The sequence below is a fragment of the Melanerpes formicivorus genome, unplaced genomic scaffold (assembly GCF_026170545.1).
Source record: "Melanerpes formicivorus ecotype bairdi unplaced genomic scaffold, bMelFor1.0.p_v2 SCAF_7, whole genome shotgun sequence".
Classification (NCBI taxonomy): domain Eukaryota; kingdom Metazoa; phylum Chordata; class Aves; order Piciformes; family Picidae; genus Melanerpes; species Melanerpes formicivorus.
The window spans coordinates 5,888,393-6,026,925 of record NW_027142359.1 but is presented as its reverse complement, the minus strand read 5'-3'; the positions used below and the strand labels follow the sequence as shown (position 1 = coordinate 6,026,925).

Here is a 138,533-nt window from a genome sequence, read left to right as displayed (position 1 = left end):
CAGGACCTGCCCTTTCAGCAGCAGTGTGAGCTTAGGTCAGCTTAAACCAACCACAAAGCTAAGCCGCTCTATACCAGCCAGAGACAATTAAAACCAAGGTTAGGAATTACCTACACCATTTACTTCCCAGAAAGCTACCTGCTCTTTGCAGTCCTGCACATTGTGATACAAAGAACCAGGAGCTGAGACAGTTCAAGAGTTAAACTTATTACCTCTTCAAAGTGAAGATGTTTCTGAGAGTTTAGGTCCTTGAACCACCTTTATCTCAGGGCACAGCAAATGCTTTTTGGTCCTTAAGGGACAGAATTGAAGGGGTGTCACAGCCAGCAGAACAGAGGTCTCACCAGCCAGAATCTGTCCCACTACCCCTAAGCAAAGGCCAGGTCCAACACAGAGACTAGAACATCTCTGTGAGGTAGGTCTGAGACCAAGCTAAGAAATCAACCACAAGTCAGAATCAATTCCAGCAATGGTCACTGGGGCACAACCCAGTGATTCTCAGGAAGGTTGATAGTGATAGGACAGGTCTGAGGTCAAGCAGGAAGGTCAGTCTGCATGTCTGGTTCAGCCCAGGCCCAGAGATGTTGGAGTTACAGACTACTAGTCCTCCAGCATAGCTCAGGCAGGGGCTAAGGTATGGCCAGGGCTGAGTTTAAATAAAGCCCCTGGGCACGGGTAAGGTGGGCGTGAAGGCCCCAGATGAGGCTGGCTGGTCAGTCATTAAGAGCTATGAGTGCCCCCAGGGTCCTGACACTTATCATCTAGATACAGGAATACTTGAGCTAATGCCAGTGAGAAGGTCAGGCTGTACGGGTGGGATAGGATTTCTGCAGCACCAGCCCAGACTTGCCTGCCCTGACCCTCTGAGGTGACATTTCAAGTTACGTCTACACTGACCTACCAGCAAGCTGCCCACGGTACAAAAATCTCTTTTGTCTCCTGGTACGTTCACCCGGGCAATTCCAGTCAGCCAGCTGGGCCTGTGGAAAATGAACCCTCTGATGGGAGCAAAGAGCAGTGTTCCTCCAGATCAGTCTAGCTGGGTCACTCTGCACAGCAGCTGTGGTGTTGGATCCAGCAAAGGCAAGTGGGACCCTGGTTGAGGGGTGGGGTAGGAGCAGTTGAACCACTGCTTTTGGCAGCAACCTGGTGTTGGACTTTAGGTGTAAGACAAAAGTGTTTCCTGAATCTGTTTGTTGTGCAGTGAAGTAGGATATCCATGAGGTCCAGAAACCTCTCAGCTGGGCTCAGGGATAACCCACGGCAGGTGCTTAATGATGCAAAAGAATCCATGGCAGACAAGGAAAACTCAGTGCAGATTCACCAAGTCTTCAGTTGGCTTGGAAATGTTAGATATGTAGATTCATAGAATGGTTTGGGTTGGAAGGGACCTTAAGAATCATCTAATTCCACTCTCCCTAGTATTGGCAGGGATACCTTCCACTAGGCCAGGTTGCTCAAGGCCTCATCCAGCCTTGCCTTGAACATCTCCAGGGAGCGGGTATCTGCAGCTTCCTTGGGCAACCTGTTCCAGTGTCTCACCACCCTCACTGTAAAGGATTTCTTCCTAATATAGTATGAAAAGATAAATCATTTCTAATTAAAACCCAAACCACTTATTTTTAGCAGCAGCTCTACCAAAGTGCCTGCAATTAGCAAATATAAATCACTTCCTGGCTTGAGGACTCTTCAGCAGAGCACAGAAAGGAAAGTTAAAACAGACGTTTGGGGAGTCCACAGGGTACATCTGCTCTCAATCTGCAGTGTTTCAAAATCAATACAGATATTTTCCCTGCTTTTCCTGCAGGCTCCAGCCTCTCATAGCACAGTGGAAGAACTAAAATGGAAGGGGAGGAACAAAGGAACTGCAGTGGACACAGCCCTGAAAGCCCTAAAATGGGTTAGGGCTAGGGATTAGTGTTGGGAGTAGAATTAGGGGGTTAGGGGTTATGGTTAGAATTAGGGGATTAGGGTATGCATTTGGGTTAGAGATAGGTTAAGGATAGAGAGTAGGGTTAGGGGTAGGGTGAGGGTTAGAGTTAACATCACGGTGAGGATTAGGATTTGGGTAAGTGTAGGATTAGGGTTAGGGATAGTGTTAGGGTTAGGGTTAAGGCCGGGGTTTAGGATTAGGGAAAAATCCCTGCATTAGTCCCTTTTCAATTAAAGGCAAACTCACTCATGAGACTGTTTTTGCCCAAGATCCTGCATTTACCTGTTGGCTAATGAAGGACGGTGGAGAAGTTTGTTGTGTGCAGCAAGGTGATCTCACTTTGGATGAGAATAGACAGTAAATGATGTATGTTGTAGGCTGTTAATTGCTGGTCAGCATGATGTAGATGGTATAGAATAAAGGGTGGAGAATGTATTGGTTGAAGCTGACTGGCCCCTCTAGGAGGGATGATGGATGGGGGATTGGGGGAACAGGACTACCCCACCCCGCAGTGGCACAGAGCAACAGGGCAAGCTGTGTCTTATATTCTACACCATGCTCATGCCATGCTCACTGTATGACAGGAGAGGTGTTGGCCAGGGTTTATGCAACTTGCAATACATACTACAGTTTGTAAAGTTTCCTGTTCTGGGGTTTTCATGTTTCTTCCCCAGTTTCCAGGCTGGGGTTCATCACTTTTATTCTGGCTTCATTTTGTACACAGTGTTTCATCTTGGATGTACACCAGTACCTTTTTCTCCAGGTTTTTTGTCAGTTATCCCTTTGTGTAATCTGATATTCTGCAACAGAGTAGTAAATTGTCCTTATCTCAACTGATATTTCAGCTTTCCCGGCTCCTTTCCTCCTTGCCTACCCAGAGGGGAGGGGTGGGGGAAGGAGAAAACCCCTCTGTTGCAACTGGAGTGCTGGGACTCAGTTGCCTGCTGAGTTAAAACCGGGACACGCAGTAAGATCTTGTTCTGTCTTGGATCTGGGAGTACTTTGAAAACTGGCAGAACACTGTGGAAAAGATAAAAGGAGAAGCCTTGAAATAGACCACAATTCTTTCCCTTTCATATGTGCATTACACTGGAATTTTATATATATAGCAGAAGGACTCTGTTCTTTATATCCTGGAATTGCATACCTCTACAACATGTAATGTTACCCTGCTGGGAAAATGAGGGTGATAGCCTGGGACAGAGACACCAGCAAATGCTTCATAGCATATGCAAATATTGGCACGCTCATTATGCATCATTTGTGCTGTTGTTATTTCTTTCTCTATGGAACCGTGTGTTGGCACCGCAGCATTTCATTGCGTTTGATATTCATTGTGCTGGGCACTTCCAAAGCACTGATGTAACATGCAGGCATGGTGCGGAGCAGGAGAGTCGACAGGGAAAGTGTGTAGCAGCAATGCTTGCAAACAGCCAGGCAGGGTGAATATTTACACTACAGATGCTGAGCTTTCTAATTGTCCTTCAGGAGGAAAGAGTTGCAGTCTTTTAATCTGACTTTCTCATTAGCTGCAGAAGTGAGTCTTGAAAGGAAAGCAGTGGACTGACAGCTTAGTTCAGGCACGACCAGGTTGTCATTTTGCAAAGTACCTCAGGTAATTTAAGGTGAAACTCCTTGTTAACTTCAAAGGGGCCATGCATCCTCTTCCACAGTCTGTTTGCTTTTTCAAAAAGGAATCAGTTGAAACCCAGTTCTCAAAACAATCATAAACTTGTTTTGGTTAGAAAAGACCTTTATGATCCAACCATTACCTAACTCGAGCAAGTCTGGTGCTAAACCATGTCCCTCAGCACCACATCTGCATCTTTTAAACACCTCCAGGGATGTGGATTCAACCACCTCACTGGGGAGCCTGTTGCAGTGTTTGAGAGCCCTTTCAGTCAAAAAGTTTCTTCTGATGTCCAACCTCAACCTTCTCTGGGGCAGCTTGAGGCCATTTCCCGTTGTTCTATCACTTGTTACTAGGAAGAAGACAAATAACCCCTACCTGGTTCCAGCCTCCTTTCAGGGAGTTGTAGAGAGCCAGAAGGCCTCCCTTCAGCCTCCTTTTCTCTAGGCTGAATAACCACAGTTCCCTCAGCTCCTCACAAGACTTGTTCCCAAGACTCTACACCACCTTCATTACCCTTCTCTGGATCCACTCCAGCCTCTCATTATACTTCTTGTAGTGAAGACCCCAAAACTGAACCTAGTATTCAAGGTGTGGCCTAACCAGTGCTGAGTACAGCTCCTGCTGACCACGCTATTCCAGATCCAGGTCAGGATGGTGTTGGCCTTCTTGGCCACCTGGGCACAGACTGGCTCACATTCATCCAGATGTTGACCAAGACCCCCTAGCGGGCAGCTTTCCAGCCACTCTTCCCCAAGCCTGAAGCTTTAACAGGATTGTTGTGACCCAAGTGCAGGACCTAGCATTTGGCCTTGTTGAATCTCATCCCATTGGCCTTGGTCCATATAGCCAGCCTGGCCAGGTCTCTCTGTAGAGCCTCCCTACCCTCAAGCAGATCAACACTCCCTCGAATCTTAGTTAATCTTAGTTAATCTGATTCAGAGAGGAGGTTATTAAGGCAATAGTTTGGAAAACTCAACTGATATCACACTCAACTGCCTTAATCCATGACTTCACACCATTTGCAGGTACTCAGCCCAACTTGTCATAAGCAGTCCTGCTGGGAAGGGGTGTGGCAATCATCAGCACAAACAAGGGAGATTTCAGCACCTTCCTGAACAATATCATCTTTGTTGCCAGGCATGTAAAGCAGAAAAACACTTCAGTCCTTAGAGGAGGGAGAATGTCACCATTTCTGCAGGAGAGAAATGGATTCCAGAGTTCATGGTCTGACACGTTAATAAGAAGGGCTGGACTTTTGCCTTTACAATTTATTTACTCATAAGCCTACCCAGGGATTTTGTCAGGGATTTGGCATCTTAAACAGGTTTTTATTCCAACAACATTTCAGCTCACCTTTAAGACTTTCAATTAAGACAAACTGAGCTGGAGATCCATCAGTGGGATTTGCGTGGAAGTTGGCAGGGGGTTGGCAGAGCCATGACAGCAGGGTTTGAGGGATCAGGTTTACGGACTTGTACTACCTGACATCTCCTATTTTCTCCTCCCTGTGCATGTAAAACTTTTATTGATATCAGCGTGAGTTTAGCACACCACTAAAGTGGAGACTATGCCCCTAGGACACAAGATGATGTAAGGTACCCCGTTTAGTTACAACAGTTTGGCTGCACTAAATCTTGATGTTGAATGTTTGGTTTCGTTCTCCCCATAAACCTGGTCTGCAGGATTTATATATTTGGCTCCTCTTATTCTGACTCTGGTGGCTAAACTTGCACTGGGCTTTAAATGAATGCAATTCCACCCGCACCAGCAGCAAACCTGCAGCACAGTAGGTACTGCTGCTTGTACAAATACAGGGCCTCATCTGGCAAGATGCTGAGTGGACAAGCTTGGTTGGGTCTCTGTGAGATCCGAGAGTGCTCAGCACCTCCAGGGAGAAATTCCAGACCCTGCAGCAACTGAATCTCCACCCAGCATGTCTGCGGTCACTTTCTATAGCCCTTTGTCCCATCCAGAGCGCACAATGCCATTGCTTATCTTCTTTTTCATTACAGACACCAGAGCTAATTTTTTTTTTTCCCTGGCATTTATAAAAGCACACCTCTATCTGCAACAAAGAATTATGTAAATTATGAGGCTGATGGAGAGGGGTTTTTTACTTCTACATCTCTGTGAAATTTAGCTTTCAGTCACTTGGGTGTGGGGCTTTAAAATAAAGCAGTATTTCAATAATGGCTTCAGTGGGGTTTTTTAATTCCTTCACTCTATTTAGAAGTTGCTGTTTTGTTTTGTTTTTAATCTAGCTCAATTCCAGTGAAAATGCCTCTGATCTGATAAAGGAGATGAAGTCACTGCCTAGGCTTACAATTTTCTTTCCATAAGGTTTGGAAGTTTTGTTCCCTGCAGTGTTTTGGAGCCCAGGAGTATTTGTCTGTTTTGTAAAAGGAAAATTCTATGGAGCAACATTTGGTCACTGTTGTCTGAATTTCATTACTCCCTTCTCCAGACTAGCAGAGGGGAAAAGTGCAAGTTAGCTGGGTCACAGTCTGAAATGTGAGAGCAGTCAACTTTTTCTGAAGTTTATGGGAATGAAAGGAAATTTAATACTGCTCAAAAGAGAGATTTAAAGTTGCATCATGTGAAAACAATTGGAGAAGTTGAATCCTGAGGTCTTGGGTTATTTGGTACCTTGCATGACCATTTGTCAGTCTGCAAAAGATGAAGTTGGCTTTGCCCATGTTAACAGTCGGCCTCTGTTTTGGGGTGGTACTGCAATGCCAAAGGAACAAACACAAGTTATATTGCTTTTACAGACCACTACTAGTTCTATTCTTCTTTATCCTTTCAGCTCATGACTGGGCTGCCAGTGCAGATCGCCCACCGATCTCAGCAACACGTGCTGACAAGCCTTTCATGTCAAAGGGCCTGCAGAGTTTGACAGCTTCTTAGGCTTTTAAAATGCTGAATACATCTCCATAATTTAACCTTTACCTCTCAGGCTGCCTCAGGACTCGAGCATTTCATTGTGTGGGGAATGAAAGCCACGGGACCCTGGGATGTAACCAAATCCTTCATATTTTGTGATGATTCTCACGTATCCTTTACACTAAAGGATGTCGACTGAAACATTCTTTACATTTATATCAAGTAAGTGAAACTGAAAATCTACAGAGCTTTAAATGCTTAAAAATTAGAGATCTTTTCCAATGTTCATCACAAATTCTGTCAAATAACCCCTAATAAAATCTCTTACTAGTAACAAAATTATCTTAAAAGGTAGCCTACACCTGCCTGCATCACCCCCTTCTCCTGCCACTCCCTGGCTTTGGCACCTACATCAGCATCTTCCATGTATGGCCATCACTCAAGGTCTCTCTACAGAGATTTTAAGTATGGCTAATCATTAATGGGGAAAAAAAATGGGGTCAAAATAAAGACAACTTGGTTTTAAAGGGCATTTCATATGCTTTCAAGTGTTGTCCTGAGTGAGGCGAGTCCCTCAACAAGACTCACTTCTAAGATCTTTGAGGTTTGCCTTGGTACCAGGCTTCGCTGATCCATGCAGAAGTGCTGGAGCTCAGAGAATAAGACCATGTACACAGCACAAACATCCTTGCTTCTGCTTTTGGGTTGAATATTTCCATTTATCCAGTGATGCTGGAGTGGCCTCCATACTGGGGGCTTTGCCATGTTCTGGGCTGGAGCCCTGCATGCTCAGGTTTGTGCACAGGATCATGGCTGGGTAACTGGACAAGACCAGCTCAGGTGTGCTGTGACTGATGGGCCTCTTTCCCTTTGTTTCTCTGTGTGATTCGTTTCTAAGTTCCTCACACCTGCTCTGAAAATGGGACTCCTGTCCTTACTTTTCCAATCAGAGCCTCATGGCTTTAGCATTCCTCACAGCAGACAATCACTGCAGTTCTGTAAAGTGCAGCAGTGAGGCAGCCCCGGGTGTTCCTGCCACAAACACTGCACTTGCTGTGGAAGATCTTCTTTGCTTTAACATATCATAGGCTCACAAAATTACTTGGGTTGAAAGGGACCTTAAAGATCATCTACTTCCAACCCCTGTGGAAGGGGCTGCCATGGGCAGGGACGCCTACTAAAGCAGGTTGCTCAAGGCCCTGTCCAGCCTGGCTTAGAACACTTTGAGGGTTAGACTCCACAACTTCTCTGGGCAACCCATTCCAGTGCCATACTACAACATCTTGGAGTAGGAAAAACTTGCACAGCTCAGGCTATGTGGCCAAAAATCCTAGGTGCCCAGCTACCAGCCCAGGAGCCATCACAGCCAAGGTGAACCAGACCAGAATCACTGCCTTGCTTTTCTCCCATGGGGACGTTACCAAAATTGCCCTATCTGCCTTTTCTGCACACTCACCTGATCACACAGGAACTCCTCAGGCATCCACACAGGGAAGTTTAGCCAGTGATGAAAGGACAGAGCAGAGGACGGTTTGCAGATGTTGATGTTAAATGTTGGAGTCTTGTGTTCCCACACAGTACTACAGAGGAGAAAGAAAATCTAGAGGGGGGAAAAAATACTACATATGGAGAAGATGTCAGGTTGGAAAACTCTGAAGGAGATTGAAGAAGATCAAAATCTGGAAACCAAGGATTAAAAATACAAGAGACTCCTAAAGGTAAGATGAAAGAAAGATCTAGTGTGAAAGCACTGAGCTACAAATCCATTATCCATAGTTTTGGAGGAATTATTGCCTAGTGAGGACTCTGCAGCACTTCCCTGGATCTCAAACCCAATTTCTATCAACCTCCTAGCAGCTGTTTAGCACTGCCACACTTTGGTAATGGCAGAAAAATTCAGTAGTCTGTTGTTTGCATGTGAGCTGAAATGTATTCTGTACCTTCTTTCCAAAGCATAGCAAGCCTAACCCACATGCAGGGGGCACTCATCTGCTCAGTGGGCTTGCAAGGCCTCTGTCTAAACTTGAAAATTGCCTTCTGTAAGACAGAAGAACCAGTTCAAAGCAGAACACACAACAGCTACTTAAAAATTGACTTAGAGTCCCTCTATGATAGAGCTCACCAGTATACCCTGGGCATGGGAAACCACTAATGTCTGGTTTAGCTTTTGCTGCTGTTTAATTAGCATGGATCTGTTCCATGCATGAAGAGAAGCCTCCGGGGAGACCTTAAAGCAAGCCTTCCAGTATTTGAAGGGGGATACAGGAGAGCTTGAGAGGGACAAAGGAATAGAGTGACAGGATGAAGGATGAAGGATGAAGGATGAAGGCTTCAAACTGCAAGAAGATGGATTAGACATTAGGTGGAAGTTCTTCCCCATGAGGGCGATGAGGCACTGGAACAGGTTGCTGGGAGAAGCTGTGGAGGTTCCAAGCCAGGAAGTGTTCAAAGCCAGGTTGGCTGGGCAACCTGGTCTAGTAGGTGTCCCTGTAAATGGCAAGGGGGTGGATGATCTTTAAGATCCCTTCCAACCCAGCCCATTGTATGATTCTATGATTCCATCTCTTTTTGTGTGTGTGAAAGCAGAAAAATGTGTTACACTGCTGCTGCTGCCATAAATGTTATAGGGAGGAAATGTTTGAAATGTTGCCAGAAGCTCTGTTGTCCCACCTACTGCTGCCAGGGAGAGACTAATTAACAGCCCTCTACTTGTAGCACATCTTTGCTTGCAGTTTTGCTTTGCAATGAAGTGACATAGAAATGGCTTCAACTTACATTAAACATTTTGCTTAAGATAAAATGTACAAAAATGAGGGAGTTTGTCCTGCCAGTACAGAAGCAGAAAGATTAACTTCTTTAAAATGCCTCCCTGTTTTTTCCTAAATCAAAACAATGTGCTGAAGCAAACAGACATCTGCGGCATCACAAACCATGGTCTGTCTTCACCAGGATGCACTTATGGAAGAGAGCAGCCCCACCTCATAGGATTGTGAAATTATTTTAGTTGGAAGAAACCATTGAGATCATTGAGTCCAAACATTAACCCAGCACTGCCAGGGCACCACTAAACCATGTCCCTCAGCAACACATCTACACAGCTTTGAAATCCCTCTAGGGACGGGGACTCCACCACTGCCCTGGGCAGCTTGTTCTAGGCCTTGACAACCCTTTCCAGGAAGAAATTGTTCCTCATGCCTAACCTAAACCTCCTCTGGTCCAACTTAAGGTAATTTCCTTGTCCTTTAGCATGTTTTTTGCGAGTAGATATCAACCCTGGCCTGGCTACAACCTTCTTTCAAGGGAGTTGTACAGAGCCAGAAAGTCTCAGGCACCCACCAGCTCCTGGCCCTCCCTCAGTCCTGCACCTGACTACACAACACAGCCCAGCACCGTAGCTCTGCAGGGTCAACTGCCTGGCTTTGTAGGTTGGTGTCTTCATGCACTCACCACAGAGATTTTAGTAACACACAGACTCAGCCTGAAGAAGACCAAGAGGGGATTTTCTCTATGCTCAGCAAGAGCTAAAGGGTGGGGAGCAAGAGGATGGGACAGACTCTTCTCAATGGTGCCCACAAATAGGACAAGGGGCAGTGGGCACAAAGTGGAACCCAGAAGGTTCCACCTGAACAGGAGGAGAAAATTCTATGGTGTTAGGCTGCTGGAGCCCTGGAGCAGGCTGCCCAGAGAGGTTGTGGAGTCTCCTTCTCCGGAGAGATTCCACACCCATCTGACCATTGTGACCCTGGGCAAGCTGCTGTGGGTGCCCCTGCTTTAGCAGGGGGGTTGGACTGAATGATCTCCAGAGGTCCCTTCCAACCCACCACCATGCTGGGTTCTGTGAAACTCCAGTTTACCTGTCTAACACTTACTGCTTCACTTCTTCAGCCTAAGCTGCATAGAACTTAGGTGCTTTCATGTTGCTCTGTAAAAGGCTTCACTCTGAAAGATGTAGGCATCTGGAAGTAGACATATTTAAATATCTCTCTGTATTTTCTTTGTTATCCAAGGAGTCACACTCTTAAACAGTTTGGATTTCTTATGAAGGGAGAAACACCTCAGAACTGTTGCTGAGCCAAACAAAACCCCAGTATTGTTTAAAAATCACGTCCTTTCATTTTGTGCCATGGACTGCAAGAGCTGAGCATCTGATTTCTGCCCTCATAAAATTTCATCTTTGAGGCTGTCTATAATTACAGAGCATTTGAATGCTTTTTATCTTCGGGCTACCCTGGGACAGGATAGAGTCGCTGTCTCTATCTCCTGTTTCACACAGTTTTGCACAGTCAGAAGGAAGATATAAAAAAACCTTTCTCCTTCCCCTATCTCTGGATAAGTGTGTAGGGTTAGCAGAGCCAAACCCAGACTGCAGTGATACACTCAGTCCAGGGAGGGAGCAGGAAAATGCTTCTGGAATCATTTTGGTCCAACCATTAACCCAGCACTGCCAGGTCACCACTACATTATATCCCTCAGCAGCACATCTACAGAGCCTTTCAATCCCTCCAGGGCTGACTCCACCACTGCCATGGCAGCCTATTCCAGGGCTTGACAACCCTTCTGGGGAAGAAAGTTCCCCTAACAATCAACCTAACCTCACAGACATTGAAACAAGCCTTAAACTCAGGATAGTCTGTCTCCTGGTAAGGGCCCTTGTAGGGTGGGTGACCCCAAAGGAGACTGCAAAGCCCCACATGCTGCTCCACCTCATCAGTGCTTCCTCATGGGAGGGATCCTCTGGCCAGGGCAGGTTTTCACCTTCTGCTGCCTTGATGCCAAATGGCTGGATCAGGAACCCTCCTGCAAGTGAGTCCTCTCTGCACCGCTCAGAGGCTAGGGCTGCTACACATTTCCATAGCAGCTTTAACCTGTGTTCATCAGACTCATTCTGCAGCATGGGATCCTGCTCCGCCTTGGTCCTGGCTCCTACTGGCAGTCCAAGCCTAGCTCCTGCCAGGAACCACTGCCTAAGTCATCCCTCATGGAAGTGCTGGAGCTGATCATTTCTGAAGGTGTCCTGGCCTCCCCACAGGAAGCTAATGGCATTGTGAAGGGACACCCAGGGCTGGTAATTCTGTGCCAGAAACAACACAAGCACTCTGCTTGCCAACTTCCTAAACTCCTCCGCTTCCCTCTAACTCCCCCCCCATCCCAGGAGCACTGGATAAACACGGAGTCAAATGATTCAAAGCTCCACACACCCACCTCTGTCACACAGGGACTTTCTTTGCTCATTTATCCCCTCTACAACTTACCTTTTTATTTTCACCTCCCTTTCTGGGAGGGACACTCCTGAGGTCGAAATGATGGCAAATGAAATGTGCCATGGGCAGGTTTTCTTGGGCAGCCTTTGCCTCGCTGTAGGTTCACTGATGAGGTGCACAGCATTGTTGATTGCCCAGGAGCTGGTAGGATGCTGGAGGAAGCTACCAGTGCTGAGCCCTTGTGTGCAGAGGGCTGTTGTACTGGGTTTTGTTTACCCACATGATGCAAATCATAACCTGTGCCATCAGAAATGGGAGCAAAGATGTTTAGTAGTGACTTCAGATGCTCTAGGAGTCCATCCCAATGGCTGAAGCTTTGGATCCTCTCACACAAGCCTGCATGAATTTCAGATCAGGACTGTTGCTCCTCGCTAGGATTCCTCTTCCTAATTAAAACTTAATTTGCTCCCTGTAATCAATCTCTATGTGAGTGTATCTGAGCAGTCAGCCACAGAGGAAAACGTGAGCTTACAGAATTGAAGTGCAGGTGGCACGCTGTGAGCAGCAGGTCCTGGCACATAAAGCCATATCCCATAACAGGGAACTGGGCACTTACCTCTGTTAATTCTGGCTTGGAACCACAGCCTGTGAAAACAAAGGCAGTAAACTCAAACCCAGCACTGCTCTGAAGCTTTCATCCCTTCAGCCTCTGCACAGATCACCCCACTACTGCCCGTGCAACTCCAGGGCTGCTGCTGATCTGGTCTCGTTCTTGCCATGTTTCCCTGATGCTGCTCCTTCACCCACACTCCCTGGACCCAGCCTGGCCTACTCCTCACTGGACCCAGCTCATTGTTTCTGGGATCCAGAGGCAGGAGTGGAAGAAGGGATGAGAAACTCTTCTGATGGTAGAAGTGCACAAGAACACTGGGACATGCTGGTGGTCCCACATGCCTTGGCAGCACGTGAAAACACTAGGGAAAAAAATGAGAACTGGTTTATTTGATTTGCTAATTGGTTTATTTCATTTGCAGCCACTTCCCCTGCCTGAGCCTGGGCACAGCTGTCAGTGCTGAGGTGGAAACACTCTGAATGAACCGTGTTCTTCACACCAAACCTGAGGGAACAGATTTTCTTCAATGGCAACTTGCAATTTTGCCCCAAACTCTGCATGCTGAAGATGTGGGGATTAGACTTTGGATTTATCACATGGAAACACCCCACAAAGCCCAGCACTGAGTAGTATTTTCCTGAATTGTCTTAGCCAGTCCCAAAGCCAGCTTTGCTTTGCCAGGCTGGGTTTTAGCTTTGTGCCAAGACTCACACTCAGCAGACCACTTAGGGACCAGCTTTGGTGGTGTCTGTACTCACTAAGGACTTGAAAGACACAGCAGTTAGGAGCTGTGAGTGAATGCTCATATGATAGATCAAATCACACCACAGTGAGGTGTAGCAATGCCCTGGGCCCATCAGAAACTGCCCCGAGACTCTTTACCAGTGCTGCCATCTAGAGAGGAACAATCCATCCTCCATAGGTGGAAGAAGATCCCCGAGAAGGATTTAAGGATTTAAGCCGCTAGCACAAGGCCTTTGGTGAACACACTCACTGACACCAGCTTGTAAAACCATCACCCCACATGCTGGGAGTCACCCCAGCTGCTGCTGCTGACTAACGTGTCTTCTGGCAATGGCACCTCTGCCAGGCCCACCAGAGTGGGACCAGGAATCACCGAGGGGCAGCTGGGTGGCCTGGCTGATTTCCGCTGTGTGCACGGCCACGCTTGTTTTGTGGCTGAGCTCTTGTGATGTACTTTCATTTCAGCACGGGGGAAACTGCAAGGAGAAATCAGAGCCTGCATTACGTAAACTTGGGGTAAAGATTAAAACACGTTTGGCTGCTGAGACATCTGGATCTCATTGGTGTCCTCTGGGACAGCAGCCTATAGCTCCAGCCTGAGGAGAAGCGAGAAAGAGCAGGAGTCATTTTTCATGCAAATCTCCATCTGTGCAGAGGGGCTGAGTCTTGGTGAACCTCTGTGGCCACGGCTCTGGCAAAGGTGGCCTAAGAAGTGCTGCAGGGCTGAGTGTGTTCCCCTCTTGCTACACAGTTGCTGACTTGGAAGGGATTTGCTGTAATGCAGCTCAAGGGTAAAAGTGAATTTCCTGAGAAAATGATGACTAACTGACCCTGGACACGTAGAACGAAGCCTCCTGAAGGAGCTAGGATCATAGAATCACAGAACTGTTTCAGCTGGAAAAGACTTCTAAGATCAAGTCCAACCATCAACCCAACACCACCATGGCCATTAATCCATGTCCCACAGTGCTATGCCCACACATTTCTTGAACACCTCCAGGGATGGTGACCTCCCTGGGCAACCTGTTCCAATGCCTGACCACTCTTCCTGTGGTTATCCTCAGCCCCCAGCCACTTCTACTTCTCATACTGTATATCCAACTCAGAGACTTGCTGGCATGCAGGCAGCTGCCCAGAGCTACATCCTGCTCAGTGTCCTGGTGGGTGAATCCACCCAGGCTTCCCTAAGAGCTATCTTTTGCCTGTAGCCATCTCCTTCTCCATTGGAAGGCTCCAAATCCCTTGAGCTGAGTGAGCAAGGGCTGCACTGGCACAAATTATTTGTTGTGGGGGAACTGCTTAAGCTCTACTGTACCACACTTGGGAAAGAGTAGCTGGAGGAACTGTAGCTGAGATGAACCTGTGACATTGCAGGAATTATAGAATCACAGACTGTTCTGCATTGGAAGGGGCCTTAAAGATCGTCTACTTCCAACCCCCTGCCACATGCGGGACACCTTCCAATAGACCAGGTTGTTCAAAGGCCCCTTCCAACCTGGCCTTGAACACTTCCAGGCTTCTAGCCTCCACAACTTCTCTGGGCAACCTGTTCCAGTTCCTCACCACCTCAGGAAGCTGTGCATCTCCTTCTGTGGATGCTGAATTAAGGCAGGAGCCCCAGCAGAGGAGAGCTGCAAGCTGCTGTCAAGCTGTTAGCAGTGGGCATGAGAGCAGGTCTTGATACAGAGCCTGACTGGAAAATGCTCAGGCTTCCATTAGAAGAAATTCATTGCTGACCTGCTTTAAAAAGAGGCCAACCATAAACTGTGGGGTCACTTGTTCATGCAACGCTTCAAAGGCAAATTAGAGCAGCCAAATTGCTTTTCCCCCCACTAATCCCAGCCTTGTGGTTTAGTGCTTTGCAGCCAGTAGCAAGCAAAGCCCCTAAGCCCTGACCTTGTGGAGGAAGTGCCAAGCTCACCAGCATGGCACCAAACCTGTGGCTCTCCCAAGCTTGGCCACAGCCTTCCCCAGGGTCAGCTGCTGCCATGGCACTAGGTGATGGTGCTGCACAGCCCCCAGACTTGCAGAATGTAGCTCGTGGGTCCTGCTTCACACCTGCCTGTGGGCAGCAGTGGCTCCTACCATGGCTTTCAGCCTTCATTAATGTATTTTTCCTTCCCTTTACCCCAAGACTGAGCTAGATTCACAGATTCATAGAATGGTTTGGGTTCACTGGGATCATGTAGTTGCAACCTCCACATGATGGGCAGGGACACCTCTCACTAGCCCAGGCTGCTCAAGGCCTCATCCAGCCTGGCCTTGAACACCTCCAGGGAGGGGGCATGTACCTCCTCCCTGGACAACCTGTTCCGGTGTCTCACCACCCTCACTGTAAAGAATTTCTCCTAATTTCCAGTCTAAATCCCCCCTCTTTCAGCTTCAGTCTATTCCCCCTCATGCTCTCACTACAAGCCCTTGTAAAAAGCCATTCCCTACATTTCTTGTAGCATTCTTCAGGTACTGAAAGGCTGCTCTAAGGTCTCCCCAGAGCCTTCTCTAGTCCAGGCTGAACAACCCCAACTCTTGCAGCCTGTCCACATAGGGGAGGTGCTGCAGCCCTCTAGGTATCTTCATTTCATTAAGGAGCTCTTAGGATGCTAACCCAATCTACCAAATGTATGGCTTGTGACTCTTGGTTTTTATGACCAAATCAGCTGCAGCTCTGTGGCCAAGTGCAAATTCTTTTGTCTCTCAGTGTAGTTTATAATCACCACTTTACCTTGTTGTCAAGTTTGCTACTCGCTGACTGAGAGCTCAAATGTTTCCATGCCATGTGTGACCCTACAGAAGAAGTTGTCAAGTAGATTTAGGCTTGGTCTTTCAAGAGCTTAGAAGGAGATTCCTCAGATTAATTTGGAAGCTTCCTTGCTGACTGCATCTGCCCTTTTCCAGGCCATGTGGCTCACGCTTCCAGAAGTTGCAAGAGGCTTAGTGCTAATGCTGCCTGACACCAGTATGGGAGGCCCTCATGGCAGCCCCAGATGCTCCAGATGTGCCCCACTGGAACAGTTCCAAACCTCCTTTGTGCATCAGGGAAGGAAGAGTGAGCTGGTTGCATGCTGCAGAGCAGCAGCAAAGAGAGTGAATTTTATCTTCTCCATGAAAAGCAGGTCTGCAGAGAAGGACCTGGTGGGCAAAAAGTTTACCATAAACCACCAATGTGCATTTGTCACCAAGAAGGCGAGAGGTCTCCTGGGATGGATTAGGGAGAAGGTGCCCAGCAGGCTGAGAGAGGTCAAGTCAGAAGCAGGAACATGGCTCAGCTCCAAGGGTATAGTTTCCAGAAAAACAGACAGGAAGGTGCAGCTGTAGGCCTTACCATTGACCAGCTACAACCATGTCCCAAGTAACCCTCTTTTCTGTGCCCTTGGATATGACCATAGAATGACAAACTGGTTTGAGTTGGAATGGACATTTAAAGGTCATCCAGTCCAACCCCCCTGAAGTCAGCAGGGACATCTGCAACTAGAGCACGTTGCCCAGAACCCCAAACAACCTGACCTGGAATGGTTCCAGGGATGGGACATCTGCCACCTCTCTGGGCAACCTGGGCCAGGCTCTCACCACTTTCAGTGTAAAAACTTTCTTCCTTCTCTCCAGTCTGAATCTCCTAGTTCACCCCTTGTCCTGTCACAACAGGTTCTGCTCAAAAGTCTGTCCCCAGCTTTCTTACTGGCCCCTTTAAGCACTAAAATGCCACCAGAAGGTCTCCCTGGAGCCTTCTCCAGGCTGAAAATCTCCAACTCTCAACCTGGCCTCTCAGCAGAGGTCTTCCACCCCTTGGACCTCTTCTGTGTCCACTTCTGCACATTAACACCTGCACACCTAGGTGGATCTTACCATCCACACACAACCAATCAAGAGCTCCCAAAAAACATCTTTCCTTCTCCAGAAGGGAGCTTCATGTGATGTATGAAAATACACGAGCATGAACAGCAATTGTAGCCCAGATTACTTTAATGTCCTGCAATCTTGTTATTGCTCATCTCTGTGTGGAGGGTTTGTTGTGGGGTTTTTTTCTTATACAGAAGGCAGCTGGGGGTCAATTTACAACATTTAGTTTTGAAAGTGAAGTGACAAATCCTCAGCCCTGAGGCAGAGCCACTGTTCACTCAGACCTCACCTTTCAAGGGCTGTGTATTAACTATGATCAAGTATTTGTGCTTCTTTGCCAGGAAACTTTCCAAGTCAGAAAAACAGCCTCTGAATTACTGAAGAGTTGAGTCTCTTTTTTATTTCCAGAGCCTTTTGTTTAAGAAGAAAACCCAGCAGGTAGCTGAACCAAGAGGCTGTGCTAAGGAGCACTCTACAAGGCTCACCACCAGTGCTGGGTGACGCCGCCAAGCAGCACAGCCATGTGCATGCCGTGTTGAGAGAGGCTGGGTTTATTGCCTATCCTTAGAAGTTCAAGTGCTTTTAAATACAGAAATTAAATTACTATTATTCTTCCAGTGAGAGATGTGACAGGAACAGGGCAGGGAGACTGATTTCCTTCACTCAGGAGCACTCCAGCACCTGGCTGACCAAGCCTTTATGTTATGACGGTGGGACCGGTGCGGCCGGTTCTCTCATGGAGCTGGGAGAGTTTCAGTGCAATGGAAATGAGCGGTGCCAGCATGACCTGCAGAAAGGAAAGAGATGGCTCAGAGCTACCAGGCACGCACAGCCACGTCCACCCTTCCCTCACCAGAGTCTGCTGTCATTCCTGGGCACCCACAGCTCAGTGCTGCTGATGGAGGAACTGCTCCAGCAGGAGGTACAGTGAAGCAACGGATGCCATGTTACACCAGTAACACAGCTCCAATCCCAGCTGCACCATGGTCACAGGACACTGAAATCCCTGCTTTAGTTCATGAGATTTTTTTTCCCAGTCTCTTTGTCAATAGTGGCACAGGAAGTTAATCACAAAGAGTTCTGAGGTTGTTTGCTGGGGACTATAAAATGATTCTTTTCCTCCTGTGCCTACAAGAGAAGTCAACAGCATTTTTAACTGATGCTGTAAAAAATAGCTAGGATTAGTACAGGACAGGTCAGTGATACCTGATAGGCAGCCACATCCTTTTACTCTTTTTTTATTTTTGTAGAGTTGTTTCCCAACTGGGTGTAGGAGTGAGTTCATTTATCCTTAATGAGGCAACATTTCAACCTGAATCATAGAATGGCTTTGGTTGGAAAACACCTTTAAGATCGAGTCCAACCATTTCCTAACTCCACCAAGTCTGGTGCTAAGCCATGTCCCTCAGCACCGCATCTCTGCCTCTTTTAAACATCTCCAGGGATGGGGATTCAACCATCTCCCTGAAGAGCCTGTTCCAGTCTTTTAGAGCCCTTTCAGGGAAGAAGTTTCTTCTAATGCCCAACTTAAACTTCCCCTGGTGCAACTTGAGGCTATTTCCTCTTGTCCTATCACTTGTTACTAGGGAGAAGGTGAAGCCAGGACTGAATCCATGTCCTCTCCCACCTGAATCCAGCCATGGATGTCTCACAAGCAAACAGGAAAACTCATGTGCAAGTGCACTTGTTCCACACTGATAATTTCACTGATAATTTGATCTGTTCTTCACTGATAATTTGATCTGTTTATACTGGGATTAAAGACACCAAATCCCTTGCTCCCAGGGTCCCTGGAGCACCTCCACAAAGCTCTGAACGCAGCAGTGCTAAGCAAAGTTTTAAGTGTTTCAGGCAGGCTGGGAGGCAGTGGTGCCACAAAGGAGATGTGACACTTACCTGTGGGTCTTGATGTATCTTCTGAGCATCCTTCTCATAGCTGTCGATGTAGAGCCGCACGGTAGCCCCAGCACTGCCGGTACCGCTCAGTCTGAAGATGATGCGGGAGCCATCCGAGAAGATGAGCCGCAGGCCCTGGTAAGAGAGAAGGGATGAGAAGAGCCTCTCAGCTCTGTTCCTCTTGGGGTATTAAGGTACTCCCCACGAGATCCAGCATGACACAATCACCAAGCTCCAACTCTTCAGAGCTCAATATCTTCTCCCCTCATCCTGGAGGAGCTACCATCCCTCCTAAACCACCCTGGAGAACCTGCCAGAGCTCCTGGACAGGAAGCACATTGCTGCTGTAAGGTCCTTCACCCCAGTGCTTGCTTGGAAACAAGAGCTAGGGACTGACTCTGTCAGACACGGAATTACCAGCCCACTGATTTTCCACCCAAACAGGACATTAGGACACTGCTTGGCCACTCCACAGGCAAGCCAGTGATTCCTGCAGGACTTCTCCATTATTCTTTCACAATTCCTGGGCTTTCTCATCCTGCTGTCAAAGGCATCCATCCACAGGACATTTTTATTTCAGTAATCTCTGGTGACAGGTTGCTCATCTCGCATGGATTTAATACCCCCATGACTTCTGGAGCCTGGAACTCAGTCTCCTGGCACAGCCACTCTGCTCAGCTGTCTGCCCTCCTGGGGACATGCACATGAGTGCCATCACCTTAGAGCACCTAGGAAGGACTCACCTACAGCAGCCTGGGATCTGGTAATAGAGACAAGACACTACCTGAACGGGAGCCTCGTGCTCCACTTTTGACCCTTTCTTCAGCACAACCCACATCTTGGCTGCTGATTGCCCAAAGGATTCCCTTACCTCAACCCCATTTCTCCTTCCCCTTTAGGGTGGCTGTAGGGAAGCTCTGCTCCCCTCCAGCTCTCCAAGGCAGCAAGGCAGAAATTTCCCTTCATGAAGGGTAAGATCCCACCAACAAACATAGGGCAGAAATGTTTTTTCCAAGGGACAAACACAATGGTTGACTTTAAAGCAGGTGGAAATCCAATGGGCAAAGATTAAGCCCAAAATATAGAGCCCAACACTGCTCTGAGGTCATGTTTGGCCCAGGCAAGGCTCTGCCCACCTGGTTTCTGGAGACACTTCCATCCACGGGATCATTGTACTCAAAGTTATCAGCTTTCTCCACTGTGTAGACTTTGTCACCACTTGATAGCTGCTTCCCCACAAAGGAGCGGTCAAACATCAAGGTCTCCAGATCCTTCATCATTTTGTTCGCTGCATCTGCATCCACCTCTTCGTAGTCATACCTACAAGCAGTCACCACAAAACCCAGATTAGGAATGAGTAGCGATGTTTTGTGATTTCAACTCTATGGTCTGCTCCATAAATGTTCTTCATTCCCTTCCTGGAGGAGAGGACAGGAGAAGAAAGGAGATTTGTGAGCAGCAATGCAGCCAGAATCCAACACAAACCCATGGGATGTGCTGGGCCCTGGAGGGTGGAACACAGGGCAGAGGTAAGCATGAGGTGTCAGGAGCGCTTTCCCCACCTGGTGAAGAAGTTCCTGCCATATTTCTGCCAGTGATCCTTCATGATGTCCTCCACGCTTTGCTTGCGGGTGGCTAGGATGGACAGCCAAGCCAGGACAGCCCACAGCCCGTCCTTCTCACGGATGTGGTCGGAGCCTACAGGGAGCAGAAACACATTTCCCACCTCCTTTCACGCAAGAGTCTGTGCTAGGGCCCTACCTTGTCTTCTCCATCCAACTGGCAGCCATACAAACTCACAAATGGAAGGCATTTGGTGAGCTCCATCCCTGCTGTAAACTGTTCAAGATATCATCTGCTTTTAGCTGGAGCCCAAATAAAACATTCAGCCCCTTTTCACACACACATACACACAGAGACACACACACACACATTGTTCACAGATCCTTAACGCTGTTCCCAAGGAAGTCAAGGGGGAATGCACAGTAAAAAGGTCATCATCCAAAAAAGAATAAAGGCCAAAGCAACAGAACAGCTCAGGAAGGACTAACATCAACCTCTTCAAGCAGCTGTCACATACTGTCAGCCAAACCAGCCTGCTCTCATCAGCACAGATCCTGGCAGAGCACCAAGAAAAATGTCAGCTCTGGCTCTCAAACCAGACCCAACAGCCCTGAAATGATGCTGCAATAGAGAGAGGAGCAGCTTGGTGAACAGCAAACAGCTCAAGGAGGGACTTGTGTGTGCCTGCTCTCAGTGCTACACAGACTATGAAAGTGCCTGGTTTGGCTAGGAGATGTTCCCCCAAAGAAAGCACTGCATGGAGAGCAGGACACCCTGGCAGCCCAACCTTGTCCTAGAACACACTGGAGAGGGGCTGACAGTGACCAGGCACGGACTGCACAGGACCCAAGGCCCTCAGGAAACCTGAGAGGGTGCTGCAGCTTAGCCAGCACCCCCAACACCTAAATTAAACAAGGGATCAGGTGGCAGCCCAGAATACATCCAGCCCAGACTCCATGCTTTTGGCTTGTGAGTTCAGCACCATGCACCAATGCACAGCTCCTCAGTTTTATCTTCTGAGCTCTGGACAACCTCCAAATAGGTATTAATGAAATCCCAGGGAGCCAGGGAATGCCTGCTAATGGAGAGAGCACTCCAGAGCTGCCATTTTCCCCTCTCGAGAACTGCCAGAGTGGGCAATCACCTGGGGAAAAGGGCTGGGGGCTGGAGCAGGGGTTACCAGGCTCCTTGCACAAATCCCACCATTGTGGGCGCAGCGATAAATTCTCCTTGGGGTCCTTTATGGTGGGGAGAGCTGCAGGGAGGTGACGGAGAGGAATGCTAAATAAACACAAGTCCCCTGTGATGTATCAACTTATGGCTGGAATGAAACAGCCAAGAAAGCAAGCAGGAATTCTGTCATGTCGCATTACTCTAATTGCTCCTGGACTCCAGTCCCACCGGGTCACAGTTTGTTTCAATTTTTACTGGGGTCTATTTGGCTGCTCCTTCACCTCTCTCCCCGTCACCACTCACATTCTGTCCAGCTCCAAACAGCTCCTCATTAACTTGCTATCAACCAACCTCCCTCACCCCTTATTCATTCCTTGAAGTGCATTTACCAGAGGGACAAACCCCTTTTGCTGTACAGGGAGAGTCCAACATTCCTGGGCCCTTTCTTAATCTGTCCCCCTCCCCCCAAACTGCTTCAGTCCCAGGCCTCTCAGATGTGATGCTGCATGGCCAAACTCTCCAACCCCTCTCACAGCCCCTGCTGCAAACAGAATCAGTCACTTTTATTTGTAATGTAGTCACCTACTGGGGGATGGAAAGGAACTATGAGCTCATTGCTCATACAATAAAAGATGGAAACCATTTTAGAGCTGCTCATTAGAGTCCATCTTCCATCAGCAGCCCCATGAATCACTTGCTGTTTTCTGTTTGTATTTATTTCCTGAAATGCCCCCTCATTAGCCAAAGTCCACAACATCGACTTAATGCACGCTGAAATCACTTGGGGCAAAACTCCAACAGCTTTCTTCACTCACCATTTGCTTCAAGATTTCTTTACAGAGATGCCATGTTTGCCCTTTTCCTTCAAACCTGAGGCCAAATCCCATGTATCAGAGTAGCAGCTGACTGAGAAAATATTGACACTGAAGACTGCTTCCACCCCACAGCCCCTCTGCTGTCACCAGAGCGTGTCAATGTGACGGCATTTCATCGGAATTATCATAGAATTCCAGGTTGGAAGTGACCTCCAGGTTCATCTAGTCCAACCTTTATGTGCCTGCTCCTGCCAGTTGGCATTCTCTCAGCTACAGGAGATCTGGGATCATCCTTTCACACCACTGCACACCTCAGTGCCACAAAGCACTTAATTTTAGGTGCTTGGGGATTTAAGGCTGTCTGGGCTCTGCGAGGAACCCACACACAGGCTAAAATGTTCTTCTGAAATACGGGGTGGTGGAATGAAAGAATGCAAGGTCTGAGCCTGGAATCATCCAGCCTAAATTCCCTCAAGAGCCTGTGCCTTGTGTGTCCTTCCAGCAATCCCCAATCTCCAGAGATCAGGGAAAACAAGACCTCAGGAAGAATTCAGACCAGATAAAACTCATAGACTAATTGTGTATGAATTAGGTGCACGCAGAGAAGGTCCTGTCTCCACAGTCAGGACAATAAAACCATGGTGGTAGATGCCATGGAAGATGTCAGAAGCTGCTAAGGCCTCCTGGGAGCAGTGAATGTTTTGGGCACACCACTCTAATGTGGAGCAAACTCTGCTCATTTCAACTTCCCTGCACAAATAACAGTTTTGTGTCACGTGCACCCCCCTAGTAAATTCCTTGTGATGTTCACTTTGTTTCTTAGTAACCTAATAACTCGCTCAGACTGTTCAAAGGCAAGTGTTAATTTAAACTTTATAAATCATACCTTGTTTTTAGAACAGGAAAATGAGGGCCCTATTAAAGCTCAGAGATTTAATAGTGACCTGAAACCTTCCCTAATAAAACTGCATGCTCCAAACCATATTTCTTTCCAGAAATGAAAACATTTAGAAGGTTTTCCTGGCCACCAAGAGTTGAAAAATACATTTAACACTGCACTTAATCCCCACAGATTCAACGACCGGGCTAGTAAAGAGGCCCTTAGACTTCCTGCCTATCTGCAGATGCCTTCCTAAATAACTGAGAGGAGAACTAGCTCTTGCCTGACAAAGCTTTTAGCATTGTGTTTGTTCCCACCAGTGATTCTTACAAGCTTTTATTAAGTTTTATGATTTTAGAAGCATTAACTACTTCACATGAAAGACAAATTCCAAGCTGCCCAGCACAATGAAGGAATAATAGGAAGGAAGAAGAGAAACAATCCCACCCCTAGTGAACTCAGGAACAGTGACTTACCAGTACCAAAGCTTTCCTCCCCACACAGAGACAGCTTGTTTGCATCCATCAAGTTTCCAAAGAACTTCCATCCAGTTGGAGTTTCATACAAAGCAATCTTGGTAGCATGGGCCACCCTTCAAAGGTAAGGTCAAGTCACATCTCAGACGGACTCTCAGCACTCCCATGTGAAATACTGCAGCACAAGCTGTGGTTGCTACCAAGCACTGATCTTGGGCTAACACTGAAGGCAGGTCTTGCCACTCTTTAGGTTTGCACAGGAATCCTCTGCTTTAACCTAGGTTTAATGTCTGGGGAATGAGTGGGATGCACAACTAAAGAGCAGGTATAAACACACAGCTCTTCTAGAGACACCAAATGAGTGACAGAAACTCTCTCTGAACCCCTCTCCCTTCCCAACGGGGAAAAGAAAGGGAACAAGAGAGAGAGGCTTAACAGAGAGAGACTGTCGTTCATTTAGTGCCCAGACCAGCTCTACCCCTTGACAATCTCACAGGTTCACAGATTGCATTGGGTTGGAAGGAACCCTCAAAGGTCATCTTCTTGTCCAACCCCCCTGCAGTCAGCAAAGACATCTTCAACTAGATCAGGCTGCCCAGGGCCACATCAAGTCTGATCTAGAATGTCTCCAGGGATGGAGCCTCAACCACCATATCTGGGCAATCTGTTTCAGTATTTTACCACTCTCATTGTGAAAAACTTTATTCTGGTGTCTAAGCATTATCTCAAAGCATTAAACAAAGAATCACTACCAAATTAACAAAACAGGGGTGGGGAGGATCATTTGTTTGGGTTTCTCTGCAGAGAAGAGCCAAAAGCAGAGCCCAGCTCCGGTCCCAAAGAGGATTTAATTCATTAAACTCCTCTGGCAGCCAGCCCACAGCAGCCCTGGCACTGCTTCCTGCATACAGACACCTCAGCACAGACATCACAAAGGGCCCCAGTGCAGACAGCTCCAGCAGGAGGTAGAGGGGTTGGGTGGTACCTGTCAAGAGCCCCGCTGGTGGGCATGCTGCGGGCAAAGCCGCGGACTCCAGTCTGCTGGAAGTAGGGGATGCTGAAGATGTTGGCAGCAATGACAGCGACGGAGTCGGAGGGGTTGACAAAGAAGCCGTGCTTCCCCAGGATCATGTTGCGGTCCTGCCGGGGAAGAGAGGGCAATGCTCAGCCCTGCTTAGTGCAGAAAGGCTGCAGCAGTGGAGGCTGTGCTGCTTGGCAGGCACAGCCCATAAAGCCGCAGCTCAGAGAGGCTTTTGATTGAAATAAATCCTTATGAGACAGCTAACCAGCAGCACCTGCACAGTATTTCACCTTCCTGCTGATTTTTCACAGCTTTTAAAGCTACTTAAACACACTTTGGACTTCATTACTAACATGGCAGCCAGCTATTGCCATGGTGGCGAGCTACAGCAAGTGGGTTGCTTCTATTTGCAATTACAGAAAGGAGAGAGGGAGAAGAAAGACCTTCACCTTCCTCCTCCTCAGCTCAAAAGCAGCTGAGCAGTCAAAGAATCACAGAATCATAGAATTGTTTTGGTTGGAGGAGATCTTTAAGACCATGTAGTCCAGCCATTAACCCAACACTGCCAGGTCTTCACCGAACCCTCAGCACATCTCCACGGCTTTTCAATCCCTCCAGGGATGGAGACTCCACCACTGCCCTGGGCAGCCTGTTCCTGGGCTTGACAACCCTTTTGGGGAAGAAATTGTTCCTCATGCCCAACCTAAACCTGGTGCAACCTGAGGCTGTTTCCTTTTAACAAAACAGAGCAGCCCATTTACCCCATCTCCATCAAAGGCAGCTCCAAAGTCATACTCTCCTGTCTTCATGGTCTGGACCAGGTCAGCAGCATAGGTTAAGTTGGGGTCAGGATGGTGGCCACCAAAGTCCTCTAGTGGGGTGCAGTTCACAGCTGAATTTGCTGGGGCTCCGAGCTCCTCACACAGGATCTTTTTCACATAAGGGCCCACAACTATCACAGCAAAACAAGGAGAGGACACAGGTCAGCCTCTGCCCTCAGGCAGCTCTGCAGGAGCCACAGAACCACCCAAGCCTCCAGTCTGCTCATTTTGGGTCAGTTTTCGTGGTTTATTGTGCTAAAGCCCAAGCACTCACATCAAAAGCCCCAAGCAGCACATAGGTGTGCTTCAGTCTGATCCACCCTGGCACACAAGCTCCTGCCAAAGCAAGCTCTTCAGCTGAGAGGCTGTCTCACCAAACAAGACCATTCATGGCTTTGGGTGAGGAGGAGCCTGTTCCAGGGACTCAGCCTGTGAGCCAAGATCCCACTGTGAAGGGCTTAAGCACTGTGGTTCTGTTCCAACAGAACAAGCTGCATGTGTGATTCACAGCCCACCAGCAGTACTGCAGCAGGTACTGCTCTTCCAACACTAATGATGGAGACAACAAAAAATAAGTGAGCATAGGAAGGGGAGTGGTGTGGTGACAGGAGAAACACGGTGCTAAGAAAGCTGGGGTGCTCCTGACAGTGTCTACTGAAAGAGACTCACAAGCTTGGCTTAGATGTTAAATTATATCAAACAGTCTAAAGGTCCCATTTTTGTATTCAAATATCCTTGGCCAGACTTTGCCTAATTGCTGTGACCTCCATGGGACAATGACTGATGTAAAGTCTGCAAGGGCAGCTCAGATCACACCATCAGCACTAACCTCTGCCTCTCAGATGTGGATTGTGGAGAGCACACTCCCCCCAAACCCCAAATATTTCCCCAAGTCCAAATATTCAACAAGAAAATGTAAAGCCACAAAAGGTTTGCCTGCAAAAATTAAAAAGCAATTATTTTACTACCAGGAAATAAAAGTCCAAGTGATGCATATAAACACCCTAAAACCTTTCCCTGAAGCTGGTGCCAAAGCCCTGGGGACACTTGGCCCAGCACAGTGCCTCAAACCTGAGTCCACCCATACCTCCATGCATAGCATCTATGCGAATCTTCAGGTGGTTCTTCCCTGAAAGCAGTTCCTTTAAGGCATTGAAGTCAAAGATGTTCCTCAGCATATTTGCATAAGCTTCTACTGAGTCCACAATCTCCACTGGAGAAAAAGAGTCAACAGAGAACAACTCTCAGAGTCTGAAATCATTGTAGAAATGTTGCTGTCCATGGCAGAGTGATGACAACCCTTAGTGCAAAGGGCCAGGGCTTGGCATAAACCCTTTAAACACCCCAAAGAAACATTTCACAATGGTCCTATATCATAAAGTCATAGAACTGTTTCAGTTGGAAAAGCCCTCTAAGATCACTGAGTCCAACCTTCAACCTGGGATCACTATGGCCATTAAACCATGTCCCAAAGTGCCACATGTTTCTTGAACACCTTCAGGGATGGTGACTCCATGACCTCCCTTTCCATCTGAAGAATTTAATTAGAGGCAGTCATTGCTAATGGGGCTAGAAACCAGATGGACCAATAAAATTCTTAGGGCAAACACTGTTCCCTGTTCCAGCTTCTTTTAGATGGTTCAGTCCCACTCTGTTTACCTGGAGAGTGAGACCAAGTTAAAGGGGGCAGAAAAAGTAGATAGAAATAAAAAGCAGGTCAAATTTCCACCAATGACAACACAAACTGTGCCTCTAAGAGCCTGAAAAAATTGTCCCTTGTGACTACAAGCAACACAAAGACAGAGCCATGAAGAGCTCATTAACATGATCTAGTTGGAGATGTCCCTGCCCATTACAGGGAGGTTGGACAAGATGACCTTCGAGGGTCTCTTCCAACCTGAGGTGTTCTATGATCAAAACAGAAATGGGGTCTAAGAAAAACACCAACTTTTACCATCTTTTAATGTATACATTTTTTAATTCCAAAGCTCAGGGTGCCAGGAGATGATAAAAACATTCTTGTCCTAAATGTTTTACAAGTCTTTTTTTAATGCATCTTCATATTTCACTGCTGACAAAAGTCATGTGTGAAACGTAATGGCTTTTCCACTCCCCAAGAGTGGGAGTTTCCCATTCCCCATGGGAAACCATGGCAGGGGGAAAATCAGTTACACAAATTAAACACTAACAGTAGGATCTTTCCTCAGGAAAATGCCCTTTAACTGCAGAGTTTGCAACCTTACAGACAAAATAGTCTCTGAAAGTTGGACTTGATGGTTTTAAAGACCTCTTCCAAACGAAAAAACTCTACGATTTTGAAGAACTTTGATGGATCAGATTCACCTCCTGAAGAACAACCTTTCAAATGACAGAAACTGCATCTGCACAAGAAAGTATCTGCACAAGGTAAGATGTAGGCCAAAAGAAAAAGCAAAGCCAGGATGCCAGGGTGACCAAAAGTGATGTCCTTGCTTGGTTTACCCAGGAGATGAGGAGAGGTCAGAATGGCTATGCCAGTCCTTTAGAGAGACCAAATGTCCTTACCTGCTCCATGGCAGGTCCACACTAACTCCAGCAGAAAGGAAACTTTCTAAGAAGAAGAAGAGTTATTTACCTGTAAATGGTTTAAATTTGTTCTCCAGGTCAAACTGCTGTTTTCCAATGGTGCTCAGGTCCACCTGGAGATCTGGGCAGATTGCATATTCTTCAATCTTCTTGCTGATCTGGAAAATTTTGTCCGTGATACCTTCTGGAGCAGGACCTGAAAGATAAAACAGGCAAGGGGGAAGATGTTAAGGAATCAGACTGCAAGAAGAGTGTGATTCAGAAGCACGGGAAGAGATCTGGAGCTGGCAACATCTCCCTTGAAGAGGAGTATCAAGGGGCAGATCAATCATCTGCTCTGTGCAGGGAAACCCATTGCTGAGGGCACTGAACCTCTGTGATACTACAACAGTTAAATTAGGTTCCTTGGGGTCAACACAAGAAATGGCCAAGCAGAAACAAATGAGAATGACCTTACCTCCATTGGCAATATTAAATTTAATGCCAAAGTCCCCATTGGGCCCCCCAGGGTTGTGGCTGGCTGTCAGAATGATGCCACCAATGGCTTTGATCTTCCTGATGATGCAGGACACAGCTGGGGTGGAGAGAATCCCATTCTGCCCAATGACCAAGCGGCCGATCTGACAATTAAAGAGGAAAACAAACCTACAGTGAGGCCCAAATCCTCAGACCAGCAAAACTGCCACCCCCAAAATGCAGGTAAGGCAGAGGTGTGTTGAGGGCAGAGGTGCTGCTTCTCTGCAGCCAAACAAGTTGTTCCTGGGAGGCTGCCAAAGCTCCTCTCTGTATCTCATGAAGGTCAACACCTAACCCTTTCCTGTTGTGCCTTTTTAGCATTTTCCTTTGTAAATGCTGCAGCTCAGCTGGACATGGCAAATTGCATTGAAGAGCTGAGCTTTCCAGAGGCATCTAAACAACAACCAAAGAAACCCCCAAACCCCTTTGGCTATGATCTGGAACTTTGCTTTCAAAAGGCACAATGGGACTGAGAGAGGCCAAATCAGAACAAAAATTGAACAACATCACTATGCCCACAGAAGCAGCTGCACACCCTCTTACTCACAGCATGTAACAAACCTCCTGTTCACAACTACAGACTGAATCCAGACCAATGTGGTAACAATGCAAGGTAATCAGGACCTGCTTGCTCTTGCTGGAGATCACACAATTAAACAGAATCATAGAGTCACTTTGGTTGGGAAAGACCTTTCAGATCATCCAGTCCAACCTTCTCTAACTCTTCCAAGGCTGGTGCTAAACCACATCCCCCAGCACCACATCTCTGTCTCTCATAAACACCTCTAGGGATGGGGATTTAACCACCTCCCCGGGGAACCTGCTCCAGCGGTTGAGAACCCTTTCAGTAAAGACTTTTCTTCTAACACCCAACCTAAACCTCCCCTGATGCAACTTCAGGCCACTTCCTCTCATCCTATCACTTGTTAATAGGGAGAAGAGACCAGCATCCCCCTGGATTCAACCTCTTTGCAGAGAGCTGTAGAGAGCCAGAAGGTCTCCCTTCAGCCTCCTTTTCTCCAGGCTAAACAACCCCAGTTCCCTTAGCCACTGCTCACAGGACTTGTTCCCTAGACCTTTCACCAGCTTTATTGCCTTTCTCTGGACCTGCTCTAGGACTTCAATGTCTTTCTTGGAGTGAGGGCCCCAAAATTGAACCCAGTACTCAAGGTGTGGGCTCACCAGTGTTGAGTAGAGGGGGACAATCCCTTCCCTACTCCTGCTGGCCACAGTATTGTTGATCCGGGCCAGGATGCTGTTGGCCTGGATGAGGATGAATTATTTTTCTGGAAGAACATGCTTCTTACTATAGCCCCAAATGAGGTGCTAGAGATTTAAAAACATACCAGACTACTCTCCATCAACTGAGGAGATCAAACAGAGAAAAGAGGAGGATTTTCATTCCACACAAGCTGAGCCAGGAAACAAAAGGCAGCACTGCCAGCCTGAAGGTGTCTGCTCAGTGCTAAGCCAAGGGCAGTGGATGACTACGATTCCTCTGCCCTGGCACTGCCTGGTGCTAAGCCCCAGCTCTGCTGCCCAGCCCTTGTTACATGCTCCAGCTGTCACAGACCAGCTGGGCAAGGGAGGTTACTGTGAAAGAACTGCACCTCTAGCAAATGATGAGCATAAACGTGAGCCAGCACCTTATCAGCTCAGAGTAAGTGCCCTTCTTTCAGCTGGCCACAGCACAGTGCCTATCTACTAGTTCATCATGACACACATTCCATCTAGAGTAGCCCAACCAACACAGGATTGCTTTTTTTGCACATTCTCAGCCTAAGCCAGCACACCTTGCTTCATGTTTTATTCCACCCTCCAAGTCTTGCTCCTTCAGTTTCACTGAGAATTAATGCAGTCTCTAGGCAACTCCTCCCTAAAACTTCTTGTGTTTCCCAGCTTCCCTTTGAGGGTCAGGTACAGCCACAACACCCTTCAGCATCGGTGCTCTGCTTGCATCACAGAAGCATAATCGCAAAATGATGTGGGTTGGAAGGGAGCTTAAAGATCATCTAGTCCAACCCCACTGCCATGGGCAGGGACACCTTCCACTCGACCAGGTTGCCCAAGGCCTCATCCAACCTGGCTTTGGACACTTCCAGAGATGGAGCATCTACAGCTTCTCTGGGCAACCTAGTCCAATGTTTCTCCATCCTCATGGGAAAGATTTTCTTCATATTACCCAATCTAAAATGAGCTTCTCCAGTTTGAAGCATCATCCCTCATCCTGTCACTTCATGCCTTTGGGTAAAGTCCCTCTCCAGCTTTCCTGTAGCCCCCTCAAATACTGGAAGGCTTGCTCTAAGGTCTCCCTGGAGCCTTCTCTTCTCCAGGCTGAACAACCCCAACTCTCTCAGCCTTTCCTCACAGCAGAGGTGCTCCAGCCCCTTGATCATCTCCGTGAAGATCAAAGGATGCAGCTGAGAACTGACAAAACTGGAGTTTCCCTCCCAAACCAAGCAGCAGCAGCAGGAGAACTGGGTGAGCACATCAGATCCACTGTCCTTACCCAACTTGTCCTCTCTGCACACCTGAAATGCAGCTTTTACATGAGCATTGCTGCTACTGCAGCAAGGAAGAAAAAAGAACAAACCCGTCCCTATACAAGCTGCTCTTTGATCTAGGGTGCCCCCTTGGCTTCCAGAGGCTTTTAGCTTTCATTCCCTGCTCATCCCATGCCAAATCCTTTGTAGTAACCACTGGAAAAGGTTGCTCAGAGTAGTACTGTGCTGAGCAATTCACACTTCATCTCTTTTCATGCCCTGGAATTTCTTATGAGAAAAATCCAAGGCTGTAATGATGTAGAAATCCCTTTCATGGAATGCTCAAAAGACACCCGTTCAGCAACAGAGCTGCTTTGTGCAGTCATTTTGGGTTACAGCATTTTGAAGCAATCCAGGCAACAATTCCACCTTGGTTTTACTGAAAGCCTCACTAAGATGCAATAAAGGAGACCTCCTGCAGTCCCTCTCCTCCCTCCAGTAGTGAAGGCTGATGCTTTCACACCAAAAACATGTTTTCCATGGCCAAGGAAGCTGGTGTCTACAGCTCCATCATGTCATCAGCACACACTTCCAGTCCTCCTCCTGTAAAAGGAATGCATCACAAGATGCACCAATCCCCTACACAAAATCCTCAATCTAAAATAGACACACTTCTGTTTATACAAGCTAGGTTAGGTGCACAAACTACCTCTGTCATCCCCTTTAACAAAATAATAATGTCAAACACACAGTGTGGTGGTACTGACACAACAAGGGTGCTCAGAACAGTTTGGAAACCTTCAACCCTCCCAGGCTTGGAGCCTCCGCAGCTTGTCTGGACACCCTGCTCCAGTGCCTCACCACCCTCATGGAGATGAATTTCCTCCTAATATCTAATCTAAATACAGCTCCATTTTGAATACATCACCCCTCACTGTTGTCACTCTATGCCTTTGTACAAAGTCCCTCTGCAGCTCTCCTGTGGCCCCCTATAACCTTTGGAGATGTTAACAGTACCTGTGTCTGCCCAGTGCAAGCAAGGAGATTTTTGCATGCTCCAAGCACAATACGCATGACCTCCTCATGGCTTTTTCTGTCTGAAAACATCCTTAGACTCATCACTTCTATTCTACAGAGCAAGATGAGCACAATGCTGGTAGCTATTAGCCAAACTGCACAAAAACAATCAATGAAAAATATCAAAACCAGCAGCAAAACTAGATTTCAGGCAGACATGCTGGAAAAACATGCATGAGAGAAGTCTCAGCGGGTGAAGAGCAGCCTAATCCCACCTTTACCAGTAGAAAATCTGTCCTCATGTCAACCAGTCCAAGCAGCAAGCCAGGCTCTTTATGTACATTTTCTATCTCTTCTACTCAGCCCATACACTGACTTCAGGGGGATACAACAAATTGTAATGCCAGAGGAATTTTTCTTCCCCAAGATGGAAAAGATCCTGATTTTAATAAAAAAGCTCTCTCCTCCTACTTGCCCATTCCCTACTAATTACCCCATTGTCATCAAGGATTTTTTTCTGTCAAATTCCTAAAAGCCAGGTCTTTCAGCTTCAAGTTTGCTCTGTAATAAGAGATCCAGGAGAGCCCTCAGAGTTTTTAATTCTTTATAAGCAGAAAGAAAGAAAGACAACTCCCCAGTGCCCAAGAGTCTTGCAGTGCACCAACCACGCCCTGCTGCAAACTTGTGCTTCCAAAATGGAGATTTCCAGCACAACCAGAGGTTGCCACTCACTTGCTAACTCTGAGCTTATTTCAGTTCTCAAAGTCCTTATTACACAGCCACCATTTCTTACCTGCTGGGAAAGAAACAGTCACCTTTTGCCTTCACCTTTGCTGAGCAGCTCAGGTGGATGCTGGAAGAGCTTCTGCTGAGCTGCCACTGAACAGGAAACCACAGCTCTACCACTTACATCACCTCTGAACACCACCAGGGATTTATCATCTGAAGAACAGACAACAAAATCCACAGGTGCCAAGAGCTTGTGGCATCTCAAAATACAAAATGAGAACACACAAAGGCAAGCAGTGTGTATTTTCCTGTGTATTCCCATGCACTTCTACCCAACTGCATCACAGAACATCACAAAGCCAACAGTAATTTCTCTACTACCAAACTGATCCTTGTTAAAAAGTTATCTATCAGCAGTTGAATAAAGCCTTGGGGGGAAAATAAAGCTCCCAGTGACTTATTTTGTTTTTCTGCATTTGTCGGCTAGACAGCTACAGGAATTGAAGCCATTTAATGTTTACCAACCCCATTGGCAGCAGCCATTTGGACTATCAGTTCCACTGCAGACTTATTAAGGTATCTCCCATCACCTCCAACTACCATAGAAGATCCTTGTCGGTCTCTTAAGTCTATGGAAAAAAAGATACTCTGGATAAAATTCTGCAAGTAGTTCATCTTGGATTCAAAATAAAAGGTCTTCTTCCGTAATCCACTGGTTCCTGGCTTCTGATCATTGTAAGGAGCTGTTGGCATGGTCACCAGAGGTAGAGGAGCGTTTTCCATGATCCTTTTTCATGCAAATGCATTGAAAAAGTAAATTAGGTCAAAATACAAAATTCAATCTTGACACCAGCAATGGCCCACCTATTAGAAGTTCAGTGAAGGCGTTGAGCACCCAAAAATAGCTCCTTGAACCTTGAGCTGCATGTAATTCTGTAACTGAAGACGTTTTCTTGCACTTGTTGTGGAGGATCAATGTCATGGGGAACACACAATTCCACACTACCCTCACTGAAAGGGCTGGGGAAAGGGCATTTTGGTCCTCTTGATCATCTTCTGTCCTCCACAGGGGCAGCTCCTCGCCATCCTGTGTTATCACCCACTGCAGAAGTGCCAGGGGAGCAGCTCGGAGCCCTTTGCTCGGACGCAGCGAGGCGCTGCCCAGCGCAGCCTCAGCGTTTTGCCAGCCAAGCAGATCTGTGCAGCAGCGCCAGGCCCTCCTGCTGTGCCCCTGGGCAGCGGCTGCCTGGGAGGTGAGCTCCAGCGGGCACGGCCCAGCTCTGCTGGAGGTATTTTGCAAAGTCTGGGGAGCTAAAGGTCACTCTGAAAATGGAAGGCAACGGATCTGTTACCTACAGTTTGCTCACACAACTCCTGCTCTGATAACCTGACTTCTCCACAGACTCCCTCTCAAACACAGGGACGTTCTCCGCAATGAACTGTGGGTCGGCACCACAAAACCTGTCAGTGGGGCTCTGAGCAATCTGCTCTAGTTGCAACTGTCCCTGCTCACCACAGAGGGATTGGGCCAGATGATCTTTCAAAGTCCCTTCAAACCTAAAGCATTCTGTGATTCTATAAATCATTTGGAAAATGACGTATGATAAAGCTACTCATTTTGGAGCAGCTTTAACACAGGCAGAAGAGACTCAAATAGACACAGTTTCATAGAACAACAGAACCACTTCAGTTGGAAAAGACATTTCAGATAATTGCTTTTTATTTGGAATTATACCTGAGTGTGAGACAATTTCAGTAACATCTTAAATTGTAAAAGCAGTGGAATACATTTCTGGGGAGTGACCAGCAGTGGCTGCTGATAGCCCTTAAAATTTCTTTATAGAATCACTTTGGTTGGAAAAGACCTCTAAGATCATCCTGTCCAACCATTCTCTAACTCTACCACTGCTGGTGCTAAACCATGTCCCTCAGCACTGTATCTCTGCCTCTTTTGAATACCTCCAGGTATAATGATTCAAACACTCCCCTGGGGGGGCTGTTCCAGTGGTTAAGAACCCTTGCAGTGAAGAAGTGTCTTCTAATTACCCAACCTTAACCTGTCCACGTGTAACTCAAGGCCATTTCTTGTTGTTCTATCAGTAGTTTCTTGAGAGAAGAGACCAGCATCCACCTGGCTTGAAACCTCCTTTCAGGGAGTTGTAGAGAGCCAAGTCTCCCCTCAATCTCCTTTTCTCCAGGCTCAACAACCCCAGCTCCCTCAGCTGCTCTGTACCAGACCTGTTCTCCAGACCCTTCACCAGCTTTATTACCTTTCTCTGAACCTGCTCCAGCACCTCAGTGTCCTTCTCATAGTGAGAGATGTCATCATCCTGAATGTGGGGAAGGTAACTCTGAATACTAGACTGAAATCAAGAGTTTCCCCCACACTTTTTCAGTAACACTCAGAGTCCTCTGTCCAAGCTGCTGGAAACAATTTATAGATATTCCTGGAGCAATTAAAGAGCATACACTTTGTAATGACTCAGTTTGTCCTGTCATTAAAAGGCAGGCAAGGAAAAAGGAGATGTGTACACAGCTGAACTGGGACCATTTAAGCAGGAGCTCACAGGACTGTTTCCTGAGGTGCTGATTCTGTCATTGATCCAAACCCAGATTTTCTTCCAAGGGGTAAAAAGATCCTGTTATATGCATCAGTGTGTTAAAATCAGGCTGGGTAATTTGCATGAGACTGAGGGGAAACTTCATGACTGAAGGCAGCAAAGTGCCTCTGGAGAGAAAGGCTCTACCTGGCCTTCTGTGAATGCATCAGCCAGGTCCCTCAAGGGTGACAAGGAGCCAGGTGAGCTTCCCCAGGGAGGAGATTCAATTCCCAAGGAAGGGGAATTTAATTCAGGTTTGCTCTCAGCAATCAAAGCTATTTGAGCCATCTTTGGGAAGGCCAAAAGCTGCTGCCCCACACAGCACCTACCCAACGGCCAAGCTCTGGCTGAAAAAAAGCCAGAACATTGTGGGGTGTTGACATGAACACACTACATGAGAATCAAACTGCCTGATCCATCCAGAGCTCTCACATCTCAGTGCTCCAAAAGCATTTTGCATGGGCTTAGAATCTTGATTCCTTAATTCCTCTCTTTTCCCCACCAAACCACACTGAAGCATGTGCACTGCAGAATTAGGACAACACAACTTTCCCACCAGCAGTGAGACTGCTGGGATATGCAGCTACACATGACTGGTTTGTGATTTATACCCCCATGCTACCTCAGCTTCCTGCAGCTGAAATGCCCTTTATTTCCAAGTAAAGGCACAGGGTTCCCTCTAGTGGCTCAGAAACCAAAATCCAGCTCCTAAAATGAGCTGATGAGCTTCACAACACAGTCCCCTGGCTGGAAAAGCCCTAAGTAACCTCTTTTCCTTGTTATACCAGTTGAGAGAAACTTACCGCCCTGAAAAATGGTGTGGCATTAGGTGACAGGAGGAGGGCATAAGCCACCTACCAGCTCTGGAGGCTTCATGGAGGAGATGTACATGGACTTACTGGCAGGAAAAAGGCTTATGGAGGGTCTGGAATTTTTCTGGCTATGTTCAAGTGCACTGAACAGAGCAATCAGACTGAAGTAAGCTGGGAGGAAGGTGCTGGTAACTAGCACTGTGCTTGCTCGCATCAGATGACACACATTCTGGGGAGCCCCAAACTGTGTCCAAAGAGACAGAGTCCTACTGACCAATGGCATCCTGGGCTGCATCAAAAGCAGCATGACCAGCAGGTCAAGAGAGCAGTGATTATGCCCCTCTGCTCTGATGAGACCTCACCTGGAGTACTGTGTCCAGCTCTGAGGTCCCCAACACAAGAAGAACATGGACCTACTGGAGCAGGTCCAGAGGAAGCCACAAAGATGATCAGAGGGCTGAAGCACATCTCATGTGAAGACAGGCTGAAAGAATTGGGGCTGTTCAGCTTGGAGAAGGAGAAGACTTCAGGAAGACCGTATAGCAGTATTTCAGTATATGAAGGGGACCTACAGGAAGGCTGGGGAAGGACTGTTTAGAAGGGCCTGTGGTGATAGGATGAGGGGTAATGGTTTGAAACTGGAGTAGGGGAGATTTAGGTTGGACATCAGGAGGAAGTTCTTCACAAAGAGAGTGATGAAAAACGAACAGGTTGCCCAGAGATATGGCTGAGGCTCCATACCTGGAGATGTTCTAAATCAGACTTGATGTGGCCCTAGGCAGCCTGATCTAGCTGAAGATGTCCCTACTGACTGCAGGGGGCGTTGGACAAGATGAGCTTTGAGCTTCCAACCCGATGCAATCTGTGAATATGTGAAAGCTCACCAAACATGGATCCTGATCACCTTAAGGACTGGAATGGAGACTAGGGATGGATCTTTCAACCTGGGAGGCTTTGCTTGGATGACTTTGATCATTACAGATCATTTGCAGGCTGGAAAATAAATCAGCAGGTCATCTTCTCCCTGCCCAGGACTGGGACAGGATCAAATATACCTTGGCTATCCTACAGAAAGTTGTAACTTGTTGTTGAAATCTTTTCCTCCAGGTAAGCTGTGCCAGTGCACAATTAGCCTCACAGCAGTGTTTCCCTACAACCTGCCACACATCTTCCTTGCTGTAATTTAAGTCCTTCTGAGCAGAGAAGACAGACTGATCCTAATCCTCTTCCTGACAACGTCTCAGACAGGAGAAAAAAAAACTTTCAGCATACAGACTCTGAATGCTCTCTCCTTGCTATAGTAAACAACCCCAACTTCCTTTTCCTTGCAGCCATGATTCCTAGGTCTCTCATTCCTCATGACAGAGGCTGGTAAAGTTGTTTGTGTCTCCAGCTGTAGGCTGGGACATTTGCTAGCTTAGGTCCCCTTTTACTGTCAGACATGAACAATTAATACTATGAACTGTTGAATCTGGTTGATGACAAAAGACAAACATGACTGGTTTGAGATGACTTAAACTTCACCAAAACATTGTGGAGCACACAGCTCCTCCCTTGGCTGGATACAGTCAGTCCCTGCCCTATCCCATCTCCTTCCCTTATCCCACCCACTTGGAGCTGTGGCTGTCTGGAGCCATCCCCAGGCAGCTGTGCTCTCCCAGTCTCCCTCCTCAACACTAATTCAACCCCAGCACAGCTTTCCTCCAAGCTACATCTTCTACTTCAACACTCAGGGAAGCAAAATAGTTGCGGGGCAGAAAACTTACAGTGCAAAAGGCAGACTGAACAGTAATTCTCTCTTCTCATTCCCTGCAAACACCCTTGGGTCAGACTTCTCTGAGGTGCAGGGTGCTCTCTCCTCTCTGAGCAGCCCTTCCTCTCCATTCCTTTCAGCTTCTTCCCACTCTTCTATTACACACTTCTTTCTCTTCACTCCACTGAGTGGAGCCAAAGTACCTGCTGTGGAGTTGGGTTTAGTTGTGTTTCTTTTCCAGCTTCTCAGGAGTTTTTCTGACAGCAGCCAGCTGGTGCTAAGCTTTATCTCCCTATGCTCTTGCTCTGTGGTTAGTCAAAACGTTAAACTGCATGAAACTCCAGGGAACAGAGAGAGTCAAACCAGGTGGTTTGCCCTTATTTGGGGATTTTCCTTGAAGACAGAAATAACATTTCCCTAGCTCCTGCCCACAGAAAAGTTCTAGTCCCTGCTGTGCTGCCTGCACACTCACCGTAAGAGGGTGCCAAGAGCCCTGAAGAACCCTGCTGTCCAGCTGCCAAAACCATGCACTTTCTGCTCGAGTGCAATTCAGGTCCAGGCAGACACTGCTCTGTGTGTGACATTTGGCAATGTCAAGACAAATGGAGCCAAAGGAAAATAAACAGACCAACTGCAAACCTATTAGTCATGTAAGGAGTGTGGCTCCAACTGCAAACTTCTTTTGTTTCCCTATGAATTAATTAAAAAGCTAAGATTTGAAGTCACTGCAGAGATTCCAGAGAGGCAAAATGCCTGGCAGCATTCCAGAGACATGAGAGCAACCACGTACACGAGTCACCCCACACTGCAGATATTCTCTACCTATGCTGCACCACGGTGAAAATGACATGACCACTTAGATGGGTGACAAAAAAGGGCTCTGCAGGGCTGATGATCAAACCACCATCTGCTGGGCTGCTGTAGACACAGCGCTGGGCCCCAGGTTTGTCACCCCACTGTGGGCTGACCCTCCCCTTTCCAGGGAAGGAATTACACATTAGCAGCTGAGATTGAGAAACTTTCAGTTCAAAGGTTGGCTCTTCCAAGCACACCCACACCTGTGTGTTACCTTGGACTACCCTAGTGTTTGCTGTCCTGGGCAAAAGGAGAGGGATTCCAACTGGTTCACCTCCAGTAGACCCAGGAGTACTCCAGGAATTTGTGGCCCCAGCACCCTGAGAGATAGCCCCTGTCCCTGGATCCTCTTAGAAACTGGTGCCTGAACTCAAAAATTGCTGAATTACAAAACACAGACAACATTGTGGAGGGCACTGACAGTTGCTAGCATGAGGAGCAGGGTTGTATTTGGTTAAACTTTGCAGGGTCAGAGACAGACATGTACAGGGTCCAAGGTGCACAGAGCCAAGCTGCTGTCTGGTAGCAAGCCAGTAACCCCCAGTATGCAGAGGTGATGGTGAGGTGGCTGTACATGACAGGGAGGAGCACGGATAGAAGGGAGAAGGGCAGATATACACCAGTGTGTTCTCACAGTATCACAGTATCACTTAGGTTGGAAAGGACCTCGAGGATCATCGAGTCCAACCTATCAACACAGACCCCATGACTAGACCATGGCACCAAGTGCCACGTCCAATCTCCCCTTGAACGCCTCCAGGGTCGATGACTCAACCACCTCCCTGGGCAACCCGTTCCAATGACGAATGACTCGCTCGGTGAAGAACTTCCTCCTCACCTCGAGTCTAAACCTCCCCTGGTGCAGCTTGAGACTGTGTCCCCTTGTGCTGGCGCTGGTTGCCTGGGAGAAGAGGCCAACCCCTTCCCGGCTACAACCACCTTTCAGGTAGTTGTAGAGGGCAATGAGGTTTTCTCACAGACTCAATAGGGTGTGCTGGAGAAGCTTCATCAGAGGGCCCAGCAGTAAGAAGTGGCTAAGAATAGCAGCAGGAAAGAGAGCTGGAAGGCCTGTGGAGAGGTCACCTAGACCCTACCCTAGGTACAGTCAACCATCCCCAAAACATTCTGGCTAGGGATTTTCCCAGGCAGAGATTCAGGGACCTCCCCAGGCAACATTTTCCTTTCATTAGCCTTAAGCTTTCCAAATGCTTTTTAATGTCTAACTTAGACCTCCACTGCTGCAATTTTAACTCTTGCCCTGTCCCCAGCATGCCAGAAAACAATTTGTTGCCTTCCTTCCTGCAACACCACTGCAGCCTCTTGCAGCCTGCCAGCATGCTTCTCAATCTCTAGGTCAAGTTCATTCCCTCATCAAGAGTCCTATCTGCTCAACTCTAGGTCCTTCCTGCTGAAGTCTCCCTTTCTGAGGGGTCACATTCCAGATCAGGACTTAGCTCCTGGTCAGAATTTTCTCTCCTGGGTTTCACTAACAACAAACTTGCTGTAAAATCTAAGAGCAGTGTCTATTTTTTCTGGACAATGGAATGACATTGCCAGTAGTCTTTGTGGTCTACTCACCAGATATGCTGCTTAGTACGGTACTGTGCAGCCTGTCCTAGGATTAAATATCTGCATATTACATTCACAGTTCATTACTTCTGCCTGTGCAGTCTTTGCACTTCTTCTTACTGATATCCCATGGGATTTCTGTTTTATTTTTAAGATAAGTTCCAGTTCATCCCTTGAAGCTTAATCAATACATTGACTACCTCAGAAAGAACCATGTCAGGATGGCAGGGACACAACAGAGGGCATTTCCTGAAGGAAGGAATTGCCCCTATAATCAACAAATTAATATCCTTTGGCCTACTTAAGGAGTGTGAATCTACATACAACACTCCCATTTTGCCTGTGAAGAAACCAGGGGGAGGTTATGGGTTAGTCCAAGACCTAAGAGCCACCAACAAAATTATAGATCCTGGTGCAGCTCAGCCTTGGTAAAAGACATAGAAGGTAGCACCTATTCACAGCCCAGCTCACCCATCCCAAACTTTGCCCTGGCAAACTTTCTTGCATGGGAACAGGCTGAGAGTGGTGGGGCTGTTCTGCCTGCAGAAAGCTCCAGAGAGACCTCATAGCAACACTCCGGTACCTGAATGGGGCCTACAAGAAAGCTGGGGGGGACTTTTTGCAAGGACTTGTAGTGATGAGGGGCAATGGCTTTAAGCTTGAGGAAGGCAGATTTACACTGGGCATTAGGAAAAAATTCTTTACAGTGAGGGTGGTGAGACACTGGCACAGGTTGCCCAGGGAGGTTATGGATGTCCTCTCCCTGGAGGTGTTCAAGGCCAGGATGGATGAAGCCTTGAGCAACCTGGTCTAGTAGAAGGTGTCCCTGCCTGTGACAGGTGGGTTGGAACTAGATGACCTTTAAAGTCCCTTCCAACCATTCTATGATTGAGAAGTCATCAGACTCCATCCTGCTAACCCCAGAAGCACAGGCAGAGCTGAGGTTTCTGCTTATGCAGTGTCATTGTTCCAGGAGCTTACAGTTAAAGCCCTGCTAGTATGAATTTCAGCTCTGTCTGCTGGATTTGCAGAGATTAACTGCAAAGCACCTTAGCTCTGCCCTTCAGCTGGAGTTTCATTATTGTAGGGTTTAAAATTCCAAACTGGACAACCTGACCACTGCCTTAATAACCTTCAATTGCAAACTGATATAAGCTAATTAACTTTACAGGCAGAAAGAAGCTAAGCCAGTGTGAGAGCAGTTTGCAAGCTGCAAGAGCTGTTACAGGCGTGGTTGCCTTCTAAACCCCACCATAATCTGAAGCCAGTATGTCTCTCTGCATAGGAATGCTCATGGCACAACTGGTATCCATTTCCTTACTTCAGATACCACATCTCAATTTCCCCTTCTGCTTCTGAGGAAAACAGCAACATAAGAAAGACCATAAATGGAGGTTTTTCACAATGGCCTGCAGGATCCAGCATCACTGCATCCAATTCTGATACACAGGGATTGCTTTTTAGAAGAAATTTCTTTATGATCACTTTAATTTGATGGAGTTTATACCAGAAGCTTTTACTTAAAGGTGAGATCTGACCCTGATGACTGAGGGAGTAATAGGTTGCCCAGGGAGGTAGTTGAGGCCCCATCCCTGGAGATATTCAAAGTGAGGCTTGACAGGGTTCTGGGCAACCTGATCCTAGTTGAGGATGCCCCTGCTGACTGCAGAGAGGGTTGGACTAGATGACCTTAGGAGGTCCCTTCCAATCCAGACCATTCTCTGATTCTATGATAATGATGCTGATTGCTGAATGGATGTTGGTCTGTAAACCAACAAGGCTCATGATGACTGCACAGTATTGCGTGGAGCCAGGAACAAGCAGAACGAGACAAGAACACCAAAAATGAGACAAGAACAAGTGATGCTGAGATAGGGGTGAGCAGGAACAAATACTTCCCACCAGTAGGCCTAAACAGACAGGTCCCACTGTGACCCTTCCACAGCTGGGATGCTAAGGCTAGGAACATGGACATGCTCCAGATGGGCCCAAAATGTGGCTCTCCAAGCCTGCATTGCACTGTTCTGCTTATTTTGGGCTCAGTGGCACTGTCAGAATGGGAACTGCCCTGGAGGCTATGGCAGAACAGACAAAGCAAAAGGGAGCAGAACTACAAAAGGAGAGGAGTAACAAATCAAGAGCTGCTGTGCAGCAACAGAGTTTAAACACTTGGCTTCCCTGTGGTAACTGAGTTCGGGGGGAAAGCTTAATAGCAGCCAAGCCAGGAAACCAAACTTTCCAAGGAAGGGAACAGTATTTCTGATGAAAGCACTGTTTGTCCTGCAGCAGGAAAACAAAACCAGGCTGGTATTTAACATGCAAAGCACTGCCTGGCATTCACAACACCTTCAAGCCATTTATTTTAATGTAGCTACTTTGCAGCACTTAGAAATGTTTATTTAAGAAGGAACTGGGGGCACAGTAAATTTGTTGAATGGCAGGTGACAGTGAATGAACCTGGTGCTGGTGGTATGGTCAGATCTAGATTTACAGCTTCAATTCAGTCATTTTTGCTTGGTTTTGACAGAACTCTTTTTGCCACAATTCTGCTCTGACAGGTGATGCTCCAACAGCAGCTTTTATTCATATAATTTAAGAGTCAGACTGATTGTGTGGGAATAACATCAAGGAAGCCTGGCACAACAGACCAAAACAGCAGGGCAGGCTGCACTGGATGCCAGCTGAGCATGGCAAAACCAACAGCATCTATGTTAGTTGACTTAGATAAATGCTAACTTACAAATAGCATAAACATTTCTCAATCACACGACTACAAATCACAGAATCGCTGAATGCCAGGTTGGAAGAGAACCCAAGGATCATCTGGTCCAACTAAATTGTGTTGTTCTTAGTCAAACACATGTACTGAGTTACACATTAACCATTCCAGATGGAAACAAAACTAAACCACACTCTTTTTTGCCTTTTAAATTTTAAAACTGACACTCACAAACTGTGGTCCTTGTTTTTTTTCCTGTGGGTCAAGAGGACCATTCAAGCACATCTTAAAATAATGTGATTTTAAAGTATTAATCCAATCATCTCTTCATCCCCAGGACCAGAAATACAGCATGAAATTGTCAAGTCTCGCCAAGACCTGGCTGCTGGAATCACAGAATCATGCAGGTTGGAGAAGACCCTTGGGATCATCAAGTCCAACCAGCAGACTCCCAAGAGCCCCAGCACCAGAACAAAACCAGTGCCCAGGATCAAATTCCCATTTTCTGCAGCACACTTTCTTAACAGCAGTAATCTAGGCTTCTCCTTGAAGACTAGGCAACTTCCAGTTACTTCACATTTATTATGAAGAAACAGGATCTTCATAGGCTCTTACTCAACCACCCTGTGGCTGGGATCTAATACTTTGCAGCTACAGAGGAAAAACACCAAGCAAACAGCCCCTAACCACTCCAAAACAGGAAAGCAAGTACATGGGAACTGATTAAAACCCAGCATTCTTAATGTGCTCGGAGAAGTTCTGGAGGTTCCAACCCTGAAAGTGTCCAAAGCCAGGTTGGATGGGGCCTTGAGCAACTGGTCTAGTAGGAAGTATCCATGGCCATGGCAGGGGGATTGGAACTAGATGATCTTTAAGGCCCTTTCCGACCCAAACCATTCTTTGATTCTATGATTTTGCGTTTTCTAATGGAACTTTCTATACTTGGTCACCTCATTTCTTGGGACCTGATGGCTTTGCTGTTGTTGAGTTTGGCGATGCAATACTTGCACTGTCTCACACAGCCAGTGCCACTCAAACGCAGCCAGCAGTTGTGTATCAAGTTTTCAATGTCTTTAGAGTCACTGTATCTCTTTCTGGTTACTTATTTAGGCTTTGTTGCTGTTTATTGAATGATTTGGGGGATATTTTGTTTTCCAGTGTTCCCTTCTGAGGTCTTTTTCTTTCTCTTTTTAAGTGGGATACTCAGAGCAACAGTTTTGTGGTGCCTTTGATCTGTTAGTCCTCTTTGAAGCTCTGGGGGCAAAAAATGGGGCAGTTTTATGGCACTCTCCAGCACTCTGGCAAGTCTATAGCACTACCTCTGTTCTGCTACAGCAAAGGGATAAAGAACCTGGGTCAGTAGATGACTGGTAATGCAGTCATATTGCCAAATTTTTGCTTTAGATAGTCTAACATTTTCTCTCAGGACATGGCCATTATCTTGGTTTATAAATCATGACTTAGAATGAAAAGCTTTAAAAGTAATTTTTTTCTCTTCATAGTGTCTTGGCTCCGAACCCTTATATCCTTCCACTTATGTTGTTCCTTTACCTTGTTTCCTTTTTTGCAGCACTTTGAATTCACATGGACCACACACTACAAGGCAAATGCCCATTAGCAAAGGAACCCCTTGGGACCTGCTTCTGCAGTGCTGCAGAAAGCTCAGTGCTGTAAAGCTGCACACACACAAGTGTCTGCAAGATCAGGGTGGAGGATTCAAGCAATGGCTGGCTCTCAACCCCTTCCCAAGAAGACACCTACTCAGCCCCCAGCACTGTTATACTTTCAGGTCTTTACTTCCAGGATTGAGCTGAGACCAGGGACAGAGAACTCCTCAGCACCTGGAAGGCTGCCACATCCCACCAGGCTCTAGATGCACATCCAAAAACCTGCACAAACTCAGGCTTTGTTCCTAGGGAACAAGTCTCCCAGTCTGCTTCTTGACAAGGGTCCAAGGTGCTGCCAGGGTGTGCAGTAAGGTGTGAACACTGCATGTTTCACCTTCAACCTCTCCTCAGAACAAATAAACAAACCAATGTCTGTTGCTTTTTCCGTCAAGGAAGGCCACACAATCCATCACTTCCACACACCACAGCTGGAGCGGCAGAGGGATGCTGAGACACTGACTGAAAGTTGAACAGCTACCACAAGTCACAGAAGATACATTTATACATGGCTTAAAAAGAAAGTTATTTGTTTATTTATTCCATTAGAAGGCAGCTATCTCAATGTATTATTTTTTCCAGGCATTTAAAGGCTTTGAGGAACACAACTGCCACGGGGAAGCTGGAATGGGTAACTCTAAGGTTTTACCCTAATGTCCAGCCCTAACCACCAAGCATCCATCACTCTGTTTTTCTTGGTCTGAGGAAGAAAGTTTGCTGCTGCTGAGGGGGAATCAGATGTCCCAGGAGAAGGGGATGTTTTCATTTGGAAAAGACCACAAGGGAAAATCCTCCCTTTGCACATCCAGCTTCAGCTCAGCTATCCCTGCCAACATCACTCTCTCTGTTCAGCTTCTCTTGGGCCAACTAAGGGACAGCACCAAGACAAATCCATAGAGATAAAGATTCCAGCAGCAAGATATTATCCAGAGCATCCCACCCAATGCACCTCACTACCAGCACGTTGTGCCCCTGGTTTGTGTTGTTAGCTGGAAAACACAACCATCACTCAAAGCAAGAAAAAGCAGTAACAGGAAAGCCGCACTTATTCTGCAGGACAACAGCACAGGCTGGGATGTACTTGGCTGGAGAACAACCCTCTGGAAAGGGCCCAGGGGGTCCTGGTGGACACGAGCTCAATATGATGATCAACAAGGGCACCACCAGCAGAGACAAAGAAGCCATCTAATCACTTTTTTTAGTGCTGAGCATGCCACACCTGGAATTCTGTGTTCAGTTTTGTTCCTCACTATGAAAGTAAAAACCATGGGGACATGCTGGAGAGGGTACAGAGAAGGGCCAGGAAGATGATCCAAGGACTGGGAAACTGCCAGATGAGGAAAGGATGAGAGAACTGGGTTTGTTCGACCCAGCAAAAAGATAGGTCAGGTTAAGACCTTATCACTGCACCCCAGTACTTAAAGAGTGGCCAATGAGAAGATGACAGACTCCCTTTTTACAAGGAGACACACGGGAAAGATGAAGGGTAGTGGGTTCAAATTACTCCTGTGGAGATCCCCCACTGGACACAGGAGGGAAATTTTTCACAAGAACCATCAGCCTTTGGAATAATCTCCTCACGGAAGCAGTGGACACTTGTAAGATTCAGCTCGACAGAGTGCGGGCTATATTCATCTATATTCAGCTTAGTCAAGAAAGGTTGGACCCTGATCCTCGAGGTCCCTTCCAGCCTGGGCTTTCCTGACTCCTCACCTTCACCCTAGCAAACCCCACCGCTCCTTCTGGTACCCAAGGGAGGTGAGACACTAGGTGAGTTTCAGCTCGTGGACCCTCAGCTGTCCCCACGCCGGGCCTCGCCACCTCGTGTGTCATTCACGGCTTCACTTCTACGCACAGAGGGCGATTACTCACCGCCGCTGTCCCCCAAGCACCCCCTGCCCGGGACCTGCCTCCGCCCCCGGGGCACTGCCGTTTTCCCCCCGACGGCTGCGGGGAGCCGTGAGGGAGCGCGGCGCGGCGCCTTACCCCGTTGGCGGCGGCGATGCGGACGATGAGCTGGATGGCGTCCCTCATGTAGAAGCGGCCGTCCCCCCCCACCACCAGTGTGGCCTCTTGCCGCTCGGCCGGCGGCACGGTGGCCAGGATGCTCTGGATGAAGTTCTCGGTGTAGTGGACATTGCTCTGGAAGACCGTCACCCGCTTGCGGAGGCCGCTGGTACCGGGTTTCTGGTCGCCGTACGGCTTGGTCTTCACCGTCACGATCTGCACCATGGCCGGTCCCTGATGCGAGTTCCGGGCGGCCACGGCGAGAGGGGGAGCCGGCCTCGGGCCCCGCCGCCGCTCCCGCCCTGCCGCCCGCCCCTTAAAGGCGCCGGCAGCCCCGGAGGCAGGGGGAGCCCCCTGCCCTGCCTTCCCGGCAGGAAAAACTATCCGGGCTGGAAAAGTAGGATAACCGCAACCTGAGGATGTAGAGCAAGGCCAAGTGTAAGGTGCTGCACCTGGGAAAGCGTAATTGGCAGAAGGGGGATATGGACCTTTGGGAGGGGAGGCAGAGGCGGCCACAGCAATGATGGGAGGGCTGGAAGTTCGGTGCCGCTGTGAGGCCAGACTGAGATAATTGGGGCTGTTCAGCCTGCAGAAGAGAAGGCTCCAGGGACACTCTCTAGTGGCCTTTCAGAAAGCTGGGGAGAGACTTTTGAGCAGGGCCTCTTGTCACAGGACAAGGGATGATGGTTCAAAACTGAAAGAGGGAGATTAAGACCAGAGAGAAGGAAGAAATGTTTGATACTGAGGGTGGTAAAATGCTGGCTCAGGTTACCCATGCTTTTGACAGGAAAGGTTAGATCAGATGATCCCAGAGGTCCCTTACAGCCTGGTATTCTATGATCTACAATTCACAGCCTCACACCGGCAGCAAGATGATGCCAGTGTGAGGCTGCCATCTCAGAGGATGCCTATGCTGCCAAGCACTGTGTGGGAAGTGGAGGACTGAGGAGCTCTGTCCTCAGAGACAGGGTCTGACCACTCAACACAAGCAAGAAAGCCACCCAATGCTTCCAGAAGGGTGGTCAGGGAAGGGCAGTCTTAGCAACACCACGAAGAAGCTGCAGTTTGTTACTATAGCTTTAGTTCTCAAAAGAAAGATAACATCCCCGAAAGACACTTTTCCTCCCCAGTGTCTCCCATGGAAGAAATGAGACTGACATCTGTATTCATTCCTAGAAAGTAGAAGGTTTTTCCATTTTGATGGTACATGGACTTAGAACAAACTGGCATTGACTCTGCAGATAAAATAGATCTCTTACCTCCTTCAGGGCAGGAAAGGTAGAAGCTATCATGAAGAGCTAGCTTATGTTTCCACCTAAAGAGGTAGATAATGAAACTCTTCCTAGCAGTAAGAGGATCACCAAAAAAGGTTCCAGTCTGTATTGCTGTGGCATGTTTACTAGAGCCTACCTACAGCAAACCCAAGACTGTTCACATGGAATGATTTTTCTGCTAAGAACTTCAGCTTTAATTGTTCCTTTCCTAAAATGCAGGAAAAGTTCCATAGGGATTCCTGCCACATCTAGCAAGGCTGATTTTATGAACAAAATAAATGTAAATAATGAAGTGTTGTGCTGTACAGGCAGAGTGCCTCATGATGCCCAGCACCTCCTCAGAGATGTAGCTAGAACTGCTGATGTACCCACACACACCTTGCCTGAGGCAGCATTTACAGAGCTCAACCACCTGCTAGCAATTACCAACTATTTCTGGGGCGTCTTAATACAACTTCTACTCTTTCTGGACAATTCTGAAAATGAAAACGATGTCTGCTGTAGTGGCTAAGAGAAGAAAAGAAAGAAAGAAAAACTGAAAGATCACCAGCAAACCTGCCTGAGCAGCAATTGCTGAGGCGTGTAAATCACTGGCAGCCTCAAGCAGGGCTCTCATTTTGCAGCTGACATTTACTTGCCCAGGGTATGATTACATCAGGGTAACAGCAGAGTGCAGGAGTGGCTGGCAGATAAATATAGCCTTTCAGGACTGCTTGCTGCCCTTCTACATGAGGTCACATATATTTCATGTCTATTTTAAACTCAGACACTTTTAAAGCATCCAGCGGTCAGGGTCATGATTTTTTTTTCCCACATTAACAGACATTTAGAAGGGCCAGAAAAACATAATAGGGTGAATATGGCTGAATAGTACCTTGAAGCTGGTTTTCACTCCTATTGCAGCCTAAACTTGATGAGCTTCAGTCTCCTTATTTCAGCTATCCTGAAAACAATTAATGATAACTGTCAAGAGCCAAAGACAAACCTTCATTTTCCTCAAATCATCTTATTTGTTTATCACATAGAATCACAGAATTTCTCTGTTTGGAAAAGACCTTTAAGATCATTGAGTCCAACTATTCTCTAACTCTACCAAGTCTGATGCTAAACCATGTCCCTCAGCACCATGTCTTTGCCTCTTCTAAACCAGGGATGTGGATTCAACCCACTCCCTGGGGAGCCTGTTCCAGTGTCGGAGAATCCTTTCACTTCAGTGAAGAAGGTTCTTCTAATGTCCAACCTAAACCTCCCCTGATGCAACCTGAGGCCATTTCCCCTTGTCCCAAATATGAAAAGGCAGACTTTATTTTATATAAAAGAGTATGAATTCAGGCAATAATTACTGAGAATATGTGTAACATATTGTCATCAAATGACAAAATAAAAGGGAAAGAACCAAATCCTTGATCAGGTGGCAAAATAAATTCATGAACCCCACCCCTCATGACAGAATCACAGGAGTGTTTAGTCAGGAATCCATCAAACCCATTTACTGAAGTAAATTTTTCCTCAGTGAAGCAGTTCTAGGGTGTGATGAAACTACATCATGTTATAGAAAACAAGAACATATCTGGGGAACCAGCCTTTATAAACCACAATTATATTACAACTGCCAGCTCTGATACTGAACAGCACTAATTTTCATCGTGCCTCAACATTTCTGTGTCTGTGCATTTCATTAGGCTCTATGAGATAAATACTCTGCTAAAAAAATTTACACACTTAAGAGTTATCCCACCCCTAAGCTATCCCTATAAATGTTTCTTAAAAGCCATTAGCAGAAGTGTGATAGCAGCAGTAAGTATTTCTGTGATTCACTGGCTTTCATGAACCAATCTCTGTGAAGTACAAAGGTATGCCTGCTTTTGGAGAAGGATAAGACAGGAAATTGTCATGAAAAAATGCCTGGTTTAGTTTGAATGCTACCAAGAAAAAGTCTTCTTGCAGGAATGTTTAGCGTACAAGGGAATGCACACAATTACAAAGCCACTCTTCCTGCTCATTCAGCGGCATCACATGCTGAGAAACCTGTGCACAAGAGAGAAAAGAGAGAAGAAATTGTTGTTTATTACTGAGAACCTCAAGTGCTATGGAGGCTAAACAGTTTCAGGACTTACACTGCTAACATTAAATGAACACCTAGCATCTCTAATAACAGTTGGTGTTCAAAACTTACTACTGAATTGCATGACAGCAAAATACCATTAAGGGGCACTGAGCCTGCAGGTTAGATTGAATGGAGCCAAAATTAACATTAATGAAACACCTTCCAGGATCAGGCAGTAAATATCTAAAGTGTCAGTAGCAAAATTAGAATAGGCCCTAACCCTGCCCATGTCACGGGACTGTCCCTGTTTACCATGAGTTTGAATGCAGCCACACTGGAAAACTGTAAAATATAAATCAGTTTGGATGCCTCTCCTTTTAAAGAGAAACTCACACTTTTAAACTAGCAAAACCTGAATTTTTCTTCCCAAATGAGTGAAGAAAAATATCATCTGCATTTATAGTGCTTTTCTGAATCTTGTTCTATCCCTTAGAAGCATCATTTAGACTTTTCACTAAAGCCAGCCCAGCAGATCAAATTGTCTGGTGGCTAAACATGATCCACAAGTTAAGTCTAACAAAAATTAGCCATCTGCAAATCCCACTGTGCATAAAGAGTGCAACTTTAATTGCTTCTGACTAGCACATGCTTGGTCTGCTTCTCATAGAGATCAACCTATCTGATTAAAATCTGCTAATTTAAAAAAGAAAATACAGCTTTGGAAAATGAGTATTTAAAATATTCACACAATCAGAGAATGCCAGGTTGGAAGGGACCCAACGGATCATCTGCTCCAACCATTCTAGGTAATAGTATGGTTTAAATAAGACGGCCCAGCACTCTGTCAAGCTGAGTCTTAACTATTAGTAAATGATACAATAATGGGCAACTGGAACAGGCACATGGATGAAAAACTGAGCAGCTATAAAGTTTTATGGCCATCTGCACTGGGAAGCATGGATGCATCAAGTGCATGTCCAGCTTTGAAACATCAAGAACTTGATCTGATCCATATAGGTGATGAAGATGCCACAACCCTACATGCTCATTATCATGCTAAAAGATCTGCAAGAGGACACTGTAAAGATGTGACATGATTATTTTTGTTCCTTTTTGCTTAGATTTTAAGTTGGCTAAACAATGAAGATCTTACCATCATGGATTTTGGTGCCACTTCCACAGCAAAAACAGTAAGCCCCCTACTACTCAGGCAGTTCTTACTCTGCTCATTGTTGACATGAATAATCACTTTGTTTTCAGACTGTGAGTGAAAAAACATGAAGGAACTCATTAGTCTTTCTGGTTAAGTGGCTGCCCTTTATGTGACAACATTGCACTTACTTCCTCTGGCTTTGCTATTATATGAGATAGAAACACTTTAAGGATGCTAATGCCTATTCTCCTGATAGACTATCAGTTCCAAATGTACATCAGCAGAGCCCAGATCCACTGGCAAAAGTCACTTAAGAGTCATTGAAATGACTTAAGCACTAAACTTGGGAATACCATTTAGTGAGTAAACTATTTAGATTCTAACAGCTTACAGAGTTTCAAGAGGTGACTGGTCAAATTCACACTAGATTTTACGTACAAAGAGATTTCTCTCTCAAATAGTCCTTGAACTGCAAATCACTAAAGGTGGGGACAGCAATCTGGAGAAGCGCCACTGGATGTTTGTGAAATTCTTGTTTGTATGAGCCCAAACAGGCCATTTCTGAAGACTTCATTAATTCATATTAAAAAAACCCATCTGATGAACTTAATAGAAATATAATCACTTAAAGAAAATATGCTCTTGCTTATGCTATGCAAGGAGGATCCAATATATAAAACTGAAAGCTCCGGTAACAGAAAAGTCTGCAACTATCAGTTTATCCCAGGGATAAGAAATCCCCAGAGGAGGGGAATCTTCTCAATGCTCATCAATATCTAAAGGGTGGAGATCAAGAGGATGGGGCTGGACTCTTTTCAGTGGTCCCCAGGGACAGGACAAGAGGCAATTTCTATCACTGCATAAATATAAACACAATCTAGTGTTAAGCTGCTTGTGGCTTTGATCTACTGCTCTGGCATAACTTTGGTGAAGTACTCATTTCTACAAGGCAGTGAGATAAAGGCACACAGAAGAATTAGCTGTACAGGAAGACAGTTACGGCAAGAGAGCTAAGGTCACTGATACTCACCTAGCAGAGAAGGTACGTTACAGTAACTTTGTGCTTTGGGTAACGTCCCACTATTTATTTTGGCAGAGAAATAGGCAGAGAATAGGCATAGTACTGCTTAGACCCTGAGAACTACGTGGCTCTGTATACCAGGTTTTTAATCTCCCCAGTTCACACCCTCAGTAGGGAGGGTTAGAAGAAAGACACCTTTCTCTACCCACTGATTAAATACATAGGCAAGACTCCCTCAGGAGCCAGCATATTTCCTTAATCACAGAAATAACAAAGAAACAATTACTTCAATTTAAATAATCAGTACAGTAACTGAAGATCTAATCAGACTGCACAGCTTAGAAGATGACAAATGCATTAGCCTGCTTTTTTATTATTTAACCCCAGACATTTATAATACCAAAAAAAAAAAAAAAAAGGCCTCTAATGAGGTTTATGAGGAAGTGCAACTATTTGCTTCAACACAGAACAGAGGTATTGCTGAAACTTAAATGATGTAAAAGGCAGTGATCAGTGATCAGTAATTTTAATCAGACAGCATCCAGTTGCCTCTGTACAGACCTCATCTCCTTCTCTCACATATCCCCAAACATAAAAATAACTCCAGCATGCCCACCCTAAAGGGCGAAGTGCAGAGCTAAACCTTTAGTTCCAAGGAGTCTCAGCATTCAGTCCTAATATAAGTCCACCAACACACCCCCTTTTGCATATTTGCCCATGTAAAAATATACTTCTTGCTGGGATCTTTCAAGATTTAATGCATCTTAAGTTTAGTACCTTACTGCACTGCATTTATTTACTCTCAGTTCCTGATATAAATGGAAAATGAATAGCACATTGTTTAGGTTCTATGCAAAATGATCTTTGCTCCTCACCAACCACTTTTGCTTGGATTTACAATTGTGAACTTGCACTGGTAATCAGTAACCTCACCAGTTAACAATTCATCCATACATGCTTCTAAACCACAATTAATACAAATCAATGTTCTTTTACTTTCTTACACACACTGAAAACATCAAAAAGTGGAAATGCTGTAGTCTTTGCTGTCTCTGTAATTTCTTCTTTTTAATATTTATTTGCTGGTATTAAAAACATATTCTGTCTCAAATAATGAGGAAATTCTTGAAAATTTGGAATGTGAATACAAATAGTCAGATTCTATATGATCCTTAGAACTGCTTGTCTCATTTAATAAACTGTCCCTTCCAAGAACACTAGTCCAGACTGTTGAAGTTTGGGTGATTTCAGGCACTCATGGGGATTTCAAGTGTTGGGGGTTTTAAGTCTGGGTGATTTCGGGCACTTTGGGTTTTTTAATGTTGCAGTTTTTAGGTCTGAGTGCACCAGGTACTTTGGGTTTTTAAATAACCTAGATAGAGAAACTTGATATCAGAAATAAAAAAAAAATAGGGACAAAGGGAGAAGAACCACCACAATACTAGATCTTGGCATGAAGTATCTTCATGAAGTCTGATGCCATACCTTGTTTTCAATGACAGAAGTGATTCTCCTGCCTGCTTTGTAGGTGTAGATGATGATGTTTTCACAGCCATCCATTACTTTGGCCTCTCCTTTATTAACAACAGACTTGCAAACAGCCTTGTTGAGTTGCCAGCTCCCTGCCTCTAGATACATGGCTTTAATTCTGGGTTTGCATTTTTCTGCATAGACGTCGATGACAAAGGGGCATGCCTGCAATGGACAAAATCAGTTTCATCAACACTTTATCTGTAGCTTTTCCCCACAGATTTTCACCCACATCTTCAGACATGCTCTGAAGCAGAACTACCCAAATACAAGGAGGTCACTAAATACTGAACATTCAAAACCTGAGAGCTGTGGCATTCTTTCAAAACAAATGAAGACTCAGGACAAATGAATGTTTTGCATACCAGTAACAGTAGACTCCATATGCAGTTTGGTGCATTCAGCTCCAACATAACAATCCCTTCCTTGGACAGCAAAATGTACAGAAATTAAGGTGAAGAATGAATGTATTTCAGTCTCTGAAATAAACCTGTCTCCTTTACCTGTCACACTCTTGCTATTTGCACCCCTTCATACAGGTTTAGAATCATAGAATGGGTTGGGGGGGACCTTAAAGGTCATCTAGTTTCAACCCCCTCACCATGGGTAAGGACACTTCCTACTAGACCAGTTGGTCCAGGCCCCATTCACCCTGGTTTTGACCACTTCCAGGCTTGGAGCCTCCACAAGTATCTGCAATACTGCATTAAGCACTCTGCTCTTAGATTCTTGGCCGAGTACATGTAACAACCAGGAGTTTGCATTTTCCTAGACTGAGTAATAGCACTTTGGTTTCTTTCAGATGGCTACTGGCATCCACTGGGATATCTCAAGTTTGGTCTTTAATTTGTTAGAGGCTCAATGATCCTGAAATACCAATGTCTTAAATCACCTGGTATCAAGGAATTAAAGGGTTAAGTTACAGAGACAAGCACAAGTGTTCTGAGAGCTATGTTGTCCTCTGGCATGCAAAGACTACAGCCATAAACCACAGGTAATATAAAGCACAAAATGCCTTTTTGAAATGTCTACCTCAATGAAAACCTCCCCAAAATCTTCTTCCTTAGAGGCCAGCTCCCTCTGACGTCTGAAATGCAGAAAGACAGTTTTGGAGTTGCACTGCTAACCCTACTGACAGGAAAAGGAGAGAGTGCTCATGACAAGAAACCATTCACTATGATTTCAGGATTTTCACTGAGAGACAACTGATGTCTCTCAACCCTAAGGAGTATTTTTAGTTGTGTAGATATTTGTTTCCCACACATATATTTTTATATGGTGACTACACACTGAGCTGTGTAATATAATAGAGAAAAATAATATAAGCAGATCATATTTTTTTTAAAATCACCTTTTCTAGGGGATGAAACTGAAATTATTAATTTATCAGAATATGTCATGTTTTCATCAACTTTTCATAATTGTTTTTACTCTTCATTAAAGAGAGCCTCTTTCTTTAGTGAGAACTATTAACACCAGCACTGATACTGTTTCTGTGAAAATAGAATAAGTTTAAAAATCTATAAGCACATAGAAATCAGAGAAGTAATTCTTAGCCCTGTAAAGGAAACTGTGTCACCCAAAGCTCCTTTGTTAAAATTTTAGGTGAATACTTTCAGACACTGTTGTGAAAGGCAACAGTAATAGAAACAGCCATGTATGAAAACTATGAGTTCTAAATCATATGTAAAACACCCCTTGTCTTATCCTTATCCACTTCTCTGGTAGCTTGGGCCAAAAAAATTACTTTTTTTAAGCAGAGCGAGTATGTTTGCTGACAGTCACAGCTTACCATCACTGTCTCCTTATCACTTCCCATCAGCAAGGTGCATGAGTTCTTTCAAGGGGCATAACCCAAGATTCCTTCTTCTGCCACCCCACAAAATACTGGCATTTTCCAAAACAAAAGGCAAATTTCCTCTGTCAGTAATGTCAATGTTATCCTAAGAAAGACCACAACAACTGAAAGTCATGGCATAAACCCTGTGCTAGCAGTGTTTGGACTGGATCACTGACCTACTAAATTCAATTTGTGACAGACAGAAACAGTGCTGCAGTTAAACATATGTGGTAAGTTGTATGGGAAGCTGTTATTTTTGCTCTGTGGTTATCATACCTCTGTCATTTCTAATGCTTTATTGTAGCCCAGAGACAATAAAGTGACCCAAAGGTCACTAGGATCCCCTTCACGGTCATTGGCTTCCATGAGATTCAAATCCATAAATCCTTGTCTTGTTAGTTCATTCTTCTTCATATCAAAATTCTCTGTTTCAAAAGAAATACAAAGCAGGACTTAAACATCTGTTCTCTCTGCAAATACCCTTTTTCCTTCCAAAGCCAAACTCCCACTTAGGTTAACAAGGTTTAAAAGATGGAGCCATTTTTGCAGCCTCAGGCTTTCCAGTGTTATTTGGGAAAGAATGTCCTTGACCAGCTATGTGCTCTTTGCAGAGCTTCCCTGTGGATTTTAGATAATGACTAGAAACAGCTGCCCCTTCTGTAACCCAGATAAGGGTGAGAAAGAATTAATACTGATTTATGTTTTTCTTTCCTAGTTGTATTGAGGTTGAGATTTGCAAAATGGGGTATATCAGGAATGGGAAATGAAAGCCTGCTGGAGCCAACACCCTTAGTGCTTGAGGTCCTTGCTAGAGAAATGATTTACTTAGTTCCTAAAAAGCAATAAAATGCCAGTAATCCTAACATCCCTTTCTAGATAGGATATCATAGATCGACCACTCTAATGTCAGCAAACACATAATTGAAATGTCCTTGTGTCAGAAATGTTTAAAAATGGTTTTCTCATCTTCATAACAATGCTAAATCTTTACTATATATTATTTAAAAGGGATTACCAAGCTAATAAATCTATCTAAGGGTACAGATGCTATAATAAATGGCTTGAACTTTGGTGTCAGGATTTATGATATTCATTTGAACCCTCCAACTGATTAATGACCTGGTAAAACATTCACCATATTCTCTCCTTTCCTCTCTTACACACCTCACACACCTCTCCTACTCACAGTGAGACCAGTGCACTGAGACATCACACTGACAGAGTCAGCAAGTGTGGAATAGCATGGGCAGGCATGAAAGGGACAGGAAATTCACCTGCAGAAAAGTATTTTTGTATGAGCTTTCCATAATTTAAGAAAAAGACCAATATCTTTAAGAGTGTTGAGGAGAGAAATAATTAGGATCTGCCAGACTGAAAGTAATTTGGCCCAAATTAAACAACGTGCAAGAGCCTACAAAGGAATTAAATCAAACATGATATGGGCTGGCACAAAACAATATGCAATACTGCCACGATAAAGTTGCAGAAAAACTCTATTCCTTATAGGAACTTCTAATTATCATACAATGGCTTCTAAATTTCCAACTTGTCCACTCACTTTGTCTCATGCTTTTAAACCCCTGCCTCTGGCACTGCATTATTACAGCAGCCTGCAGTCATTGGTCGCTGAATTCTCCTAGCCCTTCTAAGAGATCAATATGTATGTTTTCAGGGCCTTTGCAAGCTTAAACAATGCCACTTAATTCCAGTTTTCTTCAAAGTTGACACTTGTGGTCCAGCACTGCTCCTGCAAGCTGGCAAGATGTTGAGTAACACTGGTGAGACTTAGCAGCAGCCAGAAAACAAAGTGTGGCTGAAAGAGTCCAAACCATCAGCTTCCTCATCTCACAGACATCAGATGTTCCTGCTGGCTAAAGGGGGGTTGGACTAGATGACATCAACAGGTCCCTTCCAACCCAAACCAGTTGAAGATTCTATGATTACATCTCATGGCTGTTGTATAGCACAATATGGACAAACTGACACACCATGCAAGAACCTTCAGAAGACAGATGTTTAATGAAAAACTGCTGACAAATGAAGAAAAGAAATGTAGTTGCAATAGGCATTTTCTAAGTCTAATTTTCTGAACAATCATTGTAAGCTATTAATGTCATTTTTAAAGCATCATATATAGAGGCCTAAAATGCTTTAAATCAAATAGATGCTTTTTTAAACCATCATATAGATGCTTTAAACATAGATGTGGTGCTGAAGGACATGGTTTAGTGGTGACCTGGCAGTGCTGGGTTAACAGTTGGACTCTGGTCTTTCCCCAACCTAAACAGTTCTATCAACATATATACACATTAACTAAATGTCTCCCTTAACATTGTGAGATATTAAAGCAGCATCAGTCTGATCTGCAGAAAGGTGACAAGATTAAACATATACCTGTTCCAGTTTACTTCACATGATCCATTGTTAGAAAATCTGTAGCTTTTGGCAGCTACAAATCTTCCACCTACAAAACTTTGCAGTTAGCAACAGGAAGAATTTTCTTAGCAGAGGGTCAGTGGTACACGAACCAGAATGAAGCAAAGCAAAGGACAGGAGACTGGAAAAGGGAAAAAAGAAAAACAAAGAGAGAAGAGAACAGTATCTACAAGTGTTCTTGGTAGAGGCTACAGAATGCTCAGCCCTTCCATACTATATACATAGTAGGGTGATACAAACCACAGCTTGCAAGTAGATTGAGAGCCCTAATTAGTTCTATCAAGAACAGCAATGGACTTACCCTTACAGACAGCCCACGCTTCCTCATCACATTTCTCACCACTAGTTCTCAGCTCAAAGAAGTTGTATTCCTCCAAACTCAGAAGACCATTTCCATCCAAATCAATTGTCTCAAATATATCCAACAAAGCAGCTCTAAAAGATTAAAAAAGCAGAACTATTTCAAAATAATCCTGTTTCCTTTACTCTCTCCTCACACTGTCAGTAACTGCTTAGTCAGTTTGAGAATACTCTGTACAGGAAGCACTTCAGTAACTTTTGAAAAGCTAGATGTGCTCTGGGGCAAACACTTACATAGCAGTCACCATGCCTGCTGGAGAACATGACTCACCTGAACTCTTTGGTCAGTGCCAGGTCTCCATCTTCACCTCTGTACACCAATTTTGCTTCTCTAGTGATGTGTGGTTTTACCTTCTTCAGCCTACAGCCTGTTGTGAATGGGAGCAGCCAGTAAACTCCTGAGCCAAGCTCCCCTTTCCATCCAAACATCTACTCTTAAAAGAAGACAGGCCAGTTTGCAAGTTATTTTTCAAATTATATCTTTCTTTTTCACTAGTAATATTCATACATGAGTGATGAATTACTTGAAAACACAGGTAATTCTAGGTTCTTTCCTGAAAGAAAACAATTAAAATAGGAATCCAAGAAAAATATCAAACCTCTTTGTTTTGTTGTTCAGTAAAGCTCACAAGCTGGAGATTTTCTTGGGTTTCATTTTCCTTGAGAATATACAGAGCTGTATCCACTGACAACCAAGGACAAGACTTTCCTAAAAAAAGAAAAAACAATCCTAACACAAATGCTTAAAAAAGGACAGAAAATGTTATTCTTTGAACCCCAAAGTAGATACTTCTATGGTATTTATCATGTTGATCCCTGCTAATGTAAGAGGTATAAAAAAGAATCCATTATATGCTATCATCAGGAAGTCCTTCCTATTTAGGCTGATTGAATTGATTGCTCTCAGTCTTGTGTTTGTCTCACAGACAATGACCACTATTAGTAGTTCTAATAATAAAACTTCTGGTAGTTAAAGAAGGAATTTTCATTATTTTCTAGTAGTAAAATATTATTACCTATTACTTTCCTTTACACTAAAGCTCCTAGATATTTGCAAGGATGTTAGCAAAATCATACCATATTCTCCTCTGATGGTTTGTAGAATATTATTAAATTCATCTTGACTGGAAAACTATTGCAAACACTTAGGGATGCCAGAAGATGTGACTCTCAGAGGGTAAGTTTCAATTATTTATATGATTTAAATACAAGATCCCCCTACATGGCCTGACTTAGGATTTTTTTTTATCACGTAGGATTTGTTTTTCTTGGGTTAGACTGGAAAGGAGACCTGGTCTTACATATGTTGAGTAGCTGCCATATGAATCTCTGATTCAAAGCTAACCAATCTGACTAATTTCAAGTGGCTTAAATTAAGATGGGCATTAAAATAGGCAAACTAAGCTACAGACCCCTCAGACAAGATTCATAATCACAACATCAAGATACCATAATGCCATAACAAGCCATCATCTAAATATTAACAGAAACCTTTGAGGTGGAAAATACAATATTAACTGGTCTGTATTGTTGTTTCCCACAAAGTACCTAAACACCTTAGAGAGAGATACTGCAAACAGTGCCAGCATTTGAACTGTGTAACAAAAAACTTCACAAATTTACAGTCAAAAATAGTCTGAGAGGTTGGTTGACTAAAGGGAGAAAGATAATAGACTTTCATTATTTGCAGTGCCCAGGAAGTGAACAAAAAATTACTAAGCACAAAATAGGTCACAAAATTGATGAAAGGGGTGGAAGCTCTCTGCTGTGAGGCCAGGCTGAGAGAGTTGGGATTGTTCAGTCTTGGAGAACTTGCCAGGGAGATCTTCTGTTGGCCTTTCAATACTTAAAAGGATGATCAGAAAGCTGGGGACAGATTTTTGAGCAGGGCCTGCTGTGACTGATAGAGGGAGATTCAGACTGGAAAGAAGGAAGAAACGTTTGACACTGAGGGTGGTGAGACCCTGGCCCACGCTGCCCTATCCCTGGAACCACTGCAGGTGAGGTTGTGTGGGCTCTGAGCAACTTGCTCTGGTGGCAGACGTCCCTGCTGACTGCAGGGGGGTTGGAACTAGGAGACCTTTAAAGGTCCCTTCCAACCTAAAGCATTCTGTGATTCTATGATTTTAAGCAGAAAATCTGGTGTGACAAGTTACAACTGTACTAGGCCCTGCCAACAGAGAGAAATATTCTTGTATCACAGTATTCTGAGTGAGAAAGAGGTGTGTTAGCAGAAGAGAAACTATTTTTTAAAGAGGAAAATTCTCCAAATACACTTACCTTCTACCTTACGAATGTTCAAAGGCTTGATGGTAATACATACTGCAGACCTCTGAGATAAGTGCAGCTTGTACTTGTGACTAATGATTTCACCATCTTCTTCCAAGTAGAAGCATCCTTTGGACTGCGCCCATTGCCATTCCTGGAAATCGAGCAGATATTAGATGTAGCATGTGTGATGTACCACTGAAAGGCTGGAATTTTGCTCCACTAGTTCCATCAGGCCAAGGAAGCAAACCCCATAAATAAATACTGAGGAGATATTTGCTCAGATAAATCACAAGTACTAGTCAAATACAATGGTTCTTCCTTGACTTCTGGCAAAGCTATTGGAAAGACATAAACTGGAAACTGCTCTACTTATGGAGAACATGGTTCCTAGAGAAGCCATGATTTTGCTGAGATCCTAAAACAGCTTCAAGTTTTGCTGGTGGTGTCTTTTAGAAAGCAAGTCCCGATTCTGAGTTTCAAATATCATCTGAATATTTCTTCAACAAAACAAAAATAAAGTCCTTATACATATGTGTGTGTGTATCTATCTATCTACCTATCTATCTAAAAAATAAAACTCTCCCTGGAGGTGTTCAAGGCCAGGTTGGATGAAGTCTTGTGCAGCCTTGTCTGGTGGAAGGTGTCCCTGCCCATGGCAGGAGGGTTGGAACAAGATGACCTTCAAGGTCCCTTCCAACCAAAACCATTATATGAATACGGAACGCCTTAAGGAATTAAAAACATTCCTAATTTGCCTTCCCTGGTCTGGATTAAGTCCATGATTTCTAGCCACTTTCCCAGCAATGGAAGATAGCTTTCCTGAGCAGAGCCTAGCAGGAACAACCTTCCAGGGTAGAGAGCTCTGTCCATATTGCTGTACCTATGCTTATGGTTTAGTGTCACAGATAAGCTAACACAGACTTGAGAACTTTATAAAATGGAGAATCTCTGCATATAACTCCCAGTGAGGAGGCTGACTATTAACTCCAAGACCACGCAGTCTTCAGCAGAGTGCTAAACTTCACTTCTGCCCTAAAGGTGCCTAAAGGACACCTAAAGGTGTCAGGCAAGAACTGGGTTTTGCTAGTGCATGCACTCCGAGGATGCCGAGTAATACACTGCTCTTGAATTTAGATTTTTCCACCCAGAACTCTGCCTTTCTTAAGGATACAAATTACTCAGGAACTCACAGACTTAACAGCCTTCAGTCCTGTACCACTTTTGCCACCAATTTCTGTGGGAACAAGATCGACTCCTCTACGCTAAACATCAAAGTAATTTTCCTTCTACTCCTTCCTGCTTTTAGAACTTTGTATAAATTAGTTAAAACAAAAAGAGATGGACTTTGAGAAACTGGCATAGAAAGACTGCAGAATCTAATACTATCCCTCACTTCATTTTGTGCTTTTGAATTGCTTACAAGTTGCGCCCAAATAGCACAAATTCAGATATAAAAAAGATCCTCACACTAAAGGAATAAAAAACCACATCATCTTGAAAACATGAATGTGGATTAAACACTGAGAATTCCCAATTTTACACAGCTGGAAACTATCTTCATCTCAAATTACTTATCATTATGGTAAGACTCCACTGTCCTATCCAAGATGCTGATCTCAAGACAACAGTTATATCAACTCTCAGTACCCTTATAGTTTTGGTTTCATAATGCAGTTTAGATGTCACATTCTGCTAGTTATATTTGCATACAGCTGACAACATGGAGCACTTTCAAGTGCAAACACTTTGCAGCTCACTTTCTGCTGTTCTTTGGAGGTTTAGGAGTTTTACAGAACATGAAGACTTTGCTGAGGGAGTTCTAAGGGACTTTAGAAGCAAATATGCATCCTCAGAGCACAAAATGACAAAGATCAATGAAGATACCTACAATAAAGTGGGACATCCAACCCCCAATGTAAATTAATATCCAAGTCTCTCCTTGCCCATAAAACCAAACCAAGCTAAGTGCCATTTGAAGTGGATGCAACCTGCTTGAGGGGCTGCTAGGCCTAAGCCTTGTGGATGTGAAGCTGCCTATGATATTTGGTCCACAAAGTCATGCATCAGTCCCTGACCACCTTTCATAGTTGCTCAGTCCTCACTTACAAGGCCACCCAGAAATTTTACACCAGTCTTTATCCATCAAACTAGATTTTTAGTGATAGGATAAACAAAAAGGGTCCAATCACAAAGAAAAATTAGGAAATGATCGGGGGCTGGAATACCTCTCCTACAAGGACAGGCTGAGGGAGCTGGGCTTGTTCAGCCTGGAGAAGATAAGGCTCCAGGGAGACCTAATAGCACCCTTTGGTACCTGAAGAGTGCCTACAAGAAGGCTGCAGAGGGATTGTTTCCAAAGGCCTGCAGGGACAGGATGAGGGGCAATGGTTTGAAATTAGACAAGAGGAGATTTAGATTGGATGTTAGCAACAAGTTCTGCACCATGAGGGTGGTGGGACAGTGCAACAGGTTGTCCAGGGAGGTAGTTGAGGCCCCATCCCTAGAGATATTCAAGGTCAGGCTCAAAAAGGCTCAGAGCAACCTGATCTAGTGGAGGATGTCCATGCTAGCTACAGGGGCATTGGACTAGAGGACCTTTGGCGGTCCTTCCAACTTAAGCCATTCTATGAAATAAGTTAATGGAGGTTAAACATTATTTGACTTCATGGTGAGGGTCACATGTTGGACAACAGAGTTCTCTCAGGTAAATAAGTGAATATTGGGAGCCATTCAACAGCCATTCAAAAATACTACAGCTATTCAAAAACATACTGTGACAATTTTCATATACAAAAATCACCGTCACAGCCATGTTCTACCTCCTCTTTCTCACCATAGTAGACTTCACTCAGACCATCACCTCACAGATGGAGAGTAGCTTTGTCCAGTTTGTTTACCTTTTTCTAGCTGTTATTTCAGATGCAAGTCAACTGGTTTGTGCAGTTTGGCATTCAGATGGATACTGTTACAACAGGAACAGCAAATGATCCAAGTAAGTAGGGAAAATCTCTCAGGAAACAATGTGCAGGTTAAGATGTGAGCTGAAGTTGGACAACGCTTGAGGAATCAAACTCTGCCCTGTTGTTCTTGCAGAGAGCAGAAGGTGGTGCTATATCCTCTGTCAAAGGACAACAGGAACCTAAACTTGGGAAGCTGAACGACAATTTTCTGCTGGGATTTTAAAATGTCACTTCAAAGCGTAACAGAAGTCGTCAAAGATAGCTACCATTGTGAGAAATGTTTGTATTCGAAATGCTAATCATAAGATTAATTACTAATTGATGTTAATCACATTGAGGTGATGGAGTAGGTCCAGAGAAGGGCAACAAAGCTGGTGAAGGGTCTGGAGAACAGGTCTGGTGAAGCGCAGCTGAGAGAACTGGGGTTGTTCAGCCTGCAGAAAAGGATACGGAGGGGAGACCTTCTGGCTCTATGCAACTCCCTGAAACGAGGTTAGAGCCAGGTGGGGTTTGGTCTCTTCTGTCAAGAAACAAGTGACAGGATGAGAGGAAATGGCCTAGAGTTGCATTAGGGGAATTTCAGGTTGAGTATTAGAAGAAATATTTCTACTGAAAGGATTCTCAAAGACTGCAACAGGCTCCCCAGGGTGGTGTATAAAAGATGAAGAGATGTGGTGCTGAGGGACATGGTTTAGCACCAGACTTGGGTGAGTTAGAGAATGGTTGATCTTGGTGATCTGAAGGGCCTTTTCCAAGCAAAACAATCCTATAAAGAAATTTAAAGACTGTCTGCTGCCACTGCTGCCCAAAAAACGTATTCCACTGCTTTTACAATTCCAGCTGTTTTTGAAATTGTCCTCACATTCAGGTATAATGGCAAATAAAAAGCAATGTCAATGAGAGGAACTGTTCCTAAGATGGAAGAACTCCAGCTCTTTGTCTTGTACAAACCTGTTCCATACGCACAGAAGTCTTGCTAGCTGAATTCCACGAGGCTGTTTAACAGGTATGAGTGGGAACACACCTGTTTCTTTCAGGAAAAAGATTTCCCTGAGCTATATCTTTTGTTACATACTGTGTGTGGAGGTCTTTCACCAACTTCAGTAGAGGAGAATGCAAAGGTGAGATAGTTTAGCTACTCAAAGCAGAGAGAGGATCTTAAAACATGATACACTACCTTTTTCTTGTTGCTGTTAAATCTTGCTTAAAACCAACACAAAGAATACCTTGCAGAAATTCAAGATCTCTATTAGTCATCTTCTAATGAACTGTGATTCACCTACAGCTGAAGCCCAACAGGTCAGCATGTTATTTATGCACACATGTAGCACTTCAGTAACTGTCTAATTTTTTTCCCCCCAAATTTATTTATATGGCTGCAAACATGTCACAAAATTCCACTGACAAAAAGAAAGCACATGGAAGAAGGTACTATGAATACCTTCCATTTTTTCTAAGGGTTTTTAGCTTTAGCTTCAACGTATTTTGGCTTCCACTGTTTTCCACTGTTTTCTCCTGCCGAAAATGTCAAGCTGGCACTGGTCCAACTTCCTGATGACAAAATTTTCTTACTTAGAGATGAATTGCAAGAGGGGGAAAATACATTTATGAATATAAAATAATAAGAATTTTTGAGTGCTAGATTCCGATCCACACCCCAAATGAATCACTTTGTATTTATTTATTGAATGTTGAGAGTTTGCACTGTGCCCTTTATAAAAAAGGATTAAAAATAATAGCAATTCTGCTTACATCTTTCCATGTTTCCTGAGGGATTTCAGGATTTGTATGATGTTAATAGATAGCAACCAATATCTGCAGCTGTTGTTGTTTTTAAATCAGTTCCTCCTAGCTTGTACAAAGGAAGAGGAAAACAATATGGGGAGATTGCATCCTGGTTTTCCACACTACACATTATGTTTGAACAAGGTGAAACTGCAGGTTAAATTGCATGAAGGTCCAGCTACCTAAACAGACTGCAAAAAAATTCCTTAGAGATTATGTTTTAAAATTTTAATATAGAACAAATGTCACTGTATAGCAATGGTGAAGATATAAAGGACTTTGGAGTTCAATAACAAACACAGAGTTGTTATTTGAAACAAAAATGTAGCTCATGAGAACAATCAGTTCAGTTTTCTAGCAGCAGTTATGCTGTGTGGTCATAACCATTTTTTCCCCTTTTATACAGGGGTCTCAAGGTGCACATTTTTAATGTATCCCAGCAGTTTCCAGTTAATGTTTTATATTCCTACAGCTATTACTTTCAGTTGAAAGAAAACTAGTAAAAGCTCAGTCAAGAAAGGGAAAACAAAGGAAAAAGATCAATATTAACACTCTACAAATATTGACTTAGCAAAGTGACTTTGTTGTCGTTCTCCCACAGGAATTGATATTGAATGAGTGATTTATTTAAAAGAAAATACTGATAGGACATATTAGTCTAACTAAAAATCAATACTTTCAGGCTAGAGCAGGTATTCACAAAGTAATGCCCAAACTGAGTATGCTCACAGCTCTTGGCATTTATTTCCCATTACCTTTCATATAAAGGTTTATGATACACAATCTTTCAGGCTACTTAAGCATTTAAAAGTTCTCACCAACCTAATAAATTATTAATTTTTAAATTTCTCAAAAAGTCATTAAACATTTTATCCAACAGTGATTTCATTTATAAAAAACACACACTTTGTTCTATTAAACCTTCACACCTGAAAAATTATTTGCAATAACCAGATGTCAGCAAAACCAACAGTATATAAAAATGTTCATCATAATAGGTAGCAAGAAAGCTTTCAATTGTTTATAGCTGCCCTTGACAAACTATTAATAAAACATAAGCTAAAAATCAGAGAAAAACAGTTTTCCTTTTTAAAATTCAACAACACAGCCTAGAGGAAAACAGCGTAATTTCCACAGGTCTACCTTCATTGCATCAGGCTCAATTAGCTTTGTGTTTCTGTGGCTACTGGCACCCATGGTGATGGTGGTGGAAACAGTTGCTTTGCAAGTTTGAGCTGATGAGGGTCTTGAAGGAGTTCTGCTATCACCTATAAACAGAGACATTTTGTTACAATTTTATTCTTTCAACCCACTTCTAGTGCTATTTATCATCAAGTCTTACATTTATAGGCACACAGAGAAAAACTGAGTGAGAAGAACTTCAGCCAGATAAACTGATTTCCCTTGTAACTGTCTAACATTTAATAATTCACTTACCAAACATCTTTACTTCCCTTTTTGTGCATCCCAGGTGAATGGGCGCACAAATGACAGAACCTTGGAACCAAATCTGCCTGAAGGACATGAAATTGTTACCACATGATTCCATTTACCTTGGAATCAAGGTAAATCTGTCCTAAGAGGATAGGTTTAATATGCTTCTAATTTAAAGTTGTTTCTTTTCAGTATTTCCTTGCCAGACAGCACATCAGCACAACAGCTGCAATAAACTGTCCCAGTGTAATTACTTTCAAGCTTTTACTTTCTGGTTCCTTACATTGGGGCACCTCTGCTGGTAGAATTGTTGATTTAGCTACATAAACTCAGTCTTCATCACTGCCTTGTCATCCTTGTATTGCCTAGAATTGAAGCAACATAAACATTGTACACTACACATGAATATTTCATGCAGTACCTTTGCAAAGGTCTTTCTCCAGACTTTGAAAGTTTTGAAGTATCTTTATAACTTCAGGAAGAACATTAAACCCTCATGTTGATTGTGCTTGAAAAGTAGCCTTGATAATTGAAACAACCAGACTGCTCATTGACTGCTTATTGTTTAAGGTTTCATCTCTGATCTGGGAAGGAAATAACTTGCTATGTTGCAACATCTGAACATTCAGTTTCCTTCTTCCCCCTGGACTGTGTCACACAAGTCAACAAAAATGCACCCTTAAAAGTTTGAGAGCTTCAGATCACAGAGGCAACCAAAGTCCATTTGAACATGAAATTCAGATATTCTACCAAGACAGTCATATTATTGCTACAGCAGAAATTTCACTAAGCTGAACAAACCCAAATACACACTCAGCTGCTCATTGACCCAGAGCATGAACTCCAACAGAATGAAAACTCACAGTATGAAACAGAAATACCTTTTGCTGGTGCCACTTTGTGATCAGTTTTCCTTGAGATCCTTGGTGATGGTTTTGACACTGGCAGTGTGATTCTTTCAGAGGAAGAAGTTTCAGTTTGACTTCCAAACTGCTGCTGCCTCAGTCGACTATCAACTTCCAGTTTCTCTCGTGCAGTCTTGCAGCACTGCTCACTGGTTGCCATGTAGAAGTCACAAAACTTTGGGTGAAGAAAAGTAAGCTGTGAGTGACACATTTTTTTCTCATAGTTTTAAGGATTACATTGTGACATTAGTAAGGAAATTACAGGTCAAGAGATTTCCTCTAAAGCATTTTCTCATAAAGCACAATAATAATGTTAATTTTCATGAACCAAGTGACCACTCCAGTGACACAGCCAAATGGAGCCATGATTCAACAAAAAGGTTTAACATAGAATGAAAATTAACTGCAGCTTTCAAGCCAAAAGGTAATTTATATTTCTTTCTAGATATCTGAAAATCTATTAAGTTTTTAATATTTGATTTTTAATAGGGAATTGTTTTTCTCCAGTGAAACTGTATCTATGTCCAAATCTTTTGGACCATTTATTCAGTTCAAAACTTAGAGATGATGTCTGAAAAAAATGGAAAGGTTTTGCATCTTGAAATTTAGATGTTTAACATATACAATAACATCCCACATAAAGACAGTTACCAGGTAACACTGTCCTGATTTGAGCTAGAACAGAACTAATTCTGTTCAGTGATTTTACTTCCCAGCTCAGTTTCTGCTTAATGACAGCACTTTCTGCAGTTCAGGGCATATTTTCACAGACAGGGGCTGCTTCCAGCAGAACATGACAGGGAGAGTTCCTGCCAAGGGCTGGGCTGCAGAAAGGCTCTACCTTGGACTCACTTCTGGGCACACCAGAGGCACTGCTAAATCTTGTGTCCCATGCTGGGAAGCAGAAAGTTAGAAATAGCACCTGTGGACAGGAGTGGACAGGAGAGGCGACTCTCAAATGACCAACAATGGATTCCATCCCATGGACAGCATCTTCAGGAGCAAGCTGAGAGATCGCCAGGGTCAAGCCTCAGTGGCCAGCATGCAAGGACTCTGTCTATTCTACTTTTGATCCCAACCCACGTGTTCCTGAATCCATTTCTCAAATCCAGCTCCTGAATTTACTTCTCATCTGCTCCCGAGTCAAATTCGCAACTCCCCAGTGCCTGCCCCAGCATCACTAGTTACAGCAACTAATTGCCACCCGGAAGTTGGGTTCCATATGGGTGTGTATTTGTATCTATTTCATGTTATTGTAATTATTTTCATTAAAGCTTCAGTGTTGTTTCCCAACCCATCAGTCTCCCTCCCTTATTCCCTTTTTCATCCCTTTGGGAAGCAGAGGGGTTCACAGAGAGACTCTGTGGCTCATTAGTGGCCAGCCCTAACCCTTGACAGCAACTCTGCCTACACATTTGCTGTCAGTTGTTGCCTTTATCCTGCCATTCCTTTAACTCCTATCTTCAGGCAGGCTGTTAGGCTTTGTGCTTACTGATGGGCTCTGCCAATACATTACATTCACTTGCAGCAAGTGAACTTTTCAAGGACAGTAGCCAGATAAACAGCCCATGCTCCAGTACACAGGTAGTTGCAGGGGGTAAGGTTGTGAACAGACCAACTCATAGAGGTGGGATGTGTTGTGCTTGATAACGCCAACACTGTCAGGAGCTTTGAGCTGGTAACACAAGAACAAATAACATCACCCTGTTTGCCATACCTTGTTGTAGTCAAGTTTGCCACTGCAGTTAAAGTCAGCTTGTTTAAGAATGCTGCTCACTTCATCTCGACTCATTCTTTCACCTCTCTGCAACAAAAAAACAACTCAGTTTGGGTCCCTGATCAAGAATGCTGCTCACCTACAACTTAGTTTGGAACCCTAGTCAAGAATGCTGCTCACCTACAGTACACACTTAATGGAAATACAAAGGAAGATTCCTTTAATATCCTTTCATGGAATCTTCTCTTGTGATTAATTTAAATAGATTTTGACTTGAATTGTCAAAATAAAGCCCAACATCATAAAAAAAAAAAGAGTCCTTAAAATCCCACTAAATATTGAGCATGTGAACTGCACCAGTTCATGCAATTTTGTGATGTCTTCTGGGAACCTGCCATGAATCATAGAACCATTGAGGTTGGAAGAGACCTTTGCGATCATCAAGTCCAACTGCTCACCTAGAGCTCACAATCACACCTCTACTGATAAGCTACTACCACTAAACCATGTCCCTCAGCACCACATCTATGTGTCTTTTAAATACCTCCAGGGATGAGGACTCCACCATCTCTCTGGACAGCCTGCTCCAATGCCTGAATGACACACCAATTTCAGAAAACCTTCCATAATCTGGGGAATCCCAGTTCTCAGTCATCCTTACTTACACTGTAGCATGCTAAGAACCAAGAGCCAACTTGATAATGGTTACTTTCACTTATTTACTTAAGCTATCCTATTATACGAGGCAACACCTGCAATTTAGCTCCCTAAAACAGTTATTCCAGGCATATATTTGTCTTGCACTGATCTGAACATGGAATCATTACTGTGAAGCCAAAACAATTTGTTTCCTTTTGGATCCAGGTCTAAACTGTGTGTCAGAACACCAGCTCATTGCCCCAGCTGGTACATGGTGACAAGGTACAAAGCACATCTTCCACAAGATCCTCCAGCAATTTGCTCTACACAGATGTATAGGGCTGTTAGCAGTGACACAGCATTATGTGACTGCTGCACAGAAGTCTATTTCACTTTTCAGCTATAGATGTGTAGTGTAAACTTGGGACTAACTCAAAACTAATGGGAATGTCATTGTTGGTAAACATGTGATGTGGACATTATGGTCCTGGAGCCATAGCGGATTGTAACAAATCAAATCCTGATCCTCTCCTCTTCCAACAGCACCAGCTGCTACTGCAGGCACCCAGTCTTCAGTTTGGGTCTACATAAAGCAATACCCTGACTTTATGTTACAACAGTTTATAGCTCCTCATGGAATAGCTATGGTAGCACTCAGCACCTCTTAATTCTGTCTTAAAGATTATTTCCTCACCATCACACCATCACAACCAAATCTTTTTGTTCATGAAGAATGAGGATTGAAAGTTCTGCCATGGTGTTTGAAGTAAACAGTTTTGTTTTACTGGGTCAACCACCACAAATACAGTATGAAAATTGTTTCTTCTGTCCCAGTTTGCTCTCCTCTACATTTCCTTAAAAATTGGATTATTCTCACTTTTGAGCGCTCTACTAGAATTCTACTACTAGTCTATTTTAATTGCTTCTGCTCCTTAGTGCCAGATGCTTGGCTTTTGTGAAGGGGGTGGCTGTACAGAGCAAAAAACAACAGAGCAGATAAAGAAAATCATAATAACCATCTGTGATATACATCTTTATGTAATTTAAGTGGACAGACATTATCAACTGCAAGACTGTAAGGGGGGGAAAATGGAAGAAAGATCAAATAACCACAGAAAATTAGACACAAAATTGCAACCCACTCCACCCCCCCCAAAAAAAATCCATTATTGTTTGTTTTTTTGATCAGGAATACATGTTTATGCATTCAGAATAGCTTTAGCTTTAACATCTAATATCCAAAATCTCTAATGGCTAGAGATGGATAATTGTTTCACTTGTGACACTTACCATTGTAAGGACTTGATAAAGTTCATCATGTAAAATACATCCAGTGTTATCTGTGTCTAGTTTTCTGAATGCTTCAAGCAGCTCAGTTTTTGTAGCTGGTTTTTCTTGTTTTAAAATAGTACAAAAATCATCAAAATTCAGTGTGGTTGTTTGTGAAGTCCAATATTTATTAACTGTCTTCTGAGAAGGATTCCTTCCAGCCTGCTGAAGTACTGAACAATAAACCACAATGTTAACTATATATTCCAGCTGTCACTAAAGCAGTTCTCTCAGAACATCCTTTAATCACTTGCCATGTTCAGACTTTCTTTTTAAAGCCAAATCAATCCCAGGGAAAAGTAGGTTTGAAGGAGTTTTGCTCAGAGTCTCAATCCCATACTTGACTAGTACAGACTGACCAGGACCTTCCCTAGCCTTGAATTCTCTGGTTTGTAGCAGAGAGGCTCAAGCAGCCTGAGGAACAGATGAGCTCACTCATATGTTCTGATGAAGCGAGACATCAAACAGGCAGCGCCTGGCATCTTAGACCATTCCTCACAAATGATGATCCAGCACAGAGATGACATCTGGTGCACTGCTGAGAACCACATCCACAGAGCAGTCTAAGACAGTATCATGGGATTTGTTTTGCTTGAAGGCTCTTCAGCTTCCACTTAATCATGTGCACCATTCCCCCAAACCCAATAGGATATCTTCCTTAAAGAAGCTTAATGAGTTCAAATGTTTCATTAAGCCAGATATCCATTAGTTTGGTCTCCTCACAGAAAAATCCCAGCACAGTGGGGGTTGGAAGGAACCTCTAGAGATTATCTGGTCCAACTACCCTACTTTAGCAGGGGCACCCACAGCAGCTTGTCCAGGATCACAATATCCAGGTGGGTTTGGAATCTCTCCACAGAAGGAGACTGCACAACCTCTCTGGGCAGCCTGCTCCAGGGCTCCAGCACCCTCAGACCAAAGAAGTTTCTCCTCCTATTCAGATGGAACCTCCTGGGTTCATTTTTGCCTGATGCCTTTTGTCCTGTCACTGGGCACCACTGATAGGAGTCTGGACCCATCCTTTAGCCCCCCACCTTTTAGCTCTTGTTGAGCACTGAGCATATCCCCTCTCAGGGTGCTCTTCTCCAGGCTAAACAACACCAGCCTCACGAGGGCAGAGTAGAGAGGGAGGAGAACCTCCCTCAACCTGTGGGCCACACTCTTCTTAATGCACCTTCCTTAAGTCACAAGTGTGAAATTCAGCCCAGTGTCTCCATTCCCTGCCTTAACATCAAGAGCCTATTACTTGTAAGCTTCCACATTATTAGACACTGCTTATACTGTGATCCATATAAATCTTTCTGCCTTGTTCAGGACTGAGATCTAGCACAGAATTTATCTTAATATTTTACATCATATCTATACATGTGAACTTGTCTATCCAAGTGACACAACATGATATCAAATGTAAAGGAGAAATTATACCAACAGACATACATTGTTAAGGAAAACAGCCAACATCTGGCACACAACCAGTCCCACTGCTCCTACACCTGGGATTCTTCAAAATAAATTTTCTGGATCTATTCTCCCTTAAAAACCTTCACTGAAAACATCTTTTCATCACTTTCCAGTATGAAGAAGGTTTTATCTTAAACTGAAATTGAATTCAAATGCACAGCCTATCTGAGACTAGATGGATTCTTTTATACCTTCACATATAATCTGGATTTTAGGGAAACAAGCTATACTTCATCTCTACCTAGGACAGCAGCTTGGTTTTTGGCCAGCTGACCAAGCCTATAGCAGCTGAGAGCAGTTCAGAAGCATCTGTGAAATGAGGTGGTGGCATCATTATGATTCTCAGTAAGCAACTGTGTCACCATCAAAACAAACAAACATAATCAGACACCTTTGTTGCTAATCTCTGTCTGAATGCCAAGGACTAAATACAGGTTTCTGCCCTGGCACCTCTACGAGCAGAGTCACAGAAGACAGCAAAGCTTACATCTTTATCCATGCCAGGCTTGGGCACAGAGCAATTATTTTGGGATTTCAGTGTCAAGGTCAGCCAAAGAAGAGCAATTACTCTGTGTGCTTGTTTATATGGACAGCAGTGTTCCTGGAATCATAGAACTGTTGAGGTTGGAAGAGACCTTCAAGAGCATCAAGTCCAACAGCTCACGTAGAGCTCACAATCTCACCACTACTGCTAAGTTACCACCCCTAAACCATGTCCCTCAGCACCACATCCACACATCTCTCAAATACCTCCAGGGATGGGGACTCCACCAATCTCTCCCTTGGCACAGTCCTGTCACTTGTTAGTTAAGAGACCAACTCCCACCTCACTCCAACAATTCAGGGAGCTGTAGAGGGCAATGAGGTTTCCCCTCAGCCTCCTCTTCTGAAGACTAAACAACCACAGTTCCCTCAGCCATTCCTCCCAAGAGTTGTGTTCAAGGCCTTCACCATCTTAGTTACTCTTCTCTGGACATGCTCCAGCACTTCAATGTCCTTCTTGGAGTGAGTGGCTCAAAACCAGCTTGAGGTGTGGTCTCAACAGTGTGAAGCAGACTGAGACAATTACATCCCTAAACCTGCCAGCAAAATTGGCTATAGCACAGTGTTCATTTACCTTTAACAAAATATCCTTCAAATATACAACAATTCTGTCCTTTTAGATGGCAAAATCAGCACTTGCCATACCCTACATGCCTTCCAAGTTTGCATTTCTTAAAGTTCAGTCAGACTGCATCTTGATTCTACTTAGCACCCCAGGCTGAGGGAGCTGGGATTGTTTAGCCTGGAGACAAGGAGGCTCAGGGGAGACCTTATTGCTCTCTACAACTACCTGAAGGGTGGTTGTAGCCAGGAGGGGGTTGGTCTCTTCTCCCCGGCAACCAGCACCAGAACAAGAGGACACAGTCTCAAGCTGTGCCAGGGGAAGTTTAGGCTTGAGGTGAGGAGAAAGTTCTTCACTGAGAGAGTCATTAGCTATTGGAATGGGCTGCCTGGGGAGGTGGTGGAGTCACCATCCCTGGAGGTGTTCAAGAGGGGATTGGATGTGGCACTTGGTGTCATGGTCTAGTCATGAGGTCTGTGGTGACAGGTTGGAATTGATGATCTTTGAGGTCTCTTTCAACCTTGGTGATTCTGTGAACATGGGATATGAAGCTACTATCTGTGAATAAGTAAAACTCCTACAGATTAAATTTCACAATGCCAGTCTCTGAGTATTTTACAGTGTGGTATATCAGTCAAACATGATGAAGCAAAGGAGGCTTAAACACTGGCACCACTCATTTGAGCAATGCCAGAATTTACAGAATGTACTAGGTCTGCAATCACAGAATCACCACCTGGTTTGGGTTAGAAGGGACCTTTCAAGGCCACCTAGTTCAACCCCCTGCAGTAAGCAGGGACATGGACAACTAGAGCAGGTTGCTCAGAGCCCTGTGACTTAGTATTTTTCCAGGGATGGGACATCTACCACCTCTTGAGGCAACATGAGCCAGTGTTTCACCACCTTCAGCATCATAATTTTTCTTAGTTCTAGTCTAAATCTCCCCTCTTTTAGTTTCAAATCATCACCCCTTGTGATTCTATGAAAACTGCTGCAAATTCATTAAATCAGTTACTGAGTTTATGCGTGAGGGATGCTCTCACTACTCAGTTGCCAAGTGCTGTTTGCAAACTACCTACTGTAACCATCACACGTAAAAATTAGGGAGAAGAAAGATAACTAATCCTTACCTAAACTGAGTTGTTCTTTTGATTTAATGTTTTCTAAGCTGCTTTTCAAAACAGCTAGATATGCTGCTCGGCAGTTCATGTAAAAGATTGCTTCTTCTGCATGCTGGGACTTTTTTGCTTGAGAACTTTCTGAGCGTGTGGCTTTCTGAACAGAGAGGGATGTGTCACTCTCAGGACTGCTTGCCATCCTGTGAAGAATAAAATTCCAGTTACAATTTGTTACTATCTTACCTGTTTAATAATGCATCTTCTTTGTTCTCTGAAACACAGACTAGCACTAATTATAATTCAAAAGAGACAGGGAACTAGTGGAGAGAGTCCAGTGGAGGCTCTTAAGATACTGAGGGGACTAAAGCATCTCTGAGGAGGAAAGGCTGAGAGACTTGGGCTGTCAAGCCTGGAGAAGAGCAGCCTGAGAGGGGATCTTCTCAATGCATAGCAAAAGCTAAAGGGTGGGGAGCAAGAGCAAATCGTGTCAAGAATAGATGTAGCACTTGCTGAAGAGAGCTCATGACTGGCTCATGTAATTTTGGATTCTTTATTGTATTTCCCAGTGATAACAGCAGAGTAAAAACCCCCACTTTTGTCCTCCAGTGGAAACTACATGTGAGCAGGTTTATACTAAATTGTGTCAGGAATTCTTCCTTCCCTCAAAAGCTGATGCTTGTATTTCCAGGGCTGGAAAACAGGGCAGCTTTATACAGTTTCACCAGAGACACTGTGTCATGTCATAAATACCATATAACAAGCACTTATATGCTTTTTTAGGCTGCCAATCCCTAGCAGAATGGGCTTTGTTTTCTGTTTTCACAGTTGCTCATATAAGAATGCTAGGAAGGGGCTTTTTACAAGGGCTGCTTGTGATAGGACAAGAAGGAATGGATTGAAGCTGGAAGAGGAGAGACTTAGACTGGATATTAGGAAGAAATATTTTACAGTGAGAGTGGTGAGACACTGGAACAGGTTGCCCAGAGAGGCTGTGGATGCCCCCTTCTTGGGAGTGTTCAAGGCCAGGCTGGATGAGGCCTTAAGCAACCTGGTCTAGTGGAAGGTGTCCCCCATGACAGGGACTTGGAGCTAGATGGTCTTTAAGGTCCCTTCCAACCCAAACCATTTTATGAATCTATGAATTAACAGAAATATGTAAGTCTGAACCTAAGGACGTACTTAAACTCCACATAATTTAAGCCTTTTAGGTACAAGAACCTAAATAATTGTACCCATGTAATTGTAAATTAATGGGGGGGGGGAAATACATTGTTTTCTAACTTATTAAAACTACTCAAAGCAGTAACTAATACTGTTTGCTCACCAGTGGCCAGCAAACTTTAACAGCAGCTTTCTGCTTTTACCAGGGGTGATTAAGGCTTTTAGAAGGCCATCACAGAGGGACACTAAATCGTGTTGTACTGTTGGTCTAACAGCCTCTCATATTATGTTACCCAATGCTGACTTCAGAAAAAAATATTCCAGTATAATAAATTGAATATCTTGAGTTCAGGCAACAAGACAACGACATCATAGGGTCCCCTTCAGGACTCATTGGATTTTTCCTCAGGAGGCCTAAATCACTTGCACCTTGTTGAGTTATATAGGTCTTTTACACTTGGGAAAGAAAGATAATAATCGCTTATCATGGATGAAGTACCCTATTTATAATACACAGACCGCCTGCCTGACACTTTAATATTACACTGGCATTAGAAGGACCCCATAGGGACACTGTGATACAGTCTGGTTACTGCAAACGGGTGTCACTATAATTAAGCACCGGTGTTACACACACAAAATGGAAAGGGGTTAAAGTCAAGGAGGAAAAGAAGAATAAATGTTAATTTTCCAGTAACTAGTTTATAAAATGTGAACTCTCGTTTACACTCCTTCGACTTCCCATTACTGAGATATTTCTTACGTGGGCCACAGTTCTGCCAAGAAGTGCTGCCAACACATTGCTCAGAAATCCAGTGAACAATAGCTCAGTGACAGCACAGCCAACAGCCCCATGGCTTAGGCTGTGGCTTTTTTACTGGGCATATGACACTTTAAACAAAACAGACAGAGGAGAGCTATCTGGCCTTGGTGAGATGGGGGAATGACACAGCTTAACGACTGCTTTCACAGAGTCATAGAATGGTAAAGGTTGGAAGTGACCTCTGGAGATCATCCAGTCCAACCCCCCTGCTAAAGCAGGGGCACCCACAGCAGCTTGCCCAGGATCACAACATCCAGGTGGGTTTGGAATCTCTGCAGAGAGGAGACTCCACAGCCTCTCTGGCTAGGCTGCGCCAGAGCTACTGCACCCTCACAGCAAATGTTTCTCCTCAAGTTTAGATGGAACCTCCTGGGTTAGAGTTTGTGTTTGTTGCCCCTTGTCCTATCACTGGCCACCACTGAAAAGTGCACAGCCTCATCCCAGTTACCTCTACCCTTTCGCTATCTATATGCATTTATAAGATTCCTTCACAGTCTTCTCTTTTCCAGGGTAAACAACCCCAGGTCTCTCAGCCTCTCCTCATAAGAGTGATGCTCCAGTCCCCTAATCATCCATGTGCCTCTCCATTGGACTCTCCAGTAGTTTCCTGTCCTTGAATTTTCCATTTGAGTTGCTAGGATTCTAACCAACAAAAAACATATTCCAACCAAGAATTAAGTCATACCTTGACAATACTGACCTTTCCCACTGCAGGTGGCAGAAGAGCTCACACCACTGATGTTTCTTAAGCTTCTGAGCCCAAGAACTCAGGCCATGCTCACCTGAATAACAGAAGCATTTAGGTTAGAGAAAACCCTTAAGACTGACAGGATCCCAGGTCAAACATAGGCTGCAGGCCCTTAGCAGTTTGCAGTTAGCCAGGGCAGCTGAGCCAAGTCGGCTATGGGTCTATTCCTGACCATGATCCTTATGCTCAGTATAAAGGGGGAAGTTTGCTGAGGAGAAGGGAGCCTCTTGCTTTGAGTTCCTGCTCCTCTCCCTTCTGTTTCTCCTCTCCTTTCTCCTGCAGAATGCTTTCCTGTTTATTGTAAGGACTGTACCTTTGCTGTACTGAGTATAACTTTATATTGTAATTGGTATTAGTTTCGTTTCATTAAATCCACTTGCATGTCAGCCATCGGGTCTGCTCTCCTTTTCCTGATCCCCTTTCTCTGCTGGGCAGGTGTAATCGGCTGACAGAGCACTCGGGCGGAACACCGGCTGTAGCTGCTCTGTAGGCTGTTGTTTACACACAGACTGGTAGGGGCTGGAAGGGGCCTCTGGAGATCACCAAGTCCCACTCCCTGCTTAAGCAAGGTCACGCACAGCAGGCTGCCCACCATCACAATGTCCAGGTGGGTTTGGAATCTCTCTAGTGAAAGAAGGTCACCCAAGTGCAGGTTTAGCCCCAGATACAGACTAAACATAGACACACACACACAAGTATCACCGAATCCAACTGTAAACTGAAATGAGGAAACTTTTACCACATGACTCACTACTTCCCTCTTCGGTGGACACGGGGTCTTCTTGGCCAAAATTTACCAGGCAAAAGTCACCCTAATCCGCCTTCCTCATTCCGTTAGGTGGGAGCCAACTTTCCCGCCCGCTCGTCGGCACCCGCAGCAGCCCCGAGTGGGGACAGGGTTCGGCCTCACCTCCCACACAAGCCGGCCTCGCGGAAACCTTCCCAAGGCGGCGGGCACCGCGGGCCCGGCTCGTACCGCTGCACAGCACCGAGAGCAGGGGGCAGTGGGGTCCCAAGAGCCAGGCCCCACCCCGCAGGGTGACGGGCGCATTGCTCCCCGGCCCGCCCTCTCGGCGCCGTTTCCAGCCGGCGGCGTTTGGCCGGTGCACGGAGGCGGCAGCGGCGGGAGATCTGTAAAAGAAGGCGGCGGCTCCAGGCGCTGCGATGTCGTAGGTATCGGGTATGGGCGGCGTAGCGGGCAAGCCCAGTGCTGAGCACCGCTTTCCTCCCCACAGTGAGGGTCCTCGCCGGGAGCCGTTGGAGCCGGGCGGGAAAGACAGAGCAGGGCGACAGCTGGAACCAGGGCCTCTGTGGGGCGGAGCGCTTCTTCCCGGCAGTCCCGAGCTGGTTCCCAGAGGATAAATGTACTCCTGGGGTTATCCCGGAGTGCAGAGGAGCTCAGCGCTGCTTGGGGAAGGGCAGGTTTTGTTCCTAGCTCCGTCTCGCAGCTATTTGATGGGACGGAGTATTTAAGGTGGCTCCTTGGGCCAGAGCCTCATCCGGAGGGAGTTTGGGCGGGCGATGCCCACGGGTTTGTGTAACATTTTTCGTGTGTTTCATGTCTGTTCCCGGCTTCCCCAGCCAGGGGGAGTTTGTTTCCGCACATTCCGTGGCTAAAGCCTGCAAGGATGTGTGGTAGGGGTAGAAGAACAGAGGACGTGACATGGATGGGTTGTGCAGAGTTTGCCCCCTGGGTTTTGTGCTTTCTCATTTCTCTTCATCCTACAGCCATGTCAAATCCAGATTCAGCTTTACTTTGGCTTCCAGCTTTGTGCTGCAGGCTACTGTGGGAAGCTGTTGCAGGCCTGCAGTGCTAAGGGCATGACACATTCCGTGTCTAGTTTCCATCAGGCGCAGTCTCTTCATATTGCCTCCAGTGGGAATAAATCCTGTTCATATTTCTTCTATTCCTTGCAATTTATCAAGTGATAGTCATGCAAGTCTGATGCTCTTCTTGTGTATTTTTTCTAATTACAAGATTCTGAAGAAAAATAAAGAAAATTATCCCTAGAAATGCTTTGAAGACATAGAGATATGGTGCTGAGGGATATGGTTTAGCATCAGACTTGGTCGAGTTAGAGAGTGGTTGGACTTGATGATCTTAAAGGTCTTTTCCAATCAAAAGTATTCTATGAAAATGTGTAGAGTGTTGCTAACTTCAGCAACAGCAGTAAGGTGAGATCTCTAGACTCATTCTGCCTATATATAGACTTGGAATATTGTCCCAGTTTACAGCTCTTGATACAGCTTCAATGATAACTTGTGTTACAGCTAACAGATCCCAGCTTCTACCAGTCTTGTCCACTGGAAATGGAAGTAATCATGCCAGACAATAGTAATACACAGGAAGTTTATCAATACACAAGCTTTGATCTGTTGATGTTTAAGTCTGTTTCTTTCTGGTTGCACAGCAAGTTTTAACTACAAAAAATGATTGTGTATTTTTTCTGCTTTTGCAAGTAATAAGACATTTATACTAGCAAGAATTTAAATATTTAGGTGTTTTCTTTTTTCCCCAGTAAAAGCAGAAACTTAAGAGGAGGCTAATTGGAATGGCTCAAAATACACTACAATACTTTTAAGCTATTTTTAATTCAATAATATAATCAAGTTCCTTGATTCTGTGTGGGGTCTTATATTAAGTCATACATGACCATTACCATTGCATTCATTAGTAAATGGAGGAAAATTAAGTGCATGTGGACTTAAAAACAATATCAGGAAATTAATTTCTTTAAAGAAAGTTAAACTGCATACCTAGACTGTAGCTGTAAAGCAGTTCCTCATGTAAGTGGTTTCATCAAAGCACTTTTCAAACGAGTGAAGATCTTCCAGTATTAGTGAGGAACTGATAATATGACCTGGAATGATAAGTGAACAATGTACTGTAGAAGCAATATGTGGTTCTTTAACCTGATAAGTATTATGGGCAAAGTAATTATTGCAAGTTGTGCAGCTGGCTATAAATATGTGCCATCATACTCTGCAGTTAAGAAAATTAATTAACCCTTATCAGGAATTTTTGAACCAATTCAAGGGTAGGAAACTCAGGTAAATAAGTTGTGTACTGCCTCATCTTTCTGTCTCCTTTTCTTGTTCACACTCTGACATTTGATTTTGCACCATAGCCACAGCAGGGCTTTTCCAGCCGTGCCAAACATAAATGAAAGCTGGTGCTCTTCTTCCATGCATTAGTTTTTCTCCAAGTTCATGTTTGTAAGGATTTGAGACAAGACATTTAGGCCAGTTGGATCTTCTTGTTAGATTTCTGGATGAGTTTTGTTTCGTAAGTTATAGCCAGGGACTGCAAGTAGCCTAAAAGCACATAACTTATTTTGAACGAAGCACAGTTGCCAGAGATTTACTTTCTCCTTATGGCATCAGAAAGACAATAATTAAAATATGTCCACAAGCAAACCAGGCTGCTGGAAAGTATTGCAAGAAGTGAGGCAAAATTGACCTTGTGAAGGCAAAATTGCATCCCTGCTGCTCCTTCCAGCTTTATGGGCTTGCCTGGAGTGAGGCTGTCTATTTGCCATGTAGCTTCGGGTATTTGCTGACAGTTTGCAGGCCCCTGAGAGGAGTTTGGGCTGCCTGTAACTCTCTTGCTGTACACAGTATTTCAAAGAATATAGTCTTGACCAGTCCACAACTTTCTAAGAAAATTTCTAAATATTTATAATTTAGTGGGATTTTCATGTCATTTCTCGTTTATCTTCATCCTACAGCAATGTTGAGTCCAGATTCTGCTTTACTTTGTCTTCCAGCTTCTTGTGAAGTCCATCATAAAAACTTCCATCATAACATGCCTTAGTATAACATGCAAATGCCTTGGCCCCCAGAGTATCCTTTCAGAGGAGATGGATTAATAAATAGAACATTTCTCTGCTGCCACTGGGGTGGAAGATGTAATGGAGTCTGCATTCCTTAAGCAATATGGGTTTCTATTGAAAAAAAAAGAAATACATTGTAAAGAATTCCATCAAACTGTTACAGCTTTGGCTGCCCTTTGGCAAGCATTTCACAGGCTTTTATTTATTTATTTATTTAAATGTTACCTGTTTACTTGGCTTTTTTAAGGTAGAATGCTTCCCCTTCTTTTTGTTACAGAGATAGCTGTAAAATTCATATGGGATTGTTGGCTGAATTATATTTCATAGACGTGGTTTTCACTGTAGTCTTCCAAGACTTTAATTTACAGTTTTGGAATAATAACATAGATTATTAAAAAGATATGTTTGGAACGAGGTCATCTTAATTCAAGTCCAAACATTGTTCTTCTGAGATGAAAATGGAACTAAATCTTGTGTAATTTGATATAATCTCTATGTTTCCTGGGGTCTGTTCTTATAAAGACTTTAAATGTTTCCCCCTCCTTGTTCAATATAATGCTTGAAACTATTGTTAAGATTTAGGAATGTGCTTAAAAAGTTTCAGTTGTCTCTGGGAGAAATAGTCTTAATTTATGTTGACCTTTCTTTCCTTTGAGCATTTAGCCCGCATTCAATAAAATTTTGATGACTGCTCTTTAGAAGACAGCTGTACGATATAAAGTATTATAAATATTCAGCTTTCCTCTTCCAGCATTGCCATTAACAGCTGGGCATCCAGTTCAGCAGTGCAGATTTTGCAGAGAGAGCTTGGCATGTTCCTGAATCAGTATAGTGAAGAAGGCTAGCAAATAGTTTCTTATGGTTTGGGGACCTGTAAAGACATAGAGCATCTGTTCCCCGGTTAAGTCGTAGTCTGGTAGCACTGAATCATGCTAAGAGCAAAAATGATGGGAAGAACTACTTTTTTCACCTTGGCTGTGCTTGTGTTTGAAATGCCTGATGCATTATTTCAACTAATGGCAAAAAAATTTCAGCCCTTGCTCAGAAGGTATGTAAATGATAACGCTTTTGAATTTGTTCCTCGGGTTTTTGTGAGAAAGAGACAAACCTGCAGAGCAATTTTGTGTCAAATGTCTTCATTTTTTGTCTCTGGTATGAAACAGAGAGTTGGATTGTCTTATGCAAACACTTTATCCCTCTAAACAAGCAATGTTTTTGTGACATAGGATTTCAATCAGATAATCTATTGGCTTGGGGTGAGATTAGTTTTTGTGCATAACATTTAAAAAAAACCCAAGAAAAGAGAATGTCTTTAAAATTACCAATTCTGGACCTTACTACCAGAAATCTTTGTGTCCAGATGACCATAAAACTTGTCCGTATTTTTCTCTTGCAGGGTTAAGAGAGCATTAAAGTTGGACACTGTTAAAAAAGATAATGTAAGTATATCTTGGTGTATGGAATCATCTGGGCTGTGTGTATATATATGTGTGTGTGTGTGATGTGCACACATATGTCTATAAACATGATACTACATTATAGCTCCATTTAGATTGGTATAGATTGGATCTTGTCTAGAAAATTCTTAACAAGGCACAAAACTGCTGAAACTATTAGTATAAAATGGATTGTATTCTATTTGTCCTGGAACTGCCTGGCTGTAAGTATGAATAATGGAGAAATGAGCATTTTGATTTATTTATTTTTTTATAGCATCACTATTTACCCCCAGAGCTGAAGGAGTTAAGATCCTGGGTGAAATCATTCATTAGGAATTAGCTCCATTATCCTGGAAGCGAATGTTCTACCATGTTAATTGTACATGTAACAATATGGAATTATGATAAAGCTGCAATCTGCGTGTTATAAACTGCAAAATTGAAATGAAAACATTAAAGGCATTTTTGTGTCAAGGATGTAATTACCTCCCTCCGCTTATCTGGCATAATGAAACAATAAAGAACTAGCACTGAGATAAATTTCACCGCAGTTATCACAATAAAAATAAAATTGTACTGTTGCTATTATTTTTTTGTAAATGCAGCTATGGTATAGTCCCAGTACCAGCATGTTATGACATATGTCAATTTATTATCTGCTCCTACCAGCAGTGGGTGTTGCTGCAGACATCAACATAGAGGAGCTTGTGAAAGATGGCGGTATTTGAAGGCAGGAAAATTTTGGAGTGGATAGAAATAACTGGTCAGCAAATGAGCTCCTAATAAATCTCCATGTCTTTGCTCTCTTGAAGAGATTTGTTTCTATGCACTACATATTTGGAGGCCTCAGTGGCATTTAGCAAAAAAGAAGTTTTCAATTTGACAAAAATTCTGAATACTTTTTTTATTTAAACAAAGGTGGCAAAATACCGCAGTGGCACTAAAAAAAAATCATTAGCAATTTAATTAGCAGCTTAGTGTACCATTACCCAACTTGTTCTGCTCTGAATGCAGCTGTGACTGTAATTTTGCATCTGTTTCTTGGGCTGTAGGAACATTTTTTGTAGGTGAGCGGTCCAGCTGAAATGACACACAGTTCCTTTTCTGCCTTAAAGTGATTCCTTCCCTGCCTTCTTCCTGTAAGACAAAAAGTCACTTGCTGGCTACCTGCATTCAGCTTCTTGTGCAGCAAAAATCTTAACAAAAGCCCATTTGAATGATGCCAACTTGGACTGGAATCTCAACAATGTAGTTTTGCACTAGGATTTAACAGATACTTGTCAAAGATGTCAAGTGTAGCATAATTAAATAACATTCTGGAAGGAATGTAAGTAGTACGTACATGATTTGCATGAACTACCTGGTTTAGCTCTGCCACATCCATTGCTGGTTTTTCAGTTTCTTTCCTATTATTCAGGAGACACTCATTGCTCCACTGGTCAGACTATCCAGAGCATGCCTCAGCTAACCAGATCAGAGAGGAATGGGTTTAAGTGTTGTGATTTTTAAATCATATCATGCTAAAAATACATAACTGGGCTAAGACTCCTCTTTGTGGAAGAGAAATTCTTACTGCCAAATAACTACTGTCCTTCTAAGTACTGTGGTCACTTTTCCAGCTCATAGGAGTGTTAGTTCATGCCCAGAAAAATGGTGGCTGAGGCTGCTATTCAAGCAGGAAAAATACCTTGAAAGTGTAAGTAGGTTGAAGATTCTCCCTGTTACAGAAGAGGTTTGATGACATTAAAATTACTAAAGTGGGATCAATACTTTACTGTAACTCACTTAAAGGTGATGTGCAGCATTCTTGAGCCTGCTTGAATGTTGCAAATCTAATCAAGTGGAATTTAATAATATTGCAGTTAGAAAACTGAAAGCAAATACTAGAAGCTTATTTTTTATATAGAATCATAGAATCACTTTGGTTGGGAAAGATCACCGAGTTCAACCAGTATCTAACTCTACCTAGTCTAGTGCTAAACCACGTCCCTCAGCACCACATCTCTGCCTCTTTGAAACATCTCCAGGGATGGGGATTCAACCACCTTCCTGGGGAGCCTGTTCCAGTCTTTGAGAACCCTTTCAGTAAAGAATTTTCTTCTAATATTCAACCTAAACCTTCCCTGGTGCTACTTGAGGCCATTTCCTCTTGTTCTCTAGCTTGTTGCTTGTGAGAACAGATCAAACCCCACCTGGCTCCAACCTCCTTTCGGGGAATTGTAGAGAGCAATGAGGTCTCCTCTCAGCCTCCATTTCTTCAGGCTAATCAACTGCAGTTCCCTCAGCTGCTTCTTACCAGACCGACTTTTCAGACCTTCATCAGCTTCACTGCCCTTCTCTGGACCCACTCCAGCCTCTCAATGTCTTTCTTGTAGTGAGGAATCCAAAACTGAATGCAGTACTTCAGGGTGTGACATCACCAGTGCTGAATACAGGTGGACAATCGTTTCCCTACTCCTACTGGCCACACTATTGCTGATGCATGCCAGGATGCTTTGGCCACCTGGGCACGCTACTGGCTCCTGTTCCACATCCTGATATAGCTTGTGGCTTTCACACATTACCTGGTGAACCTGATTATTGACCTTAAAAATGCTGCTTTTTTACCACCTCTTCTGAGATTTAAAATTACTGTAGGTTAATTTTCCAGGGGATATTTGAGAGAGGTGCAACCTATAAGGCTCAGGCCTTCTCAAGAGTTTTCTTCCCATTCTGTACTACACTCTGGGCTCAGGCTGTCTTTGCTCCCAACCATGTCCCTCCACTAGACACTTTGCCCAGAGCATGCAGGAGATTCCTGTGCTGTTTAATCTGATTTTTAAAAGGTTCTTATTTCAGCAAAGCAGGACAATATATGATTAAGTATGAAAACAGAACAAATGATTTTTCTTCCACTGCAGTTTCAAATGAATGTATTACCAAAGTGCAATTAGCAGCTTGTCTGATTCCTTAATTATTACTTTTTTTCCTCACAATTTGGGTTAGGTACCTTGCATTCTTAATGATATATACCCCAGTTCTTCACCTTGTACATCATTCATCGTACTGAAACAGTTTGATATTCTTACCTATTATACTTTTTCTAACCTTAATAAATGGAATAATAACTGGAACCTAAAGAGATTACAGAATAATCATCTACAATAAAGCTTCATTGAAGAAATACTGTGGGAAACTGAGTGACTGTTATGAGTGACATGAAGACAAATGATGGATGGTTTTACAGGTGGAGTGAGACTGAAGCTGGTAGAAAAGGGTGGTAGTTGTGAAGTGGATGATGCATTCCTATGCTTGCTACAGTTGTAAAAACATAGAGAGATGGATTTTCTCCCCAAACTCAAAACCTCTTGATTGTAGCAAATTTTAAATCTTTCTGGTTTTCTGGGTGGTTTGTGTTTTCTTGGTGGGTTATCCTTTGTTTGCTTGCTTGTTTGGTGGTTTTTTCCTATTTTTCTGCTTGTGTCTTTGTTTGTATAGGATTTGCTTTGATATCACGTTTCCAAGAGGCAAAAAAAAAAATACTCACTAAACCATAGGGAAAAAAGGTGCCTGTTTCACTGCATTTAGACCTTCTTTGTCCTTGAGCAAATGTTGAAAGGGACTGTGAAAAGTGGTTTTGCACAAAATATCCCTTTATAGTGTTATTTAAAGCTGCTAGACTTCTTATGTGGCATAGACCTGTTACTAGAAGCCCTTTATGTGCAAAGTGTGGGTTTGTTTTGGGTTTTTCTCCTTCCTTTCATTAGCAGTGCATTGAATCCCAGTTTGTAATTCAGCATCCGGTCTACAGTGTGAATTATGTCCCATATAATCCCAGGATTGCAGACTAGTTCTGAGAACTTCCCTGCACAATTCTTTTAGCATCATTAACTAACTCCTTTTGTATCATTAGACATCTTGAAATCCTCATTTGGTCCAGAGACAAAATTTGGATTTAAGGCACTCATTCAGATGTGTTTTTTTTTAATTGATATAGAATCATATAGGCTGGAAAAGACTTTCAAGATCATCAAGTCCAAGTATTAAACCCAACATTACCATTTGTTTAGGAAATCATTAGAAATAACTATCTCTTGAGAGGATTAAAATGTAAAAATAGCTGCTTACAGTTTGTGTATTAAGTTCTCAGTACTGTAAGAAGAATAATGACAGATTTTGACTGCTTTTAAAAACAAAACAAAAAACCCCAAACAAACAAAACACCTCAGGTGTCCAGGCCAAAATACCTAAATCTTTGGAAACCAGATGCTTTTTGCTTATGAAAACCTGGAGCTTTCATAAATGGAAATATGAAAAAAGTTAGGAATTTAGGTAGAAAAATCTACGATCAGCTAGTTCAGAGAGCCTTTGTCTGGGTTGAGTGGCAAGATGTAACCCTACTGACAAGAAAGGTGGAGGCCAGAGAGCATTTAATTATCACAAGGGAAACTTACAGCTGTTGTAGGTTTAGATGGACCAGGTCCTTCTTTATCTTCAGCCAACACACATCTAAGATTCTTTGTCTTTTGCTATATTTTAGCTGTTTGATGCAACACCTTCAAAGACCAAAAGGAAAAATCTAAACTACTCACCAACAACAGGAACTTGCCAGATGAGTCCATTTTCATCTCCTGTGAGTTACAAAACACAAAACCTCAGAACTGGCCCATCAGATGGTTAGTTGAATGTTCCATCTTTCTTACTGCAACATTTTTCTACTTACTGGCTAGATTTAGTAAGTTATGTCTCGTATGCTATGCTTGGTTTCTTACTCCTCTCCTTCAAAAGTCTTTAATCTCTTTTGGAAAAGTTGATGTTAATTCTTAAAGATCGAATTTTTTCCCTATCAGTCCACAGGGGTGATGATGAAACAACTTGTTTATGAAACCAGTTTGGCTTTCTGTTTATAATACACAGCTGAGGTCTGGCCTCCCTTGTGGTCAGAAGAACTGCATGCTTAATTTTGTGGCCTTTTGAGAACTGTGAGATTTGCAACACAAGTTCTGATTTATGTACTTCCAGGCTTCTAGTGGTAAATGCCTTCGTCTAAACATACATAGTGCAGTTTTAACAAAGGCATGGATTGACAGGACAAGGAGTAATGGCTTCAAACTGGAAGAAGCTGGATTTAGATTAGACATGAAGACATTCTTCCCTGTGAGGGTGGTGAGGCACTGAAACAGGTTGCCCAGAGGAGCTGTAGAGGTTCTAAGTTTGGCAGTGTTCAAAGCCAGGTTGTATGGGGCCTTGAGCAACCTGGTCTAGTAAGAGTGGTTGATATTAGATGATGTTTGTGACCTTTTCCAACTCAAACCAGTCTATGATTTATATTTTTCTCGGAATATTGGAAGTTAGGTATATTTAACAAATCAAAGCTGAAAGGGAAATTCAGTAAGTTTAACCCTTCTGCTTTGCATTCTTTTATGTAATTTTTACTGGTTTTTATGAAACAGGCTCTTTACAGCAATGTTTAGTTAATCTAACATAACACTGAATGTCCTTATCTCACAGAAAATTGGCCTTTTTATAATTACATTTTTCCAGCTCACTTTAGGATATGTGTTCACATAGTCACAGTTGTTGATGCAGACCATAACTGCTCCAGAAGTGTATATTCAGTAGACTCACCTGCTTTCATGGCTTTTACCATCAGGTCACCAGCAGGACTTTCTTATCATCCTTCCCATACAGATCCCAAGAGCTTTCATTTCCTTGCAATACAGCTCCTAGCAAGAAGGTTAATTCTTGAAGACATCAAATGACTTCAAAAATAACAGTAAAAATCCTTTGCTTCCCTTGTTAACAAGTTCCTTGTTCAATTACCTTCACCATTAAAAAAAAAAAATGATCTGATTTTGAATTTGTCTGGCTTTAATTTTCAGCCATCAGTTCTTGTTATGCCTTTTTTGTTGGGTTAAAGAGCTTTTTATGCCCCATATATTTTGGCATTTATATGAAGTAATTTAGGCCTCACTAATATTCATGAATTATGATGAGCAGAAATATTCTGACCAGGATAGAATAAGCACTGTTTGAAATTTATCTGGATGTCTGCAGATTTTTGCACAAGCTTATGGCACCACATGCCCTTGTGATGGATCTGCCAAAGTGGATTTTTCCTCTAGAGAAAAAAAAAAGGAGGGCCCAGGATTTTAAGGCTTGTTTTTTAAAAGGAATCTGATCAAGAAAGTTTGGGATTCTGTCAAAGCTGGCTGACCAAAAAATGAAAATGACTAGAAGCCTTCAAGCTGAAAATGCTATAATCTGTGCCCATTCCATCCCTTTTCCTTATTAAATACAGCAGAATACTTGAAGAAGCCTGGAAGTATGGGGTGATTTGGTGGCAGTGTAATTACAGTCCTGTGTGGGGAGGTTTGGTTTGGTTCAGTTCAGTTCCCTAATCAGTAAGAATCTAAACAGAAGCAGCTTTATCCTAATCACAGAATGGTAGGGGTTGGAAGGGACCTCGAAGTATCATCCAGTCCAACCCCCCTGCCAGAGCAGCACCGCCTAGAGCAGGTCACTCAGGAACGCATCCAGGTGGGTTTTGAATGTCTCCAGAGAAGGACACTCCACAATCTCTCTGGTCAGCCTTCTCCACGGCACTCTCACCCTCGCAGTGAAAAGTTTTTTTGTTACGTTCATGTGGAACCTCCTCTGTTCCAGCTTGCACCCATTACTACTTGTCCTGTCATTGGACATTTTATTGTCACTATAGCAAGTCAGACCTATTGGAGGTAGTTTGCAGTGTCTCTTTGTAGTTGTTTACAAGGTGGAGTTGGGGGCCAGGCACTTTTTAGTAAAGGAAAAGGGAGGTTTCCTTGTTCAGTCATTACAGTGTTTTCATGGTAATGCTCTGTGCTGGCTTTAGGCAGTTAACAGGATAAAAAACTTTGAATGGAACATAGTAACTGTGTCAGAATTATGCTAAATTCCATTTAGTGATACCATAATCCCAAAATTTTCAGCAATAGAAATGCAATGTGACTTGATGAGAAGCCAGATGACAGAGGAGTAAATTATAGTGAACTCTGTGTCATCACAAGGGAGTCTGTCCTGTTTTGGAAGTCAGGTTCATACTAGCAACCTTTCCACGTGATTCAAATACTTATCTTCACCTTTATTGTTTCTTTTCTCTCTTGTGAACTTCCCAGGAGATAGAACCACAGAGCAGAATGATTCAGAAATCAGATTACCCAGAAGAGGGCAGCCTCAAACAAAGCAGGAGGCGTGAGTATCTAAAGTGCAAAGGGGATGCTGTGCTGTTTGTTTTACTTATAGAAGATTCGTATTTCCCACAGAATTCATAGCAATTATCTTTTAATACTTGTCATTCCCCACGATTGGATATTCAAAGGCACAGGCTATCAGTTACAGGTACAGACCAATGCAGGGTTTGCAGTGCAACTGACAGCCAGTTCTGTTTTTCACTGGGACTGAAAACACTGCCAGTTACAGGAGACACACTCGTGGTCCTACACAATTTAGTATCCTAATTAAACTACTGAAAGCAAGCTGTGTTTTGCCTTTCCAGACTCATCTGAAAGTGTACATTTTTCACTCTTTTGGAAGCCTTAACTGCCTAAGATACAGTGCCAGTGATGCAGGACTGTGGCTTTTTTTTTTATTTAAGAAGTAGCCACAGATGGTCCTGGTGAAACTTCAGGTTTGCTTTTCAAAATCTTTTCAAATTCTTGTCTTTTTTCCCACAATGTATTTTAAGCTATAAGCTTCCTGCTGGTAATGGACTTGGGGAAGCCCACAGTTAGCAAAGCATTTAAATAGTTTTCTCTTTGAACCGTTTAAACATGCAAATCAATTGGAGACAGCAGAAATAAGCCATTTACTGCTTCCTCCCACAGAAGGGAGAATCAGCCTTATAAGAACCCCAAAATTTAGGAGAACTACAGTGTGAGAAAACTTAAAAGAATCATAAAATGCTTTAGTTTGGAGGAACCACTCAAGGTCATCTAGTCCAAACATGAAGAAAGTGTGGGAAACCTTGTGAGCACAGATTATCAGCCATGTGGCTAATTGCAGTTGTTCTGTTTGCACTTTTTCTTTTGTGCAGGTTCGTGGAATTACAGTCCAAAGTGAAGAATTCATTGGTTAGAATTCTGAAAATAAGAGCCAGTCTGACAAACCTACAGGTCTGGTTTACATGGATTTGGTTTTTTTAACCTACTTTTAATACAGGATTTGAAATTGAAATTAAAATGCAACATGTGACTTTTGAGGATTAGGTAGGAATGAAAATAGACTACTTGAAAGCAGGTAGTTTTGACTTGGAAATCTAGAAAATGCAGGGAAAACTCAGTATTTAGTGGGTTATTGATTAATTTTTTTTATTAGAAGAACTGCTTTCCCAAATAGAGTAATTTATATCACTCCTCATTTTGTACAAAAATAAAAGAAGTGGTTATCGACTGTGATTTAGAACCTGAAATATGAATTATTACTGCATAGATTTTTGTCCTTAAATATTAAAGAGCACTTTGTGTTGAATTGTACTGTTTCATTTACCACTAAGGTGTCGTCATTTAGCAGTCTACCACATGCTAAAATGTGAATCATGTTCTTGTTTCAGTCACAGTTTGTTTCCTTAGTAAGTTTAGCACAAAGTTTGTTGCTGTATAAGTAACGTTGTGTAAAGTCATCTAATATAATAAAATAAACATAATACTGAAATAGTACAATATAGTAATAAAATGAAATAGTTTCCTCTACTCCAAGTATTCTGTTGATTTATTTTACTTGCATATGTGGCCTGACAATGTTCTAGTTACCAAAAAACCCTGCTCCTAATGAAAACGATTTTAATTGAAATGTTTATTAAAAAAAAAAAGCCCTATGGAAAAATCCTTTCTATTTCTCCTGAGATCCATAATGTGTGCTTTTAGGACTATCATGAAATGCTGAGGAGTGTGTTCAACAGAATCTTAAGTGCTTGTGGATTTCCATTTTACTCACATATTACACCAAGCTTGTCCGTGTGCCAGGGTTGCTTTTCTGAGGATCAAGTGTTAATCTGTTTAAACAGCTGAGGACTTAGGAAGGAAGCTTAAACAACAGGAGATTTTTAAGTAACACTTAAAAAAGGCACCTGAATGCCACTTGCAAAAGCAGCTTTATTTTCTTATGCTCTTCAGCTTTCTCCTCCCGTGGTCTTTCTGTGAGGTGGAGTCTCGCACATGGTTTAGACCTTAGGAAATATTTTTTCCAGGTGTTATTATATAAGTTGTAGAGCTCTAAGTAGACTGCTTGGGAAGGAGATTTGACAGTCTCTTTGTTTTATTTTTTTCCAGGCTTTAGAGGGCAGTAAAGAGCTTGAGAACATCATTGGTGTCTCGGACTTGTCTTGTGCCCTGAGTGCCGAAGTGGAGAAAACTCAAGTGCTAAGTAAGGAGGAATTTCAATTATTTTTTTGCCTTTTTTATGACAATTTAACATCGAGCACTCCAAATGTAACAGTGTGAAGCGTTAGACCCCAAGACTCTGAGTGGTTTTGGTCAGCATAAATGCACCTTAAATGTCTTTAAATACATCCAACCAGGGACATAAAAGCAAGGCAGCCCCAATAGCCCACTCTTCTAACTCACAGTCACAGATGGGGTGGAAAAACTGACAAGAGCAACACCTTTTCTGATGTAAATAGTTAGATACTTAGTGGATCGTTAGGTAGTGATTAGGCTAAACGTTTGCACTTTGATTGCATCCCCTATTCTTCTCTTTTGGCAAGGAAGTTGTTTTGTTTGTTTGCCTGGTTAGGAGGATTAGGCTGAATATAGGTTTCCAAGCTTTCAAAATTGCTATTCATGTGTCTTTAAAAGATTGACATACCAGATGCTTATTGTGTTGGGATAAGGGCACTTTGCAGCTGGCACATCTGTAATACTTTTCCAAAGGAACCCAGAAAGCCAAACATTTTCATTTCTATGTGTCTGGTTTTAGGAAACTCTTTATCCTTACTCCAAGTCAGAGGTTCTTGGGACATGTGAATCTCCAGCAGTAAAAAATGGATTCATGCTTCTCTTTCCAACTCCCTCTGCAGCTAGAAGGGGAGTATGTGATGGGGAAATAGTGTAATGCAAAAAGCACTGGAACAGGCTCCTCAGAGGGGTGGTTGAATCCCCATGCCTGAAGGTGTTGAAAAGAGGCAGAGATGTGATGCTGAGGGACATGGTTTAGTACCAGACTTGGCAGAGTTAGATAATAGTTGGACTTGATGATCTTAAGGGTCTTTAACAACCAAAAATGGTTCTATGATTCTGTGGTAATTGCAGGGAAAAATAAACTATTTCTGGGAGAAGAATTTCCTAGTTAACAGGTCATTCCTGTAACTCTTAAAAGTGCTGAAAGGCAGCAGGTGGCACCCAAGGGGCCCCAATCTTTATGCCTCAGACAGTTTGTTCATTTGTGTTCACAATAGCAACGCCTTTCCTCTGTACCCATGTGGTGTGTTTGTGGTGCAGGTGTGTGTCTAAGACTGCATTTACCTACTTCTACATCTCCTCAAAGATCTGCATATGTTGTCCTTATAGACTTCATACCAACCTCTACTCTAGTTTCCAGGGAATGTGAATAATTTATGTACACAAGTGGTCCCTGTGCCCAGCAAAGATGAGAAGACAATTTTTTAACCTGCAGCAAATGTGGTTTTTTTGCCATTATGCCACAACCTGTCTGGCTGCTGTTTTCTGCAGTGTGAAAGCATGAGAATTAGCTCTAGGAAAACCGAACCTCAAGTGATTGAGGCTGCTGCTTTGCTCACAGTTGGAAACAGATGAAGGCTAAAGCCACAGGTGCCAGGAAATTTGTCTTGCCGAGAAGCCCTGTGACTTTATTTTTCAGTGCATCAAGTGCATTCACCACAGCAGTGGAATTTATGCACCACACAATTCCAGCAACTGCTCTTGTCTCAATCACCATTTCTTTCCCGACTTGGTTTCCAATGGCCATTCTCTTTCCATTTTGCATGTGTATGCACTGGCCTAGTTCCCACTGTAATGCACACAATCAGATCCTTGCTCAGACAAAAAAAGGTTAGCTGAAAACAGCCTGTGTTTACATTACTACCCTACAATGTGGATAGGGCAGTGAGAGTGCCCAAATGAAATCTCACAGCTATTGTCCACACTTCATGTCCACTCTTTCTGTTAGCTTCTCATGGCCTTCAAGATGGGGAAGAGTCATCTTTTCCCTCTATGTCTGAGTTAGAAGCAAAGCACTACATCAGAACTAGAAGACAAAAATGGGAAAAAAATACAGTATGGAATGTGTAAGCACAATGTGTCACAACCCTCAATTCTGAACAGGTTTTGCTAAGTTTTGGATCACCATTACTTATGTAAGTGGGGGCTTTTTTTGTCCTCACCTGAAGAAAAACCCAAGTGCTTTGAAAGTGAGAAAGGTGGCATAAGTACTGTTTTCTTTGCAATCTCTTGAACAATGTTTATTGATCCCATATTTATTTCCTCCCTAGTGACTCAAGCAGAAAAACTGCAGCTGTTGAAAAGGAACCATGGAAAACTTCCTGCCCAAGGTATAAAACTTTTTATAACTCCTTGTAAGCAATGTTTTGATGCTTCCTTTCAGTTGACTCCTTCCTAGCTGATGATTCCTTTCAGCTGATTCCTTGCTAGTTGATGGTTTCTTTCAGTTGATTCTGTCCTAGTTCTTGATTCCTTGCTAGTTGACTCCTTCCTAGTTGATGGTTCCTTCCAGTTGATTCCTTCTTAGTTCTTTCCACTTGACATAAATTGGGTGACCTTTAGGATGTGGACATTATGATAATCAAATGTCCTTCTTCTGAAAACCTTCTCAATTTTCTGCTGTTTTCATTGTATTGGGTGTTTCTCCTTGAAAGTGAGCAAGGAGAAGACTATCGTTAGTGATTTTGCACTTGAGGCATAGTCTACAAATGTGCAGTCAGGTCCTAGAGAGTTCACAGACCATTCATATGCCAGTTATCCCTGTTCCTCCTCCCTCTTCCTCTGCCTGCATTTTCAGTGTGCAATCAAGTAGCATGCAGTCTTTCCAGCAGACCCTTTTTCACCTTCTGTGTGTTGTGAGGTGTTTAGCACACTCCAGGGGACTGTGAAATCCCAGGTATTAGGTTTCTTCATAACTAGGGCTGTGAAAATATTTGGAAGTTGGTAGCATTTAATATAGTCTGCCCCCCAACAGCCATTTTAGTGCCTCATCTAGCTGGGAAGGTGGCAGCCAGGGATACATACAAGCTTTATTTTCCCTTACACCCAGTAAAAACAGCAGTCACCACTGATTCTGTTATCTTCACACATTCTATCTTAAAATGGAGCAAAACCCGAATCAAAGTCAAAGTCAATGATGGCATCTCTGCTGTGCCAACCAGCAGGACAGCTTCATATCACAAGCAGCCCCTTTGATTTGTGTTGTACCTGCTCTTCCACAGGCCTAAATGTGGGATACTGAAACAGGTTGCCTGGAGAAGTTGTGGCTGCTGCCTCCCTGGAGGTTTCAAGGCCAGGGTGGATGGGGCCTTGTGCAACCTGGTCTAGTGGATGGTGTCCCTGCCTATGGCAGTATGGTTGGAACTAAGTGACCTGTAAGGTCCCCTCCAACCCAAAACATTCTGTCATTCTGAATTCTTTCTGCTGTGGAGAATTCTCTTAAAGGGGAAGCAAACTGATCAAACTTCAGTTTCCTTGGCTCCAGTGGATCACCACAAACAAAAAAGAGTGGCATCATTTCAAGGGTATTTGACATGCTTGTGCAACCTGCTGATTTACAGCTCTGGATGTCCTATTCAAGTGCTCCCAGCCCCTGTCTGGCACTGACAGTGGCCAATGCCATGGGCCACTGGAGTTTTACACAGCGATGGCTTCCTCTGTGCACTGCTCTTTAATGCTCATACACTCATAGTCTCATCTTTGGCCTGGAAACTAGCCCCAAAGACTAAATGTGAGGTGAGAAAGGAGATATTCTGTGAAAGCAGGGTGACAGATAGAATTATGAGTTTAAGTTGACCAGTTTTGATGATGTTTCAGTGTCAGTTTTGCTTTAAAAAAGAATAAATTCAGTTTTCTAGTCTTGAAAATCCAGCAGTAGGAGAGGCAAAGAAGTGCATGATAAAAGCAAAGCATTTGGAGATGTTTGCTGGTTAGTTCTGGATGTGGTTTTTCACAATTATTTTTAATTAGCTATGCTCAAGACTTAAAACTGAGGCCTGTTCAGTGGCTTGCTACAGCTGGAATGTCACATTGTCATCACATGCTGAGGCATGAAATTTATTTACTTTACATAAGCAACCTCAACTTAAAACAACTCAGTTCAAAACATTCCCTGCTGAATGGGCAGCATTATGTAGAAGTCTGTATATCATTTTGTGCCACCAGCAGCAAAAATGGCACCATTGTTTGTCCCTGCCTGGTATTTACAGTAAACAAAATGTTTTTGAACAGAATGTAAGCAAACTGTAAGGCAACTGCCAAGAGATGGAATCTAGTTGGTATGTTTCATAGAATCACAGAATGATAGGGGCTGGAAAGCACCTCTGAGATCATTGAGCTCAACCCTCCTGCCAGAGCAGGATCACATAGGGCAGGAATGCATCCAGGCAGGTCTTGGAAATCTCTAGCGAAGGAGACTCCACAACCTCTTGAGGGCAGCCTGCTCCAGAACCCTCACAGTAAAGAAGTTTCTCCTCATGTTGAGGTGGAACTTTGTGTGGTTTAGTTTGTATCCATTGCCCCTTGTCCTATCACAAGACACCATTGAAAAGAGCCTGGCCCCTTCTTCTTGTCACTCACCCTTAAGGTATTTATAAACATTAAGGAGATCCCATCTCAGGCTGCTCTTCTCCAGACTAAACAGCCCCAGGTCTGTCAGCCTTTCCCCATCAGACAGATGTTCCAGTCCCTTGATCATCCTTGTAGCCTCTACTGATCATTCTCTAGTCTATCCCTATCCCTCTTGAACTGGGCAGCCCAGAACTGGACACAATATTCCAGTTGTGGTCTCCCCAGGGCAGTGTAGAGGGGGAGGAGAACCTTCCTTGACCTGCTGGCTACGCTCTTTGTCATGCACTCCAGGAGACCACTGGTCTTGCTCAGGAGGGCACATTGCTGTCCCATGGATAACATATTGTCTACCAGGAGTCCAAGATCCTTTTCCACAGAACTGCTTTCCAGCAGCCTTTGCAGCCCCCAACAGGCCTTGTGTGTGTTGAGAGTGGATGTGTGGGTTGGGATATGCATATTTTGAAAGAAAATTTAATGGGTTCAGAGTTTCAGGGAGTGAAGATACCATTCCAAGCAGCAAAGCTGCTTAAACTGGTTGTCACAAAAGAGAAACACTGAGATAAATAATATGTCAGCAACAGTGTGGCCAGCAGTGGGGAAGTGATTGTCCCCATGTACTCAAGCACTGGGGAGGCCACACCTTGAGTATTTGGTTTTGGACCCCCTCACTAGAAGAAAGACACTGAAGTACTAGAGTGGGTTCAGAGAAGGGCATGAAACTGGTGAAGGGTCAGGTCTAGTGAGGAGCAGTTGAGGGAACTGAGCTTCAACCTGGAGAAAAGGAGACTCAGCAGAGACCTCATTGCTCTCTACAACTCCTTGAAAGGAGCCAGGTGAGGGTTGGTCTCATCTCCCTAGTATCAGGTGATGGATGGAGAGGAAATTACCTGAAATTGTGCCAGGGGAGGTTTAGGTTGGAGATTAGGAAAAAATTTCTTTCCCTCAAGAGTGGTCAGGCATTGGAACAGGCTGCCCAGGGAGGTGGTGAAGTCCCCATCCCTGGAGGTGTTCAAGAAGAGTGTGGAGATGGCACTTTGGGACATGGTTTAATGGCCATGGTGGTCTTAGGTTGAAGGTCTCTTCCAGCAGAAACAATTCAGTGGTTCTGTATCCATGGCTCTGCTGTCCAAGGAAGAAACAACAAAAGAGTGTTAGAGAAGATCAAATACTTGCAGGATTAAGGAAAACTATCTTCAGCATTTGTCTTGTAATAAAATAAACCCCACTTTCCTTTCTGTGGTGTTCCTTTTCCTGCCCAGCCCATGGGCATCTGTGATAATCCCTATTAAGTTTACTTCTAAACATTCCTAACTTCCATATTGGCTTTGAGGCCAGTGACTGAGGATTGCACTCATTGCAAGCAGTGGTGGCTTTCCCAGAGACTGGATCAGGGTTGACTGGATGGATTTTCATTTAACACCACTTGAAATTGGTAGTGGAAAGCAAAGCTGGAGAGATCAGAGCCCAGGTAACACTGAGTTCCCACTCACCAAGCCAGTTTCTGGAGTCTGAAGAGATGGCAAGACACAAAATCACAGACAAATTTGGGCTGGAAGGGACCTCTCAAGTGCATTTGCAACTAGATGAGGTTATGTGGTGCTGGAGGCAATGTGGCCTTGGTCATCTGCTCTTCATGTGGAAGATCTGTTTCAGCTCTTCAGGTTTTTCTGCCATCAGACCTGGGGAGAAGTTAATCTCTGTTGCATTCTGCAGCTGTACCTTAAGGTGAACGCTTTTAAATGTCACTGGGTTCAGCAAAACTGATGCTGCAGTGCTGAGCTGAGGAGTGGGTCTGGTTTCATCCTAAATCCATCCTCATGCAGAGACCCAGAGAAATCATTCTGCTATCAGAAGTAGCTGTGAGGTGGGCCCAAAGCGCACCAAGAGGAGTGTGCTGGTTGCTACTCTGCGGTGGGGGGGTTGGTTAAAAGCTGGTGTAGCTGAGGCTGAATGTGGCTGTACACCTCTCATCCTCTGTAAGCAGGCCTTACTCAGTTTGTAACTATGATAGCCCTTTGCAGTCTAGAAGAGGGAGCAGAATCCACTTTGCTACCCAAAATCTGCAGTGCCTAGTGGTTTTCCCAGGACAAGGGAGTCATCTGTCTGCTGAAGGGCAGAGGAGCTGAAGGACGGGTTTCTGCTTGACCCCCAAGTCCATGATTTCTCCCTGCAGCTTTTGGGTCTGTTGGGTTGTACCCACACCTTAAGGGAGTGTGTTTTAAAATACAGTCTGGATCTGAGGTCAGCAGCAGGAGCAGCTTTTCAGGTGGAAGGAAGGGGGCAGATTACCAACCTCTGCCATGATTTACCATCCTCTGCTATGTAGATAAAATATTAAGCTATTAACTCAGGTGGCAGATACAGAAATGCACATGAGACGTATGGCTGCAGGCCTGGGACGTATATACATATAGACCTGTCACCCTGCACCTTGGATTTGGGTGTCAGCCACCTTTATTCATGATTTCCACACTTGTGTTTATGCTCTATTTTTCCATCTACCTTTCCCCAGATGCAACAACTATTAATTTTTAATTCCAGTAGACCTAGACTTTTAGAGTATTAAGCTTGATGAAAAATTAAAAGGAATTGTAGGTCTTTCAACAGCTCCATGAGGGAGCTCCTGCAGGAGAATAAATACTCTTTTTCTCCCATGAATATAATTATTTTAACAAACCCCACTTCCCCCCCCTAGGGAAAAAAAAAGGCAGAAAAGAAACGTTAGTTTGGACTCACTTAGTAGCAATTATATGTTTAAGAGGTGTAAATAACTTGGCCCATCCAGACATTACAAATATCCAGGTGCTGTGTATGTGCTGATGACAACAAAATTGAAAAGAAAGACCGTAATAACTCTGACTGGTTTTCTCTGCAGAAGATATTGATTATTTGTGTGTGGTGAGAGATTTGGAAAATTCAATTAAAGGAGTTGTGCAAAGGTTTCATAAATTTTCCCCCGCGCGGCGTGTACACAGCCGTCGTTGCCTATTAAATCAAGGCAGCACTTCACAATATATTTTCGTTGAAACATAAAAATAAATAACATTTAAACAGTTCTGCTTACTGCAGAAACAAATTTTATTTGCTGTGAAGCATTTAGTCATGTGCCAGCCCTGCCTCACAACGCCTTTGCCAGCTGTAACAAATTTTATAGACGTTCCCCCCCCCGAGACATAGCTCATCTACTATGAATTTTTAAATGAGCAAATGGTGAAGAAGGGATGTCAGCAATATAAAAATTGATCAGTTAAAAGATAAAAGCATAAGTAAAGAGATTTGTATGGGAGTCTTAATAGGTTTTATTAAATAAAAATACTATAAAAAGACAGGAACGGATAGACTGAAGGTTTTAACTGTGGTTGAGGTGGAGAAAAATTATTCTGGCACATTTAGGAGAAGATTGGTTTTATATCACCTGACAGGTGAACATTTTTTTTCCTCTCTGCTTTTTAGAACTGCAAATGTTTTAGAGTAGTCCAACTTGGGAAGTAGGAGGGGAAAAGAAACTTGGGCACATTCTGCTCCTTTTCATGGGTTTCGTGGGCCCAGGGCCAGGAGACACCACAGCAAAGGGCAGCAAGGCTTCCACCAACCCACCAACACAGGGATGAGCCCTCTGGTGACTCTCCAGCTGCTGCCTTGCCCTGTGCAACCCCAAAACCGTGAGCAGAGAAGCGAGCAAGGACAGGCTGGTCCTGCATCCAGGTTGAGTTGCTCTTGGCTGCAGCAAAGGCACCTTCCTGGTGCCCTCCAGGGATCCTTTCCCTGCTGCTCTGGCTGCAGTACAAGCACCTTACTGATGCCCTCCAGGGATCCTTTCCCTGCTGCTCTGGCTGCAGTACAAGCACCTTCCTGATGCCCTCCACAGATCCTTTCCCTGCTGCTCTGATCACAACGCTCTTATCCAGAGATTTTGCTGATGTTCCCTTTGCTTTTTGATAGTTTAGGACTTCTGTGTAGGAAGATGTTGAGAGAGGGTTGTTAAGGCTTTGCTGGGGTTATTAAGAGCAACTCATTATCTTCATTAGGTCACACAGTAAAAAAAAAAAAAAACCCAACAAAGAAAAGCCACCACCAAAAGTTTAAAACAAACATCTTTTTGTTTTAAAAGTGCTAGAAGCGGTATGGTAAGGTTTTGGAGCATAGGAGTGGTAAATCACATGATTTGATTATCTGAGTGTCTAAATCTTGGTGCCATCTGGATAAACATTACTATAAATAGGGCTGGTTTGTGAAAATGTGTTGCTGTGGTTTATTTTGGAAGGAAAGCTGAGTTAATGAGGTTTGAGATCAACCTGGACAGCTTGCGTTTTTAAAATGTCTTCTCAGAGTGAAGTGCAGATCCTTGAGTCCCGACTGTTCTCTAACTCTGCCAAGGCTGGTGCTAAGCCCTGTTCCTCAGCACCACATCTCTCTGTCTTTTAAACCCCTCCAGGGATAGGGATTCAGCCACCTCCCTGGGGAGCCTGTTCCAAGGGTTGAGAACCATGTACGGGTCAGAATGCTACAGTCAGTGACTAAAGTGTTCATAGAGGCTGAACTAGGAAGTTGCAATGAGTACAAAGAAGCCAGCTTGTCATTCAGTGTCTTTTTCTGTCCCTTGTCACACCAGCCCAGGCAGTTTCCTATTCCAAGCAAGAGTCAGTGGTATTTTTCAGTGATGATTCCTATGAAGAGATGGTGTCTATGGGGTATGAGGCTGAGAAGTTACACCTGTGGCAGAGCTGAACTGGATGCCATTTTTCTAGAGTAACCTCATCAGACCCATCTTAAGACAGAATTTCTGGCTTGGGCTGGGTCAGCTTCAGGTGGTGTCACTGGCACCTCATGTCAGATCCACAGGCAGGTCTTCTGCGTCACAGAAAGTGTGTGAGGCCATGCTAAGTGGGGAGAACTGAGGAGAATCTTCCCTACCACCCCTCATGTCTCTGGTGGCTTTGACGCCTCTCTCCATCTAGGTTTATATAAAATTACAGACTGGTTTGGGTGGGAAGGGACATTTCAAGGCCATCTAATCCAACCCTACTGCAGTCAGCAGGGACATCTGCAACTAGAGCAGGTTGCTCAAAGCCCAAAAAACTTGACCTGGAATGGTTCCAGAAATGGGGCATCTATCACCTCTCTGGGCAGCCTGGGCCAGGATCTCACCACCCTCAGTGTAAAATACTCATCTTTACATCTAGTCTAAATTTTCCTCTTTTAATTTAAACCCTCACCCCTTGTCCTGTCACAACAGCCCCTGCTAAAAAGTCTGTCCCTAGCTTTCTTATAAGCCCCCTGAAGCACTGAAAGACCACGAGGAGGTCTCCCTGGAGCTTCTCTCTTCCAGGCTGAACAATACACAACCCTTTCCTCACAGGAGCAGTCTCTTTAGCCATAATCTGCTGTAAGTATCTGTTTGTGTTTCTCAGGATGTTTAATATAGAGCAAATAATAATGAATTTTCTCTTCACGTTTTGTGGTGGTGGAATTGAAGTGCACTCAGGGTACTGTGACCAGAGCTGATCATCTGCTGCAGCCTGGCACTCAGCAGCACCTGCTTCCAGACCCTTCCCTCTATGTTCTCATTCCTTGAGTTCCTTTCTACCCCTGCACGCTTTTCCTTTCCTTTTTCCAGCCATCTGCTCAGCCCTTCACCCCCATCCCTGCCCTCCTTGCATATAGGGCTCAGGTGTGGCTGCCTCTTGTGGCCGTCTCCTTAGAGGACTCAGGGGAGGGTAGTTCCTCTCACAGTGCTTGATGGAATTCTGATGGATCTTCCACCATGGTCCTTATGGATTTTTATTTATTCTTTTATTATTAATAAAATAGACAGACCAGCTTCTAACACCTGTAACACATCCTTTTCTGCTCTGTTATTGCTGGTAATGAATGACATAGCATAGTGTGTACCCTTACAGGGAGACAGCCTCAACTTGCACTAGGGCAGGTTTAGGTTGGACATGAGGAATAATTTCTTCCCCAAAAGGGTTGTTAAGTCCAGGCCCAGGCTGCCCAGGGCACTGGTGGAGTCCCCATCCCTGGAGGGATTGAAAAGCTGCGCAGTTGTGGTGCTGAGGGACGTGGTTTAGTGGTGACCTGGCAGTGCTGGGTTAGTGGTTGGATTTGATGACCTTGGAGGTCTTTTCCAGCCTTAAAGATTCTAACTAACTAAAACAATCTCCTAAATTCCTGTTGAGACACAGTAACTGTATGAAGTAAAAGAGGCTCCCTTAACCACCTCAGTAACTCAAGTCACCTTTGTGGGGGGATTTACACATCCTCTAACCCCAGCAATGCTCTGGTTTTCAAAGTAGCCTTTCCTCCTCCACAGAGTATGTTCAGAGTACAAGCAGCTTTGCCTTCCTGACCTCACTCCTTGACCAAGGTAAGAACCTCCCTGGTCTGCTCTGTGCCTTCTCCACGCATATGTTGATCAGGACCAAGGGGCCGAATTTTCAACCCCTTGCAGAGTGGCCTAGTGTGTAGGCTGCAGTCAGGGCTGTGAGCACTTGATGGGAAATCAGTTGTGACTCTGCATGTGGCATTTCTCATTACCGGTTTGGTAAGCAAACCAATACTGAAGCTGCAGCAGCCCTGCCCCATTGGCAGACACCCAGGAGCCTTTCTCCTCCTTGACGCTGTTGTCATTTTCCTCAAGAATGGGCAATCAGCTGCAAGACACATAATGAAGGTGAGAGCATTTGTGTACTTTGCACTCTACCTTTGGACATGCCATGAGTGATGCCCTGGAATTCAGCAGAGGCTGCTTCCCTGCAAAGGTGCTGAGTGTTCCCTTCTCTGCAGTGGTCTTTATCAAGGCAGGACAGTGGGCTGCAGGGCTAATGGGCCAGCTGAAATAGCAGCAGCAGCACTGTACAACATGCCTGCAGGGACTAAAAAGCTGTGGAGATGTGGTGCAGAGGAGCATGGGTTTAGTGACGGACTGGCAGTGCTGTGTTAATGGTTGGACTCGATGATCTTAAAGGTCTCTTCCAACCAAAATGACTGGCCTCCAGCTCGATGTGGCACCATTCACCACCACTCTCTGGGCATTCTGTGGTACAGGAGCCAGTTTAAGTCTTCAACTGGCTTTTTGGCAGGTGAACTCCTGCTGAAGTAAGCTCAGAGGACACCTGTGTCTCTGCTGTTAATATCCATGGATAGTGCATTATCTATTGGTGAATACTGGGTTTGCACCTGATGTCCCAAAGAAAGACACACAATTCCTGTTCTGGTTTGGTCTTGTGACCAGCACTGTAACCCCCTTTGCTTTCTTGCTCACAAACTGTTGCTGTGACAGCTAAGTGACCTTTTAGCAATTAGTTCTCCAGATCGAAACTTCAGCATTTCCTTAAAACATCTCCAAGTGTTCCTGCAGTCCAAGGGAGACCATCTGTCGCTCTGTCTTGCCTCAGGATGTCTGCCTGCCTGTCTGTCATGTGCAGTGAGGCTGGTGCTGTCCTGCCCTGCTGAGCAGATCACATGAGTGATGCTGCTGCTGTCTAATTGCTATTTATTTTGGTCATTCCTTGTCTCCACACAGGCATTATGTGAAAAATGCATTCCACATCAACCCCAACTTCTACATCTGCTTGACTGTACTTAAAAGGAGAGAAGAAATGGCTGTAAACCAATCTCCCCAGCAAATACCAGTTTGGGATGGCTCGTTACACCAGGCAGGTGCACATCTAGATAAAATTTCTGGCATCTATTTAAACTTAACAATGTGCACAACCAGATAATCTCAATGTAAATAATATAGCATGGTTGGCTTATGCAAGCATGCCTACAAACTGCGGGGTTAGGCTTGCTACTGCAGGGAAAAGAAACTCTTTGCTGTAGCTTTTTACTGCAAATACTGAATTTTACTGTTTTAATTAACAAAATCCCTCCACTTTAACCCTCCCTCCAAGAACTGGGTGAGAAGAAACCGCATTAAAAGATGGAACAAATCTTCAGCCCCCAAGCAAAATATCATTTAAACTAGTAAGATTCACAACTCTTCTCAAAGCCAACTATGCTCAGAAGAAAGAGGAAGGTTTACATGCAAGGAATTATTCTGAGTGCTGAACACGTTTAAGTTGTTTGCAAACATCTTCCCTTGACTGTGGCTGCCAAAGGTAGGGACATATTTAGCATCTGCAAAGATGTTTCCTACTCTCAGGAAACCCAAGGCACAGCAGCTGTAGGCTCTGAGCCCATGCTGTGCTGCACACTCAGGCTTTTGGAGTTTTTAGTTCATACCAACATTTTTGCTCTGTGCAGCCTGAGTGGGTACAAGTGTTTGTAACTGTTGGAAGGGACCTGCGCTGGCTCCTCACTCTGTTCACCATCTGCACCATTCTTCTCTTTAGGCTTCCTCTGCTTATGTTTCTTGTGTGTACAGGATGCACCAGATCTGTGTGATAATGGAAGGGTGGTGTGCACCAGCAATATTTTATAGAACCTGATTGTAACCTCAGTTAGCAATTAAAGTTACACCATGGCAATTATTAAATATAATGAAATGTGGTATTTCATCATTTCTTGGGCAAATACAGAGTGACAGACCAAGGTTCTACTGCAAACACTCCTAAATGCCTTGACTGTCTCAGCAGTTACAGTTTCTTTGACCTCTTGCTATAGGAGGCTTTTGCTGTTCAGAAACAGCTGGGGCTGTTAAGAACCATTTCCAGTTCCACACAAGGTGGATCGTATGACTCTCACTTTATCACCCCTGGAGGCCATCTCAAGGACAAAGAAAGGAGATCCACTCAAAACTAATGTTTTTGTATGGGGGGGAAAGGAGCTCACCACCATCTGATAAACACAAAAGAGATCAGGCTCCTTACAGCCCAAAGTTGTTGTTCTTCCTTCCAGCTCACTTTGCTGTTTCATACATTATTTCAGTGGCAGGAGATGTTTGTCAAGCTGTCTGAATGCCTCAGCTCTGCTTGGAGAGAATGCTGGTTTGGAGCTCTCACAGCCTCTGGAGCCAAAGCTGCCAGTTGATGCTTCCCAATACACACCAGTAGCACTCAGCCTATGCTACTGAAAAGACGGGCCATACTCTGGGCACTGCTCATACATGCCAAGAGCAGTCACACCCTCAGAACACTCTGAATATTTGTGAGGATAGTTGAGTTTCATTGCCTTATAGTGAGCCGTTCCAGTGGAGGTGAACTGCTGACCTGTGCTCGCCCCAGTACTGCCACAATTACTTCTCCAGAGCACCGTTTCATCCTGCCTGAGCTGCCACGGGTGTAGTGTCAGCTGGGGTTACTTTATCCACAACAAATAAAGCTGGAAACACAGAATAAATACACTGGGCCTGCAGCCACTTCCCTTACAGCAGTCATAACCCCCACAGTTGGGAGTTCCCACAACAGCTGATTCACACACTGCAGACACAGTCCCAGAATGTGCTCCTGGCAGGGGAAGCTTGGTATGTGAGAGAGCCCAGCCAGGACAGGGGAGAAGCCTTTCAACAAGGCTAGCTTAGGGGTTTCTAATACATATAGAAATATAATCATATATAATAGACTATATTTATATATAGTGTCCAAGCAGAATGAAGACAGAGGACAGACTGACTCCTAATGAAGCTATACCACCCTGAATTCCTTTATGATTAATTTTCTTACCCCAGGCTATTATGTATAGAATTATTCAATCCATTTGTATCCTCTGAACTGCTGGCAGGGGGGGCTGTGCCATGCAGAGGGAGAAACTTCAGGGCTGAATTACATTTACATCTGCATTCTGTGCAGTAAGAGGTGGTTTGCTCTGGTTTTTACCTGCTTTCAAACTGCACTGCTATACACCAGCTTTTACTTCAGCAGAAACACAATCTTTTGTTTTTCAGTCCAAGTAGGAGCAGTTGCTGAGAGCCCTAAGACTGTAACAGCATTGAAAGCTAGCTGACAGCAAGGGCAGGACCATGTCCCAACCTCTGCATACACGAGAACCTTCCCCTTCCCAAACCTCTATTCCCCAACTAACTTTGGTGCAACTCTGGCTTATGCTCTTCAGGATTCTGAAAGTACTGGTAGTGTGGAGAATAACATAAAAGACAAGAAACCCAAACTCCTGTGGGTGGACCAAGGTTGCCGCAGAACTTGGGTCAATCTTCCTGGTGAGCAGATTACTCACCAGCACATGAGAGTGGTGGGAGGCCAAGTTCTCTTCCCTACTGTGTTAGCTAAAGAACAAAGTGCTCTCCTTAGGTGACAGTACCCAGATAGTGCCTTACAGACAAAACCCTTGTGAGACACCAATGGAGGACAATTCATGTCATAAAACAATTCAGCAAGACGAGGCACAAGTCAAGAGTTTCTAATTAACCTCCAATACTTCAGCTAACAAAGCAGTTTGTTTGGCTGATACAACTGGGGGATTTCAGGATTAATTCAAAATTTGGTCCTTTATTAGGTATTTTAAGTTTACAAATGGTAGTGAAAGTATTACACTTCTGAAGAAAACACACCAAGCTCATTTCCAAGTACTCTTCCAAACGCTTCTCCTAGAAAAGCATAATGTTTGCTGATTCTCACCAGCTTGCAGGAAGTCTGTCACCTCACAACCAGCTTTACCTGCAATGCCAGGCACTGCTCACTGCCAAATCCTCTGTCCTTCTTTCGCAGTTTAGCCTTTGGTCTTCGAAGGTTAAATTATTTTCTTCTGAAAGCTTCGACTGTTCTTTGAGTCCCAGAGTATAACAACATTAAAATACACCAGAAATAATATGAAGTGTAAGCAGGAAATGAGTGACACAGACAGAGGGAACAAATCAGGTAACCTCTGCGGAGGATTCACTGTGGCACTCATCAGAGACAGGATAGCCATCAGCATCACCGAGAGGAGAAACTGCAAGAGAAGGAGGGACAGATTAGCTCGTGGGGATTTAACACTCAGGCTGTTGCTGTGGTGCTAAGGGACATGGTTTAGCACAAGACTTTATAGAGTTAGATAATGGTTGGACTTGAGGATCTCAAAGGTCTTTTCCAAAATCCCAAATGTTAGGGGCTGGAAGGAATCTCAAAAGATCATGCAGACCAACACCCCCACCAGAGCAGGATCACCTAGAGTAGAGATCACACAGGAACAGACCCAGGCAGATTTTTAATGTCTCCAGAGACTCCACAACCCCCTTAGGCAGCCTGTTCCAGTGTTCTCTGATTTCTGTATTTCTCAATCCATACATAGATGACACTGTTCTAGTGTGGCTCTCTCTCTTTGGGACTTTATACAGTTATTAAAAGTGGTTTGTGCAAGTACTTCAGCACCAGGAAGGGCTGCAAGGAGGAGTTACAGGAGTTAAAATGGCTCACCAGGTTTTTGACAATCTTGGGAAACGACTTGCCCCATGAAACATATCTCCTGAAGGAAAGGAAGAATAACTTCAGCTGCAGGTCCTCTGCAGATGTCTTCTCAAATATGGAGAAGGAAGCCACACAGACAGAGAGGAAGGCCAGCGAGGTCACGGTGTAGGGCAGCAGCAGGCCATCCTTCAGCAGGAGAGGCAACATACTGGTGACACAGAACACCCCCAGAAGTGAGCCCACGTTACAAGTTGTATTTCCAAGTATGTAAATAAAAAGGACAAAGAATACACTTAGACTTACTGGGATTGAGGAAGAGCATAGATTTCAAATAATATTTGTAGAGTCCAACTCACCTGAATGTTGATACAAGCAAAAACCATGTGGCCATGAATGGAATTTCATTGATGATCAAGCAGACAGGTCTGGAATAAGAAGAGGAGACTCAGCTATGCAAACACTGACAGAACAGCACTTCAGCCTCAGCCTTTCACATGGGGCTGCTTGCCCTGTGCACTACTACAGGGGTCTGGAGAACAGGTCTGGTGAGGAGCAGCTGAGGGTACTGGAATTGTTCAGCCTGGAGAAAAGGAGGCTGAGGGGAGACCTTCTGGCTCTCAAACAAGTGACAGAAAATGGCCTCAGGTCGCACCAGGAAAGTTTAGGTTGGACATGAGGAACAATTTCATCCCCCAAAGGGTTGTTAAGGCCTGGCCCAGGCTGCCCAGAGCACTGGTGGAGTCACCATCCCTGGAGGGGTTGAAAAGCTATGGAGATGGGGTGCTGAGGGACACAGTTTAGTGGTGGCCTGGCAGTGCTGGGTTAACAGTTGGACTTGATCTTGAAGGCCTCTTCCAACCAAAACAATTCTGTGATTCTCTACTGTGATGTCAGTGAGGTATCACCCACTCAATTTAACTTGCCCCCATGGCCCAGCCTTACTGTGCAACTCAGTACATGTCTCTGCTGTCTCTGGCAGCAGCACCACCTCGCCCAAGCCCACAGCCAGTCTGTCCCTGGGCAAACAGGGATGCCCTGAACCTCAGTATGCTCCAGGAAATGCAGACAGATAATTGAAGCAGGAGAGACCACAGCAAGGCTGGGTTTGGACCCTTCCATTTACAGGTTATTCAGAAAAGCAAGATCAGGTATACTTGTAAGTGGGAAAGCAGTACATGGTAACAAGATGAGGAAAAGAAGATTAAAGTATATTCCCAGAAAAATAATTTACTTACAGTGACACGAGAAGAACAGATTTTTCATGGACTTGAAAGGAGAACAGGAAAAATGACAATGCACAACTAACCTTAGGGAAGGAAATCAGAGACATATTAGTGTATGTGAGTGCAATGCAAAGCACCGCTTCAGTTTCTCCACTGGCATGGAAGAGCTAAATGATCTGATTTTTCTAATTAACTGCTACATTTACTCTGATGCAGTTTACAGGTACACAGAGCTGCTTCTGTAACCACCTACACACACTGCAAAACACACTGTGTGGAAGTTTACCCAGAGCACTTCCCCTCAGAGCTCTCAATCTTGCTTAGTTTACCTGGCACAAGTGTCCCCGACACCAGGCAAACACAGCATTCGCTGGCAGAGTTCAGTCCTGCTGACACCCACCCTCCTTTCTGACAGAAAAGGCTGATCCTCATGAACAGTCAATACACCAAATTAAACAGCCTGCCTTTTGAATTTTTTTCCCCCACCAGATAAAACCACATTGTAAAACATAAACCAATTCTTGGAGAGGATAAATGTTACTTTTAGGCAGTGATGTAATAAGCCCTCAGATATACTTCATATTAAAAATAGAAGCTATCTTGTAACTCTTGAAGCTGTAGGACCAGCTCCATAGAACTGCTTTCTAGGAAAATGTGGGGTTTTGCATGTAAATCACGTTCCTGTGCTTAAACCCAATGGCATATGACTAAGAAAAGGCAAACTCCTGGGGAAATAGTATCATTTGCTTTTTAAACTGCTAATGAACTTACAACATCCATCTTGAGATGCTGTTATTGAATTTTGCAGCCAATGCGCTACAAAAAAATAGCAGTTTGAAAGGTAAACAAAAAGAGAAGAAAGTCTGAATCTCTATGAGGCTTTAATGTGTACAGAATCTTCTACAGACTCTTCAAAGGAAGATCATAAAATGTAGTATTATAGAGAACTGAGGGTAAGGCAAAAAGTCTGGATTTAAGAGCTAGGTTGGAACTTGCTGGCCATGGGTTATAAAGAGTTTTGCACCCCATCTCTCAGAAGAAAAAGGGCTGCACTTAATGGTACTTCTGATCATTGCAGCAACTGCAGGGAGAAGTGCTGGTTGCAGCCCAGTGCTCAGTGGTGGGCACAAACCAAGGAGCCATTAAAACAGACACTTACCAAAGCAAATTTAAATGCTCGGAGAGAAGGCTGCACAGTCAGCTTTATACAGGTGGGAAGCAGGCTCAGGAAGGTCACAGCAAAACTGAAGAATTTTAGAAGAGAAACAGCTTTAATAGAGGAGTAACCATGGTATAACAATCACTTGGGAAAACCATGGAGGTTAGGAATTCAGTTGTGATTTTCACTAGTACAGAATCACCCCCGGAGACCCATCACAAGAGAGCACTCTGCAGTCTGCAATGACAAGAGGGTTTGAGGAAGTAATGAAGCATTTCAGACTCTGGAGACCTGGACTTGAAATCTTCACAATGTCAAGAGCCAGAACTGTAAACTGTGGCTTCCAAGAAGTAATTCTTTGAAGAGGAAAGCAAATTTTAACTGAGTTTCAGCCAACGAAGTAGCTTAAATCCCTGCATAAACCAGCAGGAAATTTTTCATTCCTAAATCTTCCCAACCATACTTAGGGAAACACTTTTCACTTGGGAGAAAAGTACAGTATAGGGGAAAAAAAAAAAAACACAACTTTTTTCCAAGATATTAACTATCACTTCTCCTTATTCTTTGACCAAAATCACTCATTTGGAAAAAAAAAATAATACAGATAAACTAGTAAAGCACTTCAGTTATATCTTACCTGAATTTTAGCTGAGTTTGAGGTGTGACTACATTCTTTATCTTTATAAGGACACTTAGACTGCACCAAATATTGGCAACTTTATCCTGGAAGGGAAAGGAAAAATTAAAAGAGTAATTAGTAATACTTCCATTGATGTAAATTTATGTTTGTGACAAGAGCGGGGCTTGAGAGATGAGTTTTTACCATGATACTGCAAAAAAGCCACTTGTTTATATTCCTAGATGTGCTCTTATTCTGATCTTCAAAAGTGTAAAGTTTCAAGACAGTCAAATAACAGAGAAATAGTTCTTTAGCACTACCTCTTACCTCCTGAGACTACACATGTTGTGAAAACCAGGCTCTGAAATTGCCCCTCCCTGACTAAACACTGCCACGCATGAGTCTTGTCCAACATGAAGACGCTCTGTGCACCGTCACATTTCATTCCATACCTAAGCCTCTTTAGCTGTGCTCACTGCCTGCTAGCAATGACAGAGTTAACCTCTAATAAATCAAGGAGTCTAAAGACATTAACAGTTGTGCTAGGATCGCTTTCAAAATTAAATTTGTAACTCCAGCTCTCATGCTCTTGAAACTCATCCCGAAACAGCTGCTTGAGTCACAGCTGTGTAGACATAACAACCAGAACGCCACTGCCACCAGCAACTGAGCCACCTTCCTCACGTGCTCCCCAGAAGCACAGAATATGCACTTCAGATCTGCTGAGGATTCCGAGGGCACAGGGGGGTTGGCAGCAGCAGGGAACACACAGGACATGCTTGCTGAAGGGCCAATGTGGTTTTAGAGCCATCAGCATTTGTTACTGCTTCTGTAAATGGGAAGCAAGTCAAAGAAGCTGTCACAGACAGCCCAGGATAGCCTTACTGTGCCCTGCTTACGTGGACAATTTCTCATTTTAGCTAGATTTGCATCCAGCAAGTCACTCCCCTGGTCAACTCAGGAAATATTTGGGCTAATATAAGACTAAAATCCTTCAGCTCTTTCAGACTCACTGCTTATTGTCATTTAGAGATTTGATTTTTTTATGTTTGTACTGAATAAAAGGTGTGGTGACCAAAACTATGTATTTATAAACTCCAGATAAGGAACAGGGTCATTGGTCGGGCATGGGGGTGTTTTCAGAGGGGTGTCATTTGTAGGGGGTTTATTTACATAGAACTAGTAATAAAATGCTGCCTTTAGTACACCAGCATTAACTGTTGAAGAACACAAAAGTGCCAGTAGTGACATGACTTGTGCCTAAAGAAGATTAGAGTATAATTTAAGCTGACTCTGACTCCATCAGCATTTACTCAAAATCTGTGGGACATCAAAACCTGGACACTCAAAGCTTCATTTTACTGCTTAAACTTGAAGTTGAGAATCTGCTTTTCAAAGGGTAATATTAAGATTTATGCCTTAATTCAGCAAAGCAGCAACAATGACTCACTGTTAGTTAGGAAATCAGTAATGACCATCAGGGAAACATGGAACTGCTTTACTGGATGAAAGCTGCAGGACTCAGCACCTTGCAAATATCCATAGAATGAGGAAAATGGTAAAGGCAGAACTAGCCTAAAACTTGTGGAAAAATAGTGTGGAAACTTGCACTGAAAATACAAAGTGGATGCAAAAGCAAGTCCCAGGCTGCACCCAAACCACTATTTTTTAATTACTTGTTTTCAAATAATGAATCCTGTTGTAAATAGTTCAGCAGAGGCAAAGACAGAGACTGAAGATGTTAACTTTTAAGGTTCCATCTTCTGACACTGTCAATTACTCTGGAATCTATGTCAATGGAAAAATGTATGGATTGAAGTATGGGGTTTGATGATGGGATAAGTGTTGTCTACTCATATAATATCCTGGAAGATGCCAGCTGAGCTGGGGTTAAATACTGGATTAAATAACTGGCAAGAAACGACTGCTGAAGAAGGCAGCTCAAATTACTGGTCCTGTGGTGTGTCTCCCACATGAAATCCCCAAAGGTCACAATGAAGGTTTCTCAAGGGATCTAAGAACAGGGAACATTTACAGCAGGGTGGGGGAGAAGAAAACATGCATGCCTCAAACAAGCCTCGGTCAATGGGAAAGAGTCTTCTGAGTACTTGCATGATTTGTTCCATGTCGGTACAGAATGGCAGCCAGCAGACAGCAAAGGAAAGCACCACTGTCCCTGCTATTTTAGTTAGCAATACCAATCTGCAAACAGGAGAAAAGTTTCCATCAGAAAAGATCAATCTAGCTACTGGCAACAAAAGTCAGCTCTTGATTTATAGAATAAACCTTGTTTTAAGAGATACAGAACTGAAGGTGACAAATAGAATCAAAAAGAATTACAAGTCTTCATCCTCAGAGCAGTGACAACTCCATGAGAGCCACAAAGCCACTGCTGTCAACCCAATCCTGCTGTACACTGCAGCCCACATTTAATTTAGCTCACAGAATGAAGAGAATTAAGGAAAGGTACCTTAGTGTTCAATGGAGATAATGTACATCTCAACAAGAGATATTTATTCAGGAGAGGAACACATTACAATAAGGTTTATCTTCCACTGGAAATTCATAGACTGGTTTGAGTTGGAAGGGACCTTAAAGATTAGCTAGTTCCAGCCATTCCTGCCATGGGCAGGGATCACCTTCCACTAGACTCAGCTGCTCAAGGCCTCATCCAGCCTGGCCTTGAACACCTCCAGGGAGAGGGGATCCACAACTTCCCTGGGCAACCTGCTCCAGTGTCCCACTGTAAAATAAATTTTTCTAATACCCAATCTAAATCTGCCTCCTCACGCTTCAATCCATTCCCTCCCACAGGCAAATAAAGATAATCCCATTCTCACTGCCAGGCTGCCTGGATGAATTCTTGAGGAAGATAAAACAGCTGAAAGTCACTTTAAAGTCACTTACCCCTTTCCTTTCAGTCCTTTCTTGAAGCACTTCCCAAGCAAATAGCAAAAAAAGGGCAGAGAATGGTACAGTTCCATTTGCTTATAGTTTAAGGCCAAGCAAAAGGCCAGTGACCCGAGAAGGTCCCAGTCATAAGACAAACAAAGCACAGCCCACAAGGCAAAGCCAAGGCTCACTGAGTTGTATATGGTTTTTTATGTCAAGGACAAGACACACATCTTAGTGCTGGAAGCCAGTACAGAAAGCTCTTGAGGGATAGGTGTAAAGCAGCAGGCAAAAAGAGTTTGTTAAAGTTTTAAAAGCAAATCACTAGTTGTGACTGTTGTTCACAGACAAAGAATATGATTTCTATTTAAAGTGTATTTTTGATATTTCCAAGGCTTAACTTGAGGCAAATATGAGGACAAATTGTGTATGTGTGTTAATTATATATGCAATGTATAGTCAGTGGAACAAGCTTGTGGTGGCAGTACTCTAAGATTCCTCAGGATGAATTTTTTTTTTCTTCTTGGTATTTACATGATTAAGGATAAAGCTTTCAAGAGTCTCTCCTCCCAGCTCCCAAAGGCCATGTGCAGAATATTACAATACGCCAGGATTTAAATTATGTATTATTTTGTTCAAGGACTCCTGGGGTTTTTTTGTGATTCTACTCTACTCACAATGCACATGGCCAGCTCCTTGCTAATACTGAACAAACAATGAATAATTGTTACTAAAAGCAACATTATTTCCTCCTGACTTTGAGAACAGGTTTTCAGGCTCAGCAGAGTTTGAAGAGACTTAATCTACACTTACTATTAAACTACAATAAAATACCACCTTTGTCATTTGCTGTTATTTTTACACAGAGAGAAACCGAAAGTTACTAGTCAGAAATCTCACAATATTTTTTTTCCTCCTTCTCAATATAAATAGCTACAACAACACAGACTCAGAGAATCATTTTGGTGGGAAAAAGCCTTTAAGATCATCAAGTCCAACTATTACCTAACTCTACCAAGTCTGGTGCTAAACCATGTTCCTCAGCACATCTCCACAGCTTTTCAATCCCTTCATAGATGGGGACTCCATCAAGGCTTGACAACCCTTTTGGGGAAGAAATAATTTGTGTCCAACCTAAACCTCCCCTGGTGCAACCTGAGACCATTCCTTCTCATTCTATCATTTATTACTAGGGAGAAAAGACTAACACCCACCTGGCTCCAACCTCCTTTCAGGGAGTTGTAGAGCCACAAGGTCTCCCCCTCTGCCTCCTTATCTCCAAGATGAACTCCAGTTCCCTCAGCTGGTCCTCACAAGACTTGTGCTTTAGACCATTCACATGCTTCACTGCCCTTCTCTGGACCTGCTCCAGCACCTAACACATTCAGATTGTCTACCTTGTTTTCAGCCCAAACATGGCTTTCAAAACCACAACGCATATTTGAGATCTCATCCATTTCACATAGACGATGTTACACCAAATAGCATCTTCTAATATTTTGGCATGTGGATCTGGCAGAGCCATGCAGCATCAGTTAAGGTTAAATAAATCTATTAACCTTGGGGGAGTTGGTCATACACAGTGAAGTTATTCACATGAGAGTCCCACAGCTGGAAGAGACCACAGGAGGCTCTGCAGAACACCTGTCAGCTTCACCACAGTGTCTGCTACATCTTCATCACCCCTGACATGAGGTTTGCTGAACCTTTTCTTAAAGATCTTGATGCTGCAGATTCCACAACCTCCACAGAATTTATTGCAATACTCTATGGTTCAGAGCCTTTAAATACATGGAAGATGACACCCATCTTTAAAGTCAGGACAAAACCAGAACTGCAGAATTCCTGAACTGCAACTCAAATATGCAATAGTTTTGTTTGTTTTCTTCAGAATTTGCTCTAAGATTATTTTGCAAGTCAGGATAAAGACATAAGGAGACCTTATCTGCATGTTCCAGTATTTAAAGGGTGGTTACAAAGAAGATTCAGACTCCCTTTTCAAAAGGAGTCACATGGAAAAGATGAGGGGTAATGGGTACAAGTTACTCCTGGGGAAGATTCCCATTGGACACAAGAGGAGTATTTTTCACAAGGACAATAAGCCATTGCAATAATCTCCCCAAGTATGTGTCAGAGTCCCCAGTACTTGAGGGAGCAGTGGATGTGGCACTGCGGGACATCATTTAGTGCTTGGCCGTGTTGTCTAGACCATGCTTTTGCCAAGAGAAGCTGGACCAGATAATCCTTGAGGTCCCTTCCAGCCTGGGATTCTGTAAGTCCACGCTTCTAAAGAAAACCACCAATTAGCGAACTATTTGGTAGTCAAAACTTGCTTCAGTACTAGGTGCTGAGATTCAGTATCTCCTTGGAGTATTTCAATATCTACATTTACCAGATATCCAGGGTCCCTCTGGATTGATGGCACTGAGCAGCACAGCCTGGAGCAGCCAACTGACAGCATTTGCTTGTGGATGTGAAAACAAGTATAAAGCCAGAAATCTTATTTAAAAAGACTCACCTCTGAAGGTGTCTGCCACCAGCACTGACTAGTTAGCTCTGATGGTGTAGCTAGTATCAGATGCCTAGTTTGAAATGGTTGGGCAGTAAGTGAAGTGAATCCAGTCCTGAGGCACATTTTATAGAGCTGAACATTTTACACAACTACACTGTACACCTCTCTTTGCTCTGAGATAGGCAGAAACCCCTGATATACAAAGGTAAGCTAAGAACAGGTACAACAGAACAGTGTTTCTTGGTAAGTGGGAATTCATAGCTCTGCAGAACAAGGATACTGGAAGTGTCCATGGTCAATAAGAATGAGGCCTGGATAAAGCAGTATGCAGAGAGCACTGGCAGCCTGGAAAGAAAGATTAAAAAAAGGGGGAAGTAACTATTTAGACATTAGATAGAAATACTTCTTTACTACTTCCTCAGTACAAAAGTTTGCCCCTCCACAGTGCATCCTAGATGTAGGAATCTGCTTCCCAAGAGAATCTTCTGTCAGTAATGTAATAAAAAAAGGATCAAGACTTTCCATAAATAAAAAACCATTGAATGGAGAGCAGCCCAGCCTTCGCCAGTCAGCTCAGAGATCACCCACGCCCATCCCCAACCTTCAAACCACTTCAAACATCAGAAGACTCATTCCAAACTGTATTGGTTCTACCATGAGGAACATGCAAGACAAGGCACTTCCTAGATTTGTCACAGCACAAGTGTTAGTTTTACTACTCAAGCAATAAATTAAAAAAGAAATCCAACATTTTATGGCTACTACACTTCAGAGCATTTTGTTATTGTTATTAAAATAATTACTTTAAGATAAGGCAATGGCTTTATCTTTTTAACTGAAAAGCCTTTAATAAGAGAAACACCAACTGTCATCAGTTTTATGTCAATTGAAGCCATCAGTGTTCTATACATCAACTTCCACACTGTTACATTTCTACCCTGTTTTAACAGCATGTTTTCTCTGGGTTTTAATTGAGACACACCAGATACTTGCCTTCTTTTTAGTAGATGTTTCTTTCAAGGAAAAACAATATAAAATTACTGCAGGAATATAAACCAGCAAATCAGCAACAAACACTGAAAAATAAAGATGGACTTCAGGTTAGGGTCTTCCCATATATCTCATCTTAATGCCATTCAAGTTGTGGATTTTCATCTGGAGTCCTTGACTCTGTTTAGAGTTGTAGCTTCTTACTGCTCCATACCATGTTTGTATTTGGTGTAAACAAAAAAAAACACAAACCAACCAAAAAAAAACCACCAACAAAAAAACCCAACCCACACCATTCATGATAATTACACCGTGTTGGAGTGAGACTAGTTGCCTGCCTTGTGAATGTGAAGCTTGCATCTGTACCCTCACTGAATACTTCACTTTAATCATTCAGTTGACTGAAGTTTGAGCTACAGTTTGAGCTGAATATGCTTTTCTGTTCTCTTACATTGCTTTATGTTTCACTGATTTAAAGACAGCTCAGGTTTGGCAGATATACCAAAGCTAATTTTTTTTTCCAATTGGTTTGGGAAAGACAAGTTAGAAATACAGGCAAATAAACATTAAAATATCAGAAAGTCCTTCCTTAGAATAAACTGGGTAGTTCCACTTCAAAGGACAAGAAGAAATAGGTCCACAGAATTTGATCTTGTTAATGTTTCTATCACTATCATTTCTGGTGTCCAAAAGCTGCTGCTTCCACGTGTTCAGCTGTTTTGGCTCCTGGCACAGCCTCAGTCAGCAAGGGAACACACTCTAGTTCCTCACATGCCGAAATGAGAGAAGGCATTCTTCATTCTCAAAAGAAATTAGCTCCGACAAGATCCAGTCAAGTGGTTTGATGGAACAGAGAGTCTGGAGACATAGTTAAGGAGCTCTAACAATCTCCAGTGTATCTGTGTGAATTAGTGGTGATATGGATAAACAGAATAGAACAAGTTATTTGGCTTTGATCATCTGCCTACAGTAACTATAGGTAAGAAAGTTGACTGGAAACAGAACCAGCAGGTTCACCCACCTAGAATTATGTCAGCTTCTACCCATGTCTTAAACCACTAGGTGAATTCTCCTTAGCTATTGTCTTGAGAGCCTGACAAAGAACTCCCATTATGTCTATAAATCAGGTTCAGAAAATGGGCAATTATTCCAAAAGGGAAAATATATTTCACATCATTTTAGTCTCAGGTTTTGGAAGAGAATGTTTGAAGCTATCAGTTATTCAGTGGTGAACTGTTTCACAGGCTTAAGGCACAATTAAATATACCCAGGGCATTAGCAAAACAAATACACCGACACTTAACAGAAAGGTGTAACACCAACTGCTGACATGGACCAGCCTGAATTATTTCAATGCATCTTTCTAATGGCTGTTGTTACAAAAGGTTTATCAGTTCTCCCAGATCCATCAGGGCTTCGTCAAGTGGGCTGATTTCAAAATTAATAAAGACTATTTCAAGGGTAATTAGGTTCTAGTGATTTTTATTTTTTTTTTTTCAATGCAATCAATTACTAGGGAGCAGACTGAGGGGTTTGTGAAGTTCCAACAAAGCTATTGATGAGCAACAGCTTCTGCTGTTGCAATCAGAAAATATTTTGTGGAACTCAAAGCAAAAGGCAGATTTAAAATGAAAGAAAACAGCAATAGGAACTAGATGTTAAGGTCCTTTCCAACCCAAACTATTCTATGAAGGCTATGTTCTATGAAGCAAGAGATCAGTGGCCTCACTGTTTCCTGTCCAGTACTGATACCGCTGCTGAATTATCTCCATATTTTTTTCTGCACTTACCATTTTCTTTGTATAGGCAGTTTAAAAATAAATGGTAAAAAAATATTACAAAATTACATTTAGGATAACAGACACATGTACTTTTTTTTGTTGCTGTTAGCAGAAGTTTCTCTCTAGAAAGCGGTGACTGGAAGAAAAGTGGCATCTTTAAAAACATCAAATATCTCCCTTTCAGGTGAAGGATGCAGCTGATAATAAAGATCTGAGACCTCAAGAGGCTAATAAGTCAGTGAATGTCAGTCTACATGCAAAATAATTTTAAGGTAAAACTCAAGCTAAGCTGGAAATAGAATCACAGAATTGTTTTGGTTGGAAAGACCTCTAAGGCCATTGAAACAAAGTGTATTTATCAGAATGGAAGAGAAAACACTATTTCAAAATGAAAACATGGCTCTGTGCTAAAAAAAGGTGGCTTTGTTTTAGAGTTCTTACTGAATTCATTGGGTTGAAACCTCGTTTGTGTATATTATATTTAATCAGCTTCACAAATGGCAGCAGAAAAGAGAAGCACGCAGGAGTTCGGTTCATAAATGGACCTGCAAAGCTCCCCATTAAAGAACTGGGAATAAACTGGTGAAAACAAAAGCTGTATGATATTATACATGCTGAATTAGTGAGACCAATCTGTATGACTATCCTAAGGAAAGATAATTTTCCTACCTGTTGTACGCATAAATAACTTATGTGGCTGACTCTCATACCCCCGAGATGTGTGCAGAGCAATCCAATCAGGATTTATTAACTTTGCGCTGAAAAAGAAAAGCACAGACACATCAAAATGCAGACAGCTCTCATTTCCCTTTACACTCCTTTCAGCAATAAAGATGACATGCACAGGGGCATATCCCAAGAATTAAGATGAGTGAGAAGAAATATTTCAAAGAGCAATAGTGATCAGTGGAAGATTTTCCTCACCACTAGAGCAGTTTACACCGCAGTCTTCAGCTGCTCTTTCACAATTAAAATCCATAAATAAAAATCTTTGATAACAGTACAACTGGAATACAATATTTATTAGGACAAGATAACCACCTTCAGTCTAGTTCCAGTGACTTTTAAAAAAAACAATTGTAAATACCTCTCATGCTTAAGTATTAAATATAAACCATTTACAGTTCACATAGATGCCCTGCATAACTGTGCCCATGCACTTTAACCTACATTCTTATTCCATAAGTCTCATTCCAACAGCAGTAAAGCCCTTGTGGAAAAAGTATTCCAATAACAGAATTCTATTTACATGATATCCAGTCATCAAATGTCACTTGGGCTCTCAACAGGCAAGAGCTTTCCCATGAGATGCACCCAATTCCTACAGCATGTTGTGCCTCACTGATCCAACAGTGGCTTCTCTGGAAAGCTGAATAACACAGCCACACCTAAGTGTGCTAACACTGAAAGACCTGACAAAAAACACAACCTTTCGATCATTACAAGGCAGAAAAATGGCAGAATTAGTTTTAAACAACAGGGATACACATAAAATCTATTTCCTTAGCTTTGAAATAGCAAACAATGTTTTCCATTTCATCAGCTGGTAATTTTTAGCTACCAGTTTCTCTCCTTGGGACAGAAAGAAAAAGAAAGGAGGAGAAAAAGATGAAAAAGAGGAATTTGGTGTTTTGTGTTCACCATCACAATAAGCACTGAAAGTATTAACTTACATGTAAGCACACATCAAGCTGTGATAAGCAGTAAGAGGTGGATAATCAAGGCCCCAGTACATCAGGTTATTATCACTTGTATTGAAGTACCTAAAAAACAAACAAACCAACCAAACCTGAAAGGAGAATCTATACATCCAGCTTTGTTTCAGCCCAGGGAAAAGGTTAAATATTAAAATAAATATTTTTATCAACATATTTCAAATACAATACAGAAGTTCACAACTTCTAGCTCTGCTTTATTTTATATCTCCCCACCCCCCCAAAAAAAAACACTCTCAAGAAAGAAAGTGGCTCAGAACACACTTGGGTTTGTAAAACAGATTGAAAACACTGCTAAAGCATCTTTCCCAGCAGAGAGAAAATCCTTGATGTTTGACAAAAAAAAGAGACAGAGAAAGCCTCACAAAAACTGTTTGGGACATCTACTGTAGTTCAAGATTTGTGTGTGGTAGGCTTTGAGGGTCCTCGCTTCCATCCACAAAGCAAACTTACATTATTCATGCACGGCAATTAATCCAGAAGACTATGGAAAACTTGCCAAAGAGGAAATAAACCAAATACCATTACAAGGAAATTCCACAAAAAATGGAATTCTAGTGATTTTCCCCTATATTAATCCTAGATTCTCTTTTTTGCTGGACTTGGACAAAACGTTTCCTGTGATGACAACTTCTGAATAGTTCCTCTTTACCTGATGCTCTTTTAAACTGCTCTGCAGCAAGTTCTGAACTGCTTCTGCTCAACCTTAACATGAAAACCCATCTGCTAAAGTTATCCTGCTGGAAAGCAACTGAACAAAGTGGAGAAAGGTAGCATGATGATATTTCACAGACAAACAAAAAGGAGGATAGGTCTGGAAGAGAACCATGTCACAGCAGGTGCCCCCACGCACTTCTGTCGGCATGAGTATTGAAGGCAGAAGGCTAAAACACTCCTTAGAAGGAAGCAGCAAATTCTCAGAATAACACCTCCACAATAACACAAGGGTAGGAACCCTTAACCACCCAGGTCTAACTCAAAACTCCAGTGAAAGCTGGTAGTAGTTAAAATGAAGTCACCTCTTCCAAAGGAGAAGGTGCTTTTATCCAAGGAAGGCAGAAGTCACAAAAATAAGGCACTAGGCCCTTTACAGCTCACAATGAAGCAGACTGACTAGTCTACTCTGCCTGCCAAGGGACAAGCTCTTGGCTTTCCCAGTTTCTCTCTTCAAATGCGGCCAGTTTTTGGCATTTGTTATAGTAAATAGTATTTCTTGCTGCAGTATCTTATGAACTGATGACAAATCATATTTCTTTGAGTTGCATCTGTGCTTCTTATCCTACAAACCAAAACTGCTTGTGCAAAGGCAGCTGAGATCCTTTACGTAGACTATTACATTCAGTACTTAGTAGTAAACTTCAGGTTTTGCTGTTAATTTTCACTTCCATAAGACTCAGTTTTCAACAGAAATAACAACCCCTATAGTCAGTGATATTTAACCAAAAAGGCATCACAGTTTTAATTAGCAGTATAACAAAGGATATTCTTAAAGTAGCTTTTCATAACTAATGTCAAGACTCCAAAGAATAACAAATAATTAATTAAATTCTGGCCTCTGGCTCAAGAGAAATCTCACACAAGGACACTAAGTATAAACCACACTGTAGCTTACTGCAGCATTATTGAGTTTAATAAATCTTTGGTATGGATCAGAATAAGCACAAGACATGCAGTTGTTTCACCAAGACTTGTCTGTTTAACAGTCAATGTGACAATTATGTCTCAAAAAGATCAGATTTTATTTCCTCACAAGAGAGCTACTCTCTATTTACCTAGTCAAATGTCCAAGACACGTGCATGCTGCATGGAGAGCTTTATCTAAATGCTAAACAAATAACAGTACTAGAAGTGATTAGGATTTCAGCTTCAAATGTGAACACTATTTTTACATACCATAAAATATCTTTTTCCACTGCAGAGTACAGAAGGTGAAGGACAGCTTAGCATTCTAGAATGTAACCCCTTGCACATCAGCTGAGATGTTCTTTTCCAAACACTCAAGACTAAAAATTACTTCAATATATTAAAGATTCAATTTCCAAAGCAAACCCCCCCCAAACTCCCCCCCCCCCCCAAAAAAAGACAAAACAAAAAACACACACCCCACACCCCAACCACACCAAACTCACTAAATAAAAGAAAAAAAGCAAATACAACAGGACCAAGATGGCCAAACAGGCAGTCCACAGGCTAAACCTGCAATATAGTTTCACCTGGCCGCTAGGCATGCCTAGAAATTAACAATAATCCAGTAACAATATTTAAATAATCAAAAAATAATATTACAATATTCCAATATAATAATCCAAGCTGCCAACTCTATTATTATGTCAGGTCTCTATTATTCCAACTCTGGCACAAGGGGATTGGAAATCCCAGAAAATGTAAAAAAAAGATAGAACACAATGATCTGAGGTCACAATATAGAAGTTATCTCGGAGTTCCACACTGCCACGCTTTTGGCATCAGCCCCACATATATTTACAGAAATACAATTGAATTAACAGTCTGTTCTATCATCTCAGTCTGTTCCTCAACAGAGAGCTGAATTAAAAATTACACCAGAAAAACAGAATGCCACTGTTCCTCTTAGAAAATGATCTGGAGTTCCAATTTATTATTGTAGCATATATACAGATTAAATACTTTTTACTGTCCCATGCAATTTCTAAAGAATCTCAGAAATAATGCAAAAATAAATTATCTGGAATCATTTTACAGTTTTAGGTGTCCTGCACAAATTTTCACTATCCTTACATTTAGATTCCAGGCACCCACATTTTAAGATCTAAGTGAAGAACATGGGTGTGAACAATGAACTGGCAGGTGTGAAAAACCACCAGTGGCCCCAGCGCAAGAAGCATCTACATTTGCCCATGCCTTTTAGTTTAGGGCAGACAAACAGAGTTCATTTTGGTTTGGTCAGTGAAAGCTTCCATGCATTTCAGGACTGCAACCTGGGACACTGAACTGATCTTTTCTAGGCCAGAGCAAGCTTCTCTCTGATCCCTACTATAAGCCTGATACAAAATTGCTTCTTGATTTTTCCAGTCAATTCAAAGCATAGCTGGAGCTTGACAACAGAGCCACGTACCAACCAAAACACTTTAGAGTAAAAAATTGCACATTTTAATATTTTTTGTTGTGGTGGCGGTGTTTTTATGTTTTGGTTTTGTTGTTCTGGGTTTCATTTTTGTGAAAAAGTGGCACCTCAGCCTAAGAACAGGCTGGTGTTCATTACTACAAGAGTTTCTTAGACTAGTTCAGAGAACAGTAGATGTTGCAGAGATCCTAAAGGTATATTATAATAGGAACCAAAGTTTCATTACATCTACCCTTTCGTAACCTCAACTACAACCACACTACGTACCATTGTCTAATGGGTAAGTTGTAAGTAACTTCTTGCCAATGTCTCTGAGCTTCATAGTCTCCATACATTGGAGGTTTTCCTGCACCTAAAAAGAGAAGACAGTATTTATGAGTTTTTTAATTGCTTTTCTTCAGGTTAAGTCTTTTCATATTAATATATTACTAATTTTGCTCTCTATTCCTGTGGTATTTGAGCACAAGAGATCTCAGCCGCTACACAGTGTAACAGAGAGAGAAAAAGTTACATGTCCTTCCAACTATCTGGCTATTTTTGAGATGAGCATTTATCCCCTGTGAAGAACTGCTTCCTCATCTGACACACACAAACAAATTACTTCTAAGTGTAGATGAAACACATGATGCTTTCTCTGAAGTATGAAAATGTACATAAGATACCTTTTCTTGACTGTGTGAACTGCCACACTTCCTTAGCATATAACTGACAATGCTCTCACCTGTGTTTCAGCCATGTCATACTACCTTGCCATTCACAGTAACAACCAGCCTGATACTGAAATTTACTAAACATAGGTGCTGCAAATACCTCAGCTCCTCTCCCTTTCCCCTGTTGCCTGCTTTGCAGGCATACTGTGTCTCTTTCCCCGTGGTTCTTAATCAGGATTTAAAGATGAGCCATGTACTGGATCAGGCTGTTCAGTACAGAATAGGTTTAGGAAAACTTTCTCTTATCTACAAGGCTTTCTAAATAACTGCTGCAGTTTGGTTTACAGGAATTCTACCACACACATTTTGCAGCCAAGTGATTGTTGCTTACCAGTTCTGCCAAGTGAGCTGTGTTGAAGAACACTTTTCACATGTGCATACATAAGTCTCAGGAAACTAAGATTTTTTTTTTCCACAGCTTTATCAATGCAAATACTTCAGATGTCTCCTCCTAAACATTTTTTTCAATAGAAACCTAATTCTGATAACAACAGGATATTAAGCATCTTTATCACAGTTTATTTACTTCTATTAACCTCAGCTTATTGAAAACAGAAACTGAACTCATCGTACTTTCAGTCAAATATTGACACTAGCAAGACAGGGATTTAAGAGGTTTTTTTAAAATATAGGAAAAGCATCTGTATTTTCCCCCCCCCCTTGATATATGTTTGTGCAAGTTACACAAGCTCAGATATGTGTCTTTTTATTCCTAAGTAATGAATATATTATCTCCACTAATCTATTCCTGGGTAATAGAGAGAAGATCATCTCCTCTGCATGACACATGCAACTAAAAGCTTCCCAAATAAGTGGGGTCACTGAAAAAGAGGAGTTTTATTAGTGTTGATTCTGTAGCTATAAATCTAGTGAAACAAAGAACACGTCATACAAACCACAAAAATAAGTTATCAAGATTTCAGAGTGGTGTATACACACACATTTCCTTTCAGCTTCTCCTCTCACCAAAAAAAGTGGTGGTGGTGAGAAATTAATTGCCTTCAGAATGATCAAAAGAAATCTTAATCCAAAGGTTTGATTACTAAAAGCCAAACACAGAGATTGATCTTACATCGGTGAAAATGCACATTTGGCTTCATCTACAGCAAGTATACAGCCAAACAGAATTTGGAATTAATAAAATGGACTGTTTTGTTCTAAAATGGTCACAAATTAAACTTAGAGTGGTCTTAAGTCAGTTTCATTGTTACAGGCATTTTTAAGGGTCTGAAGCTGCCACTCAACACCGTTATTTAGCTTCAACGCATTCAGAAGGAATTTGGTGATGCATTAAAAAAGCTCTATGCATTAATCTATGAAGCCAAGTTTTTCCTCAATAATATTCCTGCATCAATTAATACCATAAATAGTAACCTTTTCTAACTAGCTGTTAGTTATTTGCTTTCTCCACCAGCCCACCCTGTCCCCAGTTCTAGACACAGACCCAAAAGCATGTTAGATGTTGAGCAACAACAGAATGGAAATGATAGATCCAAGACCTTACAGGGCAGTTTTAACCCCCTCACTTCAGGCCAGCCACGCTGCACTGGTTTCAGAGCACACCAAATCATCATTTCTACCAGAGCCTTCCTCAGACAACGACTGCTTCTAATCCTTTGCTCAATTTTATTGTGTTGAGCAGCAGTGAAAGGAAAGTGAGACCATGTCAGTTTAAACATTACCCTGTCCCATTTTTTTCTTGCTCCTGTCATTAGAAGTTTATTACATGTGAAAGAAGTCAAAAGAAAAAACAAAAATTCCAGTGTACTTATGCATTTAAGAGCTCAAACATTTTGGTTTAGGTTTGTTGGTTTTGTGGTTTTTTTTTTTTAAGCCAGCCAACTGACAAAGTTGAACACATGCTTTAATAACTTGCTGGATTAGATCAGACAAAGCTTTTCCCATTCCTACAGAAGCTACATAATCACTGTGTAGGAAAAAAATATTTTAAATTGTTACTTTAAATTGATATTTTAGCTTGGTTATTATTTTAAGACTCACTTTCAGAATATTGATTGGTTTGAAATTAAATCAACTTTAAAAGAAATTTATTTAGCAATGAAATTGTAAATACAAAGATCTATTATTGGGTGGCAAAAGCCAGGGTCTTTTTCTGCCTATAGATAGGTATAAAAGAGCCTGTTAGCTACAGAACAGAGCTCTCATAACAGCATTTTCACCAAGCAAACTCAAAATAAAACAAGGTGGTCTTCATGCAACTTATGATGAAGCAAATTCCTTCAAGTAAATGAAACCCAGGAGTTCCCAGTTTAAAAATCACTAGAATACAATTGAACAGCTCCAGCTCCTCGGGGGATGAGGCTCCCAACTGTCTGAACAGAAAATGAGAGTTGAATGTGACGGAGCTTGGGATTCCTGTAGCTGATGAGGACTGAAAGTAATGATTCATTTTTTGAAGAAAATCTGCAGAGAGCAGCTTTCTGCAAGCTTATGCTAAGTGCAGGAATGGTATTGAGAGGTCTGGGAAAAAATCTTACTAGTTCTTTGCAAGTATTATGAGATGGGAAGAATTAAAACTCATCTATTAAAAGATTATAGCTCTAGCCCATGCTGTAAACAATCTTAGCAAGTACAGCTACAAGACAGAGCACAATCACTCACTCCACATCAATTTTACACCACCTTCATTATCAACAGCATGGTTTTATATAAACAGAATCAAGTTCTATAACCAATACAGTTTTAAAAGATTAAATTAATGTGCTATTGCAGCATAACAAAAATCTGCAGCTACTGGGGAAAAAGAAAAAGGTGTAGAGGTGAACAGCCAACTGTTCTTTATCTTTGCTGATCATCACCCCCCACCAAAAAAAAAAAAAAAAAAGGTAAATTGTAGGGGTTTTTGTCAGTGTTTTGTTCCAAACACTGATGTTAACCACAGCACATTTCAGAATAAGAACATGCTATTATAGGAACCTTAGGGAACCAGAGGCATTAAAATGCAATGCTTGAAACAACACATTGCTTCCTTGTTCTGAGTGTACATGCAAATTCATTTTAATTCCTCACAAGGTCCATAATCCACCCCCATGCAGTTGTTTTACAGACCACAAGTGTGTGTTACCTGAATAAGACCCGAGCGACACGGTCCAGCGTACTGTAAGTGCCAGTAAAACAGTAATTGTCATTAAGCTCCACTTGTCCATAGCTGGCCTTTGTAACAAGCCAAAAGGTATCTGAAAAAAACAAACAAACAAAATCCCACCACCACAAACATTGCAATGGTTTTGTTCCTCAGGCACTTAATAGCACTACTGATAGTCCCAGTTTTCTCCCCACCCAGAAGCATTTCTGTTACTGTCCTGCAACTAGAAACAGGCTGCAATCAGGAGGGGGTTTCCGTACTGGAGGATTTCTAACAATGAAGTCAAATGTTGCCCAAGAAGCACTTTCACCCACTTCTGAGCTAGAAGCATAATAATAACAGCAAGAAGAAATGTATAACATTTCAAGATATGTAAGAGAATTTATATCAATACTACACTGTACATAAACACAGGTATTTAAGTATCACCTTAAACTCCACATAATTTAAGCAAACATACAGCATGTTTTACCTACAAGAGCATATTCTATAAGAGATTAGTACTAAAGACTGTAGTGGGACTCAAAACACTCACACCATCCATGTGTGTTAACTCACTCACAAATTAATACTGGCCACCGAACAAGAAAATCTCTACAAGGAACTCTATAAAAATTCCTAGATTAATAGCTCACTAGAAAAAAAATTGTCAACAAGCAGAGGGTTTTAAAAAGTGAGTAAATATCCCAGTATTATGTATCACCATTTATTTTCTCAACTAAGAGCACCACAGCCAAATTATAGAACATGTAGATCTGGTACAGACTTCTCTCTTGGCTTAAATATATTGAAAAATTATTTTAAAAGTTAACTTTGTACTGGCAGGTGTTATGCTGGAGCAGGTATCATCTAAAAACAAAGAGCCCATCATATACCTTTCATCATCTGCTCCAATTCCACAGGAATACAATCATGAGTATATAAACAAAATATTAAATGCTTAGCAGACCCAGGAATGCCAGTATCTGCCAGTAATGATCAAAAATCTCTGATGTGAATCTTACTTTAGTCTCTTTGACTGTAAAAAAGGGGCTTGAAACTCTACCTCACCCTCCCCGAGCACAAGCACACTGTCCATCAGCTGCCTCTCCCTTGAGGATACCCAAGATGAAACCTCCCAGGATCAGGAGGCCTTCTCCATCCTTCTACCCAAAAAGGCCAGATATCTCCCACCAAGCTTGCTTCACCATACTAAGAACTCAGTAACGATAAGAAAGTTGCTAGAGCTCTCAAATTAAAGGCCGCGTGCACCAAACCCATGAATCGGGAAACAGGAAAGTAACGATGTTGCCCTATGCAAGAACCATTAACTATAGAATAAGCAAACTTTGACCCAGAAGATCAAAAATATTTTAGTCTGAGTTAGAAAAACTGAAGAAACTATTCCAGCCTTGACAGTGAAAGACAGCAGTAAATCCAAGAGCTATACATCAGGCAAATCAGCAGCACCATTCCCTCCACAGTCAGCAACAGATACATTACAGGAGAGTGGGTGAACACAAGTGCCAGACTTTCCTTGCAGAAGCGGCATCATCACATTTAAGTGACTTTAAGACACTTACCATTGCCAAAAAAAAAGAAACCAACCAACAACCAAACAACCACAACACCAACCACCAATAACTCAAAAACACAACAACAAACAAGCAAACAAGAAAGTCCCCCACAACAGCATTCCTGAATTGTTTTACTAAAAGGCAAGCAACATCTAAGAAATGTTTAGGTTATTCTGCTCAAACTAGATCTGTACTTATTTACTATTCATAGAAAGGTATGACCCAACAACACTATCGATAGAGAAAAATTAGTTTAACAATATAAACCCCTGACAGTAGTAGAACACCATCTATAGGTAGAAACTGATACCAGAGAACACTGATATTTGCATGCTTTTCATGCTACCCCCATGCCCAAACTACAGGACAAGCACATTCATCTGGACCAAAAATACTGAGGTCAAATCTGTAGACCACTTTACCCTAAGTGAACTCTTGTGCTTATTAAACTTGGGTCCAGTAAGAGCAGGGTCCTATATGACTTCCAAAATCAAGTGTCTCAAGTCTGGCCTTTCCCTTCTATAAAATCATATTTGCCCTTCCCTTATAGTGCCAGTTAGAATAATTATTAATTATATTTTAATTCCTACATAATGCTAGTCTCACCTGCAGACTCTTTCTGGGGTACTGAGTTCCCTTTCTCTCTCTCTTCTCAATAGTGGTTCTTACATTCTTTCCTGCTTCTTGTTCATCTTTAATAATTATCCCACACCTCCTGAAGCAAAACCCACGCATTTATTAGACTCTAAAGCACGTATCTCAAATTTTTGCTATCCCATGGGTAACACTGGTAAACAATTAAGGCTTTTCAGATTATAAAGTTAGTTTACCTCTGGATGAGCAACAATTAGAGGGTCTCTCAAGTGGGATACCACCTATAAGGTGAAAGTCACAGCTCCAGAATACCACTTTTCCTTACAGGCTGCCTCCTGTGAAGGCTCAGATAAACAGCACCGGTACAAACCACCCACTCCTCGCCAAAAGGAACTTACAGAATTCAATCATAAACGCGAGACTGTACTAAGATGTATCGTTGTTTTAACAGAGATATCACCACACAGCGTCCTCCCCCCTCTCCAAACCACACGCGCTAAATTTAGATTTTCATCTGTTGAAGTAATACGGCTCCCTAAGCCTGCCGCTCTGCTACTTCTTGTCAGAAAATGTATTATTTCTCCAACTCCCCCCACTCACCCACCCTCCTTCCCCAGCCTCCTCACTCAGACATGATGATAACCTGCAGTTGCTCTCAGGCCTCCCTGTGCGCCCAGCGGAGCTGTCCTCATCCGTAGCTCCACCTCACACCATCCTTACCCACCGCTCCAAGAGACCCCTTCCTCCCTTCAGCTACAACCGCCGCCCTCACCCTGCGGAAGCGTCCCTCACTAACCGGCACTAACTCCCCTCTCAACCCCGAGGCACGACAGCAGGAGTCAGGCTGCCTGCTGAGCAAGCGGGCGACCGGCTGCCGAGCCTTGAGGGAGCGGGAGACAGGCTGCCGAGCCCTGAAGGAGCAGTACACCGCCACCGCTGCCGCCGTCCCTTCCCGCCCCGTCCCTTCCCGCTCCTTACTGGACAGAAGGAGCGCGCACGCGCTTCCGCCTCGGAAGCGGCTTCCGGTTTTCCGCCGGCTGCTGCGCGCTCTCGTGAAGGCGACGCATGCGCGGGCAGGGGCGTCTGTGCCTGCGCCTGCGCCGTCCCGCCCGCCGCCGGGAGGCGGGAAATGGCGGCTGCCCTCAGGTGAGAGAGAAGTGGCTTTTGGTGACGACTGCGGGGCATAGGAATGGAATAGGTCCTTAGGCGACCTCGAAGGTTTTGGGAAAGCGGCTGCCGTGGAAGTGGCGATAGCCCTGTGTGTGAACTTGGTGTGGGCTGGCCAGCCTGCCCCCAGCCCACTTTCCCCTGGGTTGGTCCTGTCAGATGTGAGTGTGTGCTCGTCTTTACCCTGCTCACAAACATCCCTTCCATGCTTAAATCTATTGCAAGTGTTAAGGGAAGCATGAAAATGGAACAGTGAGTATTAGTGGTGAAAAACATAGTTTTGGCACACGGGAAAAAATGGTGCTTTTTTTTCAGGTGTTGAATCTAAGTGGAGGGTTTTGTGCATTTTTGAGAAGGAAGGGAGCAGATGGAAAAGGAGGGTGGTGAGGCGTCGGAGCAGGTTGCCCAGAGAAGTTGTGGATGCCCAGACTCAGGAAGTGTTCAATACCAGTCTGTAGGGGGTTCAAGAAACCTGGTCTGCTTGAAGGTTTCCTTGCTTCCACAGGGTGATCATTCGTACTAGGTGATCATTAAGGTTGCTTTCAATCCAAACCATTCTGTGGTTCTCTCAGCCATCCCAGGGAGTTTGTAAGTGGTTCCTCAGCCTTTCTGGGAGACAATATATAGGAATCAACGTGATGAAGAAAAATCTTGGGTTCCACGGGCCTCTCTTTTACAATCTTTCACTGTTAAATGCTTTAATTTTCTTTAAGGTCTTGACAAAGTACATAGAGTCATAAAGGTTGGAAAAGCCTCTAGATCAAATCCAACCATCAACTGAATACCACCATACCAGCTAAACCATGTTGTGAAGTGCCATGTCTACACGTCTTTCAAGTCCTTCTAGGGATGGTGACTGCACCACTTCCATGGGCAGCCTGTTCTAACACCTCACCACTCTTTTGGTAAAGAAGTTTTTTCCCTGGCACAACTTCATCTTATCCTATCACTCACTGCTTGGAAGAAGAGACCAAAATCCACCTGGATGCTACCTCCCTTCAGGGAGTTGTAGAGAACCAGAAGGTCTCCTTTGAGCCTTCCTTTCTCCAGGATGAACAACCCCAGTTCCCTCACCAAACCTGTTCTGCAGCCCCTTCACCAGCTTTGTTGCCCTTTTCTGGAGTTACTGTAGCAGCTCAATGTCCTTCATGTAGTGAGGAGCCCAAAACTTAACCCAGCATTAGAGGTAGCATAACATCAACGATACTAGATCATCTTTATACAACCCTTAAATGATACTTAAAAGCATAGTCTGGTTTTCTTTAGATTGCTGTGGTTTCCTTCTGGTTGTGCACCTAACAGAAGTCAGAACAAGAAAGATAGTAGAAAACTGATTATTTTACAATTAGCACCACATACTGATGCATTCAGGGCCAGACCTTCCAGATGAACTGCTCTTTTTGGCCTGTATTCTCAGGACTGAAAGTTATAAAGGATTTAAACCCAACCTAAAATGGAAGTATGGTCAAGAAGTATCTTGTCACCACAAAATTAGAGTAACCAAAGATGATAGGAAAACAAATTCCTCCATCGATTATTTGATTTAGACTAGGCACTAGGGCCATACAGTATTGCTTGCTATCAGAGATGGCTTTTCTTCTTGTTTTTCCAGAGCAATGTTGCTTCCCACCCATTTTTTACTTGAGTACCAATTACTTGGTCCCTCTGATTCCTGCTGTAGTGTCAGCATTCTCAGCTGAGAACACTTGAGAGTGTTACTTCAAGGAGGTGTGATGAGGCTGGAATTTCGTGATTTTATATGGGTATACAAAAATGCACAATAGTCTGCCAGGGTGTTTGGAGCCATAATGCTATTGAAAATGGCAGATGATGATCATCAAATCTTGCATATTTTACCTAAATCTCTCATATTCAATCACTCCTACCAGCACTAAGTAAAATGCTTCCATGTTGGGATATTACTAAGATCCTAAGGGATGTCTGGAGATGAGAAATCAATGAGATAAGCACAGTCCTAAAAATCCCTCAGCTACAAAGCAGATTAGAAGATGGGTAGAGTTCTACATCCTAACCCCCCACCATGGCTTGCCCATGGTGTATGACACTAAAAATATGGGATGCAAAGTGAATTCCGGGTGATCCTGGTGGAGAACCACCAAGGCAAGTCCATATTTAATTTTATCCTCTTTTAGGCTCTCTCTTCCCTCCAGGATTTTCCATGCCTGGAATTCCCAAAAGCTATTTCCCATGAAGCTGAGGAATACAGCACGGCAGCACCAAGTCCCTCGGCACTGCCTGTGGGTTCCTACTGAAATAAACAAACAAATAAACAATTAGAAAAAAAAATAAAAATGGCGGGAGGGAAAAGAGTTTTGGGATTTTACCGTGCAGCTTATTGATAGTTTGGTGCCGGAGCTAATGCAGGGAAGCAGGAACAGCCGGCTGCAGATTCAAGTGCATTATTTCAATTAGCTGAGCGCTCTTTGTTGCAAGGTGAAATCATTCACTCCCCGGGCAAGCTTCTTTATTGAATGCTTCCTAAATACTTGCATCGGTCACGTCGCCTGGAATTGAGTCTCTGTCACTAGTATTTCTGCGGTGACTTTGAGCGGATCAATGACTGGAAAAGGCATTAAGGACACATTGATACCGCGGGGTAGCAGACGAGCGGGGCTTGGTTTTGGTGCTGGGTAGTAAAGAGAAGCCGATAATGAGCAGATAAACGGCTTTCCTTAACCCTTGACGTTCTCGGGAGGCTGCAGAGGCTCCTTTCCTCCACTCCAGCTCGTAGACGGAAAGCCGAGCGATGGCGAAGTAAATATCTCCCAGGTATTGCATAAATCTGGAGTGAAATGCGGCCAGGATAATGAGAAAAGTCCGAGGGAGGAAAGCAGTCCTGGGAGAGGCTGCTGCTGTAAAAAGTTGCTTTCCAACTCGTCCAGAATTTAGCTGCTGAGCTGAGCCGCGATGCAGGAGCAAGCCGAGAAACAAACTTAGGAGACGTTTTCAATCGCAGATTCTCCATCTGACCTTTCCCCGAGTTCTTGGCAGTATAAAACCTCACTAATTCAGCGTTTGTCAGGCCGGTCTCTGAAAACCCTCCACCGGCAGGAGAAATAAACGTGTGTGAAACCATGACCAAAACCTGAAGGGAGATGAGGTTTAGTCCCTTTATTTTTTTTTCCCCTACAATTCCAGCACTTAGTATTTAGATAAACTTGAAGGTTTAGGTTTGTTTTCTTAAATTCCTGCTGTTCTGGGAGCAGGCAGTTCTGGGGAGGTGGGTGCTAGGGAGTGGGGGACACCGCAGAGCTTCCACCCTCACTGGAAAAGCTCCTGGAGTCTCCCACCCGAGGGATGCTCCGACTCCTCCTGTTAAACTGGGCGAGACGGTTCGTCCTTACCTCAGAGGACAGGCTGAGCTGCTTTCGCGTGTCCCGACGGCTTTCGGTTTAACCTGGAGTTCAAGAGCTCTCACTTGTTGTTTTCCCAACACCACCCCCCCACCACCCCCCCCCGCCCCCATCTCACTAAAGTGAAGTGCCACTTGCTTACCAAACCCTGAATTAATGAAGTTTACTTAGTTATTTAAATAGATTAAATGTCACATTTTAAATGGGAGGGGAAGGTTCTCCCGTGCTGACCTATTTTTCATTTCTGATTTAGGAAAAGGCACGATTAGCATGGATATTGCATTTTCAAGGACCTCGCCACTATTAAATAGACTGTTAAGTGCATTTTATGGCTGAAGAGTCTGTTCCCGGTTCAGTCGGGAAGACGTGTGAAGTTCATCTCTACCTGCTACATTGAACAGTCACTGACTAAAATACTTCCTGTGGAAGTATTTCAATATCCTGCTCGGTATCTGTAAGTACATAACGCTTAATGTTTTAGGACTAAAAAAACGTAATTCAGTGAAAGTCCCTGAAATAGAAGTGTTGGCTGGCAAGAAAGCTGCATCATGGGGATTTGGCCAGTGGAATGAATTCCCGGCTCCGGGAAGAGATGAGACCAAGGGAAAAGAGGCTGTGGGGGTGACACGGATGCTCACAGCTCCGGACCGAGCCTCCCGCGCAGTTTTAAGCTCTGTGAAGGTTTAAGCAGGCACGTTTCAAACGCAGAATGCACTGAACTGCAAGCGCCGCTCCCGAGAAGCTGCCGCAGTCGTGGCCGCTGACCCAGCATAACTTCCGTGCCTTTATTGCTGGGTTTCCCCAGCCTCTGCCGTTTAATATCGCTTGGAATTATGCCGCCCCCCCCCAAAATGTCGAGGCAGTTTTTTTTGCTTCCTGGGCCATGCTGACCTCCCAGGAATGGGCAAGGACTGGCCTCAGATGAGGATACTTTCTGCTAAAACTGCCAGAGAAGGCATAATCCCATTGAATTCCCCAGTCCCCCGGGAGCTAACCACTCCCCAGACCCTGAGTGGATGGAGGAAAACCTCCCACCTTCCTAAAGCAAGTCTGTTGTATTTTTCCCGGCTTGGGAGACCCAACTGAGGGCCCCACAAAGGGCGATAGATGGTTCTACCTAAACCGAAATGCTCTCCCCTCTTTGTATCTGGCCCAGGATACGGAGCCCGGGCTGGCAGGGTGAGGACAGGGGTGAGTGGCATTCCCAGCCCCAGGCCAGGAGCCTCCCTCGTCCCTTCGCCCTCTCTCGGGGATCCTGGTCCGATGGATTTGCTGCCCCGAAGGTTTCTCCATGTTTTCCTCCGGCCACCTCTCCATGGGACAGACTGAAAAAAAAAGCTCTCTGACAGCTCTCATCTCCCACTCAGGGATGTTCCCAACCCAACTTTGCCCCGTAGCTTCGGAGTGGGGTTTCCGAGCACTCCCCCACTATGGGGACAGGAACGAGCGGCCAGGCTCCTGGGCTGTACGGCGGATCTGCTCCAGGGGACACGGCCACTAGACCCGCTGCTGCCCATTACCGAGTTCTCGGTGCTGCCAGCCGCGAAGGTGTCGGGAGACGGGGGGTATAGCGCAAACACTGGGGCTCCTGCTTGGAAAACAAAGGAGGTGGCGGGGTCTGCGAAAGCGAGAGGGTTCCCCAGGAGCCCCGCATTAGCCAAGGAAATGGCCCTGAAGAGCCCATCGCGTCTTTTTTTTGTTTTTTTTGTATGTGTAGCGACGTGGTGGTTTTGAGGATTAGGGCCAGATCCTATCTGTAGCCTATTGTGCGTTCCCCGGCACCTTCCCCCGGGCGGAGAGAGCGGCGGGTCCGCAACTATAATAAATAATGAGGGAGCTGGGGGGAGGGGGTTGTCAGGATAGCCCTGGGTAAACTCTCGGGGCTGCAAGGATGGACCTTTTTCCCTGTGCTTAGGAGATAGTTATTTTCAGTACACCCCGGGGACCGACATGACACGGCTTATACTTATAAGCATCCGTCACGGGCCGTGTCAACTTTGGCCGTACGCGTCCGACAAGTTTATGAAAGCAAAAAGATGAGAAAGGTCATGAAAACACCAAAACAAAACAACACAACAACAACAAAAAAACCACAAAACCCAAAACCAACAAAAAAAAACCCCAAAACTAAACTAAAACAAACCACGAAACCAAACAACTTTCTGTTATTTGGATAGAGCGGACGGCTGCGGAAACTTTACTAGGAGATACTGACCCCGGTTGTCCCCGGCTCGGTAAATGCTGCGTGCCTCTCCGCAGCACCGAAAGCCCTTCGCCATTCTGGCTGTAAACCCTCCTGCGGTTTGGGGACTGACGTCTCACCCCTCCCGAGCCCAACCGGTGGTTTTGCGCGGCTGCCCCCCGGGACGCCTCGTCGTGCTGCCCGCTGCAAGAGCGCGCCTGGCGCGGTCCCGTCCCGAGCGGCTCCGGGCACTAGGGATGCTCCCCGGGACGCTCCCCCGGTTGCGGGGGCACCCCTAGCCTTCGGGGTTGTGGGGATGCTCCCAGCCGTCCGAGGATGCCCTCCGGGGGTTGCGGAGGTGCTCCCGGCCCCAGGGGGGCGCGCCCGGTCTCCGCCGATGCAACGGGAGCCGCCGCGCCCTCTGCAGGCCCCGGTGCGCCACTGCAGCCTCGCCGCCTCTGCCACCACAGGTGAAGACCTGTCCACACGGCCCCCCGTTGCTGATCGCAGCCCCGTAATTGCGGGGAGGCAGCGGCTGCTACGAGGACTAGGCTTGCTGGACGCCGCCGTCCTTCCCGAGCCCTGCTCCCTGTCCCGGCAACAACCGCCGCCCCTTCCCCGGGCTTCTCCAGCGCCTCAGGGTCTCCTCTGGGATCGAGGAGGAAACCGAGGGAGAGAAAGAGAGAAAGGACGAGAGAGAGAGGGAGAGAGGACGGAGGTAACCGAGAGAGAAGCGCTTCCCGGGAGGGAGGTGGCGGGGAGGCAAATTGCCGGTTCCGCCGTCGCGCAGATGCCGAGCCTGAGGTATTGCTGCTATGTGGGGAAATATGAGCGAGTGATGTTCCGAGAAACAAAGGCCGAGGAATGGCATGAGCCCCTGTTATCCCGTGTCCTCTGGAAGCCCTGGATCAGCAGCTTCTTGAGCCTAAAAGCAAATCCAAGAAGCGGCTTCGTCCCTTTTCCCAGGGAGATCCGCTAAATATAGCCGGTACCCCGGGCGGGCACAGGTTGCACGGTTCACCCCCCCGCCACCCCCCAGCCCCGGTTGCTGTGTATGTAGAACCGATTAACCCGACACAACTGCAAAACAACTTGTTAGAGCCGCCCAGCACAAACAGATTTAGCCCCGATGGGGTTCGGGTGCCCATGTAGGGCCCTGCCTGGCACCCTCCCACACTCCCCCCGGCTCCCTTCAGGTGCCTCTTTCTCCCTTTTCGCTGCCAGATGATTTAGCAAGTCCTTATTTATAAAGTTCAAACGATCTTAGCACTGCGCTGCTTGGTTTTATTTTAGTGCATGTATGCCGAGGTCCAAATATTTACATAGGAAGGAATAATATTTACCGGGAAAGCAAAGGACACCTTTATTTATTTATTTGTCCATTTTAAGGGGATGAAATTAAGTTCCTGGTTCAGCTCCTCCCGCAGCCCGTCGTTTTTTACCCCGGCATCTTTTCCTAACAAAGGCAGCGAATTATTTAGGTAGAGGAAAAAAAACCCCAACAAACAAAACCCCAAACAACAACAAAAAGGGAAAAACAAAATAAAATCCACCAAGGTTACCCAAATTTCAGTGCTTTGCGAGGGAAAAAATAAAGTACTGAGCCCTGTCAGTGTGCGGGAGAGCCCGAGAATCCGCCAG

At 43.7% G+C, this 138,533-nt stretch overlaps 4 protein-coding genes across 19 annotated transcripts; 1 reads left to right on the top strand and 3 right to left on the bottom strand.

Annotated features, from left to right (window-relative positions):
- Positions 1–16,949: 16,949 nt before the first annotated feature.
- PGM1 (phosphoglucomutase 1) lies at positions 16,950–47,044 on the bottom strand. Of its 2 annotated transcripts, none has more exons than XM_068140806.1 (11): positions 46,758–47,044; positions 28,512–28,674; positions 28,104–28,250; positions 26,577–26,702; positions 25,430–25,620; positions 24,633–24,787; positions 23,648–23,763; positions 20,303–20,438; positions 19,877–20,060; positions 18,741–18,875; positions 16,950–17,631 (listed from the first exon to the last, which is right to left on the bottom strand). In XM_068140806.1, the coding sequence occupies exons 1-11, from the start codon at positions 47,001–47,003 to the stop codon at positions 17,542–17,544; spliced, it is 1,689 nt and encodes a 562-aa protein (XP_067996907.1). In that variant the 5' UTR covers positions 47,004–47,044; the 3' UTR covers positions 16,950–17,541. The 2 variants fall into 2 exon arrangements, with proteins under 2 accessions (XP_067996907.1, XP_067996905.1); XM_068140804.1 differs by lacking the exon at positions 46,758–47,044 and adding an exon at positions 33,325–33,838.
- A 717-nt stretch (positions 47,045–47,761) lies between these two features.
- On the bottom strand, positions 47,762–78,960 carry EFCAB7 (EF-hand calcium binding domain 7). Of its 6 annotated transcripts, none has more exons than XM_068140799.1 (15): positions 78,635–78,955; positions 77,848–77,929; positions 75,176–75,363; positions 71,441–71,652; positions 69,512–69,598; positions 67,771–67,969; positions 66,599–66,723; positions 60,720–60,861; positions 59,039–59,148; positions 58,711–58,868; positions 58,381–58,514; positions 55,920–56,068; positions 53,759–53,968; positions 51,253–51,360; positions 47,762–50,080 (listed from the first exon to the last, which is right to left on the bottom strand). In XM_068140799.1, the coding sequence occupies exons 3-15, from the start codon at positions 75,360–75,362 to the stop codon at positions 50,006–50,008; spliced, it is 1,896 nt and encodes a 631-aa protein (XP_067996900.1). In that variant the 5' UTR covers position 75,363; positions 77,848–77,929; positions 78,635–78,955; the 3' UTR covers positions 47,762–50,005. The 6 variants fall into 6 exon arrangements, with proteins under 6 accessions (XP_067996900.1, XP_067996902.1, XP_067996903.1 ...); XM_068140801.1 differs by having other exon boundaries at positions 78,647–78,955; XM_068140802.1 differs by having other exon boundaries at positions 77,833–77,929; positions 78,806–78,955.
- ITGB3BP (integrin subunit beta 3 binding protein) lies at positions 78,960–105,401 on the top strand. Of its 3 annotated transcripts, none has more exons than XM_068140808.1 (9): positions 78,960–79,064; positions 83,125–83,167; positions 87,687–87,822; positions 90,301–90,376; positions 91,218–91,296; positions 92,452–92,545; positions 94,629–94,688; positions 103,241–103,294; positions 104,453–105,401. In XM_068140808.1, the coding sequence occupies exons 1-9, from the start codon at positions 79,060–79,062 to the stop codon at positions 104,461–104,463; spliced, it is 558 nt and encodes a 185-aa protein (XP_067996909.1). In that variant the 5' UTR covers positions 78,960–79,059; the 3' UTR covers positions 104,464–105,401. The 3 variants fall into 3 exon arrangements, with proteins under 3 accessions (XP_067996909.1, XP_067996908.1, XP_067996910.1); XM_068140807.1 differs by lacking the exon at positions 78,960–79,064 and adding an exon at positions 82,725–82,776; XM_068140809.1 differs by lacking the exons at positions 78,960–79,064; positions 103,241–103,294 and adding an exon at positions 82,725–82,776.
- Positions 105,402–107,233: 1,832 nt separating this feature from the next.
- Positions 107,234–131,194, bottom strand: ALG6 (ALG6 alpha-1,3-glucosyltransferase). 8 transcript variants are annotated; one of them, XM_068140791.1, is made up of 16 exons: positions 130,813–131,123; positions 130,182–130,290; positions 127,999–128,110; positions 124,471–124,555; positions 121,059–121,148; positions 120,055–120,143; positions 117,608–117,690; positions 116,895–116,959; positions 114,118–114,303; positions 113,277–113,412; positions 111,229–111,314; positions 110,592–110,676; positions 109,445–109,515; positions 108,566–108,634; positions 108,219–108,417; positions 107,234–107,754 (listed from the first exon to the last, which is right to left on the bottom strand). In XM_068140791.1, the coding sequence occupies exons 3-16, from the start codon at positions 128,078–128,080 to the stop codon at positions 107,554–107,556; spliced, it is 1,527 nt and encodes a 508-aa protein (XP_067996892.1). In that variant the 5' UTR covers positions 128,081–128,110; positions 130,182–130,290; positions 130,813–131,123; the 3' UTR covers positions 107,234–107,553. The 8 variants fall into 8 exon arrangements, with proteins under 8 accessions (XP_067996892.1, XP_067996890.1, XP_067996894.1 ...); XM_068140789.1 differs by having other exon boundaries at positions 130,182–130,504; positions 130,966–131,123; XM_068140793.1 differs by having other exon boundaries at positions 130,966–131,123.
- Positions 131,195–138,533: the final 7,339 nt, after the last annotated feature.

Bases quoted from the DNA above. Each gene is read 5' to 3' on its own strand.
- PGM1 (XM_068140804.1), bottom strand. From the start codon at position 33,582: ATGGAAAACGCTCCTCTACCTCTGGTGACCATGCCAACAGCTCCTTAC. The intron at 25,621-26,576 runs GTATGGGTGGAC...TTGCTGTGATAG, and splicing joins CATAGATGCTATGCATGGAG to TTGTGGGCCCTTATGTGAAA. The intron at 18,876-19,876 runs GTGGGCAGAGCC...CTCTCTTACCAG, and splicing joins GAAGTGTCTCCAGAAACCAG to GGCCTGCGGCTCATCTTCTC.
- EFCAB7 (XM_068140798.1), bottom strand. From the start codon at position 75,362: ATGGCAAGCAGTCCTGAGAGTGACACATCCCTCTCTGTTCAGAAAGCC. The intron at 59,149-60,719 runs GTAAGTGTATTT...TTCTTTTTTTAG, and splicing joins GAACATTCGTAAGGTAGAAG to GAAAGTCTTGTCCTTGGTTG. The intron at 58,869-59,038 runs GTTTGATATTTT...TTTTAAGAGTAG, and splicing joins CTGAACAACAAAACAAAGAG to ATGTTTGGATGGAAAGGGGA.
- ITGB3BP (XM_068140807.1), top strand. From the start codon at position 82,745: ATGGCAAAAAAATTTCAGCCCTTGCTCAGAAG. The intron at 90,377-91,217 runs GTGAGTATCTAA...TCTTTTGTGCAG, and splicing joins CCTCAAACAAAGCAGGAGGC to GTTCGTGGAATTACAGTCCA. The intron at 94,689-103,240 runs GTATAAAACTTT...CCTCCTCCACAG, and splicing joins TGGAAAACTTCCTGCCCAAG to AGTATGTTCAGAGTACAAGC.
- ALG6 (XM_068140789.1), bottom strand. From the start codon at position 130,310: ATGCGTGGGTTTTGCTTCAGGAGGTGTGGGATAATTATTAAAGATGAA. The intron at 124,556-127,998 runs GTAACACACACT...TTCTCTTTTTAG, and splicing joins GTCGCTCGGGTCTTATTCAG to GTGCAGGAAAACCTCCAATG. The intron at 117,691-120,054 runs GTAGGAAAATTA...TTTATTTTTCAG, and splicing joins GTTATTTATGCGTACAACAG to TGTTTGTTGCTGATTTGCTG.